Genomic DNA, 101667 nt, shown 5'->3' on the forward strand with positions numbered 1-101667 from the left:
TCTAGGATTTGTCTAGGATTTGTCTAGGATATCTCTAGGATTTTTAAAGAAATAAATTTTCTAAGTTTTCTCTAGGATTTTTCTAGGATTTGTCTAGGATATCTCTAGGATTTTTAAAGAAATAAATTTTCTAAGTTTTCTCTAGGATTTTTCTAGGATTTGTCTAGGATATCTCTAGAATTTTCAAAGAAATAAATTTTCTAAGTTTTCTCTAGAATATCTCTAGGATTTTCAAAGAAATAAATATTCTAAGTTTCCTCTAGGATTTCTCTAGGATTTGTCTAGGATATCTCTAGGATTTTCAAAGAAATAAATTTTCTAAGTTTTCTCTAGGATTTTTCTAGGATTTGTCTAGGATATCTCTAGGATTTTCAAAGAAATAAATTTTCTAAGTTTCCTCTAGGATTTTTCTAGGATTTGTCTAGGATATCTCTAGAATTTTCAAAGAAATAAATTTTCTAAGTTTTCTCTAGGATTTTTCTAGGATTTGTCTAGGATATCTCTAGAATTTTCAAAGAAATAAATTTTCTAAGTTTTCTCTAGGATATCTCTAGGATTTTCAAAGAAATAAATTTTCTAAGTTTTCTCTAGGATTTTTCTAGGATTTGTCTAGGATATCTCTAGAATTTTCAAAGAAATAAATTTTCTAAGTTTTCTCTAGAATATCTCTAGGATTTTCAAAGAAATAAATATTCTAAGTTTCCTCTAGGATTTCTCTAGGATTTGTCTAGGATATCTCTAGGATTTTCAAAGAAATAAATTTTCTAAGTTTTCTCTAGGATTTTTCTAGGATTTGTCTAGGATATCTCTAGGATTTTCAAAGAAATAAATTTTCTAAGTTTCCTCTAGGATTTTTCTAGGATTTGTCTAGGATATCTCTAGAATTTTCAAAGAAATAAATTTTCTAAGTTTTCTCTAGGATTTTTCTAGGATTTGTCTAGGATATCTCTAGAATTTTCAAAGAAATAAATTTTCTAAGTTTTCTCTAGGATATCTCTAGGATTTTCAAAGAAATAAATTTTCTAAGTTTTCTCTAGGATTTTTCTAGGATTTGTCTAGGATATCTCTAGAATTTTCAAAGAAATAAATTTTCTAAGTTTTCTCTAGGATATCTCTAGGATTTTCAAAGAAATAAATATTCTAAGTTTCCTCTAGGATTTGTCTAGGATTTGTCTAGGATATCTCTAGGATTTTCAAAGAAATAAATTTTCTAAGTATTCTTTAGGATTTTTCTAGGATTTGTCTAGGATATCTCTAGGATTTTCAAAGAAATAAATTTTCTAAGTTTTTTCTAGGATTTCTCTAGAATTTGTCTAGGATTTGTCTAGGATTTGTCTAGAATTTTCAGAGAAGTCTTCCCAGACATAAAAGTAAAGGAAAAAAATTTCTCTAAGACTTGTCTAGGATTTGTCTAGGATTTGCCACAAATTGCCTCAAATTATCATATTCTACCATAAATCACCGTGCTTTGACGCAAATTACCGTAAAAGGCGGCAAATTTGCAGTGAAATACGGCAACTTACTGTGATTCGGATCCGCTAGAAAATTTATACAATTTTTTGTAAGGTAAAGACAGTTCACAAAAGAACTAGTACACTCCTCAAAAGAGGTCTGAAAACGCTTATTAATTATATGTTTAATTATCCGAACCCTAGCAAAGTCTTAGAAATAGGAAAAATTGAAATAACACAAAATGATTTATGATTTCATAAGTAGCTTTTATTTTTCAATAGATGAAAATAAATTTATTAATATTATTGAAATGGAATAATTTTTATCTAGTTGTTTAGCATTTTCTTCACAAATATGTTTACAATATATACAATAAATTAATTACTATTAAAAATTTTGCATAAATTTATAATAAGAGTTTGAAATTTTTCAGTGCATTATTCATTAGATCTATCTATTATGTACAAATTTATTTGTGCATTTCGAAGAGTATAAACATCTAGAGCTATTTAATAGATATTTATAAAGATTTATTCTTTTATTTAATAGTTGCGATTTCCTCTATTTAAACAATTTTTAAAAAATTTATATGTAAATAGATAGATTTTTACAACTTGGAGTTACCATCAGAATTAATTAAAGAAATAGTTAAAATTATTTTTAAATGCTTAATTATTATTTTCACATCTTGATGAATTAAATTTAAAATGATTGCATCTGCTCCATGATACAGAACTGGTTAACACATAAAATACAATTAATTATATTAAATAGTATATTGTGTGTCAAGAGATAAAACAAGACGATTTCAAAAGATAGTGAAGTTGAAAGGCTGACATTACCTGAAATATAAAATCGTGTTCTATCTAGGGCGACGCACTAGATTTTTTCATATTACCTGCATTGATTCTAGGAGTTTCAATGTCTAGAGTCAGTCAAAAACGGCTTATTTCAGACCCATAGACTGGCAGAAAAATAATGCTGTATTTTAAATATGCAAATTTTAATAAATTATTTTTCAAATGGTACGAATTTTGGTCTAGTTGAGCACACTTAAAAAAATAAGTGGTAGCAGCTACCTATTGGAAATCAGTAGCTGCTACCGATTATTTTGGTACCAGTTACCTAATTTTCGATAACAACTATCGATTCTCTTTCAATAGCTGATACCGATTCCGATCAGTGACGGCTACCGATATTCGAAATAATCGGTAGCCGTCCCCTAATAATCGGTAGCGGCTACTGAAAAATAATTGGTAGTAGCTACTGATTGACAATCTGCTACCGATGAGTGAATCGGCTGGGATCGAGTAAGCAGCTGAACACATCTTACTGCTTCGCGACTGAGTTGAGCGATTTTTGTCTTTGTTCGTAGAAAGAATGGCGCATGCGCACATTTTTATCATTTGTTTTTCCATAAAAGAGAAGAACGACTTTTTTCATCTAAACAGGGCAAGAAGTTTAAACTTTCAGTACAGGTATGGTGAAAAAATTTTTCTCTAGAGAAGAAACATCAATTTCTATTCACTAAATCATATTGGTCTGAAATCGGCCATTCGACTAGAAAAGCAGAAACTCGCAGTTTCATTGCAAGTAATACGAAAAATTTATTTATTTACAATAACTATTTTCATGATATCACATAACTACGTACAATAGTAATTAAATTTTGAATAATTATTATCAATGATCATTAATTAATAAAATTGAAAATCAATAATAATAATCATATCAAGTATTGGATAATTAATATTTATGATAAATTTCGTGCATTTAGTGGTCCCGCTAAATGAAAACATGTTCATGTATTAATATTAATTATTTATGACTTTGACTAATTAAGTATTTTTTATTTATTCAATATCAAGTATACGAAGTATATATATTATTTAATTTAATGACATGGACCACTTATGACGATAGTCGTTGTTTTTCATCATTTAATATAAATTTATTTAATTTGATATACCCTATGAAACTTGAATTAATTTTATTATCTACCAATATTCATCATAACTATCATACATATATATTTATTTCTTCGTTATACATTTTACTATCAATTCATTAAAACAATTCCATATTAGCACCTCCACAATGTTTAGTTTTGTACGAATAAAATTATATCTATTTACGTCATTGAGTGACGCATATCCACAGGACATGACATTTATATTTTATTTATTTATTACTTTTTTTTTCTATCAGTCGTCATCAATGTTGCTATTAAAATAACACAATAATTACTTTCACACAAACTAAGTCACGTACCTTTGATGAAATCGATTGTTAGTATAGTAAAACATTATTTTATCTTACATAAAATAAAAATTTTGAATGTTATTTACTTAAATATTATAGTGAACTATGTTAATCCATAAGTATTTTCATATTCGTATCATGTCAATACTTAATTACTTTAATTAATCTATTGAAGATTTTATTTTTTTGATAGTAAAAGATGGAAATAGCTTTGTTAAATAATATCAGGTACGTTTTATATATAGTACATAATAAAGAGCAGCATGAAAAATGAACGTTCACTTGATACTGGTCATAATATCCCATGAAAAATATTTATAAAAAAAATATATTAAAAATACATAATAAATATATATAAAATATGTATAACAAGTATATTTTTAATAACTAACTTTTGGCCGATTTTCATATATATTTCAGATGTAGATTAAATATATTAGTTATATATCTTAGAATATATATACGTATGAAAATATTGAAAAAATATATTTTAAATGTATAAAAAATATATCATTTTTTTTCTTATGTTGGTGGTTAAATTAAAAGTATATTTTTCATATTTTCATGATTATATTTTTTATATATTTTTATATTTTCATACATGTATTTTTTTTTCTATTTTATATATTCTAAGAGAAATTTTAAATATATAAGAAAATCGGTCAGAAGGTAGCTATTAAAAATATATTTTTTATACATATTTTATATATATATTTATATATTTTTTATGAAATTTTTAATATATTTTTTCTATAAATTTTTTCTATGGGATTCATAATAAAAAAAAAAGTTAACATAATTAATAAATGATAAATTAAGATGGCAATTTTATTGGTCCTCTAAAAATATGTAATGTAAAATAAAAAAAAAAAAAAATAATAAAAAAAGAATGCTTAAGTTATTTAGTTAGAGACTAACGTGACAATAAATCAATGTCGTGTTAACTCTTAAAAGAATAGCATGTCTTATCGCAGGATCTCATTATTAAATAATTATTTTTTAAATAAATGTAATCTTTTACTTGATATAATTACAGTACACGAACAGTGCATACAATATTGACGACAGATGATTGATAATAATTTTTTAAATAAATATATATTAGATTGGAAGATTTATTTATTTCGTTGATTAATATTTGAGCGATTCTCAATCATTGATCAATAAAGAAATTATTTTATTTCCTAATTATCATAATCATCGTCAGCAATCATTTTTTTTTTTTTGGTCCCTACTATTTTTTTTAGCTTCATACACAATCTAGGCCTGTTTACTTCCATTTATTATTGAGAGCTCTCCACAATGTGAGTTTTATCGTCCATTGATTTAATGCTGTGTCACCGTTTAATGATTTCTGTTTCCTGAATCGAGGCTTCCGTGACTGGTGACAAAGGAGTATCGATTGATACTTGTCTGTAGCAAAAAAAAAACATACCGCCAATGATACTTTAATAATAAATCATTAGCTCAATTTTTTTTTATTCAAAAATTTTAATATTTCTGACTTTATAAGCTTTAAAAAAAATATTAATTTACAATTAATCGAAGTGAATTTAAATTAATTATTACACTGTAAAAAATTTTGAGTCCACGGTGTGGTGTGTTGGTGTTAAAATTTTCAACAGCTAATGTGAAAGTCACAGCTTAATCCGACAAACTCTTCTACTTTTTTTAGTTACTTATATCATCTCATAAACCTTTTCCTTCATAAATTATAATATAACAATATGATAATTATTCTTTTCAATATTTACATAGACAAAAAAAAATCCCATAGTTTTTATCAAACTTTTAACAACGACCTTTTTTTTCTAAATTTTTTATAGCGAGTCTGAAAGTCTCTTCTATGCTGATGAAGACAAAGTATAATTTACAATTATCTATTTAAATTTAAGACAACACATTTTTCATTATAACTTAAATCTTTAAATAAGTCATTGGATTAAATTTTACATCTATTAATATAATACTTCAAGTACAAGGCTATAAAACGATAAATATATATATATATATAAAGAAAAGTAATCCAGTATTTTTATATCTGAATTTATTTCAGAAAGCACGAAGTAAATGGAGCTAAAAAAAATATATCTTACCTTCCACTTGTCTGCCACTCGAACGAATCCGGAGCAGAATTGCTCCTTCCGGCTCTGTGAAATTGCTGAGTTTTGCTCTTGGCCACTTCTCGAGATTTAGTAACGTCACTATCATCACCAGTTGAGGCGAGCTTGAGGTTACCAGACATTGGATCACTATCTCCATAAGCCGGTCTTACAACTCGCTTTGGTAAAAATGGATTCTGCGTACATTAATAATAAATTTTATATATTAAATATATACAGACATGAATATAAATCAGTGGGAGATATAAATAAAAGATAAATAAAAATTATTATTAAATGTACTGTAAATAATAATGCATGGTCTTCCTGTCTAATGGACTGCAAGACGTTCTTCCTTGAACTCGTTCGATAATGACTAGTTCAATTTATCAAATGACAAGGACGCGGGCGTCGATCATAGGGTCACTGACTATTGCCTTTCTCGACGTTCAATCTACGATCACAGGGTAATACACAAGTCGTTAATCAACACGATGAAGGCATGTAGTCGCCACTTGGTCCTTGGGCATCAGTCATCAACATCAATACGGTATCAACAATCGTATAATCGAGGCCGCATTTCATTTTTATCTAAACTTTTTTTTTTTGGCACCTTTGGCGAGGTCACACTAGCGGTATTTTATTAATTAAGTCATTTAAAAAATCAGTAATTATTATTCATAGATATCAGTCTGTCATTAATCATAAATATTTGAATTTCCCGCTAAGAAAATTGAAAATTTTCAAAAAAAAAAAAAAAAAAAAAAGGTATTGGTTTAGGTCCGATTTTTGAAAATCGAATTTCTGACAAATGTTGACGTTTTGAGGTTCTAGGAAATTATTCTGACTAATTTCAAGATGATTTCCGAGTGTACGAACGGACGCACGTATGTGGATATTCTGCAACTTTTGAAGGAATGATCCATTTTTGATTTTTGAGATGGCGTTTAAAGCGGCTCATTAATTACAACAATTTATGAGCAATTGAGCAAAAATGGATGAAAATACAAATATACGGAGATCTATCTAAAAATGATTCCTCGGCCTTAAAACGTTGACAGCTATTGAAAATTCGCGTCCTAAAAAATCGGATCAAAAGTACAAACTTTTATTTCTTAAACCTGAATTTTTTAACGATAAGTCAAAACTATTGTGCAATAAAAAAGATAGAAAAAAAAACAAGCAAATTTGTTTCTGTAGTAATTAATCGTAATTAAAAGATAATTACAACTAGGCGATACAAATTGGGTAGCTATTATTGTGTGCGAGTACAATAATACGTTCATTTGATTGTCATTTCCCATTCTATTACCAGCATCGCTGCGCTTCTCTGTAGTAATACAATAGAAATACCTCGATGTATTATAAACTCAATAGCACAAACATCTGAAGCTATATTTTCATCATCAAAATTGCATTCTATAAATCTCTATACATATATTCGCATATGTGTACTAACATTTATACATATATCCGCAAACGTATTTGTATTACTATCGTATCCGGTTCTACAGTTAATTAAAACTTTCATTAAAATAAATTTCATAGCTTATGAAAGCTAAATATAAATAAATCCTTTAATAAAATATCCCACACTCATAAAATAAATAAATGAATTAAAAAATTCGTTAATTCTGACGTTAATAAATAAATTAATAATTTAAGTAGATAATTTTTTTTTACCTGAAAACTATGTTGCTTGAGCATCGTTTTGATAAGAATAAGTGTGTCAAGTTTAGGTACTCTTGTGACGACTCGTGCAACTTCCTCGTCGGTAACTGTGACCGGAAGTCGACAGTTATCAGCCTCACTTGGTAGTGGTTCCTTTCCGTAGTTGGTTAACCAGCGATGAGTCTTTATCTCTTGCAAACTAGCTCTCATTGCTGGATCCTTAGTCAGCATTCTAATTATCAGATCACGTAAATCATCTGTAAGTACAGGAGAATCGGGAAAACGTAATGGTTCTGTTCTAACGGCTGCTTGAACACCTATTATACTTCCAGAACCATCCCAAGGTACTCTTCCTATTACCAAAGTGTACAAAGTCACGCCCATTGACCAAACATCACATAACTGAAAATACATTTTTTTTTTTTTAATTTTGCGACTAAAATAATTACTGCGCAATCAAAATTTTTTCAATTTTTAAGGATAATTGTCATAAAAATTTGATCAAGTTTATTAATTTTACATTAATATCGATTTGTTCACATAATTAAAACAATTAAAACATAATCTTTAGTAGAAATTCAATGTAACTATTTAAAAATGTGATTATTCAAGACACTGAGCTGGATTTTAATTCAAAAACTTTTTAAAATACAGTACTAACTTATTTTTTTTTAAATCCTTAGTTTTTGGTAATTGACTTGTGAAAAGCTTGCTATGAAATTTCAAGTATTTAAAAACTAGTTGTACATAAAAAAAAAACATAATTTTCGATAAAAATGACATTTTTTCGAATAACTATCAGCTTTGAAATTAATTGGCTTTTAGAGAACAAAAAAATAATTATTGAAATACAATAGAATATATTACGATCTTAATTTTTATGGCATTTTTTACTTGGAAATTTTTAGTGAAGTCAAAATAAAAAATATAAATAAGTTAATTAACATTTTTTATTTTTAACCGATTTAAGGTCATTAATAACCACTCTTTAAATCTGAAACAGTGGATATAGACTACTTTTCAGTGGTTTTCAATGTTTCAGATTTAGAGAGCAAGTAATTTTTGTTTGTTTTACTTGAAGTTATTAATAAGATTAGAGATTGATTAAGAATTATAAGATTAGAGGTATTAGGATTAATTAAAATACGGTAAATTACTGCAATTTGCGGCAATTTATCGCAATTTGTGGAATTTTTACAGCAACGCAATGACATACTTCACTTTACGATAAGGTACCGTAATTTTGCAGCAAATCTGCACGCTTACGGTGAAATACCGCAATGTTATTGCAAATTCGCGGTAAGATACTACACTTTTACCGAAAAATACCACACTATTGATGTAAAATACCATAGGATTGCCCGAAATTTACGGTGAATTACCGTCAAATTCCGTAAGTTGCCGCAATTTACCGCAAAATACCATAATTTGACGTAAAGTACCGTAATTTTTCAGCAAATCTGCACGCTTACGGTGAAATACGGCAATGTTATTGCATATTCGCGGTAAGATACTATACTTTTACCGAAAAATACCACACTATTGATGTAAAATACCATAGGATTGCCCGAAATTTACGGTGAATTACCGTCAAATTCCGTAAGCTGCCGCAATTTACCGCAAAATACCATAATTTGACGTAAAGTACCGTAATTTTTCAGCAAATTTGCACGCTTACGGTGAAATACCGCAATGTTATTGCAAATTCGCGGTAAGATACTACACTTTTACCGAAAAATACCTCACTATAAATGTAAAATACTATAGGATTGCCCGAAATTTACGGTGAATTACCGTCAAATTCCATAAGCTGCCGCAATTTACCGCAAAATACCATAATTTGACGTAAAATACCATAATTTACCGTAGTGAGGATTCACCAGAGAATTAATTATTAAATTATATCAAGTAATTTACAAATAATCAATGAACAAGTATTCAGTTCATTATTAATTAAATAACAAATCATAGTTTTATTGGATAAATATTTTCTTGTCATTATTTAATGTTTGTTTTTAATTTTCGTACAACGTTTCGTCAGTTTCCCGACTTTATCAAGTACTGAATTACTAAAGATTAATTGTCAATAATTATGATTAGATAATTAAGACAATAATATGATTCATATAGTCTTTCCTCAGACACAAATGTTATTATCAGTATAACTGACTAGTTAAAAAAGAAAAACTTGATATGAGACAAAGAGATTTAAATTTAATAACAAAAGGCTGATTATTAATTTGTAATAAATACATTTTCTTATATATTATTTAAAATAGTGAAAGCAACAGTAATATTAATCAATAATGTAATTTGATAAGTCAGTTGTTCTTATTACGTTATAACATTATTAGTCACGCTTATATATGTGTATATATATTGTATATACATATATATAAAGGGTGTATACTCAAGAGACACACACGCGTTGGCCATCTATTTAGTGATGTATGAAAAAAATAAAAAAAAAATGAACAAAAAGTTGGGTTGTGGATTTTTTTTTAATTCTATTGTATACACGTTATTCCGATGGGAGTTAACTCGTTAAAACTTTTTCATTTCCCATTAGCCAATACTTGATTTGTTTTATAACTATTTTAACTTTTGTACTTGGTTCGTTTGCTAATTGTATAGTGAAGTGAAGAAAAAAAAATAAAATCTTAACGGAGAATAGAAAAGTACATTAATGAAATTGCAAGTAAGGTTGAAGCAAACTGATCATCGTGAATAGAGGATTAAGGTGCAATTGGATTAGAGTGTCGTTTAAAATTAAATTAAATGCACGATAAATCTTAATTGATATTAAACTTTTATATTCTTGACTCGCGTAATGATTAAAAAAAAAAAGAAATATAGAACAAGAATAAAGAAAAGAAGATTTCTTTTATAATAAAAATTTAAATGGCTATTAAATTGATTATGAGAAAGTAATTTAATGAGGAAAATTAGTGATTATAATTACTTTTTGTTCTTTTTTTGTCTATTGGTTCAACGATTGCATTAATTTTATTTATATTAAATAGGATATTAATGAGAAAGTTATTTATGGCGCTTATAAAACATATATAATATATATGATTATTAGAAATATAAATTGTTGTATAAATTATAATATATGGATAAAAGATATTTCCGTGTAGAGTTTAATTAAAATTTATAATTAATATAGTAAATTATATAGAGAATAAGAAAATATATCTTTCAAATCGAGTTGAATATTACTGGGTCATACGATGAGAGAATAAGTTATCAAGTCTTGATATAAATTGAACGTCAAATATTTTACCACAAATTATTCGAAAATTTATCGAAAATTAATCTTGAATAAAGGGTCGCTTGAGATATTTCTTCCCCTTATGCTTGTGTTTTTTATTATTGTATTATAAGGCGATAAAGAATTTTTATGAGTTAAAAAAATTGATTTATAGAGCTTATAAATAATTCACGGAATTTGTCTAATATAAAAATGATGAGACCTAAAAAAAAAGAAATAGCGATACTATTACCGTCAGATTAATTACATATTTTAAAAATACTGTAAAATGCTAGGGAGTTTCTGGTCCTTATACTGTGATATGTGACGGAGCGGTTTTATGTGATCTTGACGGAAGATTATTTATCGTAAGATATCGTGAGAACTAGTCCTTATAATGTATAAGTAATAAATTCAAAAAAAGTATATAATAGTAGTTTATTATATTTTTTTTTTTTAATTATGCATTTTCATATTATCTGCATTGAAACTACGGGTTTCAATGTTTGGTGAAACAGGCCAATTTCAGAACAATGTAATTTAGAGGACAGAAACAGAGCAGTTTCTTCCCTGGAGACGAAACTGTCTTGTTTCTGTCCCGCTAGAATAGCAATTATTTTTTCTAAGCTTTAGAGTCACCATATATTATTCTAGCTTACCGAGTTGGCAACAGAATTAGTACGTTCACTATGAATTTTAAATTGTTTTATTTCGACGGAATTCAGGAATTTGAATCGAAAGTTTCAGCGCATAGCAGGTAATTATGAAAAGATACATAGTGTGCGGTGCGGAATAAAACATGATTTTAAACGTTCCGTGATGTCTGATATCATTTTGTTTCATTTCTTGCCACGCAATGTACTATTATTTGGTTAATTTTTAAATTCTGATCTCACTGAAAACAATTAATCGACTGCTGATTATTTAAGATCGTTCATGGAAAAAAATAGTGACTCTTCTAGTCACAATATTGTAGTAAAACTGTAGTAGCGAGTACTTCCATTTGTAGTAAAGGATACTACATAAATAGTACTGACCTTACTGCACATGTGGTTGAGGTTATTCCAAGATGGAGGGCATTTTTTTACTCCAACTTGTAGTAACCTCAATTACAGCTGCTGTTTTAGCGACAAATTTTTTTTCCGTATTCAATAGCAGCCTTTGAAATACATTCAAAAATTCAATGATTTTTAAACTTTCCGCTAAAAAATCGATTTTCAAAAAATTCGGGAAGTTATTGTTTTCACCCCGATTTTCGAAAATCGAATTTTCACTAGATTTTGACATTTTGAAGTCCTAGAAAATTACTCTATTTTCAGAATGCTCCTCGAGCTGGAAAACAGCTGGAAGTTTTGGGGCTGGTCGACCGTTTTCCAAATTTTTTTTATTAAGAAAAATTTATTGTCGATAATAGAAAAAAAATCATTATTTCGTTTTTTCCAATAACATTTTTTGAATGCATTAAATATTCTATTTTATTAAATAAATTTAATTTCGAACGTAATGTTTTAAAAATGCATACAATATAAATATGAAAAAAATGTATATCTGAAAAAAAAAATTGTCTGAAAATAGATCGTTTCAAAATAATATAAAAAGGAAAAAGGCATTTTTAATATTTTTTGGATGATTAATAAAAAAAAAATAAAAAACTTTAAATTTATATTGAACGGTAGACAAAGAGATGAAAAGTTTAGCAGAGAATGTCATTGAAAAGCTTTCATTGAGTATCAGAAGCATGAGCACTCAGCGGTATCACACTCGAAAGGTGCAAATAGACAAAAAGAATAAAATATCTATCTATCCAAAGTTATTGACAAACTGATGCTCACCGTTCCAGAATACTGAGCACCAGGGACTGTTGTTTCCGGCGCGGCAAACGCCGGTGTACCCGCAGATCCAGATAGAAGCTCACCAGAAGCTCGTAGCTCGGCACTAACACCCAAGTCAGCAATCTTCACACGGCCCTCACTGTCCACCAATAAATTACTAGGCTTTATATCTCGGTGGACTATTTTCTGGTAGTGTACTGAAATATATTTATAGACGTTTAATATATGTTTAAATACTTAACTATAATTAAATTCAGCAGAGATAAAATAAATTTTATTAAACCCAGCAGAATCTGTTTTTACGAAAAAAATTTATTTATAATTTATGTTGGCATTTCATTCAAATAAAAAATTACTTTTTCCGTAAATTTCATGTTGGGTATAGCATAAAAGCTTACGATCTATAATTTTGGTAATATTTTTTATAATATATTTGTATTCAAATCAAAGGCTAATTAAAGATGCTAAATCGTGCGTCTCCCGTATCTTCGAATAAATAAATATTTTTTTAATTATCCATAATATTTACCGACTAAAATTGTATCGATTAATACGGGCATTATTATATTCATGAAAATTATTAACGTGGTATGAAGGACAGAGCTCAATTATTGAAAAAAATTTAAGCCATCAAAGGAAAGGTAAAAGACAACGTGATCTATTAAGTGGTAAGCAATAATATAATTAAAAGCTTAAAATATTTTTTATGTAACTCATGCTGAAGAATACGCCGCTAATTAGCTAGTCAGTTTCGTAAAATTTTATATTAAAATAAAATATTTTCTGATTGGTCAAACGAGTGGTTTAATATATATTAAAACACTTATTTTTATATTAAGCCACTCTGAATTTGAGTGAAATAGGCGGAGTATGTCTCTACTCAATAATTCAAATAACTAATCTATCAACGCTCTTTAGTCTTCTATGACGTCACTTTGAATTTAGCTGCCTTATTAACATAACCAAAATCCTAGACTGCCCACGCGCATTTAATTACTAAGCACACACATGTGTACATCAAGGCAACGAGAGCTGAATTTTATAATCTCACATATGTCTATTAATTGATACGGCATAACTCCAAAGATGACTCTTTTATTGCGAGTTAAGTTTTTTTAAGTGAATAATATTAAACAAAGTATTCAATTTTATTAAGTATAAATATTTTTTAATAATAATAAAGTTAATTATTTTTATAACTCTGACTGCATGACATAAATTATTGTTTACATCTAGTGACATCTAATATTATACCGATTTCACACGATGTATAAGATACTGTTAAATGCATCTTATACATTGATAAGGCAAAAACTGTTGAACATCGATAGATTAATATTTTCTTCCTGGTTAAAAATACTGATTGAAAAGAATTAAGAAGCAGTCACTCCATGCAAACTGTATAACTATATATACAAACAAAATAATTGAAATTATTTAAAAGAATTCAAATTTCATCATTTTTAATTTTTTTCAATCAAAGTTTTTAAACAAGGCTTAAACCACGATATTAAAGTACAGGCTTTATATTATATGACTATTTTTTTATTTAAAAGTATACGATTTTATTACCATGGTTATCATTAAAATATTATAGTTATTATTCAAATGTTAACTCTAACAATTAGTGAAAAAAAGAAAAAAAAAAAACTTACAGTACTCAACACCTAAAACGACATCTCGAAAATGAATTCTCGCAGTTTCCTCATCAAGAGGTTTGTCTGTCGGCAATTCAAGTACCTCGCCCCTTTGTACCAATTCAAAGACTAAGTACAAGTTGTCCTCATCCGGGTCATCAAGTACCTCAACCAGTTTTACGACATTTGGATGGTCTAATTTTTTAAGTAGCGCTATTTCACGGTAAACTTTAGCAAGCGGATTCGAAACTCCTTTTCTACCAGGCGCCATTCTTCCAAATATTCCGGCCTTTTTCATCAACTTTTTCTTACTTAAAATTTTCATTGCATAGTGAGTTTCGTCCTCTTCATTAAATGCCAATTTAACGATGCCAAATGATCCCTGAAATAAATTTATCAAATGAAAAAATTTATAATCATCCTTCGCATGACTTTTTTTTCTTTTTTTTAATGATACTACTCATAATAATTATCTCTGATTGCGTATATTGAAACATTTTAATTAAACTGAATTTTAACTTCTTAATTGATCCTCAATTATTTTAAATGATAATTTTATACAATTAAATTATATTTGCAATATTTGTTGCAAGTGATTTCAAATTTTAATTAGTGTCAGTAAAGTTTTTATTTTTAAATTTTATTTGGTTTAAAAATTTATAATAAAATTAATGACTTCGGGAATAAACTAAAAATAAATTATAATTCTAGCTATTTTTGAATAAAAATAAGGTACCCGCGGGTAATAAGGCCTAAGTGACAGAAATGATATTTAAAATAATCGCCTCCTCTAAAGGCTACTCTAGTAGAAGGGTTTGCATAGAGATGTAACGACAAGTTTAAAGAGTCCCGATACCACGTTCCCTGTCTTCTATATTTCATCATCTGTCTTATGCTGTCGTAGCGCAGAAGAAATCATAAAAAACAATCTAGTCTTCTGACTCTTAAAAAGGATACTGATAGTTTTGAGTGCTGTTGAGCAAAGCAATCTAGTCTTCTGACTCTTAAAAAGTATTGTTGCTAAATTTAAGTGATGATTCATCTCTAATACCAATTTTATTAAGTATAGTTAAACTATTCCAGTTTGTTTAACCCGTAGGCCTTATTACCCTACTGTAGTAAAATAAGGCCTATTCGTATGGTTTTTGTAAAAGTATAATTTTTTGTTTGTTTATAGTAAAAATTACCATTACTTCATTACATTTTATGAATAATGTATTGAAATAAAGATTAATGATACATTTCGATAATTAAATGCAATATTTTTGATTCTATTTAAAATCTCCCTTAACTAGGCCTTATTACCCGCCGGTACCTTACTTTATTTTGTCGGTTGAAAAATTTATCCTATAAAACAAAATAAATTCTCTTGAATTTTATTTTCTTATAGTTCACAGACACTGTATTCAAATTACAATAATCCATACAACGGAGATAAGAAAAAAAAAATCTTATAAGTACATGGGATAAAAAGATCCGTTGAAACTTGACGCGAAGTACTCTCAATTCGATAACAAAAAAAAAGTATGGAAAGAAAGAAGCAAGAAAAGGAGCTAAAGTAATGACAAAGAATAATGAAGTATACTAGAAGAAGAAGAAGAAGAAGAAAGAAAAAAAATAAGCTTATATAATCTGTGTGCTCTTATCAAATGTGTGTGCTCTATCCAATATCTTTTTATGCATTCTTTGTGACCTCAGTCTACCATAACACTGATCGCTCCCACTTGAAAAAAACATCTATATCCATACCACAATATATCTATAGTTTCGTGATTTTATCTCAGCGTCAATGTAATTTCATAATTCACCGCTATAACCTCAGAAGCTTCCCCTGAGACATTGAAGTCAAAAAAAAAATCATGGGAAATATTTGCTTCCTTTTGAGAAAAAAAAAATAGCTGCCCCTAGGGACAAATCTCCATGAACTCGTTTAGATTACGATTAATTTTCATTCGCAAACAGTTTTACCTTTTTTTTTTATTACCCATAAATCACTTTTGATATTTTACTTCATCATAATTTTTTTATAGAAAAAAAAAGAAGTGAGATAAATTTAAAATAATAAAAAATAAATCTTACCTGACCAATGTTATCTAACAGCTTGTATTGATTAAGCTGCAATGCGCCTTGTTTATTATCGATGCTGACTCTTCTACTTTCCCTAAGTGGTCTTCTCCGTATTCTCGGGGATCCCTGCGGGCTACCGTAAGGCGAGTAAGGACAATAAGGATAAATAGGTCTTATCCCAACGGCTCCACTGTCTCCTGGTTTTTGATTAACATTAACAGCAGTAGAAGATAGTCTACCAACTGGTGATAATCTTCCGATCTTTAGTGAATCAGTTTCCTTACAAGTTTCTTCAACTGGTCCAGGAATTTTTATCACCGGGACACTTGAAGCATGCAAAAGTTTTTTATCATCTGGAATACCCAAAGCTGTACGTGGAATCGTTTCTTCTTCGACATCGTGTCGATTTATTTGAAGAGATGTTCTTCTGTCCATAAATCTTGGCTCTCCGTCCTCGCGATCCTCCGATTGCGTCGACAAAAGCTGGTAAACTTTAACTGATCTTGGGAATAATCTTTTAGTATCTAATTGTTCAGTCTCATTTAATTTTTTTATTCTATTGGCACGTCTTCTAGCAACGAAAACATCACGATCGTCGTCATCGCAAACGTTATCACCTTCATCATCATCTTGATCATCGTCATCATTGTCAACGACGACTGTTAAATTTTTACCAGCATAACTGTCATCCTGAGGTTTTTCAGAAATACTTTCCAGCTCCATTGTCGAGGATAAAGGCGAACTATACTGATGGATTATACGACTACGATGTCTCGACGATTTCGGACTAGAGTTTGGAGATGATGTCAATCCTTTAAGAGGTTTACGAAGACTTTCATCAACAATATTGCAGCTTTGTGATCGTGAAGTTACTTTGCTGATTGAGCTCACTTTAGCATCCGTCTTTTCATCCAGCTTCAAAGCCGATGAATTTTCGGGAACTGGATTTTCAAATTCTGAGTTACATTTTTCGTCTCTTTTTTGACAACATGTTTCCTGATAGTTTTTTATTAACTTGCTATCACGTGTCCCAGATAAAATGTTAAGAGAATCATCGCGATAGCTACTTTGACATGTATCCTTTGACACTTCCGTAGAAATTTCTTTGTAAGAGTCAGTGCTCAAACTCGTGTGTCCAAATATACCGCGAATCTCTTGGATATTTTTTTTATCTGACCTCTCAGTGACAATAGCAAAAGCATTAGCACAATCTTGTGTATCATTTACTAACACATCATCTTTAGTAATATCAGTTTCATAATCTTTGTTATAAATTGAAGTTTTCTTCAACGATTCTTTATCATCCAACTTTTTAGCCGTAAGAATATCAAGACCTGCCGTCGACAAACATACAAGTTCATCGTCTGGCGATGAACATTTAGCATCTTCAGATATTTCTTTAAGCTCTTTAATATCCGGCATCTCAATCAGCCCAGCTGTTGATACCTTGCGATAAATGACTTCTGAAGTTGGCATTCTTTCAGATTCTTCTTCTTTTGTTGATGCAAATCTGTTGAGATTAAATCGTTTAGCTGTTGATGATCTGCGTCTTTCACGTTGTGCTACACTATTGAAACCCTGAAAAGTTTCAATGGTTGTAGAGTTTCTACGATCTTCATCAAAGGTACTGAGATTACTAGAGTAACCACTACTTTCACGTCTAGGTCGGTAGTATTTTGCTAATGACAGATTATTAATAACAGAATCCTTTAAGACTTCACTTAATTCTTCACTATTTTTACAGGTCGCGTAAACAGCCGGAATACGTTGATTATTAAGAAATGATAAAGGTAATCTACTGCAAGACGTGGTTGTATTATCAGGGGATGAATTTCGTGATGATGAATCAGATCTGATAACTTTTTGAACAAGTAATCTTTCTTTAAGTTGATCTAATTCCTCGGTATCATCAAGACATACTGCACTATCTTTTCTTGTGTCCCAATTAATTTCATCAAATTCTTCAGCTGTTGTATCTGCTGACAATGAACTTTTTGATTGTTGATGATAATTGTCTCTCAATTGATAACATTTTTTTTCTTCCTGATTTTTTTCACTGATATTGACACTAGTTATTCTTTCTGATGTATGATTATCGTTATCGGTATCATTATCATTGTTATCTACAACTATTTCTTTGGGATCACGACCCTCGAGAGAACCAATTGTGCTTGACAATTTTTCCTTCACTGACAGTAATGTCGTGTTTACTGTACCGTGATCTGGCTTCGTCACTTCTAATGGCGTTGCCAGTAAGTGAGACGACGAACTTGGTGATTCCTCGTCGATTGCGACGTGTCTAAAAAAGAAGAAAGAAAATGTAAAAATACTTATTAACTCTGTTTAATTCAATGTCTTATTATTGTTATTTTTGTTAATTTTATTGGAAACAAAAATATTATTTTTCGGGTTATCAATTGATACAACGGATTTATTTTTATTCTGATTAAATTTAGCATTAATTTTATTGATATTTTAAAAGTGAAAATATTTTATCAGTAGGGTAAACAGAATCGATAATCATTGAAAATAATTAAATGGGTAATATATGTTCTTGAGACTCAAGAAAATCAATTGCAGTTTCCGATAATTACGATGCATTTCCGAACGTTTCTTATAGGACAGTAAAAATCAATCATTCACGAATAAAAAAGTACTCGAATTAATAAAAAAGACAGTACATAAATTCTTACGAATAAAAAATGCTTTAACAAGTGTTAAAAAATTGTTTTTTTTTTTTTAAATTAATTTATCTCACTAATTTTATTTTAAATAATTTAAATAAAATAATTAATTTTTATTGATTTCGTTGTCTTGTTGACATTATGCTGGACTTATAATTTATTGTCTGATGATTGTGGCACGAAAACGGACTTTGCGATAATTTTACGGTAGATTTAACAAATCCTTGAACAATCTATTGATTTCATAAAAGAGTGATAGAAAATAGAAAAAAAAAAAAGATAAATTTTTTTTTAAATTTTTAGTCTCATGAAATCACTATATGTGTTGATATATATTTATATATGTGACAATGTATTTATAGTTGCTTTTTTAGATAATTTTTTTTAAACTAAATAGACACATCAATAATCTTGATGAATTTCCGCTTCAGGCATATTCGATTTATTTTTCGAACATATATTATACGTTATATTTACAGTTCGGTAAATAAAAGAGCCACAAAAAATTAGTGGAAAAAATAGTCTATCTACTGAGAGAAATGGTCTAGACGATAGTATTCTCAGTGATCATATTTAAAGGAATATGTTACGCCTCAACAAACTTGCAATTTAAATCAAGTCGCCAAGTGACTGTTAAAATATGAAATTCAAATTTATATGGGATAAGAAGCAAGCATGTCAGCTACCGAGAATCTAGATTAAATCAGACTACTATATTGTTATGGAAAAAAATATTGCGCAAAAAATAATAATATGTTGGTGGGAAAGTTTTATTGCGGAATATATTATTTTTGGCAAATATGCAGAAGGTAACACTTTTTTTGGCCTTTCAAAATTTTTGTTGCGGTTTTAGAGGTTTTATTTGGAATTTTTTACCTTAGCAATGGCTCGTACGAATAAGCCCAGCATACATTCTTGTAAGGAATTTAATGCTCTACAAAAAAAACTCTCTTATCATTTTTCGAAAAATCCATTTGTTTAAAAGTAATTGGAGCTCGGAGTCAAATTAGAGTAAATTTCGAGATCTTTTCACTTTTCCGGCGAAACTATCGGACTTATCATAAAATGTCATAGAGTCTTTTTTGTAGACAATTTAATTTCCTAAAAATTATCTTAGATAAATTTTTTTGAAATCCCTTTTTTTTTCTTAGTTATTTCCATTTTAATGCCAAGCTCCTAAAAAAATAGTACTCTGATTGATTTTAAGGGCATGGCATTAAAATGGAAATAACTAGAAAACAATGCAGAATTTGAAAAAAATTTATCTGAGATAATTTTTAGGAAATAAAATTGTCTACAAAAAAGACTCTATGACATTTTTTCATAAGTCTGATAGTTTCGCCGGAAAAGTAAAAAGATCTCGAAATTTACTCTGATTTGATTTCGAGCTCCAATAACTTTTGAACAAATGGATTTTTCGAAAAATGATAAGAGAGTTTTTTTGTAGAGCATTGAATTTCTTACAAGAATGTATACCGAACTTATTTGTACAATGAGCCATTGCTAAGGTAAAACATTCCAAAGTAAAAAAATTTTTTTTTCCATGTCATTTAAATGAAAAATCAAAAATCACGAAGCGCCACCTTTTAATATCAATATTAAGAGCTCAAATTTTACCAGAATTTTTTTCCATCATATTCAGCGATATTTTCCCGGTAACTAAATAAAAAAAAATAGTTTTTTTTAGCGTACCCTAATATATATACATACATATATAAAATTTTGAGCGGATGGTATTTTTGGACTCTACCAGGTAAAATAAGACATATGGTGATAAAATTCTGTGATAATTCGATCGAATAAAATTGTATTAAAAATAACTTGTCTGATAATAAATAAAAATTGAATACTTAAATCTAATAGAATTCAGTGATGTTGTAGAATAAAATTATCACATTCAATGATAATGAATTTAAGTTTTATTTCTTATCAACAGATCGACGATGTGAAAAAATTCAAGGAATGTAATTAGACAAATATTTTTAAATTAACTATCAATATTGACAAAGTTAAACAACGGCTAAGTAAACGAAGGGCATAGAGAAATTAGATTAGCTCACTGATAACAAAATACTGCCAGTGATTAAAAAAACCATCAAATTTAAGTAATTATCGGATATCTAAATAAAATAAAAACGATAATTATTTATCTTAACAATTAATTAAATTTTTTTTTGGTATCACGTCTATTAACTAAACTGATAATATTTTTTAATACTAATTGACTAATAAGTACAAATTATTTTTTTCTAATTCATTTATTAATTTACTTCAAAATCAATAATAATAATAATAAAGATTAAAAAATGTTTATTAATTAAATAGAAACTATTAGCAAAACTCATCGCGATTAATTTCGATTATGACGCGGGTAATATGAGTCGAAACATGGAAGAGGTATGAATTACATGTTGTAATTACGCATAAAAGAGTAACTTTAATAATCCCTGAGGCCTCGTTAATAGTTAAGTTAATAGAACATAGTATCGTATAATTATTAACATGACAAGATCTATGAGTATAATTACTAATCAATCCAGAGCTTCTTTTAATGAGCTCCGTTTTTTTATTTTCACATCGCGTTGACTACTTGGGTTCACTTGGAATTCCGTTCCTTGAATAATTTTTTACCTTCACCTCGAGTCTATCAGAAGTTATGAGTAAGACAGACTAATGGCCCTAAAATTCCATATTAAAATATTGCACTACCCGTGTAAAAAAAATTCGTTCCAAAAAGATTCAAAAAAAGTTCCGCATGTAGAACTTCTAAGCATGAGACAGATTAGAATTTTGAATGGAATTTTTTTGGAACGTTAGTAATTTTAATGTTAAAAAAAAGTTTTTATGAGCAAATTTAAAGTCAAAAAGGAAGTTTTTGGAACTGTTTTGAAATTTTTTATAGACGTTTTTTTAGTTCTATAAAAATTTAAAAAGTCGTGATTTTGGAACTATTTTGAAATGTTTTTGGAACGTCATTTTTAGCTCCAGAAAAAGGTCAAAAGTGGTGGTTATGGAACTTTTTTGGAATGCCCATAAAAAAAGTTCCAAGAACGTCCTTTTTTGACTCTAAATTTGCTCATAATTTTTTTTTACCATCATAATTACCAACGATCCAAAAAAGTTCTAATTTGTCTCATGATTAAAAGTTCCACATGCAGAACATTTTTGGAATCTTTTTGGAAGGAATTTTTTTTATACGAGTAAATTACTCATAAAATTCTTTAGTGATAAAATATTTTTTTTTTTCAATTAATATGGGACTGAATAAATGATGAGCATGATAAAAAATAAACTTAAAAGCATTGATAAAAATATTTGTTTCTACTGCACATATTGACATTAATTAAATCGAAGAATTTTTTAACATGTGTTGAAACGCAGTGTATTTGATTAAAATTTTTTTAAATTTAATAAAAAAAAAAAAAACTTAAATATTTTGTGGTCGAAAAGACTTTATGTTATATATCGGTTTTAATACTCGTGAAATATTCAATAACAAAGAAAAAAAAAACAGCTGAGCAAAGAATCAATTGATCGAAAGAACTGCGACAAGGCCTTGTATGTTCCTATTGAATTTTTTAAGTATCCAATGCAACACGAAATTGTTATCTCCCATTGAGTAGTCCCGTGAGTCTTGACCCACCTATCACCCCCACATTTTTTTCAGCTCAGCAAAAGAAAAGGTCAAGCTTCAACATATAATTCTTGTCACGTTGCCATAAACTATAAAACCATTACGCAGTATCCAAAAAGATGGACAAGATTAATTTTCGATCGAATTGATATTTAATTTTATTTCAGCTCTCAAATGAATTATTTTTTTTTTTTTATTTTTTTTATAAATTTAATATATTCATATGATATATTATGCTAACGTAATTTTTACTGCAAAAAGTATAAAATGACTGTATGATAAATATATGTTGCGCACAATGATATTTATGGATTTCAATAGCAATAATCTCGGGACATAAAACCACACCAACATCAAAATTTGATGTAGCAAATGTTGGATATTTATGACAATCGACTCATATTAATACGAAATATAAAAAATACTATATGTATATATATCTAAAATATGAAACGAAGGAAGCAGTTGAACTGCCATAAAGATTTACATACTTATGCAATTGATAATAAGACGTATTAATATTTTTTGATAGCTAGGTAAGACATAAATATAGAATTATATATGTAATACATTATCAAATAATAATTTATCATGTTCTATATATAAATACATATATGAACACATGTTATAAATGACGCAAGTGATATAAGAACCCATGCCAGAAAGAAGCCACAGTAATGTAGGAACATCAGTTGTTATATTATATACTTTCCACCGGATTTTGTGGGAATCGACACGGCATTGGAATTTCAATGCATCAGATCACATATTAAAAGAGAACGTGAATAAAATCCAAGATAACGGGAGTTACTCTCAAGAAGTAACACAATTTTACTGTCGTAAAATTCGACGGACATTTTTAAGTTTTTTTATTCCTCTCTATTTCACGGCTCAAATAATCAACCCAATATTTTTATACTAGTTTTCATTATTTATCTTTTTATATTTATGTTAATATATATGTATATATAAATACATTAAGTAATTTTTATATATGAAGAATTAAATTACTCGACAGTCGGTTTTGCAAAAATGGAGAGAAAAATTCCACGGTTTTTTTTTTTATGATAAGCTATGAAACAGTTGTCAGATAGTTCATCTCCTTTATTTCACATTAATATATACATATATAATGTACATATATCTAATGTGCAATTATAGTAAATATAAAATGAGTTAACAGCAATAATGAATGTGTCGTTCTTTATTTTTTTACATAACTTATGCATGTAAATTATTCTATCAAGTATATATATATATATATATATATGTGTGTATATACTTTTTTTTATATAATTATTTTTAATGAATTTTTTATTTTGCTTTTTAGAGTGACAAATAAAATATTGTGTTTATTATGGAATGTTATGAGTATAGAGCATTATTATTATTCACTGCATTTATCAATTATTAAATTGACTATAATAACAATTACTTTATTCATTATAACATATACTAATTGCATGATAACATAAAATAATTATTAAATATTTTATTAAAACGTTCAAATGTAACCCAAATAAACTAACTTTTATATAAATTAAAAAAAAAAAAAACATAATTGAGAAACGAAAAATAACATGATGATAAAGTGATCAGTAAATGTTATCATTTTAAATAATAATTTATTAATTTATAATTAAAATGTAAATAATTATAGGATAAATATCAAATTTATTATCTATGGAAAATGGATGTGAAAGTACCAGGCATCAGACTAATTTAAAATTATCAATAAATTGAGTAAAGAATTAAAAAAATAAAATTAAAAAAAAATGCATTTTTAAAAAATTTTGAAATTAATGTACATTTTTTAAAAATATTATTTTTTAAATTATTTATAATTTTAAATTTATCTGATGTCTGCAACATTTACACTCGTTATGGAAAAATTTATATTTGAACTTTAAAAATCGTAACTTAAATGTTAAAAATTTATGACATGTATTATAAAATTTATTGTTGGAAATGTTAAAATTCTCTATATTGACACCCATGTTCTGGATTATAATTTAAAACACTAATTTTTAAAGTTTATTTTTTCCGTGTAAGGTTAAATTAGTACTTGCGTTTTTATTCCTCGGAAACAAAAATAAAAAAGTATTTATTATTGCCGCAGGTTTCAAACAGTCATAATATTTGTAGTAAACAGAAATCATATAATTAGTGTAACGAGTTATGAAATATAAAATTTGTGTATTTCTGTTATGTATGATTAAATATAATAAATTATCTATATTTGTTAATAGCAATGAATATATTTAGAACCAACAATTATTTTTTGAAATATTGTATTACCGAGTCGAAGGAATGAAATATTTTATTAAGTGATATATTGAAATCGTATTTATAATTTATGAATTTAAAAGTCATTTAGATGAAAGAAATATCAACGCGTGCTTGCGTGTCTACATATAAATATATTTATATACTCTCTACTAACATTATTTTTACTTATTTATCCTTATCAGTATCTATCATTGTCATTATTATTATTCATCACTTATCGATTGACTTGATTCTTAATATTTACGATAGCTGAATTTTTATTTATTTACGTTGACTTGTACATACAGCCCCAACAAGGGTAAATAAATTTATTATTATAATTATACTCTATAAATAAATATTTCTAAAAAAAAGTTTAATAATAACGAATGTATGCTTTTATCATCCCACATAATGAAAATAGCTTTAAATAAATATTAATAAAATGTGGGCGTTAGTATAATAATCATCTACAATTTTAAATAACGATATATTAAATAAATTTATAGAATGAAAGCATAGTGAGTAATTTTTTTTTAAATTAAACTTTTTAATGCATTATTTTTGTGAATTATTTATGCATTTTATTTTATACTTGATTACTTTCATATATTATTATTATTTTTATTATTATTATTATTATTATTATTATTATTATTATTATTATTATTATTATTATTATTATTATTATTATTATTATTATTATTGTTATTATTATTATTATTATTATTGTTATTATTATTATTATTATTATTATTATTATTATTATTATTATTATTATTATTATTATTATTATTATTATTATTATTGGTATTATTGTTATTATTATTATTATTATTGGTATTATTGTTATTATTATTATTATTATTATTATTATTATTATTATTATTATTATTATTATTATTATTATTATTATTATTATTATTATTATTATTATTATTATTATTATTATTATTATTATTATTATTATTATTATTATTATTATTATTATTATTATTATTATTATTATTATTATTATTATTATTATTATTATTATTATTATTATTATTATTATTATTATTATTATTATTATTATTATTATTATTATTATTATTATTATTATTATTATTATTATTATTATTATTATTATTATTATTATTATTATTATTATTATTATTATTATTATTATTATTATTATTATTATTATTATTATTATTATTATTATTATTATTATTATTATTATTATTGTTGTTGTTGTTTTTTTGTTTTGCATCTTTTCCAAAAGTCTGTTTTGTTATAATTTTTTTGGCATGCATTAAATGTACGGCCGTAAAAAACACTACTATGGATTTATGATTTTTTTTTTTTTTTTTTTTCGAAAAAAATCAATTAAACTTAAGTTAATAAATTTTTAAGTCAAGTAAATTTAAAAGTTTTTCTGTGAACGAATAATCAAGAAGTACATTGAGATCGAACAAAAAAAAAATCCACTTTCAATATATTTTTTTTAGCGCGAAAAAAAAATTGGAAAACAATAGTAAAGTCTAATTAAATAAATAAATAACAAAAAAGCAAAAAAAACTTTTTCAAAGTACAGAAGGGCATTAAAAAATTAACAGCAGTCTGATATAAACCTCGAAAAAACTTTCTCAACACTCGGCAAGAAGTTTTAACACCTCAACGTTCCCACATTATGACAAGGTTTTGTAGTATACTTTCGTCATACTTTTACTTACTGTGAAAAAATAAAAAAATGGAAAATCCGATCCACAAAATATGTGATAGTGACGAATTAAATTATAAAATTTCGCATAAACACAATAACACAAAATTCACGTTCACAAATTTCACAACATATTCAAATTTATCGACTCTAAAAAATATAAAAAAAACTCATAAATTTAAAGTGCGTCTGAAGGAATTCTACGGGCCAAAAAAAAATAAACTTTATTTCTAAAACGTAGTATATTTCTTAGATCTATATAAAATAAATTTTATTGCGTGGTAGACCGTCAATAAAAATACATTAATAATATACAAATCATAAAATTACTGACACGTGTGTAGACATACATAACGTATACACTTTTTTTATTAACATTTCTGGCACCGAGACTCTCTTCCGACCTGCGCTAGATCCGAAGTCAGACTCTGACCGTCGTGGTCTCAACCGGCTATTCGAACCCGCGGAGTTCGGACCGCGTGTTTCCCACCACCGATCGCGGTGTAACCAACGACCCCGGCGTCGCAACACCGATATGTCCTCGACATATCATATATAATCACTGTTTATAGTTATGGATTATGTATATCAAGTACAATAAAACACTATAAATATATAATAATAATAATAATAATAATAATAATAATAATAATAATAATAATAATAATAATAATAATAATAATAATAATAATAATAATAATAATAATAATAATAATAATAATAATAATAATAATAATAATAATAATAATAATAATAATGACAATAATACTGTACATTTAAATTTAATTACTATTAATTATTATAAGTCATTTCATATACGATAAAATTATATTTAAATATAATTAAAAAAACCACTAATTTAAAAAAAAAAATATACTATAATTAATTAATAAATATATCATAGCTTTAATTTCTTATAAAAGTTAAATTGGAGTACTTATAAAAATTTTTTTTTTTAAAACTTAAAACTTTGATGTTAAAGTTGTGTACTTTTTATTATATTTGTAAAATAAAATTTAAGTATGAGCGATATATAATTATATTAATTATAATTTTAAATAAAGTTTTGTTTTTTATTAAATTCAATTGTTAAATTTTTTTCTGAGATAATTATTTTTTATTTTTGAATATAGATTAAAATAAAATGTAATTACATAAATTAATAATGTACAATTACATTTTGTAAAGTATGTTAATATATGAGTCGATTGATCCTGAAATTTAGATGAATTTATGCAGTTTAATTGAAACCTAGTGAACATCAACGTGTTGTCAAGATGTCTCAGTATAGAGTATGATAAACAGCAAGTAGTGTAAATACAAATATAAGGTCTCTATTTTAACGTGATTATAGTTCTAACTTTTTAGACATTCGTATATATATGTATATTTGAACACGTAAATGTCTGTAGGAAAAAACCCGGAATCGATCCTTTGTTTAAAAATTTATATGACTTTACTAACAATATAATTTTCTTTGACTGCGGGTTAGTATTTTTTTATTTTTGATTGTCAACATCTATATTGAAATTTTTTTTTTCAGATAACGTTTTAATTCTCATAATACGAAATAGTTTTATTTTTTTCATATGTTACGACTAATATAAACTAAAGTTATATATTTATAATATATTATATGGTTTTGTATATATTATTACGAGTTATTTTTTTTTACAATTGTAAAAATCTTTATCATACTATTATAATATTATATATATATATATATATATATATATATATATATATATATATATATATATATATATATATATATAGAGAGAGTAATTGTTCATGTTTATTTTATTATTGTGAGAAGGTTATCGGAAGTTTATCGGTTATCAGGGTTACAAGAACTTAATGCAGTACTTTATTTACTACTGTAAGTTTGATTTGTTTTAATAAACTTTTTAAATTTATCAAAATAATTTAATTCATAAACCTCAAAGAACGTGTTTTATATAAATTGTACTACTTATGTTGACGCAATAAACATAGTTGGTAAATTATAATAATGATAATAATCGTCAACAAAGTTATTACGTATCACTCATTAATAATTACTCAAGGTGTAAATTATTGAATAAATTAATTTTCCTACTGCATACTAAGTGATTATACCACTATATGAATAATGATGACATTAGGATTACTTTAATAATAATAACAATAATAATAATAATAATAATAATAATAATAATAATAATAATTTTTGTTAAAGAAATCACGGATTTCCTGGTCTACTTAATTGACAAAATATTATTTAAATTCTATTCATCGCGTGAGTGATTAGTTGTGGCCTAATGATTTTAATGCGTACTGCAATACCATACATTAATCAAATTGAATCCAAGTGTTAAAAATATTATTAACTTCCCGCTAAGAAAATTTCAAATTTTCAAAAATTCGTGAAGTTATTGGTTTCAGTCTGATTTTCGAAAATCGAATTTCTAAGAAATCTTGACGTTTTGAGGTTCTCGGAACCTATTCTGACCAATTTCAGGATGATGTCCAAATGTATGTATGTATATATGTACGGACGTATGTAAATGTCTATAACTAACTAACTATAATAATTGTTCTTATTCATATAACAGTAATAATACCATATGTTACTTGTAAAATTATCTCTCACATTATTTTGGAAATGATAATGCTATCCTATAGAATTTCCCTCAATATCGTATTACTGTAATCAATACCAAATGTAATATAACTAAAGTATGTGAATATGATCCTTTGAATTTTGATATATTTCATGTGTATATGGTGTAATTGACATTATGAACTATATATTAAATATTAAAAAATTTTAATTTTACTTGAATTTTAGTAATTAGTTGATTGATCACTTCGTTATGAATTCTGGATAAATAAGTTATATTTTTCAATTATCCTAATAAATATACATATGTCTAGATAATAAAATCCTTTAGGTGATTCATTAATAAGGAGCACTAAAGTAAATTAATGTGAACGCGTATGAACACGTCATGGAAATAAAACGATACACCTGAGTTACTATACAATTGGCTGGAGAACCTTGACCAAGAACTAAATAAACATAAACTAAAGTTAAGTCTGGTGTTCAAGTACTCAATGACCTTGTATTACTGCACAAAAGCACCATTTTAATCTTATAAGTTAATGTACGGACTAGTAAAGCATTCTGCAGAAGCACGCGACAATTTAAGCTCAATTGAATTTATTTTATATTTTTAATTTATTTTTATCTTGGTAATTTTAGGTATCACTGAAATATCTTAATTACAATTATAAATAATATGATATTTTTAATTAATCATATATTTTTTGTAAAATTTAATTTCTTGTTTACTTTAGTAAACTTTATTTGTATAAAAGTAAGTTGTTAATTTTATCGGTTAAAAGTTTGTATTTTTTTTTTCAACTGATAATAAAGAATAAATTAATTTGTAATTATAACGTTCGTTTACTTAACAGTATATTATCTTAATGGTTTTTGTTATCATTACTAATGACGTATTAATTTTATTTTTATGTTTTTTTCTCCTCTTTTACTACCAGGAAGTATTAGCCTAATATACTTGATTATGCTTAATTATCAAAACACTATTCTGGTACACAGAAGGTAATCAATTTTAAACGCGATGTACACGGAAAGGAAATTTTAACAAAATTTACGATGTTAGTTAACATTGTAATCGTGGACTAGACTTTCGTTGGCGCCAATTTTCAAATGTTTTATTTTAAAATTTACTCTAGTCTTTGTTAAAATTACGATGTAGTTATATTCTTTACTATTTAACATCGTAATTTTAACAAAGACTACAGTAAATTTTAAAATAAAACATTTGAAAATTGACGGCAATGAAAGCCTAGTCCACGATTACGATGTTAACATCGTAAATTTTTGGAGAATTTTCTTTCCGTATATTAAAACGTGTATTTTTTTTAAGAAAAAAAATAATTCCTTTTATAATTTAAATATTTTCAAATCAATAAAATTACAGATTGATATTGACTGTAAAAAAATTTTTGGACTCGGTGTAGTGTAAATGTCTCAGTGTAAAAATTTTGGTCTGAAAATTACACCTAATTTGGTGTTAAATTTAGACGGTGAGAATTTAAAATTTTTACACCGCCAAATGTGTAAAAATATAACTCATGATAATTTTGCATTAAGAAAATGATTCATAAAAATATTAAATTATTAAAAATACTATTTAGTATCTAAATAAAATTAATGTAGTTATTGATTGAGTACACTGTGAAAAAATCCCATTAAATTTTACTATGGGTGTATTGTAACCCCGGACCATAACCAAACTGGCACAAAATATACAAGTGTCCCATAGTATACGGTATGCGCAGATGACACGATTGGGGCCTATGCGCATACGTTTACTATGGGACACTTGTAAATTTTGTATCAGTTTTCTTATGGTCCGGGGTTACATCGCACCCATAGTAAAATTTAATGGGAATTTTTCACAGTGTATAGTTAAAAATATTCAATGATCATTTGTTGCTCGTTAATCAAAATATAATTAGTAACACGGAATGGTGTAAAAAAAATGGATTACACTGTGTTAAAATTACACAGATGGAAAATTTACACCGTAAGAATTTTACACTGTTATTTCACACTCCATGGCCGAGTAAAATTCTCCGGGTCCATTTTTACCCTGAAATTTTTTACAGTAAATTTTTATATCTTATTTTTAATATTTATGTGACTTCGATTTAATCTATACAAAGATAAAATAATAATTATTTATTGTCTTTGTACTCTGTTAAAAAATCGGGAGTGAATTCGGAGTTAATACGGAGTTTATTTCAATCGGAGTTACTCGGAGTTCCGGAGTTTTAGAAGAAATCTCTTCGCATACGGAGTAAATATAGAGTTTATTTTTCTGGTGGATTAAATTCGGAGTGATCTGGATTTTATTTAAACTCCAAACCGGGTTTCAATATTAAAATAAACTCTTTCTCCTTCCGGATTTAATCCGAAAATTTTTTAGTGTAAGTAATTATATTAAATATTTTTCACTCTACTTGAAGTTATTAACTTTTGAAGAGTAAAATTTTTTGCTTAAAACTTTTAATTAATATCAAAATTAACAAGTTTTTAATAAAAATTGTCTGGTGAATATCAGACACGCGATTCTACCTTGAATATTATCAAGTTATTTATTTTTAGTCATACTACTAGATAAAAAAAAAGAAAAAAAAAGATGAACGAAAATCGTGACTCTTCGCTAAAGTCAAGACAATGTCAAATACCGTGAGAAAATAAAAATCATACAATGTCTATAATAAATGATCTGTCATATTTTTTGTTTTATTCTGCTATTCTTTATTCGTATTCTATTTATATTTTTCATGTGTAAATAATTGAATTTATTAAAACTTCTAAATATCATAAGTAAATTACGAAAGTTGTGTAATTGATAAATTGAAAAATTGTCTCAACTGAATGAACATATGTATTATTGGACAGTACCTTTAGATAAGGGTATGAGAATCAGGAAAAAAGTTTATAGACGACCTTCAATAAATAAAAATAGATATTTACGATGATCGAGCTTTGATGTGCTCTATTGAACTTAATAAACGTGTTTCTGCAAAAAGCTTGATGAGGCAACAGTTTTCCTTTACTAAACGATCGATTAACGTACGCTGCTTTTCACTTAGACCAACTTATATATAATATTATTATATATAACATTTATGTATATTTTAGAGCGCTTAAAAAAAACCTATTTTTTTTTTTAATTATTTCTCATAAAGTTTTTTAAAATTCCGCATAATTTTTTAGTTATTTCCATTTTAATGCCAAGCTCCTAAAAAAACAGTATTCTGATCGATTTTAAGGGCATGGCATTAAAATGGAAATAACTAGAAAACAATGCGGAATTTTGGAAAACTTTATCAGAGATAACTTGTAGAAAATAAAATTGTCTACGAAAAAGATTCTATGACATTTTGTGATAAGTCTGATAGTTTCGCTGGAAAAGTGAAAAGATCCTGAAATTTACTATAAATTCGATTTCAAGCACAAATAACTTTTGAACAGATAAATTTATCAAAAAAATTATAAGAGACCTCTTTTGCAGAGCGTTAAACTACTTACAAAAATGTATCCTGGGCTTAGTTGTATTATATGTTATTACCGAGGTATAAAATTTTAAGTTAAAAATGTTTTTTTTCCCCGTTATTTCAATGGGAAAGAGAAAACCGCAAGAAAAGAGTACTTACCCGCATGAAAATATCATATATGGTAAACATATAATAAAAAATATATGTTACATATATAAATATATATGTGACAATACATGAAATCTTATATAGAACTTTATATAGATTTTGGCCGATTTTATTATATTTTTATATATGTTTTCTCTTATATGATTTCATATATTTCCGTATAACTTCGATATATTATTTATATATTTGAAAACTTATAATTTCAATATATTTAAACATAAATGTTATTTATATATGGAAACAAATAAGAATACATATATAATTCATCATTATATCGCACGATATATGTACCATGTATTCAACTTTATATATTTTTCGATATATAGAACCATATAAGTCTCCCCATATATAAAAGAATAAATAAAATCTATTCTTTTCTGTCTTTCTCTCTCTGTTATAAGATTCAAACATTGTGTTCAGAATATATATGTGTGCTAGCTTACAAATTTACATATATAATTATCAATATATGTAATACATATATCTGCTAACTTATAAGTTTACATATACGAATATAAATATATATAATACATGTATTAACTTATAAACTTACATATATGATTAATTATATTAAAACTTACTATATTATATATAAGAAAATATATATCGTTTTTGACCACTTATATGTTCCCATATTCATATATTTTTCCACATATTTTTATCATATATGGTGTTTTCATGTGGGTAGTATTAATATTAAGGACTTAAAATTTAACAGGCGTCTTTTTTTATCCTACTAAATCTTATGAGTGTATGTCCTTGAAAAAAAATATAAATTTTTTCAAATCGGTCTAATACCCATAAAGTCGCATATTCATTTCTGTTAATAATTTATATTACTCTGATGCAGTGAAAAATAGTCCATTAATATTTAAAAAGTATTTTCATTGGCGCTTAAATGAAGCAAATGGAACTTCCTGTTACTCAATGTACTTACTAATTAACTAGTAAAGGATTATATAATTAATAATTATTATTAAGTCATAAAGTACATGTAATTAGAAATATACCTTTGAAGGTTAATATAATAATTTGAACCATTTAGTTTTATATATTATTCAATAAAAAGTTAAATAATGTTTTGCGGTCAATGTATTATTGATTCGGCAGACATAATCTCTGGAGTAATACATCAGAAATACATATTTTCAACTCAACACACACGGGTACATCTGGCAAAAAGACTAATATATGTCTAAGTCAAAAAAGGGGAAAAAATAGAAATAAATCAGATAAAAACAAGAACTTGTTATCGTAATAGGTATCCTTGAAGAATGTATATAAATATACACAGCTTTTAATGATAACATTTAATGCTAAGAATCAATCTACTTGAAAATTTAATTGCTTTGAAAACTGTGAGAAGCTTTTAAAAAATTTATACATTTTTAGTTATTACCAATCTCAGGATGTGTCGAAAAAGGATTGAAATTTCTTTGTACTTTTTTAAAAAATTTATATGAAATTCGTACGTTCTTGTATGTCAATATTGTTAAAGTCTTGAAAATAGAAAAAATTTATAAGATACCCTTTCACTTCCTGTTTGTCTTAGGGTAATAATATTATCAAAAATAGGATTATTTTAAGTAAAAAAATTAGTTAATGAGTTTCCTTATTTGTCTATTATTATTTCACGTTTTATAGGTCGAATATATATAAATACATATATATGTTAAAATAATAAAACATTTTTTTGCTAAATTCTCACATGAATTATTTCACTCCCACGAGAGAACTATTGATTTTTTCGTTCCACATGTCCGAATAATAAAAAAAAAATTGAAATGATAAAAAAAGTACTTTTTAACTATTGATTTAAAATCTATATTAAATTAAAACTTACTTTGGAATATCACCAATTCTCGGAGGTCGAGTTTTACGCGGACAAACGTCGCTCCAAATTTTGCATCCTTAAACAAAATAAAAATAAATATTAATTGGCCATAAATATTTTTGAACATTATTAATTAATTTATGCAAAAAATAATAAATCTATTCAAGTAACATATATTCTATCTATATATTAATATTATTAAGATGAAATAGATAATTTTCGAAGAAAATAAAATTGTAAAATAAATAATGACAAAGCAGAGCATTTGACAATAATAAAAACGAGAGAAAGAAATGTGCATCGGAGTGCAAATAAGTGGTTCTGCTGGCTCCCGTATCTATTCTCTTGAATTCTATCTCCACTACTCTCAGTGCAACCGAAGCTATTCTGTATGCAGAATGAGTATATGAGCATAGGGTTCGAGAGAGCCTTGGCATTTGCCCGAGTGCACGTAATGGCTTTAGGGATGTTAATGAGGTTTTGAAATTTTGCGGCAGCCCACCGATATCGTCGTATAACGTTGCGCAACTTTGCAGATACATGGCTATATACTTTAATGATCTAGTCAAAAACAGATAAATATTGTTAAAACTATTTTTAAAAAAATTTTTTTATAATTTCAACTGTCTCAGCCGTGATGTCGAACTTTATTTTCAAAGCAACGAAACAAAACTTTTTTAATAAAAATAAATACAATAAACCAACTCGATCGGACAGAGTAGAAAATGCCATAGGTAAAAAAAAATATTGAGTGAATTTCACTCAAAAAAAAAATAGATTGAAATAATTTAATTTAAATTGTAGAAAAGTTGTTGACTTTATATATAATTATTGTTATTGTCAGAATATAATTTTTATATATGCCTAGTAATTTTTAATTTTTTTATATTTATATTTATTAGCTGAATATTCTTAACATCTTATATTTATTTTTTTTGTATTACGGAATTTTGAACTCAAATTTATGCGCGAGTTCTATCGCATATCGAATCTGATGGTCCGATGTCTCCTTTGTTTATATCCGGCTATGTTATATATGTTATATACTTTTATGCTCTATCTCCAAAGGGTAGACCGATTTTCTGAATAACATGGAATCCCTAAAACATTCAAATAACTTATTTTTTTATTCATAATATCGCAAAATCTTTTTATGGTTGTAATTTTTGTTAACAAATCACATAAATAAAAAAAACTACTTGTTAATAATGCATTGAAAAATTTGCAGAGGGATCTCGTTATAAGACGAGGACTCAGGGCTCAGGACTGTAGGGTAAAAAATTATTAGAATTGAGTTATCCCCACTATCGGGCTTTGTGCCCAAATCTCACTATAAGACTATCGCCGTTTTGCCTTTTATTTTTGTATCCGGTTCAACTCTAGTGAATCTATTTTATATATAATCATAAATAAACAGAATTTTATCGTTCTTTAAGTATAATACTTTCGCAGTAATATTGAATAGCATTTAATTATATATTTGTTTGTATGATAATAAATTACTAAGGGGAGATGTAGCTAAAGTTCGAAAGTCAATAGTCGAATTAACAGAGAGCCGGCACCTCACTAATATAAATGAAAAAAAATCTATTCTATATATCTATCTTCTAATTCCATCTCATTATTAGTAAAACATTCGTATTCCCGGAAAAAAATATATAAAATTAGATATTATCATATATAATTATAGAAAATTATATATAATTTTGTATAATTATATATAAATATATATAATTATATAAATTCATTTATAGTCTTATATAACTATATATATTTGTATATAATTATATACATCTTTCTAAGTTAATTATATAAAAATATGTATAATTATATATTTATATATATAGTTTTATATAAATATATAGAACTATACTATTTTATATATGATGATACATATTTATAAATTTGGTCGAAAATTTTTCATATAATTATATAAAATTTTATATAATTGAGTCCTGAAAAATTCTATCTAATGGGAAATTTTGAGTGAATATTAAGCTGTGCGGGTGGAATCATAACATTTTATGAAATAATTCAGACATTGATCAATACAATATTTTTCTGTCTTCAAATTATTTTCAATCAGAAAATTTACTGACTTTAATTATTATTCAAAGTTCGAGATTAATCGACCAGAAGTAATTAATTATTTCTAATTAAATTCAGCTGTGACCTTAAAAAAAAATGTTAATTAATATCACAGTTCAAAATTAAATTTTCATTTTTGGATGTTATAAAAAAAAAAAATCGCAAGTTGAAAATGTAATCAAAAATGTAATAAATATTCAAAGCAATGATAAGCTTGTACGTGAAATAACTTTAATAAATCTCAGAATCAAGCTCAAAGATCTTGTGAAAAAAAGTAACAAAACATTTTCCGTGAGATTTTACACTTAGATATAACTTTTTGTATTCCACTATGCAAATTAAACTTTAATGTAATGAGACCTTGAAGAATCCTTCGTTTTTAAGTTACTTTATTTTCTCAGACTATAGGACTACTCCGAGACTTTGTGAAAGATCAAAGAAGTAGAAAAAATACGTCTGAAATCATGCATAATAAATAATTGCTCTGGCTGTCCTCTTATATTTGAGCACTTTTATCAATTCAAATAAATTAAATTGCCTTCACAAGTATGTTACTTTTTTTCTACTTCGTCTTAAGATAAATCATTTTTATTTTAAAATAATTGCGAAAACAATGTATTTCAATATTATTATTTTTTTTTTATTTTGTACTTCAATACAAAGAAAATTATTTTATAATAGAAGTGGGCTTATAATAATTTTATTCATTATATTTTTTTTTTTTATAAAATCCTCTTAACTATAAATATAAATGTAAGAAGATGTTTACGGGAGAGTCAGCAATTTAAATTCAATGAGATAAATGTAATTCTAAAATTCTTACAGTAAAGAGAGATTCAATTTATCACAGAGGCTTTCTGTTCTATTTCGTTGTGTATAACTTTTTTTTATGACAGAAGTTTATCACAAATAGACGATTATACACTGTAAAAAAAACCGGGGTAAGTTCAGGCGGTGTGGGTGTTAAAATTTTCGGTGTTAAAATAACACCGCTGCTAGTGTAAATTTTTTTTACCGTATTAAAAAAATTTCCCGGTGTTTATAGTTAACACAATATTTTTTTTAATTAATTGAATTATTGGTGATTGAAATGGTGAATGTGAAATTGTGTAATTTTTAAATAAATTACAAACACCATAAATAATTACTTGAATAAGCACGTAGCAAATTTGAAATTTCCTCTAGATAATATTCATTTAATTTTTATATTTCTTAATATGTAGTACTTTTTTATTCTCTAATTTCTATACGTGGAATTTTTTTAAAACCGATTTAAAACCGCCAAATTACACCATATATACCGGTATTATTATATTTTAACACTGCGCAGTGTTAAATTGAAAGCATTTTTAACACCGCTCTTTTTACAGGTACGAGCATATGTATAATATTTCATGTGTAATTCTATTAATAACTTATGTTATACTTTGATACAGTAAAAAATAATCCTTTTATGCTTACAAAGTGTCTTTAAAGGCGCTTAAATAAAACAAATAGAACTTCTGTTACTCGTACATTTAGTATCTGTACTAAACTACTTAACCTACGATACATGTAGTATTTGTTATCTACACTGTGAAAAATTTCCAACAAATTTTACTATGGGTGCATTGTAATACTGGACCATAAGAAAACTCATACAAAATTTACAAGTGTCCCATGGTAAACAGTATGCGCAGACGACACGATTGGGACCTATGCGCATACGTTTACTATGGGACGCTTGTAAATTTTGTACCAGTTTTCTTATGGTCCGGGGTTACAATGCACCCATAGTAAAATTCAATGGGAATTTTTCACAATGTGCGGGGTCTGACAAGGGCCAATGGCTAGAAATGTTTGTATACTACTATTCACATGAGCATAATCGACTGCGGTAATTAGCAATACGACAATTAAAAATAATAATGACAATAATGACCGAAAAAAAAAACAATTGAAAAAATCTGAAAATCGCCTGACCTGCGGGCCAGCCCAAAAACTTCCCGCTGTTTTCAAGCTCAGGGAGCTTAGAAACATTATTACTTGTAAATTTTTGAGCTCTTACAGCTCAAAAATTTGTTAGGCTGGTAAAACGTACCTTCACTGAAAAATTATAATTTTTGCCCGACGATATCTTTGGATACTATAAACCGATGTGAACGTTCTTGGCGGTAATCAAGAGAGCTCAACAAGACTTAAAACTGAGCAAATTTTGAGGCAAGTCGAGTCAGTGGTTTATAAGTTATACACAAAAAACCAAAAACAAAAAAAAATTTTCAATTTTTATTCTTTGCATAATTCGTAAGCTACATGATCGACCTACTCCAAAATCTAATCAATTCTAAGTTTTGGTGATCCCTTTTGATTGCCGCCAAGTACGTTCAAATCGGTTGATTCGTTCCAAATATATCGTCGGACAAAAAAAATTTACACACACACATACACACGGACGTCCATTCGGAAATAGTCAGAATAGCTTCCTAGAACTTCAAAACGTTGACATTTAATGAAAACTCGATTTTCGAAAATCGGTCCGAAACCAATAACTTGCCTTTTTTTGAAAATTTGCAATTTTCTTAACGGGGTTAAAAAAATAGCCAATTGAATTGAGAGATATAAAAATACAGAAAAAAAATATTTTTTTTTCAAATGTCACAGGCTTATAACGGATGACTGTCATCTATAGACTTTCAAAGTGAATTGTACGTTTGATCTTCATGTATTGTCTCTACGATCCGGAGTGTAATTTCCTGAGGCCTCTCAACATTGTGTCAATTCATCTGTATGTTTTCAACATCGATTGGTTATCAACTGTATTCATATATATTTGTAGATAGTTATTTTTCATTTTTAAATTGACGGATTTTTATGTCAATAAAAATGTTTCATTTTTTTTTATCAATAAATAAAAAATTCCTATGTTTCCTAAATAAATAATACAAATTAAAAAAAAAAGGACCAATTTATAAAAATACATGATATTGAATCGAACTGTTATTATCATTTAATCTCTAAAAAACGAGTGCATCATTTTATGGGTTTATCAATATTTCTTTTTTACGTTATAGAACAGTTTTTATTGTAATTAACGGTTGCGTTAGAGTATAAAAATTCAATTAATAAAAGAGATTATTTAATTCGCCAAAATGATTTAATATAACCTAACTTATTCAATGATTCACACGTAATTTTATATTTAGGTATTATCACTGTATTATCAATGCTTAGTACAAAGTATCAAAAATTATGGAATTTTGAAATTAAAATTTTCTTTGAATCTAGCTTTTTCAGTTACTTTTTTTTTGAAAAATTAATATAAAGTAACAGATTTTTTGATAAGTCAGACATATTACAATGCAATATAATAACAATAGTTATCTTTTCAAGTAGATTTTAATAAACACCGTTACCTAGAATTTTTTTAGTAATGTTTACTATAGAATTTTCTACGTGTATAACATTCAATAAAAATAATTAAAATTATTTGAGGTCATATCTTCCCGCCATGAAAATTGAAAATGTCAAAGTAGAGAAGGTTTGCGCTGTGAAAAATTCGCGGAGTGAATACGGATTTTAACATTAACTCTGAATCGGAATGGGTGCAGATTGAAAGGAAATTCAAATCACTCCACTGAAAATGCAAATTCCTTATTTGCTGAGTATGCGAAGTAATTTTTTTTTTGAAAACTTCAAAACCCGGGGGAATTCGGATTCAAATGAAATCCATAATCATTTCGAATTCACTCCCGATTTTTTAGTGTATTGATTTTAGTTGGACTTTTAATACTGGAGATTTTATCATATGTCAACGTTTTGAGGTCTTAGAAGCCGTTCCAACAATTTTTTAAATCATTTCTTAGTATCTGTATGTTAATATTCCATATTTCTCAAACGGATTGACCGTTTGAAACTAGACTAGTTCCATTTAAAAAAATTTATCAAAGTAAGATTATTATCATAATTTAAAAAAAAAATTATCGAAGTAAATGAAATTTTAAATTTGTATAATGAAAATAGTTACCGACTGTAAAGAAATAAATTTTAATAGTAAAAATATTTTTTCCTCATTTTTCAGCCCAACTAAAGTTATATCGTTCCTGAAAACATCGAAAAAGTTTCAAACTCATTTTTCTTTGAAAATGGATAAAAATGACTAAAAAGAAATGGGGGCTAAAAACTTTATACTATTGATATATTATACTTTCAGTGTACAATTATCGATAAAGATATAAATATAGTAGAAAGGTCAGAAAAAATAAAATAATAATAATAATATTTAAAAAAAAGTAATGAAAGTATATAAAATATTCGTTTTATTTTTATATATTTTTCAACTCACGTTCTACGGTTGTCATGTTATCTCCAAGTTTCATCTTGCCGCTGGAATAACTCGTATTACCGATCCAATTTGAATCTCTTCGGTTTCCAATGTGCACCCAATATATATACGTAATATGTATAGTTACGAAACTAGTTCACACTTTACTTGACTCTACCACGTATTAGTGGATGGTCAATTTTCACATTCAGTGTTTTCTTCTGATTTACGATCAGATTTTTTTTCTTTACAGTGCGAGAATTATTAAATTTTTCAATTTAGTGATATCGATCGTGTCACATAACAGTATGGAGAAGATATATTTTTAAAATTAACTTTGCTATATATTTTTAGTATCAATAATTAAATTTAAGAAGGACATAAAACAATAGACGAATTTTCGTAGATAATAAATTGAATGTTATTCGTTGCCGACGATGTAATAAGCTCTTTGATGTATAAATTTATTTTTATTATTTACCATGGGTATTAATATAAATTTATTCAAATTTCACAAGTCGATATTCTATGACCCAGTATTCTTTTTGTCTTTTTACAGCAAAACTAGTTATTAATTTTATTAAGCCCGAGTGCTGTACTGTCGATTTTTTAATATTTAAATTTTTATTACTCCTCTTTTTTATCTGACAACACTCTGTGCCAGTGGTTTTAATTTTTTAATTAATCAATTTTTCATGATCAATTAGTTAAATATTTATGAAAAATCAATAACGTTCTGTGTGATTTTTTTTTTTTTATTTTTTATAATTCAATTGAACTATTTTTTTTTTCTTCTTTTTCTTCCATTGTCACCCACTCGCTGTTCTTTTGTCACGTCTTTTTCCGATCTCACGGTACCTTCAATAAATTTCGCAGCTGGATAATCTTCGAACTGTAAAATAAAAAAAATTTATAAATCTTATAATTCATTGAAAAAAATTTGCGCCTTTAATTAATTTAAAAGCATATTTATTAATGAATCAAAAATTGTCAATGAGTATTCATATATATAAATCCTATAAAAGTCTTAATATAAAATACAAATTAAACCAAGTGTGGAATTAAAATTAATTAATTGTTCGGTATTCAAGTGGTATTCCATTTAATTGTTTTAAAAAAAGTTTTAAAAAACTACACCTGTAAGCAGAAATTGTAGTGAAATTTTGCAAACTCACGTTAAAACGTACATGTTTAACAAATGTTTGATGTATTAAAGCATCTAGGTAAACGACGTGCCCTACATACGGTGTAGTATCATGTTATATTTATGCAACTATTTATATTTATGTCCGTTTGCATTATTCTCATAAACGATCATAATTAATTATAACAATTGTCAGAAGAGTTTATTAAATAATTAATGTAATTGTTTCAAAAATATTACATGTCATGTATACATATATAGATTGTGCAAAGAATATGCCTTTCTCAACAAATAATTTTAGGAATATTTATTCAAACGATAAAATAAAAGATTTGCAGAAAAGTTAAATTATTGGTTTTAACTGGATCAGAAAAGTTATCAGAATTTAAATCTGAGGATATCTTAAGATCAAACGACAGTTGAATTATTTCCAAAGTTGTTCAAAGAATAAGATTTCAACAAAATAGTATTTCATTTGATATTGATAACTTGCATACTGCCGATCAAATCAATTACAACAATTGATTTTACTTTTCTTACTAAATCCTAGAAGTTTTGACATAAATGTTTATTTCATTCAAATTTATTTAGTGATTTTTGAACAGGTCGACTGAAAATCAAGACAGATCTGATTAGATTTTGGAGTCGATCGGTTGAGTAGTTTACAGGTTATGCGTAAAATAAAAATAAAAAATGAAATTTTTTTTAAGTTTTAGTTGTACAACTCGTAAATCGTTCAACCGATTTGTTTCTGAGTTCAATTATATTTAAGCCTCAACAATCTCTTTCGATTACCGCAAAATCGGTCGATTTGTTCCGAAAATATGAACAAAAATTACTTTTTTTCAGCGAAATGTACAAATTTTTAATCCAGTCGTTCTTTTGACCCCGAAAAGCTCAAAAGTATAACAATAACACGTTGCCGAGCTCGGAAGGAGCGGAAAGTTTTGGGGTTAGCACACCGGGTTAACCGTTTTTCGGATTTTTTCCGCATTTTCTTCAAATAACTTGAAAAGAATAAATTTATCCTAAAACTTATTAAAGTTCAAGCCAAGGGAATTCTCCTGAATATTGAAAAAATTTTTCACACTGGTTAATTGGCTTGAAACATATAAAGAAAGGTTAGAAAAAAATTTTTTTTTCAACAATTATAATTTTTTATATTTTTCGTATATCATATAACTAAATTTTCAGGGCTAGCTCACACTATCAAGCGTTCGTCAAACTTTTTAGTTGCATTTTATTATTAAATTTGTAGTTGATACATTATATAGATAAATGAAGTATATAGTTTTGTAATGACTTTAATCGATAATGTAAAAAGTGAGAGCAAGAGGTAAAATAAAAATAGACATTGTGCTTATTCTACCATGCACTTGTTGTCAATATTTTTTTTTTTTTTTTAAATATTCTTGTACTCGGTTTTATTGTTTTTTTTTTTTAGATCCGCCTACACATTACATGCATAGTACTATTAACAATCACAAAAAGAACTCTGCGCGCTCAAGTTTGCGCAGCAATTTAATATCGACCATTTGGATGGATAAATTTTAAGTTTAATTGTTAGAGTATTTTAGAATTTTAATTTTAGTACGTCGACTATAAATAAACGTTATATATTTTCTCGTTTGAAGGCTTTATTTTTATTGACTATAGATATATATATATGGGATGTAAGAGCATCAAAAATATTATATGTTAATACAAGTATAGATTTTGTAACTTAAATCAAATTCTCGTACCGTAAATTAAATTACGTAGTGCAATGCTAAAGTTTATAAATATGTTATACGCACATGTGCTCTAGGGGTACTCTGAGTACGTAACTTAATTTAAATAATCTCTCGATACAAATTTATGTCATGATAAAATTAAAATTTTTTAGCTGATAAATTTTATAACTTCCCGTATGAAAAAACCATATACTGTAGATAATATATAAAAAAATATATGGTAAATAACTGAACATATATGGCGGCAAAATTATTGATATTGGTTAATATATGATTAATCATATATAATAATTTATATTTAATATAATAATCCATATCATTTATAATATGTGTGATTATATACATAAGATATTGTATCAAAAATTATACGTCCGTTTTATATATAAACTGATAATTTCCATATTATAATAATTTCGATATTATTATACATTTATACTAAAAATTAAAGGAACAAAAAAATATAAATACACGGGGAAAAAATTATAGTAACTGTTCCCAGTGCGTTTATGAAATATCATCCCATACCGTTATGGTAATGATTACTTGGGATTATAGGATATAGACCCATACTTTCTGGAAAAGTTTCCGTAAGTATGGGAACAATTCCTATCATTATGGTAACAGTTCCCATATCGCATGTGAAAGAATCATGGTAATAATTACCATATTCATAGGAATAGTTCCCATAAGCAAGTAGAAACCAATCCTATAACCACATTGTAACGGTTCTCAAAATATTATGGTAACTATTCCCATAATATTATGGTAACTATTCCCATAATATTATGGTAACGATTGCCATAATATTATAGTAACAATTACCATTATTCCATAGGAACTATTCCGATACCATATGGGAATTATACCAATAATTATAGGAATGATTACCATAATATATATGGGTGCCATTCCTATAATCAACATTTGAAAAAAACCGGTTATCATGCAGTATGGGAACCATTCCCATAATATATTGTAACTGTTACCATAATTTTCTCTCCGTGTAGTTGTAGTTATTATGTAACTACATAAAAGTACTAAAAATATCATAGCTTACATCATATATCAATAAGTATATAAATTTATCATATATTTAAATACATATATGTTTACATATATTTGTGCAAATATATGTAAATATATATCTATATAAATATATATTTACATACATCTATACAAATATATGTGAACATATATTTATATAATTATATATTTACATGTATAAATATTATATATCAGACACATAATTAAATCATATATCTTATGGTATAACTTAAAGTATAGTATAAAATATTATAAGCAATACTTATGTTATCATATAAAAAAATATATTACTGATATATATGTTGCGAATTATAAAATCATATAATATTTCGACAAAATTTTGTATATAGCTCCATATATGACTTCTTATAATTCCATATAATTTGTCATACATTTTGATTTATATTGAAGCTCATATATTGCTTTTTCATACGGGTTATTATTAAAAATGAATAAGTAAAGAAATATTAAATATAGTGGAGTAATTGATTTCATGAACAAAAAACGTCAATAATAATAATTTTATTTTTAAAAATATTTGTTTTCATAAAAAAACTCATGTATATTAAATTTTATTTTATACTTGAAAAACGGAAGCTGTACAAAGTCAAAGGAAAATGAATTTCACTTTTTTGCTAATATCATTTTTTTTATTTTTTATTTTAAAGACCATTAATATTAAATTGTTTTATTATTTTTATAGATAAAATGTATAATTAAACTCAAGTACTTGATACTGACAGAATTTTGATTATCACATAAATGATTTTCGAAATAATTTTTAAAAAATTTATGAACAAATACAATATTAAAGTTGAAAGAAAAAAAAAAGCTGCTGAACATACTCAAGGTTTCATTCACTGGCGTATAAATATGCTAAGCTTCACGAATCGTTGAGACACTTTGTGTAAACTTTTTTCATATTCTGGATGACTGTAGATAAGTCAAAAAATGTTGATAGGCTGTAACCGAAACCTCAAGGAACTACAAAGATAATAAAAAAAAAATGATCGATCAACTATCATATTAAAAAAAATAATAATCATGACATTATATCTAAAAAAAAAACTAGAAAACGGTTAACCCTATGGGCCAACCCCAACACTTGCCGCTATTTTTGAGCTCGGAGCGCTTGAAAACATTCTTGTGAATAGATTTTCAAACTCTTCAGGCTTCTATACTTTAATGCTTCGGGGTTTTCGAGCTCTTTTAGCAATTTTCTCAATGGGAAGTAAAAAAAAGCAACCCTTAAATATTTGCTTACGATTATCGTTGATGAAACGCATAGATTCGGGCATACATATATGGATAAGAGGAGTTTGAACTGGATCATAACACCGAAACATGAAATATTCAAGAAAAATTCAGGAAACAATATTTTTGAGGACGTTGTGTTAGCGGAATTTCCTAAACAAGAATTATGCAGTGATTACATAAGACTAGTTTGGATCATTTTTGAAACATTTGGTCAATTACATTGTGTGCTATCTAGGAAAAATAAAGTGAATTATTGGGTTAGTAATTTTTTCGTAAACGATATCTTTCGAACGGATTAACTACGAAGAAAAATGAAAACAAAAAATGTACGTATTTTTATTATGCTGTTGACCAAGCTTAAAACAGGAAGTTGAGTCGTCAAAAAATTATTATGCTGCACTATAATATTTTTTGGAATGCAGCATGATAATTTTTTGGCAACACAAATTCCTGTTTCAAGTTTGGTCGACAGCATAACAAAAATTCGTATATTTTTTGGCTCCATTTTTCTCCGTGTAATTGAGGTGGTTCTTCTCCCAAAATATATGTCAAATAAATCGACTGATTGAGATGGTTCTAACGTTAATAAGATTTTGAAATCGATTCATCGAGTCGTTTCTGAGAAATTTCAAAAAACCTTAAAATTTTTCGTATTTTTTTTAAATTTTCTAAGTGTCTATTTAATCGAATGATCTGAAATTTACAGGAAAGTTGAAGGCTGACAAACTCTTACGATTGCCGCAAAAACCATTCAAATCAGATTATTCATTAAAAATTTCTAGGAAACTTACATACACCTACACGGACAAACCGACAAACGCCCACCCGGAAATACTCAGAATAGGTTGATAGGAACTCAAAACGTCGAGATCTGATGAAAACTTAATTGCCGAAAATCGGGGTAAAAACAACAACTTTCCGAATTTTTTGAATTTTTCAAATTTCGTAGCAAAAATTAAAAAAGAATAAAATCAATTTCAAACTATGATTGATATGCAGACCTACAAATGATAAATTATTGAATAATCAAACGTGCATATCGAGCGTAACGTTTTGTCTTTGTCACTGATTGATTAATTTCTGTTCAGGTATACCAAAGTGTTCTTGACAGTCATCTATATATACATATATACCTTAATAAAAGCAGATTCAATTTCCTATTCGAGTTCGCTCGGCCTCATATCGACATAGCAAATAATTTCCGAGTATTAATTATCATCCATCTCCATATTTCCGTTACCAAAAAACTTTTTATTTCTTATAATTATTATTTTTACCATAAAAAATATTTTATTTGCATAAATGCAAATTCTTTAAGTGTGTAATGAAATGCAAAATATACTGTATGCAAATATGTATAGCGTGAGCATAAGTACAAGTATTGCATAGTACAATAGAATGTATAGAGAAAATTGATTTATTTTCTTCAAGTGTATGAGTACTGAAACCACAGTACTATAAATATAAATAAAACCTGAGTGTTGATTTCAAGCTCACTACAATTATCAATGAAATTACATTATGTGTCAGTTTATTGTACTCAAATAACGTAAACAACCCTTTAACACGAACCATTATTTGAACCATAGTGACACATGCAACAACGAATGTAAATTAACATGAGTAAATATACGTTAGGGGAAGTGGTAAAAACTTTTTCTTTGTCTTAAAATATATTCTATAGTCTATTAAAAAAAAAAAAAAAAAAAAAAAATCACTTCAGATTTTTGAAATTCACTAATAATTTAAAAAATTAATTAAAATTTTGTAAAATATGGCAATATTTAGGTTTAAATTACCCTAGGGTCACATTAAATTAATAAATATTCAAAAAACAATATTGGGTCTTTTTCACTAACGTATTTTTCTTTGTTTATTGGTTTTTTTACGATAAGTTAATATGAACAATAATAATTAATGAATAAGAATCTTTTTTCATTAATTAGCTGCAATAATTAATTATTTTTAGACAAGATATGATTTGCAATTTTTTAAATTAGTTTGGACGAAAAAAAAATTTGTTTTATTTTACACTACCCTAATATATATACATATGAATAAATAAATATCAATAAATTATTAACATAAAATAAAATTCATAACTCAATGATAAAAAAAAGCCGCTTATTATAATAAATAAAATGCGCATGCTTGAACTAAATTCTCCCTCTACTTTTATCTCTTATAAAAGCTGCCGGCTCTCTTCTCAAGGCCAGTAAAATCAACCCTCTGCTCGTATTAAGAGAACCCGTGAGCCCCTCACCCAATTCGCACGTCGTTGTCGTAATCTCAAGATCACATTTTACCACATATGTTATAACTATACCATAACATATAATTACCTTATTGTAAACAAAATTATTAATAATTAATGACATATTAATAAATTATTGACAATATTTAATTATAATAATCTATATGTAATTAGACTATCATGTATAATTATGGTTCAAATTTCCCACCTGTAATTAATCACTCGACCGGCTAAAATAGCTTATCAACCAAAATTAATTGCCGATTAATTCACTTTATCATCATTATCGATACTCCAATTAAATTATCAAACGAACCAGCAGATCATTATTGTATTCAAATAATAATATCAAAATTTTATTATCACATCGCATATTGCCAGCTTATAATTAATAAATAAAATTATTTTAAAATAATAAATATATATAAAATTAAAAATAAAATATATATGACACATTAATAACATATATTTATTATACCGTGTCTTTGGATGGCACCAGGACTCCACGTTGATCCAACATTTTTTTTTCGCCATTATTTATTTATTATTGTTTTTTTTTTTTTTTATTTTTATTTTTTTATCTAAGACAACATTAAACTCAACCGTTACCGGTAAACTCCCACGGTCGACTAGTTCCTTACTGACACGGTGATTTCGTTTTATCCCCACCTACACCAATATTACTCGTCATTTTCCCCTTCTGTATAAACCGACCTCCTCCACCGTCAACGCGACGTCGCTATGCCATTCTGACGGATTTACTTCCGTTTTATATATAATATCTACACTCCACTTTTTACTTTGAATGTGTATATGAGTGTTATTATAATACCACTTCCGGATGATAGTTTCTCATCTTAATCCCTGACTTTATTTATTTATTTTTTTTTCGTTCAGTTAATTCTTCAATTGACAAATAAATTATTTGAAGTTTAAATATAAATATATCTTTCCAATCGTCATAAAGTTATTTATGGCAAAAATTTTTCATGACGACAGCAAACATTTTTATTTGCTTTCGATTTATTAAAAAGAATTTCATGTTCGCTGTCAATATTACAAATAGAATTAAAAATAAATATTTTTTATATTTTAGCTTCCAAATATTAATGTCACCTATTTATATAAATATCAAGTGTTTAATAATTTATTTAATGGGATTTTAGTATCGATAAATTGATTGTATTTATTTATACAATTTAAAAAAAACCGGAGTAAGTCTATGCGGTCACACAGTTAAACAGAGTTTATATTAATTAATTAAATTATTGATGATTGAAATGGGCGCAAAATTGTGTAAATTTTAAATAAATTACGTATAACATAAATAATTATTTAAATAAGTCCATAAAAAAATTCAAATTTCCTCCAAATAAAATTCATTTAATTTTTACATGTTCTTACACTGAGAAAAAAGTGGTTTTCTGAACTATAAAAACACAGTTCAATAAAGCCTCCACTATTACCCTCAGTTCAGATAAATAATATATTGCTGTAAAATGTACGATGATATCATAGTTGTTTTAACTGTGTTATAGTTCAATGAACAATGACAATAGCGAACGCAACTAAGTAAAAAATAGTATTCTCATTACAAAAAAATAATGAAGAAAAATTCTTAATTATATTCACCGACGACTCAAATGATGCTAAATTAACCCTTAACGGCCGCACCTCACCCAGGCCACATAACGGCCACACGGGGTAACTCCCTTTTTTTTGAAAATTTTTTGACCAATTTATTTGAAAGGTATAAGACCACTAATTCCACTTTTTTTAAGCCACATGACTAGTCACCCCATGTGGGCCACAACAAAACAAATGCTTAGTTAAAACTACTACTTTTAAATAGTTTCGAAGACTACACGGAGAGAAATGTCAAGTAAATATGCCTATGCAGCATAGTAATAATTCCACTACTCTATAGTTTGTATCACGCCGCTCTTATGTGACTGCTTATACAAACTATAGAGTAATGTAATTATTACTATGGTGCAAAGGCATATTTACTTGACATTTCTCTCCGTGTATGATATAGTTCAAGAAACTAGAAATATTAGCTAAGATGACTTTTGCATTCCCATCTCTTTCTAGTTACCACAACCATGCACTTTTCTCTCAGTGTATCTCTAATTCATTTTTTTTTAAAATTGCAATGCGTGAAATTTTTTTTTACACCGATTCAACATCGGTATTTTAACACCGCTAAATTACACGGTGTTATTTCATTTTAACACCACGCGGTGTTAAATTGAGTCTATTTTTAACACCATTCTTCTTACAGTGTAATAAAAACTTACTCCCTAATTTTATTATCATTTGCAATTTATGTAAATCTTTTTATTATTTTTTATCATTTAAATTACTTCGACAATTATCAAATGTACAATTTCTTCAACAAATTATTTGATTGATTTTTTTTATTTTTAATGACATTCTCATGTTAGTATAACGGGAAGTTAAACAAACAACGTTCGAGAATCATAGCTCGTAATTAAAAGCTCCATTGCAAGAGATATTTTTTATTTTATTATAACATTAATACTCAATAGAGAGAAAATTAATTTTCGCTCTATTTTTTCAAGTAGTTTTACGCAATAATATTTGTTTGATAGCATTAATAATATTTTTTTTTTTTATTTTTATAAGTGCATTCCATAAAAAATGTTAATAGTCAATAAAACATTTATATTTTTATTTAAATTTGTGATATATTTAACGAACTAAATTCTGTAGCATATAACATTTATGTTCGCAATGTTATGAAAAAAATTTATATTAAAACCATAAAAACTGTTTTTATTATTATTAAAAGCAAAGTATTAAAAATTATTAAAGGCGAGTAGATACAATATATATTTGAAAAATAATATAGCTTATTATTTATATATAGCTTATTTATATTATGAATAATTTTATTGTAAAAAATTTTAATTAGTTTTTGAGGTTTGCAAGTTTTACCCTTCAGTACTCCCGTGTTTTTTAGTGTCTCGCTTCCACTAAAGCGACATCCTATAATTTGAATAACGTCCTGTGAACAAAATGCTCATAACGGAAGTGCTGACGGGTTATATAAACGTTCTACATTAAATTTTATATAATTATTAGGGTGATTCAAAAAATAATAATTTTTTTTTTCGCAAACAGGTTCAAAAATTTCGTTTAGATAAAAAAAAAAATATTATTTTTTGAACCACTCTAATAATTATAAATAGTAAAAATGATTTTAAGTAAACAATTGATATTATTCAAAATTAATTGACTTATAGGAAATAAATGATCAAGAATTAAAAAAAAAAAAAAAACAAAATTGTGATTTATATTTTCATTCATTTATTACTCGGAAATTTGAAGTAATATAAAATAAAAATATGTAAATAAATTAATTTATGATCATTTTTATATTTTATATTTATGATTAATTTTAACTAGTGCTTAATTCAATGAATTTTCCTTAAATTTAAAATCAAATTTTTAACTTGAACAAAAAAAAAATTACCTTTTAAACATTTGAAACAAGATGATTAAAAGTAATGATCAATATTTGTTATTTTTTTTTATATGGCGTTGGATAGTCCGTCAGAATGGGCCCCGTAGACAAAATAGCACCTGGACCCCCTAATAACCCACCCTTATTAGCAAACCAACCATTGCCACCAAGAAGACCAGCGGGTTCAAGTCTGTCTGTATAAAATCCATTGTCATCGAGCCCAATAAAGTTGGCTAGCCCATTCATGTTAGAAAATTGTCTCGCTTTTGTACTATCAGCTGGAAATATAGAGCTTAATTTTGTAAAAGTGTCTTTTAAAAATCCAAAGCTATCTTGGAAAAATTCTTGAGGCGAAAATTGAAATCTTGATAACAATGGAATTAAAAAAGCCGTAAGAAAATTATTTGATGCAGGTGATGAATTTTCATCAGTAAATAATGGCTGAAAATTTGTCGTTGTATTTGTTAAGAAGTCTGCCTGATTTCTTGGCTGTACTATTTTATAAATTGATGATAATTGCCGAAGAAAATTATTTTCAATACTATTCGACTGAGACATTTTGTAATCTTTATCATTTTTATCGTTCATCTCGATCGAACGCTTCAGTGGTGTAGATTCAACTTCAATGTACTGTAAGAAAGAAAAATAAACATGAAAAAAATAAATTAACTACGCAGAACAACTGTATCAGAATGGATAATTTTTTTTAATTTTTTTTTTTTGATACACATTATTAAATCACTCATGACGTCATGACTTACCGTCAATAGTACGCTTAGAATAGCAATTAATATTGTTCTTTTCATTATTGAATCAAAATAGATGTCAATTTTCGAAATTTAAAAAATATACGTATTGTATATGACACTTTAGAAGATTTTATGTCAAACCTCAATTGAATAGAATTTATATAAATAAACGTTACTAAGTATTTCGATGGAATATATATAAGTTTTTTCTACTGTGATCTTTCTTTAAGCTTATACGGAAATATTATCTTATGAGGGTGCCCGTATTGAATAAAATCATATTATGAAACATTTTTTACATTATATTCATAAAGGAAATGATAAAAAAGAAAAAAAACAATACAAATATATAAATATACTAATAAAATATTTCAAAATTTTTACGTAATTGGTGATATCGTCATATTTTAAAAATAGAAATATGTAAATATATCTCATTACATATTTTTGATTGTCGAGCGAGAAAACAGCGGAAAGTCTTAGGGTTGACCCTCGGGGTCAACTGTTTTTCATGTATTTTGTAGAGCAACAGAACTTTTAACTAAAACACAATAATAAAAATCATAAAATATTAAAAAAACAAAAAAGTAATGGCAACAAAAAAATTTGAAACCGGTCAGGCATAATCACTTGAAATCCTGTAGTGACTTACCTTGAAAACAACTGGCGGCAATATACTTCATGGAATTTAACTTTTATTTGTAACCATTTAAAAAATAAATAAATAAAAAAAAACATTTAGTTGTTTATTTTTATTCAAAACGCGCGTACAATACCTACCATGTTTTTCTATATATTTTATTATCTAACGATTAATTTCTTTGACTCAAAATCACTTAGCTTACAATTCAATATTTTTTATTGAACTTTTTTTTCACTTTTTACTATTCGAATTACTACCGAAGTACAGGAAAATTGAGACTTAGTCATCAGGTTTACCCCCGAGAATTTTTCTTCCTATATGAAAAAAATTAGTAAAAAAAATGTATGTTAAAATATAAAAAATAAATTTTCAATAGCTAACTTTTGGCCGATTTTCATATATATTTTAAATGTTATTTAAACATATTAAAAATATATCTTAGAATATATAAAAAATACATGTAGAAAAATATTTAAAAAATGTATTAAGTATATATATATATAAAATTATAAAAAAAAATCGGTGTGATATAAAAAAATAAAATATAACATATATTTAATATATTTTTTTGTACATTTAAAATATATATGAAAATCGATCAAGAGTTAACTATTAACAATTTATATATATATTATATATTTATATGTTTTTTATATTTTTACATATTTTTTTCATGAGGGTTTTACTTATATACTCTCATATACATATATAAATACATATATATATCACATGATAAATATTATTTTTATCACTACAGTGATTCAGTAAAAATCCTGCTTTTAAAATACCGAATTAAATAAATAAAATTAAACACAAAAATAAAAAAATTACAACTTGGATTATATTATAGTTATCACAACATCAAATGCAGTTTAAAACTACCATATCTCGTTCACCGAGAACTTGAACTTGAAATGCAAAGTCGCTGCTAAACTTGAATCAGATCTAACATTAAGAAAGAAGTGAAGTGAAGCTAAACAGTCAACAGACTAGAAGGAATGTTCAAAGAATTAAATAGAGGATATAATATTAAATGTATGAATACATACAAGCAAGTGAATATAACGTGCAGCGATTAAAAGATGCGAATATTTAAATACACAAATGAATAAATAAATGTCTATGTGTACATACATGGATGTCTTTTCTTGAATAAATCCATGTGTTTGTGAGATACCGGCGGCAATGCCGAAGACCTTAAACCGTTACTGACTCTTCGATACTCTTCAGTCTGAGTCTACCGATCGCCCAGCCAAGGTTACTGTTTATCCACTTGAATTTTTTTATTTAAATTATACTTTATTTATACTAGTACCAAAAAAAATTCAAAATCATGAAAATTTACTTAGTATTTATTTTACTATTACTTCGGGAGGTAAGCGACCGTATAATTATTATAATAATAAAATACTTAATCTTAATAGTACTTTTAATTATAACAGTAAAATTATTCATGTGGTTAATTGTATTACGTACTTGGAAACATAATAAGAAAGTTAAGTTTAATTGTTAAACTCGTAACATTTTAAAAAGTATAATTAAAAATTAAATTTTCTTAGCTCTGTAATTTGTTACATAAAACCACGTCAATTAGTTTCAATAATATAATTAAAGTGCATTTTAACAGTTTAATGAAATAGACAGCTCGTTAATTGATTTTCTTGTTTTGATAGTCATATTAATTGACGTATACTCAACTCAATTCATTAGTAATTGTAAATATATATAATAATTATGTAATAAATATATTACGAGATATTTACAAATAATAAACTTTGTTTATTGTGAATTTTAAATAAACAAAGTGATTTATTTTTTAAAAAAAAGTATAGTTTTTTAGCGCGAAAAGTGATTCTATAAATTTTTATGATTTCCCAAGGGCGTCCTGTCAAATGCAATTAGCATCCTCGGTAATGACACGCTCGTAACTAAACGAGGTTCATATTCGAGAAACTGGGTCACCGATTTATTTTAACATGTTCTGCACTCCCAGTTTTTGGACTAACCAACGTCCGATAAATTATCGTTAATGTGAATATTTCTAAGGAACCGATAATCATTTATGGGCGTTAAGTTTAAAAGCTAAAATCTTAGTTGACACAGAATTTAATATAAAAGCTTTTAATATTTGATGTATTGTAATTTTTAAATTATTATTTTTTTGGTGTAAAAAACCATTTAAAATTGCTTTATAAAAAAATTTATAAAAAAAATTTTGCTTACATATTTTAAGTATATGTAAATTTTTAATTTTTATTAATAGAATAAAAAAAAATATTTACTTAATTTAGTGAAAAATATTTAACAAAAATAAAGTAAATTAATTCGATAAAAAAATTTTACAGGCAAATTCCGGCCCAGCAAAAAAAAGTCCTGCATTTTCAACTCCTGTTTATTCTGACTCATTTTTACCAGCTGCAATGCAGGTGAATATTAAAATAAATAAATTATTATGATGAATAAAATAAATGACGTTTTAACAAAAGTAACAATAATTTACAAAGAATAATTTATTATACAATGTATTTACTCAAGGTTATTTTTTACGCCGTTGAGCAACTTAAATCTCTTCAAGTAGAAGAAACAGAGCAAACAACGACAATAATGTCAACGACATTAACAACGACAGTTTCAACTACAGTGTCTCATGGGCCTGGACAGCAGCAACCAGAAGCAACAGCTCCATCGATTCAATTGTCAACAGAAAAACCAGGATTGAGTCAAGAGGCATCGATTGTCGAAATGGAAAATTCAAATGATAATCCCAGTACTCCGTCAAGTGACAAAGAGATGCCAGAAATGGGTGAAGAAACGCCTGAAATAAATTATGGAACTCCTGAGACAAATCACGAAACCCCTGAAGAAAGTCATGAGACACAAGAAGTTAATCAAGAGACTCCTCAGCCAGAAAAAGACATTACATTAGTAGATTACTCAAAGGATAAACTCACTAACTCAGTCTCCACTACTTCAATTAGCGTTGAAAGTCAGCAAAGTAATAAGTCCAATTCGTCGTCATCCTCGTCGTCGTCGTCGTCTTCAGAAGAAGCCTCGTCGGAGGAAGATAAAGATGGAAAGATTAAGAATAAAAAAGAACCTACAGTTGATAGCGTTGTTCAAGAAATTTATGGCATCATGAAACCACAGAATAAAACTAACAATTCATCTGAGGAATCTGAATCAAATGAGTCTCGAGAGTCTAACGATGAAAGCGATGAAGAGGATAATGATGAAAATAGGTGAGTTTGTCTATTAATCATAATTTTTAGATTATTTTAGAAAAATTTAAAACCAACAGTTTTAATAACTAAGTGCTAATAGACACAATAAAACTTATTAGAAAAATGATATATTTTTAAAAATGACATCGGAACTTTTTTTTTATTTTTTAAATTTTATAATTCATCAAAGAATAAATTCAATTGCTAATTGATAACTTAATTTTTCATATTAACTTTTTTTTTTTTAAATTAATCAGCAATAAATTTTGGTTATATAGATTTACTTTGCTGGGGGAAAAAGTAACGCAAGTTCCACGACCAAGTTTATCAACTTACCTAAGACGTTCAAAGATACCACCAAAATGTTCCGTTCAACAGTTAGCCCTTTTGTACGACGCGCTGAGCAAAGACGCGAGAAAGCAAGGCTTCGCTAAATTCTCCGGCTACTCTGATGAAGTTCTAAAGACCCTCAAAACTTCTGCCGAAGGTGGAATTGGTCCACAGCTTCAGAAACTCTTAGAAAAAATTTTAGAGCGTAACGAGGTCACAAGGGATGACGCTAAGGTCAAAATCACAGGAATGCTCAAAGAACTTAAGGAACCAGGCAGTGAAATCAATAAAGACCTCAGACTTTTGCTACCACTACGCTTTAATCCTTGATCAATATCATAAGTTTTATTATAAATTCATACTCATTTACACAACTTTTCATCTTCAAACTTTTCATTATCTTTTTTATAACGAACAATACTTTAAGCAATCAATAAACTTTGATAATAAATATTTTACGAGACAAACTAGCAACTACTTCAAACATATATTCAAACTAATTATAGCAAATAACGGCAGACGATCTGTGTCCTGTATTCTCCATGTTCACGACCGGTTTCCACCTACGACTCATACGGACGAGTACATAGAGACTCGCTCGTGCATGTGAGTAGGACTAAACATAGATTTCTAGCCATTGGCCCTTGTTAGACCCCACACATCCCCTCGAGTAACATAGATACAATGTATACCCTCAGTTCAATGTGAGCATCCCCAGCAGAATTCTGCACCCAGACCTTCCTCACTTTGCTTTTGGTATACATAAACTATATCGTGTCACTAATTCCAAAAGGACATGCTTTTATACACCCTTTCGGCTTTAGTCATTAAGTTTAAAACCAAAAGGACCTATAATTTTTTTTTAATTGCTAATCATATTGTAAACTTATTATAAAGCTGAAAATTTTTGTTCAATTTTTAGCTTTAAAATAAGTTTGCAAAACGATTGGCAATGAAAAATAAACTATACGGCCTTTTGGCTTTAGAGATTTTTTAAAAAGAGTGTATAAAAATATGTCTTTTTGGAATTAGTAACGCAATATACAGAAGACTCTATGAAAATGCCTGTCAAGCCCAGCCAGTCCTTATGCCTGTAAATATGTAAACGGTGTCCGCTCAAAATATCACAAAAAAAATTTCCCATACAAAAATTACTAAATACAAAAATAACCATAAAAATAAAAACTATATACTAAAATATCTAGTTAACGATATCTGCATACATTAATATTGAATCGATATGACATAAATCTATCACTATTAATATAATGAAATGTGTAAAAGTTTTTAGTATATGAATTATTTGATATATTGCTATGAAATGGTGGCAATAAGTTTATATTGCCAGGTCATTATTGTATCTGGTTATCTTTGTACTTAGATATTAATTACAAGGATATTATTGTGTCTGGTCATTTTTGTATGAAGTTATTTTGTGAATAGTCATTTATGTATCAGGTTTTTTTTTACTAGTTTTTATTGTGATGGTTATTAAAAACAGGGTATTTAGGACTGTAACCGTGTGAACTGGTAATTTTTATCAGTTAACAAATTATAACATAAGAGTATTAGTTTATATGGCCGAGCTTGTATGCATTGTTAAACATTTTGAGCCCGCAGGGTGTGAATGATTTAGTGTTAAAATTTTCAACACTGCCGCTGTGAAAGTTACACCACGCACGATGTTAAATTTTACACCGTGTGAACTAGAACGTTCACACCGCCAGTAGTATAAATGTATAAGTTATGTATTTAAACTCTCAATTACTTCGGCACTAGGCATTTAATTTTTATTTGCGAATTATCTACATTAATAATAATAATATACTAGTGCTGCAATTTGTATATTATTTGAAAATTTTTAAAGACAGATTATACACAGTCGAAAAATTTGTGTTAAATTTAGTTTAATACATTATACTTGTGTCAAACAATAATACAGGTTTAAAACTTTTTGAAATCAGATGACACATTCAACTTTAGTTAAATTTACATTTGATGTCAAATAATTGACAAAATATTTAACCATTGAATTTTTATACACAAGAACAAAAAATTTTCAACTGTGTATTATCGTCAAGATTTAAGGTAATATCACCGAACAATGTGAAAGAAAATACTCATACCGTGTTAAAAGAACACCGCTTGATATTTAACACCAAGAGAATTTCACACCGAGCAGACTGTGTAAAATCTTCGGGGACCATTTTCACACGGAAATTTTTTTACAGTGTTAACCATCTAGTACCATCATTGAACCACCATCTGTAAGTTACTATTACATCTATAAATATTAAAATATAATTTTTAAATCATCATTATTGATAATAGGAATAATTTAAAAAATAATTACTCTCAAGTTCAGTTATTTCACTCTTCAACGAACAAGGTACATCTATTATAAAAAATGGTAGTGAGCTAAAAACTTCAGCAAGAGCGGCAGGTAATAATTAAATGTGTACGTGAGTACATCGAAATGGATAATGCAGTAAGCGCTCGATAACTTTCAGTAAGTCTAGCAGAATAAAATAGAATTTAGTGTTCAGTCATTACCGCGCAAAAAAATACTAATATCAACAAATTCTCGTAAAAAAAAAATAAAAAAACGTTTTTTTTCTAAATAAAAAGAAGTATTTTAATTTTATAAAAAATTAAAAAATTACCCTCTTGACTTTAAATGAAAAATAAATATTTACCGTTTAGTTTATAACTTAAATCTTTAAAACTTTGTTTTCACAGTGCACTTCTTACCTAATGAATAATAAATATCTCACAGCGTTGCTTGTAAAGATAAAATAAATAAAATGAAAAAAACAAAAAAAAGTAACGTCACTACACTAAATGGAAGGAAATGAAATATTTATGAACGTTTCAAAGCTTTATTGTCCTCAATCCCTCGGGAATTAATCAATGAATCAGTGTGGGAAAATATATGTATATATATATACGTCAAAATATACTGGACAGAACCACAAGTGATATGATATACCTGTATATAAATTCTATACCATCCAATTAAAATAGTTTTCATTGTCCACTTTGACAGAGCAATTGGTTTTATTCTATTGTACTAAAATATGTACACTATGAAGAATATAAGCAAGTGACCCTACGTGACAGGAATAAAAAATACATTAGGCAATCCTGCAGTGAAGATTTGGGCCGAAGACATTGGCGCAGAATTATTAAATTAAATTACACAAGTAAAGTGTCAATTGTAATATTCAATGTATGAAAAATAAAAACATAACAATCGACGCCTTTGTAAATTTCCTTGATATAAAAATGTCTTGCGGTCAATAAGTCCTTCAGTTATATTGCAAATGCAATCATCGATGTTTCATTTTATAAATTAAAAAAAAGTAATTTATTATTTTTTTTTTAAAATGAATTATATAACAAGTTTGTGTATAATATTTTTCGTAAGTTATTTTTTTTTTTTTTTTTAAATTATTAAGGCCATTCTCAGACACATGGCGACCGCAGATTTTTGAAATTTAAATTCCCAGACTTTTCCAGATATTCCAGTCACATAATTTAAAAATTCCCTGACTATATATGGTTATATTAAATCATTAGAAATATTTATTTAATTCAAAATAAAATGGTGTGAGTCAGTTCAATAAATAATCAATCATTGTCGTTAAGTGAAATTTTATTTTGTTATTTGTCAACGATTATAGATTTTTTTTTGTTTATTAAATGAATAATTTTTTATTTTTTATTTTTAATCTGTTTTTATATAACTTACTCTGTAATAAAATATAAATAAACTTTTCATTTTCACTAGAATAAAATACATAAATAAGAACGTTTTATAGAATATTAATAAAATATTAATCAAGTACGCGAATAATAAATATAATGAAACTTATTAGTTCAATACTTATGTATACTTTTAATGTTTTTGGTTTTTTAACTTGTCAATATGCATGTTAATAGTTTGAAGATCCTGACGATTGGTTTCTACTGAGACTTTTTTTTTCTAACAGCCTTTTTAATTCTGATTGCTTCATTTTTTCGCTATTGAAATCAATTTCTGCTATATTTTTTCAAGATGGTATTCAAATCGCATTCGCGCCGCGCCACTTTTTGAACAATTTTGACAGAAAAAAAAAATTTATCGTATTTTTTCAGGCAAAAAAAAAGAAAGTAAAAATTTTCCCAGCTTTGTAACTAAATTCCCTGACTTTTCCCTGATTTTTCCAGTATATTTATAATTCCCTGACATTTCCCGGTTTTCAAGATTTTCCAAAAATGTGGCCACCATGGATGACTTTAAATTGTAATGACCGTATTAAAATTTTGATAATTAATTAAAAAAAAGTTAAAACATTAATTGAAAACAGGGCAAAGCAGTCACCATTTCGCCGAGACAGATTTTTGAAAAAATTATTTACAGTTGATATCAATTAAAAATTAAACGAAATTTGTTTAATAAATTTCAGTAAAATTTTCATGTCAATATTATGATTCGAATTTTCAAATTTTGTCAGCTAAAATTTATTTACCAAATTTCGTTCGACTCCTAATTGATATCAACTGTGAATAATTATTTTGAAAATCTTTCTCAGCGAAATTATAACTTCATTGACTTTTTTTTCAAATAATGCTTTAATTTCTTTGAAATTAATTATTGAAATTTGAATACTCTTATGACAGTTAAAGGTCATTAAATATTTTTAAAAAGTAGCGGGTCTAAGAATAGCCTTAATGAAAGCTTACCAATAATAAAAAAAAAAAAAATAAAAATTATTTAAATTTAATTGAACAGATATATTTATCAAAAATAAACGGTTCGCCTCAAATAACAAAGCTAGTGCCGTTGGATGACTGGATTGCCTTCAAAGAACGTTCAAGCCAAGTCAAACCGTTGGATAAATTATTTGGAAAATTACGAGCGACTTATGATTTTATTTTTCACAGACCTGATAATGTTAGCAATGTTGAAAAAATAATTGCTGATGACAAGTCTTGGAATAGCGAAGAAAATTTAAATAATAAAAGTAATGATAAATTTATTGCTCCAATGTTGCCACTATTCAATCACATTGCGTTTAAAAACAATAATAATAATAAAAATGAAGACGATGTAAATAAAAATTTATATATTCAATTATATCCAAAAGAAAATGTAATAATGTCAACAAGGGAGAGTTCAATATCTCGTATATCCAAAGATAATGAATGGCCGGATGATATAGAGACTATAGAACCATTGAGTCAAGTAGAAATTGATAATGAGAATATTGATAGATCAGTTGAAGCAGTGACACCATCACAATCAGGATTTCAATTTCCCATTGCTATAGTTCGTGCTTTTGCCAAGTGGCTTGAATCCATTCTCGGTTACACACATCAAGCTTATTCAATAATTACTCAAAAAAATAACTCATTCATTCATTAATTATTATTATTTTTTTTTCGCAACTAAAGGTGTTCGAATAGTTCGAATTATTCGTATCGAACTATTCGATTCGAAGTTCGAAATTTTGAATTATTCGTAAAGTTTTTTGGGAACGTCTTTAAATTTTAATAGTTTTTGGAATAATTCAAATTTTTATTAGAGGTAAATAGAACCCAAACACGAATCTATGAAAAAATTATTTTTGATTACTTTAAAAACTTAGCTCACTATTAAATAAAAATTGAATATTTGAAAGCTGACCAAAATTTTCTCAATTAGAATCGAGCAATTTGAAAAGTTAAAAGTCGATATTTTAATTAGCAAATTATCTAATTTATATTTTTTAGAAAGTGATTCTGTGCAATTTTCAGATAGTGATAGTAAGAAAAAATATTTGAGTAATCTAAACAAAAATATTATATATATAATAGATATGAGATTGATTTTTAGATAAAAAAAAAATTTTTTTAATTACTTTTTTTTGCATAAATGGAGAATTTTCTGACATGTAGAGACAATTTGCTAATTAGTGTCAAAATAATTTAAAAACTTTCGGATTATAAAATTGACACATAATTTGAAAAGATGAATTATTCGAAAATATTGAAATAATATGAGAAGATTTGAAGTATTCGAATGTTTCGAATTATTTGAAAATTTTCGAATTCGGAAATTTGAATTATTCAATTGAAACCCGATTCGCACATCCATACTCACAACATAATCGATACTAAAAATGTATTTACATATCTATGACTACATATGTGTAATCACTGTACTTTCATTTCAAATAAAATTAAATATATACTATTTTCTATATAAATAATTTATATTTACATTACGACATATTAATATTTACACAATTGAATTAGTGTGCTATCAAACTCTTATGACGAAATAACATTTAAAATTAAATAAGTAGAGGCAATATATAAATATATTTATATATTTATCAATCTTTTTATTTATTTATTTTATTCAAAAATATTTCGGTTTGAAAAATACATGTTATTTTTATATTCATTTATAATTACTAATGTAATTAATTATTATTTATCTTATTTTCATTTTTGGCAATTAATATCTTTTATATTTCATACTCAACAGTTTATTTTATCGCGTTAAATTTAATCGTTCTTCCGTTCATTTTATTTAAGTGTCTTAATAAAAAAAAAAAAAAAATATTTTATGGTTATAATTAATTAATCATTTGTTACTATGTTATTTTAAATAAATTATAAATATAATTAATAAAACTGATTTTTAAAATGTGAACAAAATAATAGCCAACCCGGGTCAAAAAAATAACTTGATTTTAACTTTTTTGACTTACTTTTAACTTTATTAACTTGATTTTTACTACACTCACTTTTATTAAGTTCAATATCACTTTTTTAACCTAAAAATTTCAATTAAATTAAAGTCACGTTGACTTAAATTTAGCGTAAACGATTTGAATTTGACTTAGTTGGCGTTAATTGGTATTAAGTAAGATAAATTGGTCAAAATCAAATGTTTTTTATTTATTAAATATAGTATATTGTGTGACAAGGGATGAAACAAGACGATTTCAGACCAGGTTGAAGTTGGCTGACATCACCCGCAGCCTGAAATCGTGTTTTATCTTGAGTCACACTATATTCTTCATGATTACCTGCATCAGAACTTCAAGTTTCAGTGTCTCGCCAATAAGAAACAAGTAAATTTCAAGCCCATGATAAAGAGAACTGTTAGAGAACGAGAAATCTGTGATTTACAGTCACTTATTAGATAGTAAATAAGACAAAAGTACTATTTTCACTCATTTTCAGTAATTTTATTCGGTTAAAACTGTCACAAAAAATGAAATGAGTAAAATGAGGTGACAAGCAAACAAATGAGAGTAATAAGGCTGTAAATAAACATTAAATATTACTAACACCGGGCAGAAATAGTCGTATTTCTTTCTAAGGGAAGAAACGCGCATGTTTCTGTCACTATGTGCATTTATTTATGAATTACGAATTCGCTAGCAGTTGTTTGCAGCATCGGCTTGAAATTAGCTTCTTTCGACTGGTTGCAGAGACATTGAAACTTTAAGTTTTAATACTATCATAAAAATGAACTTGAACTTGCTTCAATTTCAATTTTTAAAATTACGTCAAAATCAAGTTAGTTTTCTTACCCCGGAAGTTTAACATATCGACAATTAACTATATGCAAATCTTTGGTTTTTTTATTTAATTATTTTTTTTTTCTTTTTTTTTCATAGTATTTATACGGAAGATTATTAATAGTATTATTATTAATACTACATATTATTAATCGATGATTTATAATGATATGGAAGAAGATACGATTGCCGCGAAGAAATTGTCATCATTATTATTATTGCAGTCATATTATTAATACTAATTGTGAGATTTAATAATTTCTTAATTAATTATTTAAAATACTGTAATTGATATGGAAAAAATTTCAATTTTTAACAGGAAGATCAATTGAGTTTTATTTTATTTTCATATTTTTTTTTTTTTGCCACTTAAATTATTAACCAAAATAATATTGGGCGAAATTTAAATCTATTAATTACTAATATCTATATTGTCTTAAATAGTTAATATGTACATATACAAATAAATGTAATTATATATTTTAAATTTTCGTTACGTAAAATTGGATAATTTTTCAAATTAATAATTTTTTATTATCAATAGTAAAGACACCGTACTAATTATTAAAAATTATCACTTAATTTAAAAATTTAACAATCGATTATTTTGAATTAGGCAAATTTATTTTATTTAGAAGCTCAATAAAATAAACATCCTTTCTCCCTTATGGCAATTCAAGTTATTAGATAATATATATTTTTATCATTTATTTATAAACCTTAAGACTGTAGACTAGATTACAGTTAATAAAAAAAAACCTATAAAAATTAACTAGTCTTACAGTACTATAAATCCATTAAATTGATTGCTTGGTTTATTATTTAACTTTACTGCAGTACAGAATTTATAATATTCAAATAAAAATTTTAATACTAACATTTAAAAAAATTTATGATATTTTAAATCGTTTTTTATTTAAATAAGTCATGATAAATTAAATTAAATAAATAAATGATAAATAATGTCAGTATTATTTATTGTAAAAATATTCATTTAAATTAAAGGTGAGAACAAATTTTTAATTATTTAAATATTATAGAAACCAAAATAGTAAATTGCGTGACAGGAGAAAAAAGAAGACAGTTTTAGACGAAGGTGAAGTTGACTGACATCACACGAAATTTAAAATCGTCTTTTATTTCATGTCACGCAATATATTTTTCATATTATCTGCATTGAGACGGAAAATTTTTATGTCTGGTGCCAGTTGTCCTCATTTCTAAATGGACAGCAACTTGCCGACATATTACTACCCCAACTTGTCAAGTTTAATTCAATAAGTTGATGGAAAACAACCGGAAACTTTCTGTTAAACATGTTCAAAACTGGCGGCAATAAATTGTCGCCAACTTTATGGGAAAGTTGACAGCAACTTGTCATTAACAGTTGCAAAATGTGAATTTACTGACAAGTTGACATCAAGTTGATCACAACTCTCTTGACAGGCAAACTTTCTGAACAGAAAGTTGGTGTACATTAGTTGCGGCCAACTTGACGACAAATCGTTGACAACTTTCAGTTGACAAGTTGTTGCCAACTTTCCCAGAAAGTTGATGACATTCTACTGCCACGACCTGTTGACAACTTTCTGAGAAAATTGAAAGCAACTGCGTCAACAAAGGGATGCCAACTTATGCCACAAGCTTTCTCAGAAAGTTGACATCAACTTATGGAAATGCCAACTTGACAAGTTGCTGCAGTAGGTTGTCGCCACCTTGCTGTCAACTTGGCTGTCAGGGTCAATGACAAAAAATGATTGCTAACAGGACAAAACAGAATAAATTCTGACCGATATCAATCACATTGATGTGAAATTGGCTTTTTTCGACTGGCAAAACAGGCATTGAATCTCAGTTTTAATGGAGGTGATATGAAAATAATATTGATACAAAATAAACAATAAAAATTATAATATAAAAATAAAAAAAGTTTCTTTTCATTAAATTCTAAAAAAAAATCCAAAGTTTCATAATCGATAAAATTCTAATCTAAAATGTCCGAATACTTTTAACTGTTTTTTTTTTTTTTTTTTTTTTTTTTCAATAAAAATTAATTAGTTTATAAAAATAATAAAAAAAATACTCAATAAATTTGAGAGATTATGGAAATAAATATTTAAAACTCAATTTGTTAGATAAAAAATATTGAATAGTATCACACCGATACGCATATAACTTAGTGGCACATAAAATGTTCTAAGTGAACAATCGGCAAAGCAACCTACAATGAAGCTGGTCACAGCCAATAGTGCAGTCATTTTCGTATTTATAACGAACTATAGACAATTGTCTCCTAATGTTAAAACATCAATTGTAAAGCCCACTCTACCTTAAATCGTTACTCTCTTACTTAATTTAATTACTCTAAATTTACGTAAAAAATAAAAAAAAATACATATTTCATTGACGATTTTATAAATTAAGTTATTTATATAAAATAATCGACGTAAACGCGTTAATTATCATCGAAAAATCAACCATAAAATAGCTGACTTTTAGGGGTGTGCGAATAGTTTGAATTTACAAATTATTCATACCCAATCGAATTATTTGATTCAAACTGCAAATTTAATTTCAAATTACTAAACTTAAAATTGTAATATTTTTCCAAATGATTCAAATTTTCGTCAGAAGTAACCAGACCTCAGACACGAATCTACGAAAAAATTATTCGCAGTTAAAATAAAAGACCCAGTACCAGATCAGAAAACTAGTACCCGAACACTCATGTATTTCTATACTTATATTTATTAAATTTTACTAAATATATCTAAACAAATATATGAATGATCGGGTTCTAGTTTCCTGATCATTTACTGGGTCTTACCTCAGACAAAAATTTTAAAGTAAGGTAGCGGCTGAGACAGCCGTTCGGCACACACGTGGCTCGGGCGATCACCGAAGTTAAGTAGCATTCGAGCATGATTACTACTTGACTTGGGTGACCGTTTAGCCACGCGTTGGGCTCGAACGAAGGCCTCCGACCGTTAGGCGCGGGATGAAGATCCAGTGATCGGTAAAATGGGAATTTTATCGACCACTGGAGCTTCACTCAAACCGAAAACTGTACTGGCTAGGTTTTCTCTGTGGTTTTCCTACGCCACTGCACCTTCGTTGCACTAGGAGGTAGTAGTGCATCACCGTAATGATGCAGTACAGTACAAGCACAAGTCGGGCCACAGCCGCAAAAACTGAGCATAGGAAAATTGAGCAGAGTTGAAATTATATACCATGGGACAGGCTGATGGCCTACATACATGGTGAATTAATATATATATATAAAAAAAAAAAAAAAAAAAAAAATTGAAGTAAGAGACCTAGTATTCGTGTATTCATGTATTTGTATAGACATATTTAATAAAATTTAGTAAATATAGATATGAAAATACATGAGTGATCCAGTACTAGTCCCTTGATCGGGTACTGAGTCTCTTAGCTTATTCAAAAAAAACTAAACTATCCCTTAAATAAAGATTAAATTTTTGAAAACCGAACGAGTGTCAATTTAGCACATATCAGACAAATTTAAAATTATAAATAAATGAAGTAAATAATTTTAGAAAATCCACTTATTCATTTAAAAATTTTTTAAATGCGCATTTTTTTTTTTAATTTAATTTTATCAATTATTTCCTCTATTTATCGATAATTTCAAATTTGTCTGATGTCTGGTACATTGACACTCATGAAAACTGATCAAAATTTTCTCGATTTGAATCGGGTAATTTGAAAAGTTATAAATAATTTGAACACGATTCACACACCCCTTATAAATATGAATGACAATGAAAATTACAATTATTGCTTCGAGAGCATGTTTAAAATTTTTTTTACCATTAGACACTAAGATGGCATTAAATACCTTGTATTTTGGGGTAAAATTTCATTCATATTGACAGCTGGTTGTTGATGAATTCCATTTTCCTTTAAAGCTTGTTCTTTGAAAACAGAAAAAGTTTGACTCAATTGTTGATCTTTATGTAAATTTTGTATATGTTGTAGGAATGAATTTTGCTCTTGCTTAATAAATGTTCCATCTTTCAATATATAATTTAAATCATGTTTTGAAATATCACCCATTGATTCGATGGTTTCTTTTATTTCAATCGGTACTGAATCTTTTTTACTTTTTCCACGTCTGATACCCAAATGTGTTTGTGTGTGTTTGTTTAAATGATCTTTACGTGAAAATGCTTTCTGGCAAATGTTACACGTAAAATTTTTATCACCCGAATGGATTACAAAGTGCCTCGTTAAATGTTCGTTCCGTTTAAAAGCTTTTTGACACACAAGACATTTGAATGGTCTTTCGTCTGAGTGACCTCGCATGTGCTGGTCCAGATGCTCTTTTCTCTTCAGCATTGCACCACACTCTTTACACTGGTACTTACGTTCCTGCAATTCAGACAATATTCATCCCAATTATTTGTTATTTTTTTTTAATTTATTTTTAAAAATTAATCCTTTTTTATTTATTAAGTTATTCGACACATATTTGCAGCTTTTTTTTTTATCTTTATAGACATTTGAACAGTTAAAGTAGATAATAAAAATAAATTTTAAATATTTATCATTTTAATTAAAAAAAATATATTATTTCAATGTATCTTTATAATATTTATTTTATAAAATCTGTGTCAAATAATTAATATAAAGACAAAAAAAATTTTTTTATTTTTAAATATTTATGGAAAAAAAGATAAGGCGGGTTCAAAATCTCTAGTTTAGGTTAATAATTTCTTACAACGTTTTAAAATTTTTTTAATGATTATTTAACCCAGTAAATTCAATAAATCAAAAAATGGCACAGTTATATATTGAATTTTGAGAAAATAGTAGAGAATTAAAAACTAAAAAACGCTACGAAAAAAATTGATCAAGAAAAAAAAGTTTTTGCAACTCAAAATAGGCCAAGGCTCGTGTCTGGCCCATTATCAACTTCATCTGCATTATTTTTGTCATAAGAATTATGTGTGCTAATTAATGGCATTCTCAGTCAGTGCCCCCCCCCCTCACTTTTTAAAAATTTTCAATGACCTCGAACTGTCATAAGAGTATTAAATTTTTATAAGTGAATTTTTGAAAAATTAAAACATTAATTAAAAAATTACAAGTTACAATTTTATCGAAGTATAGATTTAAAAAAAAATTAAAAGCTGTTATCAATTAGGAGTTAAACGAAATTTGGTAAATAAATTTTAGCCTAGAAAATTTGAAAATTCAAACTATCAAATTGACATGAAAATTTCACTGAAATTTATTTTTCAAATTTCGTTTAGCTCCTAATTGATCAACTGTACGTAATTTCCATTAAAATCTATATCTTGGAGAAATTGTCTTTTTTGAATTAATGCTTCAACTTTGTTTTTAATTAACTATTAAAATTTTAATACAGCCATTGCAATTGAATCATTGAATATTTTTAAAAAGTGGGGGCACTATCTGAGAATGATACTGAAACTAGCTGTCTAATAATTTTTGGATTTTTATAAAACTGTTAAATTTAAGAAAAAAAATATTTCAAAAAATTGCACATATAGTTTTTTTAATTTTCTACATATGCATATTTTGAGTTTTTTTTTTTAAATTAAACTGTTGAAAAAAAATTCGAAAATTATTGATTGTCTGGAATCTTGAAGATCATCTAAGAATAGCATTAATAATAAAAAAAATTTTCGAACTATACCTGAAGATGTATCTGAATATGTTGATCAATTTCAGATTTTTCTTGAAAAACCATACTACATTCAGGACAACAATAAAGAAGTGAACCATCAATACACGTAGTAATTTTAATTTCACCCAATTTAGCACGAAATTTAACTTTGCGTTCCGTCTTAGGTGAGTCCGTTTGTATTTGCTGTTCAACTTTTATTGGCTGTTGTATAGGTGCAGCAGTACTACTACTACTGCTCATTGGATCACTCTCAATATGAATATTCAAATCAATCGGATTGATATTTGTCGGCAATTGATCTGAATTTAAATACTGATTACCATTCTGTAAATTATTTCTAAAACCTGCTACACTTGGAATATTAAGAATGTTATTGATCGGTTGATCAGTTCTCTCATCATCATTGTCAGCTTTGTCTTTTTTCGTCGGCTCGGTTTGAAATTTAATCAACTGCTGCAACGTAGTCAGGGGTAGTTTTGTTGCTTGCAACTTTTGCAAATACTCAGCCATAGTTGCGCTCTGCAAGTGCATACTGTGTGATTGATCATTATTGCTGATATTACTGTTACTTATATCACTATTAACTTCCTCGGACTTTATCGTTGATGTCGTGTCAGCTTGCGAGGTTGTAGGCAAGTACACATTTGATAGCAATCGAACAGGTAAACTGTTTGATGGCATACCACCAAGTAGTGAATTATTTTGGCTGTAATTTGGAATGCTTATTGTTTGGATTGCTTGTTTTTCACACAATTGCATCAGAGCATTTGAATTTGACCAGGCTAATAATGATCCTGGATATTTATTCGCATTGTTGGCCTATCAAAAAAATATATTATATCAATAAATCATTTTTATTAAACTTTGTTGTAAATTTCATTTTTAATAAATATATAAAATAATTATTTGCTGGTTTTAATCATTTTTGTAATGAAAAATCATTACGGTCAGAATTTAAAATTTTTTAAAATATTCGTGATTCTGATGTTAGCAGACAATTTACGATTTTTGATTTTTTTTTTTTTCAACTATTTACTTACAAAAAAAAAAAAAAATATGCACATGTGGAAAATTTTAAAACTATGGGTGCAATTTTTTGAAATATTTTTTTTATAATTTGTTTTTAAAAAAATTTTAAAATTATTAAACGTCGGCTAACTTTACTATCATAAATATAAATTATTTTTAAATTAGAAAACTATTAGCAATTTTTTGATTATTTTTTTCAACAATTTAATTGAAAAAAAAAAACTAAAAAAATGCACATGTAGAAAATTTTAAAAATTATGGCTGCAATTTTCTGAAATATTTTTTTTTTTTTTATAATTTACTGCAATTAAAAAAATTCAAAAATTATTAACCATCGGGTAACTTCAGTATCATCTTTATTTTTGATTTCATTTTTTAAAAAATTATTTTCTTAATATTAATAATTCGTTTAACGAAAAATGATAAAGCTAAGAATTAAAAATTTAAATAATTATGAAACTTTGTATATATTATGGTTAAATATTAAATTATGAATAATACTTACTAAAACTGATTGTTTTCCTGGATCACTTGTGGTGTAAACAGAATTTTGGCCAGCAAGTAATTGAGCCGATGTTGAAGTAAAATTTGAATTTGATAAAAAATTTGATCGTGGATTTAATTCCGAAAACTGCGGCAATCCTTGAATGCCACTTTGTTCCGAAAAATTCATTTTAAATTACTTATAAAATGAATTATTATTTTGTAAAATTAGTTTTCGTATTAACCTTAAATGTTAATCACAACGTTTATTTTACAGTTTAATTTTATTCACAGAACTGTGATATGTATTGTAATTTTTAATTTCATTTTAATTGAGGAGATTACGGCGAGTTAAATTAAAACCAGGTAAGTATTAAAACAAATAGTTATCATTATTTTTAAAAATAACAACTATTTGTTTTAATATTTTAGTGTATTATATCACAGAGCATGTACAGCAATAATTGCTTGGTGCTTGTTGTATATTTTATAATGCAGATCGCGTCATTACAATATGGCTGCAGCCACAATTTAAATTATTTTTCAATAAAGTACCTCGTGTGATTGAGGTTAGACAGACTACCAACAGTCGACCAATCAAATTTGAGCTACAAGAGAATCGCTTCTTATTCTTTATTACCATTCGCTTCATATTTTTTTTTTAAATCCGATTAGTTCTTTTGAATATTTTTATTTAAAAATTATTGTGTCACGTTTTTATTAATTGGTAGGGGATGTATTCATAATTATTTACAAGTATTTTAATTCATGTGTTAGTAGTTTTTATAATGATTTGTGTGACCACCTTTAACATTAACAGTTGGTACTGTTTTTGATTACTGAATGGCGGGAAAATTTGAATTATTGTTTGAAATTTTATAAGTGTGAGGGTGCATTCCGAAATGCGCTGCGAGCAGGTGTAGCACCCGTATTAATTATTCTTATTACTTGCGCAGTAAATTTAAATATTTGAAAAATAAATTATTAGAAATTGGAGAAAACTAAAAATCGTACGTCAAAACACAATGGCCGTAGAATATTATAGAAAAATATTTAAAAAATTAAAAAAAAAAACACTTGAGTGTTTAACAAACCTTGGTGGGGAAATAATATGCAGAAGGGTGTCCTAATACACCTGGAGATTTGAATTAAATTGCTCCAAGTGTATTGCAGCTAAAAAGCGTCACTTAACTGCTATTTCCCACCAGACGATGCCAGATGATTTTGATCAGGAACTTGGAAAATATCAACATCAGCAATCAGCAACATTTTACACTAGCACTGAGCACTTAACACCTTTCACTAACACTGAACACTCAATTACACTACAGATACTTTGCACAATTAATATTAATAAAGAATAAATTTTATAATCACTGCACAATTTTACACGGCGCCACTATAATACTCTGTCTCAATTCAAATGTAAAGAACAAAGAAGGATCTGGACTACTACTGAAGGTGTCGATGATACTGACTGACGCTATTGGACCGCCAGTTGGTACTAACCAATCGATTTTGCGATTCTCTCGCCCCCCACGTAGTAAACATTTGACCGTTGAAATAACGACGCACAGTAGCGCCAACTTGGCGCGAAATTTCAAAATTAAAATTTACTAATTTTATAAAAATTTATATGTATCAATAATTATATTAATTAGTCTACAAAATATACTCGAAAATTTTTATTTTCATCAATAATTTATTAAATATTCTCATTACTAACGTGGTAAATTTAAATATTTGAAAAATAAATTATTAAATATTAGAGAAAACTAAAAATCGTAAGTCAAAACAAAATGGCGGCAGAATATTATAGAAAAATATTTAAAAAATTAAAAAAAAAAAACACTTGAGTGTTTGAACAAACCTTGGTGGGGAAATAATGTGCAGAAGGGTGTCCTAATACACTTGGAGATTTGAATTAAATTGCTCCAAGTGTATTGCAGCTAAAAAACGTCACTTAACTGCTATTTCCCACCAGACGATGCCAGATGATTTTGATCAGGAACTTGGAAGATATCAGCATCTGCAATCAGCAAAACTTTACGCTACTACTGAACACTCAACACTTAACGTCATCACAAACACTTTGCACAATTTAAATTTTACAAACGCTGGAAATTTTAATTAAACAATAACTTTGAGCAATAAATTTTATGGATTATTCCGCGAATCAACTGCAATACTGTGCTTCAATTTAAACGTAAAGAAGAATCCGGACTACTACTGCCGTTGTGGAGTGTCGAAATGATACTGACTGACGCTATTGGACCGCCAGTTGATACACAGCAATCGATTTGCGATTCTCTCGCCCCCCACTTTAGCAAAAATTTAAGCGTTGAAACAACAACGCGCAGCAGCGCCAATGGCGCGAAATTTCAAATTAAAATTCACTAATTTTATTAAAATTTATTTGTGTCAATAATTATATTAATTCAACGAAAAAGTATACTTGAAATTTTTTATTTTCATCAAGAACTTATCAATTATTCTCATTACTAACGCGGTAAATTTAATCTTCTAATTTTAGCATCATCTCTACTATTGTAAATACAAATTATTTTATTATTTTATTGTAAACTATCATTATTACAGGTTGAGGTATGTAATTGCAACTCTACCAGTATACCCAGCCCTCATATATGCTTTATTAATTAAATCATTTTAAAACATGATAATTTATTTCTTTTTATTGTAGAAATTATACCAGTTACTGAAAATTTTTTAGGTTATTAATAACATAATTCATTCGAACCTCTGTTTGTTTTTATGTATGAAAAAAATATAAAATACACATGATCGTAAATGTATTTAATCTATTTGAATTAAAGACAAAGTTTCAGTGAATTTCCACCAAATAAAAATTATTTGAATGTTATTTTTAAAATCAATATTTTGTAAATGAATTATTATTAATTTAAAATAATGCTGGCATACAGTCGAATACAAAAATTTAATTTCAATATTTAATAATGAATCATATAGAAATTCAAATGCAACAACCAATTATTTATTTCTAATACTTTTGTTTTTATGAATTACAAGTTTTTATACAAGTATCTATATTTTGAATTGACAATAATGATTTTTATAAATTTTCAAGTTTTATATTTATATTTTATTATATGAATTTTTTTTTATACACATATATGACAGTGCTTTTAGTTTATGATCAAACATTAAATCTATACTTTATTATTCAGTAATAAAATCTGTTAATTAATAAATTAAAGTTTGAAATACATTATATTTAATTAATTATAAATTATTATTATTTAAATCAATGTTCATGTAAATGCAATAGTAAAGTAAAAGACTTCATTTCCCATTACTTCATATCTTTATATATCTATATTTATAAATATAGATATACAAATACATGAAGTGATCGGGTATTAAGTCTTTTAATTTACCTATATTTCGTATTTTTAATTTTTATAAAGATATTGAATCATTTTATATCAAATTTATCAAGTGAATAAAGTTAAAATTTTATACTCTAAATTACTTTTAAATTTATAATAATTTTTTCATAAAGAATTACTTATTAATAATTATTCATACATTTATTCTTAATAATTAATATAATAATTTTTATACACACACATCACTCATAATCATGTTAAAAATAAAATCTTTTTCAAATTACAGGTGGTCTCATTGTTTTCTTTAAAGTTTAATTTACTTTTGTTTTTGTGAGTATATTTATAATGATCCTGAGATGATTCTTTATAAGAAAAAAAGTTAAGCAATAATTAAATTATAAACCTTTGAATGGTTATAAAATGTTCAGTATTTGGAAATGTGACTATCTTTAAAAAAAAAACATTATCACAAAAGCAATTCGATTGAGTAATAATCTAAATCGATAATAATTATGGCAACAAGTATATAATTATAACTCCTTAAAGCATAAAAAATTGATTACCGTTAATTAATTCAGATAATATGCTATTTAAATATATTTTAAAAATATAGTATTTGAATTCGTTTCAAAAATTTTCAATTAACAAATGTAAATCATATTTAAATAAATGAAAAAAAATTCCAAATATTTTTATAATTTATTACAAGAAAAAAAATAGATAAACTAACTATACACTGCAAAAAGAGCGTTGTTAAAAATAGACTCAATTTAACATTACGAGTTAAAATGAAATACTTCCGGTGTAAGTGGTGTTAAATCGGTGTAAACAAAATTCTACGTACTGAAATTAGAAAAAAAAATGTATTACTTATAAAATAATATAATAATAATTGAATGAATATTATTTGCAGGAAATTCAAATTTTGCTATGTAATTTAAATAAGTATGTTATACGTCATTTATTTAAAAATTACACAATTTTGTTCCCACCATTTCAATCACCAATAATTTAATTAATTAATAAAAAAAACTGTCTAACTGTAGTGATCGAGTAAATAAAAATATTCACAAAATAAAATATTTTCAACACCGGAAAGAATATTTACTACGATAATGTTAACACCTATACCGCCTGGACTTACCCCGGTTTTTTTACAGTGTAGTATTTGAAATCAATCATTAGTATACACGAATTAAAAAAATGCTATAAAGAGTTATTTACTTATATATATTTTATTAAAAAAAAAGAAAGCAAAACTGAAAAAACTAACGCGTTAATTTGTACCTCTCGAATAAATATAAATAAAAAAAAGTCTTATATTAATTATTATATCAACAAAAGTTTCACGTTATTTCAGCTTTACATCCATGACCATCATCATAATTCTTAACGCCGTCTTCTCTGTCCTCTATTTCATCATCCACTTCTTTAAGTTCGATATCCTTGGCACTTGTTTCTTCATTACTACTCTTACTGCAATCACCATCAGCGTCTTCAACAATATCTTGTTCTTGATCTAAAAAATCTGTTGGTACAAATTCCATGTTTTCATCGCCGTCATTGAGATCCGATGGTCCAGATAATGAACAAAATTCAATATCACCATCAGTATTATCCAGTGGTTCATCTCTACCGGGGACATCTTCATGCATACTCATCAAATGTTCATAATTTGTTATTGAACTGTCATCGTTGTTATCAGGAAACATATCTGTTGGACTTAGAGGAATATCAAGTGGTTCTAGTTTGACTGCTGGCGGTGATGAGGTAGATGTTGTTCTTTGAAGACGAATTTTAGTAAGTGGTTTAATTACATCTTTAGATTCTGGATGTGGATGTGGACGTTTTGGCACGCGTTTTGGACTAGTTAATGAGGGTATTGATGCTGAGGTTTTAGATTCTTTGGTTTCCGGTGTAGGCTTTGATACCTGAGGCGGTGTTGATTGTGTTTTCTTAGGTTGAGGTACAAGATTTGGTGGTTTTTGATTCTATAATAATAACAACAATAATTATTATTATTATTATTATCGTCATTAATATCAACTAATGAAACCATAATATGATTTTACAAGGTGGTGATTTTACATTTCGAAAAGTATCCGGGAGTTAAATTGCAATAGTAAAAATTTTTCAATACTGCTCATCACAAAAATTAAGAAATATAAGAAAAATTTCAACAGGTTGTGACTCGAAGGAAAACGATCATACAACAAAAACGAAAAAGGCAAATTTGAAATTTTTTTTAATATGGACCGTCTCGAAGTAATCCCAAGAAAACTATCGAAAAAGAAATTTTCAAAATTTTTACTCGTCTTACAAACGGTCTACGTTTAATAATTTTTTTTCGATAATTATGACTGATTTTTATTACTCCGAAACCGCGCATAATAAAGAAATTTAAAGCCCGTATCAGAAAACTAGACACTTAAAACTTCAATTTGTCTTTTTTGTTTTTGTACGACCATTTTCTTCCAAGTTACAACCTCTTGAAAATCAATTAAAAAATTTGTAATTTTTTTAATATTCTTTAATTTTTTTGACTAGAATATTTTGAATTTCTTTTAACCATACAATTTCTTATTAAATACTCTAGCTTACATATTTTTAACATCGAACAATTAAAAGTAGGCCTTATTTATATATTTTATTGACTTTTTTTTGGATCTTCGCATGATTTGATCATCAAATTTAATTATTGACAATTAAAATATACTAAAAACTTTACTAGAAAACCGGGTAATATCAGGGAATTTTGAAATCGTTCCTTCCTGGTGACCGTATTTGAAAAAGAAAACATACCTGCGATGGACAAGGTCCAGCAAGACCTTTAACTTGAAGTGCTTCTGCGGCATTTAATAATTGAGGAAGTTTGTCATGAGCAACATTAACTTCTCCTCGATACATAAATTTAACAAGTGCTTCAACTTCCCAAAACTTTAAATCTTTCATCAAAATAATTGGATGCTGACATGGATTTTCACGTAACAAAGCTGCGAGATAATCACTGCAAGATGATAATATCATTTTATGGCACTTTAGTGAACGTCCTTCACAGGCAAGAGTTACATCAACAAATTCTTCAGAATCCAAAAGTGATGGAAAACTATTCTGCATGTTACTGTGGTAACTATTCCACCTTAAACAAACCTAAAAAATAAAAGATACAATAAATCTTTAAATTTATTTATTTGTTTATTTTATAAATAATTTTTTATACCTCAGTGGGTTGTTGAGGGTAAGTAGTATTTTGAGGTATTCTAGCAGCTGGCTGTGACTTTGATGACGTCTTACCAGTACCAGCTGATGAAACTTGTTTTACTTTCAACGGAATTGTTTTTAAAACAACAGTCTTTTGCTGTTGTTCATGTTGTTGTTGTTGGGATTGATAACTTTTTGTACGTAGACTATTTTTTGCTTGTTGACGGATTGCAGATTGTTGTGCTAATCTCACTGGTTTTGGTTGGGTCGGAATTCCTTGGGTGTGAGATTGTAACACTGAAATATACGATACGTATATATATTATTAGTAAATTCAATATTTTTTATTTGACAGTAAAAATAATATCAATAGCATATGGAAAAAATTCAATGTCAAAAATTAATATAAAATAGGAAAAACTGAAACTTATTATCAATAATTAGTATTGTTTTAATGATAAAATCGATAAAATTAGTAGACTTACGATTATTACTATTAACTATTTTAAAAACCAGATGTATATTATTATTTTTAAATATGAATTTATAACATTAGTAGAAGCTAATTAATTTATAAAATTCAACAATAAAGTGAAAATTAGTAAAATTAAAAATTATTATTCTAGACACTGATTTTTTAAACTTCCCGCTATAAAAATTGAAAATTTAAAAAAAAAAAAAGTTATTGGTTTCGGTCCGACTTTCGAAAATCGAATTTTTATCAGATCTCGACATGTTGAGGTCCTGGGAAAACTATTCTGAGTATTTTCGGATGGACATCCGTGTGTGTGTGTAATTTACGTCCTACAATATTGATGGTAATCGAAAGGGCTCATCAAGATTTAAATCTAACCAGATTTTGAAGTCGATCGGTCGAGTAATTTACGAGTTGCACTAAAAATAAAAATAAAAACTTTTTTTTTGAGGTTTTTTAGATAACTCGTAACCCACTCGATCGATTTGCTTTAAAATTTAATCAAAACTAAGCCTCAAAAAGTCTTGCCAATTGCGTCTAGCACAAATCGGACGATTTTTTTTAAAGATATCGTCGGACAAAATTACTTTCTTTCAGCGAAGCGAATTTTTTTTTCTGCCTAAGCGTTTCTTTAACTTGAAGAGCTCATAAATTTACAAATAATAAGATTTTCAAGGTCTCTAAGCTCAGAAACAGCGAGAAGATTTGAAGTCGGTCCACACGGTCAACTATTTTTTAAAATTTTTTCAGTAATTGTCAAAATTTTTTATTCTTACTAATTATTAATATTAAATATTAGAATCACTCATTAATTCAAATTTGTTTAAATAAAGTAAGAGACCCAGAACCCAATCAGGGAACTAGTACCCGATCACTCATGTATTTGTATACCTATATTTAGTAAATATAGATATACAAATACATGACTGATCAGATACTAGTTCCCTGATCAGGTTACTGAGTCTTTTACCTTATACTAAATTATAAATTTAGCTTTATCATATATTTAAAATTTTGATATGAGTGTGTTACCATTTTTCAACATATTATAGTCTTAGTTTAAAATTACTATATAAATATATTAATTTAAAGTAAAAAATACTCTCCAAACATCTAAAATTTTAATAATAATTTTTTTTTTAAGTAATGAAATGACGTCGCATAAATGAATGTTAATTTGTTCCACTATATTTAAGTTTTTCCAATGAAATTTACCATGATATCGTCTGCCTATAAGTCTACCACCATGATGGACCCTTAGATGTCGATGAAGATTGGTCGTACCGCATTGACGAGGATTAGCACCACCTCGTACGACAACAGATCCACAGATGCGGCATTGGGCACGAAGTGGATCTTCAACGCACAAATCAAAATGTGCCCAAACAGCACTTGGATTGGCCATCGCTCTGAGACTCCGGGCGTGTGAACGTACTCTGGTAGCTGGTTGTTGATTTATTGCAGTAGATAATGGTTTTGATTCATTTAAATAAGATTCATCATCACCATCATTGTCATCGTCCTCATCATCCTCGTCATCAACTTCGAATTTCATAGAACTCTCCAATTTATCTTGTAACAGACGTTTTGATAATTGATCACTCAAACTGAGATAACGAGAGCCAAGTTTTGTAGCAGGAGTTGTTCCACTTACGAATAATCCACCACTGGATGCCATTACAATTATTTCCCCAGCAGATTGTTATGGATAATAATCAACTTGTGTTATTTTTAAAATAATTATTACTCAGCTTAAACTCTACTGGATTTTATTACTCCGTCCCAATGACTGATTCCTAAAGATTAAATTTTTTATATTTTTTTTTATCTACTAACCAAAGACCGTTTCATTTCTTCAATACTAAGGTCAATTGACCTGAAATAAATTATATCGAAAGGGTCTTGTACGAAACCGGTTGTTTACTTTTTACATTTATTTTCAACAGACAAATTTATAAAATAATATTATAAAACCTTTGATACTTCATTAAAATTAATGTAATAAATATTATCAATAATTTAATTAACTAAAGCAACAAAACAAGATAAAAACAAGTAGAGGGAGTAAATACGCGCAGTCGCACTCATTACATACTTCGTTTTACCGAAATATTTCATTTTGTCTACTATATATATCCTATTATTATCAACATCGCGAGCTCACTACTGTACACTCAGATATAAAAAATCTTTATAATGACATATTATAATATTATAAAATATCTCTTATTTATTTTCTTTCCTTACATAATCAACCCCCATAATTCAACCCTACACTCACTAAAAATCTTATCCTTGTTGCCAATAATTCAATAATTTTTTTCTACTTTTTAATTAAGACTGAATGTAGCAGACAATTTATGAATTTAAAATATGATAGTAAAGTTAGTGAACATCTGAAAATTTTTTAATTTTCAAATAATAAATTGGAATGTTTACAAAATAAAAATAAAAACATTCATGTTTAGACAATTCAAAATTCAGTACATGCATTTTTTTAAATTTTATTATCTTAGTTATTTAATTTTTTTTACATGTAATTCAAAAAATTGTATGTCTGCTACATTTGCATGAGTGTGAATGTAACAGACATCAAATTTAAAATTATAAATAAATAAAGTAAATAATTTAAAAAATAATATTTATAAACAATTCACTTATTAATTTTTAAATTTTTTAAATGCGCATTTTTTAAAATTTAATGTTTTTAATTATTTACTCTATTTATTTATAATTTTAAATTTGTCTGTCTGCTACATTCATACTCATCTTTAATTATCTAAAAAAATAAAAATAAAATTTAACTGATACTTGACTTTGTACTTTTAATTTATCAATTTAATATTTAAAATTTATTACTTTTATTTTTTATATTAATATTTTGTTCCTGTGCTGTGTGTCTAAGACGTGAAGGCAGATAAAAAAAAATTTACTCATATCACATGTACTGACATTACCGAGCGTCATATATTGTAAGCTATAAAAATATGTACAGTAACATATATATAAATATATATTTAATATGTATATCTCGACACTCGATCACACCGCATGTTATATCGACCGACTAGACAATACTACAATTCATTCAAGTAAATGTTACGGCATTTACGGTTAAATGAATACAATAGTAATAATAGTAACTATGAGCAATAAAAAAAAGCATTCCATGTCATATATTGATTAATTAATAAACTATATTTATAAATAGATAAAACTCTACACTTACAATTTACAAGCTAGCCTATTCGGAGTATAAATGATTGACCGGTTCGGCAAATGGCCGATCGACTGCGTCGTGATAAGGATAATTAAATTTTTAAGTTATAGTTACTGTGGACAATCTTGTGGCTCATAATCAACTTATATTTCACAAATAAATATAAACATAAATTTAATGATATTTATTATGTATGAAAAAATAAATTGTAAATATTTATCTTCTTTGTACCTTTGGTTCTTGATGTTGAAAATTTAAATGGGCGAAAAAATTAAGTTATTAATTTAAATATTTTTCTGTTTTAATAACTCAGTTATTTAAATACAAATTGATGAATGTTATAGATCCAAGTTTAGAGTGCACACTGGCCCTCGACAAACTAACGATTTATACGATTCCCCCAGATTCCCCCAATACAAGCCGTACCCGGGACTGACTAAAATCGAAATCGGTGTTTAACGCAATGGCGTGTGAGCGCATGTGCGACCGCCGGTTCCTCTCTTCTCTCCACCCTCACCCTCGTATCGTTCTGGCGCATTATCCATATTTTCGTCTTCGTCCCTTAGTAGAATACATCATACATGTATATATGTTGTATTGTATTGCACGTGTATATTTCAATAAATGGATGAGTTTTGCTTGATTTCCCATCCGCTTTTAATCTTCGCTGACCCTTATAGTTTTTGCTTCTTGGACCATGTGTTGATTGTTGTACTACTGTACTACATTGTACTACTTTTTGTTCAATTACTTATTTGTCATAAGCGTATCAAATTTTTATCAATTAAAAAAAAAAAAAAAAATTGAAACCTTATTTGAAAAAAGGATAACGTAGTGGTAATTTCATGGAGGTATAGATTTTTAAAAAATTTCTTACAGTTAACGTCAATTTGGAGTTGAACGAAATTTGGAAAATATATTTCAGTAAAATCTTCATCTCAATTTTATAATTCAAATTTTTAAACTTTGCAGGCTAAAATTTAAAGATCCTGGTTAACAATAAAAACTTCCAATTGATATTAACTCTAAGTAAAATTTTTTTTAAATTTATACCTCGGCGAAATTACAACTGCGTTTTCCCTTTTTTAATTAATGCTTCAATTTTTTTCAACTAATTAATAAAATTTTTAATGTCTGAGAATGCCCTTAAATATACAGCTTTATTTTCTATTTGCATCAATATATGTAACTTTTAGTTATGTATTTTTCGTCTCCTTTATACAAACTTTATTTTTAATTTATATTTTTACTTGTTCGTAATTTAACATTTACAGACAAAAATAAAATATATAAATTTATTTATAAAATTAAAGTGCTAATGTATTAAAAAGTAATTAAATAAAAATTATTATTAAAAATACTTCCAGTTTATTAAACTATACATTTTAAATTTACCGCGTAATTTTATATAGTTTCTTGTTTTTCAACTGTTGGTAATACAATAATAATTTTTATTTAATTAGTACGGATGAAAATTATAAATTACCTTCATTAGTTGAGACATTTTGTTGATTATTTGAAATTATTTTATCTGAATTACAGTCATCGTCATCAATAACTCGGTTATCATCACGATCACTTTGTTGACGGAATTCAAATTTACTTCTCGCAGTTTCAACGGCAGCGAGATTTGGTTGGTGATCATGAGGAATTTTTTCACGAGGTTCATCGTAATTTATTGTTGTATGCATACTTCCACGACAGTGTGCCGATCTTTTAACACACCTCCATATTATATTTTTAGCTGTTCTTTTATGAAAAGTGTACATATGATTTTTGTAAATAATTTTAAGCCCGCCTTTATTCGATCTGATAAACTAAAAGAAAATTTACATTTTTTAAATAATAATTATTTATTTACATACCTGTAATTTACATCACTAAATTAATGATTTCAATTTCAAATTTATCAATAACATTACTTACTTCAGCGCCTGAATGATTAATAAAATTAAAGTCCTCTTGTGACATTTTTAAAATTTTTTATTTTCAAAATTTACAAATAACTGCATACATTTAATAAATTAAAAATTTCGATATTTAAATACCAAAAGTATCACTTATTTTATTATATATTTATTGTTATGACATAAAAGTAACCCAGTAATAAAAAACGTGGGCCATTTTATTTTTTAGCCATTTTTGTTTCCAATTAAAAAACTCTGCCGATAAGATAAAAAATTCATACCATAAATATACGCACAATTAAAAATTTCGAGAATCGAGATTTATTCGATTACAAGATAAGAATACATAAATTAATATTAATAAATATAACCTGTCAAATATATAAATACAAAAATATATCAGTAACCATAAGCCCTTTTTTGAATTTTCAATAGCAATATCTATCAAATCATCACAATCTATTTAAATTTAAAAAATAAGCTAATGATAATGGATTGGAACATATCGATCGATCGAACATGAAACTATATATATCTATATTTACGTAAATGTATGTGGTATGTACGTAAGTTGTAAGTTTAAGTATTGGACAACATGGAATCATTGGAATGGCAGGCAGTAGCAGTGATTCTCATACTGACATTTAAATACACACTTAATAGTTACACCTATATGTTGTATGGTTACTGCTGATGTGCGCACTCTTGTACATACTGATAATAGTTACACATATATAAATATATATCTATATATTTTTCTTTTATTTAATAATAACTTTAATACATTTAATAATTAATAGTATAAATAATTAAATATTAACAGATTTAAAATTGTGAAAATAAAAACAAGTGTTTGGGTGTTTTTAAATTTAAAAAACCACTGGTCACTGGTGTAAACGACTGCTATAGGTACATACAATAATACAATACAAAATAAAATTAAATAAATACTATAACTTGTAAAGTACTTGGACTTGACTCTACTTGTGTAGTATACCATAGGTAGAGACTGGTGGTGACGCGATTGGTGACGATCGTCGTGTTGTTTAACTGCACATATTTATATACATATATATATAATACTACACATACTACTACTACACATATATTTTTATATACATATAGATTTCACTGATGATCTACTCTGGGTTCTTGGCTGTCTCTGGTCTCTTACTCTGGAATGGTGGCGATGCTGCTGCTCCACTGTTACTGTGCTCTCTGTGCTCGAGTATCGCACCACTATTCATATTCATGACTATTAAATACCGTATGTAATATCTGGTGGCTGCTGTGTGCTACTGATCCAATGTTGTGTGTTGATGCTTTATTGTGCTGCTAATGTGATGTGTATTTGTCGTCACACCATCATCGCTAATAAATCATTATCGTTTTTGATGATGATGATGGGTAAAAATAATAGTTGTAAAACTATAAACAATAATAATAAACTTAAACAACTAATTGTTAAAATTAATCTTCATAGCTACTGTACGTATGGACATTAAACAAGTTATATATTTTATACAAGTAATGCTGGTGGATTGTGTCGAATAATTATTAATTATTGAGTCGACAAACCAAATGTTAATAAAATATTCAAAGAATGTGTAGATAAATAATAATAAAATATTTATTATTATTATTATTATTTTATTCGTATTGTCGAGATATATATTATATACATTTATGGGATATTGTTATACATACTACACAAATATATATGTACGTTAAAATGATTATTGCTGAGGATACAAAATTTGGATGATCTTCGAGGAGGATGTAGTCAGAAATAACTAGAACTGTCAATTTTTAAAATTATTATTTTATTATTTTAAAATTTTTAATGACAAGAGTCATTGTGTTAAAAGTCTTGTCAGATGATAACAGTTATGATAATGATATTTATGATAATAATGATGGTGATGATGATGATGGTGATGAAGACCACGAGCATATTTTCTTTGTCCTGATAAAACGGTAAACTACAGGATTACGTTTTAATTGCGACACTGACATCTATTGATTTGTTGATATTGGAAGATACGTTAAAAAATATAATAATATATATATGTAAGATCTTGACAGATGACTTTTAAATCTAAAGCTATTTAACTATTTAATAGCGATGGTGTTGCGAAAAAAATTATCACGAGTTTTAGTATTAATAAATCAATGGATAATATATTATATATTTTATTTAATATTGTTGTTATTTTGAGTGTTTTGAATCCATGATAAACGTGTGACAATACACCCGGGGATATGTTTTCAACACCGACCTCAGTTGTGAGTGAGTCGTCAGGCTATGACTTTGAAAAAGAAGAAAATGCTGCCAAGTGGAAAGGAGTATTTGTCAACTCTCTTAGAAAGGTTTTTTTATTATTTAAATAATTTATAGTACAGTTATATTAATATTATTACGAGCAACCTACAGTCACTACGTGACTGCCTGAGTATTGCTGCAAAATTTTTTAAATATGATTTGAATTTAATTGTTTATTAAAATCTTGACTTTAAAACTTACTCTAGAATCTTTTGTTTATTTTTATTATCATTGAAATTTAGAGACAAATCTTATCATTAACTCGCAAATTTATTGATTTTCATGATTGTACAATCATGGATCAAAAAAAAAAATTTACACGTTCAAATTTTTTTTTATTAATCGTAATATATTTATTTTCACTGATACCAAATTAAATTTTTAAAATTTTTATTATTATAGAAGACATAGCATGAACTAAATTTTTCTTATTTTCTCTTAATTATATATATACTAGTTATATACATTCAGTGAAAGAATAATTAAAATATTAATTTATTTAAAGAAAATAAATACGACTTTTTTTCCCGCGTAATTTAAATGTAATTCGAATGATGTAGATAAATTTATTTATCTCGATACTTGGCAATAAAAAAGAGTTTGAATTAGTAAAAGGCATAAATTCAAGTCAAGATCTTTCTGACGATACCAAATTGATTATCGTTAATTAATAATATTATATAGATATGGCTGGAACAAAATTTTCCTTATTCTCTTAATAATATTAATAATGAGGACGGCAATTCGACTGCCCACTTTCAAAACACGGAAAAATTTAAAAAAATTGATTTTTCAGTACTTTAGTTCCAGCGGTCTTGTGAGCATGATTAAATTAATATTTTAAAAAATTTAATCATGTTAGTTACTGTGTTTTTAAATTTCAAACTGGGCAGCCGAATTACTTATATTTATGTTTATATTTATATTTTAATTGTTTTATTTAAATTTTAAAGGTTCTGGAGCAAGTACATCCTAGCTTGGAGGCTAGACAAGATGCATTGGATTACGTAGAGAGTTTAATTCTGAGGATGCTGGGAATGCTGTGCGGTCATCCACCTCCTCATACACCTCAGGATATTGAAGAGAGAGTTAGAAAAACTTTTCCCACTCCAATTGACAGATGGGCACTTCGTGATGCACGAGATGCATTGGAAAAAGGGAAAAAAAAGTCACCTTTAGTCTTGCCTGTTGATAAAATTCATCAATTGTTACAAAAGGTATTTCACTTGGCTTTCATATATTTTATATTATCACTATTGTTTTTATATAACTTTATTATTTTTTATTTTTAGGAAGTATTGCAGCATAAAATTGATTCTCAAGTCAGTCTATTTGTTGTTGGAGTACTTGAATATATTTCGGCAGATATATTAAAGGCAAATTATTTATTTGTTTATTATTTAATTATAATAATAATTAATTATTTATTTCAAATTTTTTGTTTTTTGAATTCATATTTTAGTTGGCTGGAAATTATGTTAAAAATATACATCATGTTGAAATATCATGCGAAGACATACGAGTGGCGATGTACGCAGATATGGTAATTAATATTTATTACTATTTATGTTAAAAGCTTTGATTATATTTACGTGCAAAAATTTTTAGTTTTTTTTATAAATACGTATTCTGTTCAAAGATAATTTTATTTTAATTTAACAATATAAGTATTTAAGGGTATTCTCAGACAGTACCCGCCACTTTTTAAAAAAATGTAATGACTTTTAACTGTCATAACTGTATTAAAAATTTATTAATTAATTAAAAAAAAATTAGAGATTTTGGAAACAAATTACTCACAGCTGCTATCAATTAGGAGTTGAATAAATTTTAGCCTACGACATTTGAAAATTTGAATTATAAAGTTGTCATGAAGATTTTACTGAAATTTATTTTCCACAGTTTAACTCCCAATAAATATCAAGCCCCCCCCCCCCACACTTTTTAAAAATATTCAGTAACTTTCAATTGTAATGATCGTATCAAAATTTTGATAATTAAAAAAAAGTTTAAACATTAATTGAAAAGAATGCAACGCAGTTACAATTTCGCCGAGAAAGATTTTAAAAAAAATTATTTACAGTTGATATCAATTAGGAGTTAAATGAAATTTGAATAAATTTCATGTCTACATTAAAATTTAAAATGCCAAATTTTTTAGGCAAAAATTTATTTACCAAATTTTGTTTTACTCCTAATTGATAACAATTGTGTAATTTTTTTTTTTAAATCTACATCTCAGCGAAATTGTAACTGCGGTGTTCTATTTTCAATTAACTCTCGAATTTTTTTAAAAAATTAATTTATAAAATTTCAATACTTTTATGACAGTACATCATTGAATATTTTAAAAAGTAGGGGCCGCGTCTGAGAATGGTCTTAAAAAAAAAAAAAAAGTTCAATAAAAATTATCATTGTACAGATTCTATGACAGTTAAATACTTATTAGCATTAATAGCATTTTTATTTAGATCTCACGTCGAGATACTTGAAACAATATTCTCAAAATTTCTATAAGTATTAAAGGAATAAATTAAAAATAAAAATAAGTAAATGAAAGAAAAAATTTTGTTGAATTGGTTTCGTTAGATTAGTCACATGCTAATTGTGGCTGCATATGTTCTCTGCTTGATTACATGCTTTCCACTAACATTTAACCAACACCAACCATGTTCGTTCGTCGTTCGTGCACTTACAGGTGGTATGTACTCACGAACGTTTAGAAGTCATTTTAAATTTTATTAAATTTTTTATCAATAAATACTATTATTATAATATTGTAATCATCACTAACATCATACATCTTTATAAATTGTTATTCATACTTAATTATTTTATGTTCAAAATGTCTCATTACTCATTGCTTATCACAGCTGTTAATTTAAATTTAAAAAATTATTTTAAAAACAACTTGTTCTAACGACATTAATATTATTTATGATATCATGACAATCATAGCATTTAATTTAATAAATTAAGGATCAATTTAATCGTGATTGAAATTTAAATGTTTTAATAAAATAAATAATATAAATAAATTGTTTAATTTACTTGTTTTTCTCTGATCAGGTGCTGATGGATATGTTTTATCAAGATGACTGTACAGAAGGCCCACAAAGCAGTCTAGGGGCTGTGGTTTCTCAAACTTATGAGGAATCGGTTCGAGATCTCATTCACGATGAACGACATTATTTACGAGATTTACATATGATAATTAAGGTATTTAATAAGTACTGGCAATCTACACTGTAACAAATTTTCGGAGTGAACGCGGATTAAAATTAAAGTTAATTCGGAATGGATGACATTTTTTATTTAATCCCCTCGGAGTTATATTTACTCCGTACGGGAGTTTATTTTAATATTAAACCTCGAATCGGAGTGAATACGGATTGAAATAAAATCCACGTCACTTTGAAATCTCTCCCCATTTACTCCGTAGGCGAAGCGTTTTTTTAAACCCCGAAACTCCTAATGACGGAGTGAAGTAAAAATTAAGTAAAATCCGTAATCACTCAAAATTCACTCCCGAACAAAATTTTTCTTATTTCTAATGATATAGATTACGAATAAATATTTCAAATATATCTACAATAAAAATTAAATATAATTACATGCTTTTTTTAGGTGTTTCGAGAAGAAATCACAAAACTTGCACCAGACAAAGGTGAACTAGAGAAACTCTTTAGTAATATTATGGACATTTACGAGGTAACAGTGACATTATTAGGAAGTCTCGAGGATATAATGGAAATTACAGAAGAAAAACAGACGCCTACTGTAGGATCATGTTTTGAAGAGCTTGCTGAAGCTGAAGAGTTTGACGTGTACATAAAGTACGTATATATTTTAATTCAATAAATTTATATATTTGTTATCATTATTATTGAATGCCCTTGTAACTTGTTGTTCTATAAATTAAAATTGATATTTGTTATTTTAGATATGCAGAAGCTATGAATAGTCCGGATAGTCGTGAAGTTTTAACGAGGCTGCTGTCAAGGCCTGAGGCAAATGCAGCATTGAGAGCTGCTGGTCATGGTTTTAAAGAAGCTGTTAAATATTATTTACCGAAATTATTAATGCAACCAGTATGGCATTGTTTTTTATATTTTGATTATATTAAGGTAAGTGATATGAATGTTTAGTACAAAATTTGATGTACATATATACATACATACAAGTGGCTCGTTTGATCAACACTGAGTTGATTATCAAAAACTTGTTAATTCTCCTAGATGCCATATCACAAACTTTACAGAAAATTAAAGCTGTTATTTAACTTCAAAATGATATCAAAATTTAAATGCTTCCATGATAACTGATCTCGACAAGTGATCGCATGACAACTGATCCCATAGACTAGATCCAACTGACAACTGATCTTTTAATTTATCAGTTTCCTAAAGATTTTCATAATTTTAATTATCATCATCTTCAAAACAATCTTCATAATTTTGATCAATTGACTGCATACATTTAAAAATTACTTTAGCAAATTTATATGTAATCTGAGTTGAAACTCTGGTTTTTTTATTTGATAAACTTTTATTCTTATTAATTTTTTATTTAAAAATTTTTAATTTCCCGCTCGCATAAAATGTCAACTTTGGTTTGACGTCAAATGTATGTTTAATTTAACTGAAAGTTCAACTCGATTTTGCTATTGAGGCAGATATTAATTTTGTCCCAAGTATATTGTTAACTTCTACCAACCCAATAATAATTGAATCTGCTGTCCATTATAGAACAATCAATAAATCTATGTTATTATAATTTATCAAAGTACTGGCACACGCCGTAGACATCTTCATATTCAATAATTTAAACATTAATGAAATGAATGTTATATATATAAATACATATACATATTTAATAGTTATTGTTGAATTTATTTAGGTATTACACAAACGCACACCGAGTACAGAAGACAGTGAAACTTTGGAGCAAGTTCAAGGTCTCTTGAGGCCACTTCAAATGAAACTTCTGCAATCTGTAGCGAGTCTTCCAAAAAAAGACACCGGTCTACGTATGCAGAGTCGAGCAAGACGGCACGCGGCATTAGAGAAAACGAGTGAGCTCCAAAAAACTGTTGATGGTTGGGATCAACGAGACATTGGTCAGTGTTGTAATGAATTTATTCGTGAAGATATGTTACGTAAAGTTGCTAGTAATGGACGTAGATTGACTGAAAGGAGGGCATTGTTATTTGATGGTTTGTTAGTTTTGTGTAAACCCAGTGGTGGTAAACGTGTTAGTGTTACTGTTGCGGCTGTTGGTGTTGGTGGTGGCCATCCTAATCATCAGGGTGAGCTTCGTTTGAAAGAAAGGTTTTTTATTAGAAAAGTTGATATTATTGATCGAGAAGATACTGAGGGTGAGTATAGTTTTTTACTACTCCTTTTAGAGTATACATGCAGTACTTTAATTAGTATATATATCTATATGTTTAAATAGAATTTAAAAATGCATTCGAAATCGCACCAAGAGATCATCCGAATGTTATTCTTGTTGCTAAATCTGTGGAAGATAAGAACAGTTGGATGGCTGATCTTGTTATGCTAAATACTAAAAGTATGCTTGAGAGAACGTTAGATAGTATTTTATTGGACGAAGAGAGAAAGCATCCATTGAAGTTACCACCACCTCATTTGTACACATTTGCGGAACAAGACTGTCCAGATAATATAGTATTGGAGGCTAGAGAAAACGGCGGTGTACCATTGATAAAAGGTGCTACGCTTAATAAACTTGTTGAACGGCTAACCTATCATATTTACGCCGATCCGGCGTTCGTACGAACATTCCTTACTACATATAGGTAAAAATAAATATAAATATCATTATATGCTTATTAGTGTAAGGGAAACAACTTCTGAAGTTTCATTTGGATATAAAAATATGACTGGAAATTAGAGCTCTTAAAATTAAAGGGTTCCGCACCGCACTTTTCTATTTTCCATAAAAATAACATGGAAAAAATTTTTTGCGTCTTCTGATTTTTATAAACAGCTAACGATGAGTCGTAGGAAAAATTTGCAGGCATGATTTTGTGTGGAATTTAATTCTGTACAAAAAAAATCTCTTATCATTTTTTGATAAATCCATCCGTTAAAAAATTATTTAAACTTTAAGTGAAATTTATATCAAATTTTGAGAACTTTTTACTTTTTTGGCAAAACTATCAAACTTATCACAAAATGTCATAGGATCTTTTTTGTAGATAATTTTATTTCTTGAAAATTATCTCTGATAAAGTTTTTCAAGATTCCGTATTGGTTTCTAGTTATTTTTATTTTAATATCAAGCACTTAAAATCGATCAGAATACTATTTTTTTTGCTTTACCTGGTTATAAAAATCAGAAGACATTAAAAAAATTTTTTAAATTTTAATTTTTAGAGCTCTGATTTTCACCGGCATATTTTTATACCTAAATAAAATTTTTGAACCTGTTTCCCTGAAAAGAAAAAAAAAGTTTTTTTTTTGAAACCCCTTAATGTTTGCTATTATTTTTATATAACTTTACAAGCGTTTATTATTTTTTTTTTTTTAGGAGTTTTTGTCAACCTCATGAATTACTTGATCTACTGATCAAACGTTTTAAAATACCAGATCCTTCGTCAGTTTACGGCGAAGAAGAAAAACCAAGTGGTTGTAAAGCGACTGCAAGGGAAGATTGGAAAAGATATAGAAAAGAATTTTGTCAACCGGTTCAATTTCGAGTGCTTAATGTTTTAAGGCATTGGGTATAATTTATTACTATTATGTATTTACTTTTTAAATTAAATTTACAGTGACTACTATTAATACTGTCAACAGGTTGATCATCATTTTTATGATTTTGAACGTGATAAAGAGTTATTAGAAAAATTACAAGATTTTTTAGAACAAGTGAGTGGTAAATCTATGAGAAAATGGGTTGACTCAGTTATTAAAATTGTCCAGAGGAAATGTGAGCCTTTTGAGCACAGGCCCATTACTTTTAGTTTTGAAAAATCACCGCCAGCAATTGAGTGGCATTTAAAAGTCCCTGAAGAAGAGTGGGGAATCCTTACGGTAAATAAATTGTCTCAATATATTCATTAATTATAATATTTATTTATAAATATTTTATATATTTCTATTTTACATTTTTCAGTTACATCCGATTGAATTAGCAAGACAGTTAACGCTTTTAGAATTTGAATTGTACAGAACAGTAAAACCGTCTGAATTAGTTGGATCAGTATGGACAAAAAATGATAAGGAAAAAACATCACCAAATTTGCTGAAGATGATTAAACACACGACAAATGTAAGTTCTAATCAAGTTTTTAAATTTATTATTCAAATAAAAATTAATAAAATTATTATAAATAATAGTTTACAAGATGGCTGGAAAAGACGATAGTAGAAGCAGAAAATCTTGAAGAGAGGGCAGCTATCGTATCACGGGCAATTGAAATAATGATCGTACTACAAGATCTTAATAATTTTAATGGTGTTTTGGCAATTGTTAGTGCTATGGGATCTGCTTCTGTATTTAGATTACAATTTACATTTCAGGTAAAAATTTAATTTATTTACACAATAGTATAAATATTACGGTAGCCGTTAGAAAATAAATTTTCTCAAGTACCCCATAAAAAGCTTCACTTACTGAAATTAATCCTCAAAACACTCAATTCATAAAATCTAAAATAGTTTTTTTAAAATATCTCCGTAAATATACATTTCATTAAAAAAAATGACCATGACCATTTTTGTAGAGAATTTTATTTCTAACAAAATTGTTCCTATTATTTTTTCCTTTATTCTGCATATTTAATGAGATATTTAAAAAAAAAAACACGACTGTATCGAAAAATAAACGTTGATTATCCTGAGACACGTTTTTTTTTTACTTAAAAAGACAAAACCAAATTCTCCAGGTATTTTTTTCACTAAAAAGACACTTTTTATGGGGCGCCAAATTTAATTTTTAACGACCACCCCAATAATATATATTTAAAATAATTTTTTTAATACAATAAAATAATACAGCAAGTACCAGCGCGATTGTTAAAATCATTAGAGGAAGCTAGAGATTTAAATAATGATCATTTTCGAAAATATCAAGAGAAATTGCGTTCTATTAATCCACCTTGTGTACCATTTTTCGGTAATTGATTAATTAATTTATTTGTTAATTATTATAAAAGATTAATTTTGATTGAATGTATTAATTATGAACTGATTATTGTAATTAGGTATGTACCTGACAAATATTCTTCATATTGAGGAGGGAAATCCTGATTATCTTCCCGGAAGTCCTCAGCTTATAAATTTTAGCAAACGACGAAAAGTTGCTGAAATAACTGGTGAAATTCAGCAATACCAAAATCAACCTTATTGTTTGTCTGTTGAACCAAGAATAAGGCATTTTATTGAAAATTTATCACCGTTTGATTCAAATATGACGGATGCGGATATAAGTAATTATTTGTATAATAAAAGTTTAGAATTAGAGCCACGAGGATGTCGACAACCGCTAAGAGTTCATAGAAAATGGCCGGATTTGAATCTTAAATCACCAGGAATAAAAGCACGAAGTATGAGCGGTAAATCACTAGCTCCACTTCAAGCAATGGCTTCTAGTGTTAAATTACATGATCCAACGCCAGAACCACCACCAGAATTACCCGAAACTCCACCACATACATCACAAAATATGATTCACAGCAGTGATCACAGTGTTTTTGCGCCTGTGTTACTCGGTAGTGAGTATTATTACATCTAAAATTAAGGGGGACCACTAGTATGAAATTTTGAAAAATCAATTCATTTTTCCTTGCATATTTCGATAGTCTATAGCTTCAAAAATGACATACTACAATTTCCAGTGCATGTATCGAATAGTTTTTTTGAGTTACAGTTATCTGAAGAGTAGCCGGTTATCAGTTTTCGAAAATCCATTTTTCAAAATTGTAGTTACAATTCGAAGACAAATCATCCGATCGATTCGATTTAAATTGCAGTTTCTTTTATGAATGTTTTTACGTACCACGAACCTCCAGTTTTTCGATCGAATCAAAAATTTTGCCAGCCCAAAAATCATAAAATTTTCGCGTGAAATTTCAAATTTTTTTCTTAGCCCGAAGGTCACGGTATGGGAAATACCTTCTAGTTTAATAAACTTTTTGATTTTTTGTTATTTCATGCACTGCGAAGGTTACTATCACTGTAGTAGTGTAGGACTTTTTTTTTGAGCGAGAGATTATGAATAACCCGACGGTCACACTAGTGGTCTTCCTTCATAATAAATATTAAAATTATTATTATTATTATATTTTTTTTTTAATTGAAGGTACAGGTCCACCCCCTGGATCTCCAGGACCATTAAGTATGTCTGGTCTATCATTGGGCTCACCTGGCAACAGTCCCCAATTAGGATCACCAGGACATCTTCCATCACATCATCAGCCTCAAACAACGCATTTTGGTTTTAATTCCGGAACAATAAATGTCATGGGTGCTCTTGCTGGTCTTCCATCGTCTAGTGGTAGTCCTGGTGCTGCTTTACCTACCCCACCATCACCCAGTCATATGCCTCTGAGTCAACCACCGCCGCCATTACCACCCCGGTGTCATAGAAGACGTGAAAGCTCCATCAGCGAGTCTCCACAACAGGTAAAAAAAAAATTATATTTAAAATTACAGTCGACTACCCGTCACAAGACTGGTCTACAGGACGTAGGGGAAAGCTGTTTAAACTAATTAATTTATTGACTAATTTTTAGGCACGCCAAGCTCCTAATGCGCCAATTTTACCACCTCGTGAAGGAACATCACCACCACCACCACTTCCACCGAGAAAAGATTTACTACCAGCAAGTCTTCCACCTCGACTGCCATGCACACTAAATCCCTGCACGTCGGCGCTTCTTGCGAGACGTAATTCAACCCTCGAGGGAACAACTTCAAACGCAACACATCCAAGGCGTTACATGTCTTTCAATGGTCCAAGTCCCACAACACTTCCTCCTACTCAGCCAAACGGTTCGGTAACACCTAGATTACCACCACGACCTTTGCCAGGTCGCCCGCCAACAACAATGTTCAACTTTAATGCCCCTCCAGGACCTAGTTAAATTACTCACTGAATAAACAGTTCGGCATCACAGGTTTTACCCCACTTCCGTGTCCTGCGATTATCTAAAAAGATCCAAAGCTGGTCTTGTTATTCTCCAACCCTAAAATATTATTACAGTTTGGTATGTATTAATCGATCGCATCACAATCATTTGTTGCGAATAAAACGTTTAGCGACGTACCCGTAAAATATATTTTTTTCATTGGGTTGGAAAGTCTCGACGGTGATACTCCAATTGATAGATAGTCCATGAAACAAACAAATTAAAAAAAAAACATTAACAAATTAAATAAATAAAATTAATTAATGAAATTAAGGTAATTTTTTTTTAATAAATAATAATTTCAAATTTAATCTATTATTATATAAATAAATTGAGAGTAAAATATTTATTACAAGAAAATAAAAATAATTAAGTTTAAATGTAATTAAAATATCTTTTTTTTTTTTTTTTGTAAAAACTTCGCTACGTTCAATGGTAATGATGATGATCATTCTTTTGATGCTGTTGTCTCTACTACCGGTTGTACGAGCAGCTGTACTACTCTTTGGTGATGGTGATGATGACTCTCGATGCTGTTGTCTCTGCTACCGATTGCATGAGCAGCTACACTACTCTCTGGTGGTGATTACTACTACTTTAGTTTCTTAGATTAATGAATTAGATGAAATAAAATCATTTATTAAATTTTTTATTCATAGTCTCGACTGATCCCTTTGTAGGAGAATATAAAAAAACGCGGGATATAATTTAAATAAAATACTTTGCGCATTTCACGAGCTAGGAAATAAGTAAATTTTAAATAAAATTGATATATATATATATGGAATGTAATCAAGTTTCACTCATAAATTTCAACAAGATTATTTTTAATAATTAGCTGATTGAGAAATAAATGTTAAATGCCACAAAAAAAAACTCTAGCCCTTCCAGAGAGTATTCCATCGGATTTTATCCCCACTAAGAGAAAACAAGCTTAATCTCACGTCTTTACTAGTCTGACTTTACAAACCGAAAATTTCCGAAGTCAACTTACTCTCTGGCTAGACTTTACTTAAGTTTCAGTACGCGCATGCGCCAATATTTAATTTTGTAGCGGGAAAATTTGAAATTCATTAATATTTGGTTTTGTAATTTAATTAAACGGACGGATCATCAATTAGTTGGATTAATAATAGACTGTGCAATTAAAATTTTTGAAAATTAAAAAAATTGCTCACTATTGATCAGTGTAAAATGTAAGGCAAAACGTCGGAGTATGGAGTCAGAGTTTTTATTATTTATTAGTAATACATTTTAGTTATGAGCAAAATAATTATTTTTAGTAACCATAATAAAATAATACTATTGTTATTAAAAAAAATTGTTTTTTGTTGACATTGTAGTAAATGGATATATTTTATAATTGAATGCGTGCGCCCGATGAAAGTTTTCTATAATAAATTTAAAAATTGTACATCGACTCGAACGACCAACTGATAATAGTTTATGAGATTTCCTGTGATTGATACTACAATGAATAGTTTGTCATAGCAATATAATATATAGCATTGTTATAAGTGATACGATATTGTGTGAAAACAAAAAGGTTTATAATAATATATAAAAATAATTTTATACAGAATGTTTTGAATCCCGAAGCGCGAGAAACTTTCAATTTTAAATAGAGAAAATTTATTTTTAAAAATCACGCAGACTATTATAACTTGTACAATATATTTTTAGACATTTTTTGTATAAACTTAAACACGTATTTTATTTTATATCATTGGAATTTTATATATGTGAATATTAACTTAAATTTTATAGCTGTATCAAGTACTGACTTGACCACTCTGGTAGATGTCACTACCAGTAGTGCTTCTCGCAAGTACACATTTCAAATTTTTCACTCAAAATTCTACCGATGATCTTTCTAGATAATTGCAGAGCTTTGAAGGGGTACAACCTGGCACGCCGAACCGTTTTTCGAACAGTAAACACACAATAAACATATTTATGTAAATATAGATGATAATTACTCTCGGACTTGTCCAGAAACTTTGACGCATAGAGTCATTTAAGGCAAGTGTGCGCAAACCCATTCATTTCGCACTGAAATCCATGGTTTTGCGCACGCTTACCCACTGAATACACTTGACTCACATGATTAAGTAACATAAAGTCTTAATTTTTTTCCAACATGTAGCTTTTGGACTGTATTTTAAATCCTTGTAAGAGGATTTAATAATCGCAAAAGTATAATACTGATAATTATAAATATATGTATGTAATGATATTGTGACATGAAATTATTATATCATTATCAATCACTGTGAGAATACAACTATGGAGTTAAATTAAGAGCGAATGAACAAAGACAAATTAATAATATAAATAACTATGACATTATTCTTATATTTAGTGTTATTTAGATTTCGTGAACAAGTACTATAATTTAAAATCGTGTATGTATAAAAAAAATATATATGTATACACAGAAAAAGAGGATTTCTTGGCGCAAAAAATTTTTACCCGTCCGAAAAAAATTTTTGCATCACAAATTGAAAACAAAAACTTTCTTGGAGCAAGAATAAATTTTTGTCTTCAATTCATAGTGGAAAATATTTCTTGCGCAAAGAAATTATTTTTTTCTGTGTATAAAATCAGTGAATCGAAAAGTGATCTTTACATAACATAAAATACTAGAGTTAAAACAGTCGATCTCGATAAATAATATAATAAAAAAATAAATGAAAATTTGAATTCTTTTTCAATTTATTTTCCCTTTATTTCGGGACCTTTTTAATTCTTCTCCAATACAACTGTGATACACTATGATTGTGGGAATGTATGTTATTGTAGATAAATATAAATGTATAATAAAATGTTAATGTTAATAATGATTATGATAATAATAATTATAATACTAATAAAACTAATACCCTCATTAAATATGCAGTTCGGCATCCCAGGTTGTATCCCACTTCTGTGTCCTGTGATAATCTAAAAAAATCCTCACTTAGGTATGTATTAATCTAATGCATTACAATATTCGCCGTGAATATTTAGCACTCACTTACAGGTCGGGCAGTCAACTCTACCCTCGTCTGAAATCGTCTTGTTTCATCCTTCTTCACGCAATATAAAGTATGAGATCTAGTACCTGAACAAGGGACTACCCGATTACTCATGTATTTCTATACCGTCGAATCGCGTTATGAACCAACCTACAGGGGTGTAGAGGAATATAATTCTAAGAAGTCCTGTACCTAAGTCATGTACACACTTTCTCTACTTTACAAGTCTGTATGTGTGTACACAATTTTTTTCACAGTCATAGAGAGTGATTGTCTTCAATCGAAATACAAGTCGACGGACTCATAAAGCGACTCGACTGTATTTACTAAAAATAAATATACAAATACATGAAGTGATCGGGTACTAGTTCCTTGATCGGGTACCAGTAGGATAGAAGTACCATTTATGGCTACTGCTCTATTCTAATTAATGAAAAAGTATTAAAAAAAAGTTTCATTGTAATAGTGTGATAAAGGTATCATTGAACGCATTTAAAAAATTGATTATGTCAGTGCGTATTTTACAAATTATTTTATTTTTAATTTTTCAGTGGCCGAAAACGGTACTTCTACCCTATGTAACTAATCGTTCTAACTTAATGAATAAGTTCTATAAAAATTAGTATAAATGATAAATGGTATTCATTATTTCTGCTTAATCATAAGTTTGCATCTCACAATTTACGTTTATACTAATGATCAATTATTGATACACCATTGATCTGACATTAGCTTTTTTCTAACTGATGAATGACTACCGACACCGAAACTTGGTGTTTCATGCAGGTAATCGTTAAAAATGTAATGAGCGACAGAATGAAACACGATTTCAGATTGCGGGTGATGTTTGTCTTAGGGCAGCCAACATCACTTAGGTCTGAAATCGTCTTGTTTCATTCCTTGTCACACAATACACTATTACTTATAATAATGTTGGTAAAAATAAAAATAATTCGCAGTTTTTATTAATATTATATTATTATTATATATATTATACACAAAACTTTCACTTCTAATAATTATTCAAAGTTATATTTACATTTACCTTACAATAATATAATTTGTAGTAATAATAATTATCAATTACTCCATAACAGATATGATTGTCTCAACTGTGATTAATAAGTAAATATTATAAATAATAAATGCACCATTTTATGTAAATCATTGAAACACTAATCTGTAGTGTACATACATAAGCTTCAGTCGTCTGTCCTTATTCTATAGAAATACTTTTTCAGTAAGATAAAAGACCCAATTATTAACACTTTATTTTATTTTTTATTTACTCAACTTTCTTAAAATCTTCGAAAAATTAATAGTATATTGTGTGACAAGGGATGAAACAAGACGATTTCAGACCAGGTTGAAGTTGGCTGACATGACCCGCAATCTGAAATCGTGTTTTATCTTGAGTCACACTAAATTTTTCATGATTACCTGCATCGGAACTTAAAGTTTCAGTGTCCAGCCAATAAGAAACAAGTTAATTTCAAGCTGATGATAAGGAGAATGTCACTTAAAAAATTAAATGAGTAAACTGGTGACAAGCAAACAAACGAGAGTAATAAGACTGCAAATGAACATTATACACGCATATTTCTGACGGCTGTATGAAGGTAATTTTGAATTACGACCCCTGGTAATTGTTTGCAGCATCGGCTTGAAATTAGCTTGTTTCGACTGGCTGTAGAGACACTGAAACTTCAAGTTTTGATGCTAGTATCATGAAAAAATATTTTTATACTGTCTGGAACTAGAAAACGTATAGATAAAATAATATATAGCATGTCATAATAGGTACGTTTGGGTAGTCGTATAAAATGCTCTATATTTATTATAAAATAAATTTAATAATATTACAAACAATTGATTTAATTAGTAGAAACATAAAATAAAAGAATGCGTTTAAAAAATGTATCTATCATTAATCATTAATATTGAATGTAATAAATTAATGGCTGGCTTATGTAATTAGTGTCAATAATTGGGGCTTTTACTTTGTATAAAATTTAAAAAAAAAATATATATCTCAGATATAATACAAACTATAGTTCTATTTTAAATATACATATGTATTGCAATGATATATTTGAAATAGATATTTTTTTTTTTTTTTTTTTTATAAATTAATTATAATTATAATCTCATTTCACTTAACAGATAATTAAATTTACAATTTATACATACAACGTGTTAACAAAAATACAAATATTTAGGAAGCAACTTCCCGACTATACAATATATCGCATCACTAATTCTATAAGGACTTATATTGAATCAGTGACGTGATATACATTAGAGTGATTCTATATGGCTTAAAAATGACCTATTTGTTGAGAAAAAAATTCCCTG

The 101667-nt window shown here is 27.3% G+C and overlaps 7 protein-coding genes across 17 annotated transcripts; 3 read left to right on the forward strand and 4 right to left on the reverse strand.

Moving 5' to 3' along the window:
* Window positions 1-4416: 4416 nt before the first annotated feature.
* Window positions 4417-49031, reverse strand: LOC103577470 (probable myosin light chain kinase DDB_G0279831). Of its 2 annotated transcripts, XM_053739880.1 has the most exons (10): window positions 48943-48990; window positions 45799-45937; window positions 41054-41924; window positions 34654-34720; window positions 16289-18575; window positions 14228-14591; window positions 12573-12769; window positions 7500-7889; window positions 5811-6013; window positions 4417-5127 (listed from the first exon to the last, which is right to left on the reverse strand). In XM_053739880.1, exons 3-10 carry the CDS (start codon window positions 41085-41087, stop codon window positions 5052-5054), a joined length of 3618 nt encoding a protein of 1205 aa, XP_053595855.1. In that variant the 5' UTR covers window positions 41088-41924; window positions 45799-45937; window positions 48943-48990; the 3' UTR covers window positions 4417-5051. The 2 variants fall into 2 exon arrangements, with proteins under 2 accessions (XP_053595855.1, XP_014300609.1); XM_014445123.2 differs by lacking the exon at window positions 45799-45937 and having other exon boundaries at window positions 48943-49031.
* A 2873-nt stretch (window positions 49032-51904) lies between these two features.
* LOC103577461 (conserved uncharacterized protein) lies at window positions 51905-52809 on the reverse strand. Its single transcript, XM_008558104.1, has 2 exons — window positions 52716-52809; window positions 51905-52584 (listed from the first exon to the last, which is right to left on the reverse strand). Exons 1-2 carry the CDS (start codon window positions 52758-52760, stop codon window positions 52012-52014), a joined length of 618 nt encoding a protein of 205 aa, XP_008556326.1. The 5' UTR covers window positions 52761-52809; the 3' UTR covers window positions 51905-52011.
* A 1780-nt stretch (window positions 52810-54589) lies between these two features.
* LOC103577453 (vitellogenin) lies at window positions 54590-57367 on the forward strand. Its single transcript, XM_053738605.1, has 4 exons — window positions 54590-54721; window positions 55692-55772; window positions 55882-56585; window positions 56846-57367. The coding sequence occupies exons 1-4, from the start codon at window positions 54680-54682 to the stop codon at window positions 57225-57227; spliced, it is 1209 nt and encodes a 402-aa protein (XP_053594580.1). The 5' UTR covers window positions 54590-54679; the 3' UTR covers window positions 57228-57367.
* A 2867-nt stretch (window positions 57368-60234) lies between these two features.
* LOC103578952 (conserved uncharacterized protein) lies at window positions 60235-63114 on the forward strand. Its single transcript, XM_014444996.2, has 2 exons — window positions 60235-60319; window positions 61672-63114. The coding sequence occupies exons 1-2, from the start codon at window positions 60284-60286 to the stop codon at window positions 62302-62304; spliced, it is 669 nt and encodes a 222-aa protein (XP_014300482.1). The 5' UTR covers window positions 60235-60283; the 3' UTR covers window positions 62305-63114.
* Window positions 63115-67786: 4672 nt separating this feature from the next.
* On the reverse strand, window positions 67787-72158 carry LOC103577443 (zinc finger protein 82 homolog). The gene is made up of 3 exons (XM_014445003.2): window positions 71668-72158; window positions 70143-70952; window positions 67787-68851 (listed from the first exon to the last, which is right to left on the reverse strand). Exons 1-3 carry the CDS (start codon window positions 71833-71835, stop codon window positions 68300-68302), a joined length of 1530 nt encoding a protein of 509 aa, XP_014300489.1. The 5' UTR covers window positions 71836-72158; the 3' UTR covers window positions 67787-68299.
* A 2887-nt stretch (window positions 72159-75045) lies between these two features.
* Window positions 75046-84027, reverse strand: LOC103577417 (protein tramtrack, beta isoform). Of its 7 annotated transcripts, XM_053741848.1 has the most exons (6): window positions 82141-82625; window positions 80344-80485; window positions 79905-80261; window positions 78234-78511; window positions 77816-78163; window positions 75048-77004 (listed from the first exon to the last, which is right to left on the reverse strand). In XM_053741848.1, exons 3-6 carry the CDS (start codon window positions 80242-80244, stop codon window positions 76360-76362), a joined length of 1611 nt encoding a protein of 536 aa, XP_053597823.1. In that variant the 5' UTR covers window positions 80245-80261; window positions 80344-80485; window positions 82141-82625; the 3' UTR covers window positions 75048-76359. The 7 variants fall into 7 exon arrangements, with proteins under 7 accessions (XP_053597818.1, XP_053597823.1, XP_053597809.1 ...); XM_053741843.1 differs by lacking the exons at window positions 79905-80261; window positions 80344-80485; window positions 82141-82625 and adding exons at window positions 83396-83726; window positions 83836-84027 and having other exon boundaries at window positions 75046-77004; XM_053741834.1 differs by lacking the exon at window positions 82141-82625 and adding an exon at window positions 83396-83486 and having other exon boundaries at window positions 79905-80485.
* Window positions 84028-84128: 101 nt separating this feature from the next.
* LOC103577406 (protein son of sevenless) lies at window positions 84129-99713 on the forward strand. 4 transcript variants are annotated; one of them, XR_008404214.1, is made up of 18 exons: window positions 84129-86186; window positions 87093-87356; window positions 87432-87515; window positions 87602-87682; window positions 89209-89358; window positions 89767-89975; window positions 90083-90266; window positions 91039-91516; window positions 91597-91960; window positions 92695-92887; window positions 92961-93197; window positions 93280-93435; window positions 93504-93686; window positions 94164-94281; window positions 94370-94879; window positions 95467-95789; window positions 95900-96877; window positions 96955-99712. XR_008404214.1 is itself a non-coding variant. In XM_053741823.1 (18 exons), the coding sequence occupies exons 2-18, from the start codon at window positions 86079-86081 to the stop codon at window positions 96248-96250; spliced, it is 3993 nt and encodes a 1330-aa protein (XP_053597798.1). In that variant the 5' UTR covers window positions 84129-85223; window positions 85300-86078; the 3' UTR covers window positions 96251-99713. The 4 variants fall into 4 exon arrangements, 3 of the variants coding, with proteins under 3 accessions (XP_053597798.1, XP_053597787.1, XP_008556247.1); XM_053741823.1 differs by having other exon boundaries at window positions 84129-85223; window positions 85300-86186; window positions 95900-99713; XM_053741812.1 differs by having other exon boundaries at window positions 84129-84725; window positions 84942-86186; window positions 95900-99713.
* The last annotated feature ends 1954 nt before the right edge of the window (window positions 99714-101667 follow it).

The sequence above is a fragment of the Microplitis demolitor genome, chromosome 1 (genome assembly GCF_026212275.2).
Source record: "Microplitis demolitor isolate Queensland-Clemson2020A chromosome 1, iyMicDemo2.1a, whole genome shotgun sequence".
Taxonomy (NCBI): Eukaryota; Metazoa; Arthropoda; class Insecta; order Hymenoptera; family Braconidae; genus Microplitis; species Microplitis demolitor.

Coding starts and splice junctions, on each gene's coding strand:
- LOC103577470 (XM_014445123.2), bottom strand. CDS start 41,087: ATGAAACTTGGAGATAACATGACAACCGTAGAAC. Junction 7,890..12,572: donor GTGCTCAGTATTCTGGAACG/GTGAGCATCAGT, acceptor ATGTATTTTCAG/TTATGTGATGTTTGGTCAAT. Junction 5,128..5,810: donor GAGTGGCAGACAAGTGGAAG/GTAAGATATATT, acceptor TTTTTGCTACAG/ACAAGTATCAATCGATACTC.
- LOC103577461 (XM_008558104.1), bottom strand. CDS start 52,760: ATGAAAAGAACAATATTAATTGCTATTCTAAGCGTACTATTGACG. Junction 52,585..52,715: donor TTCTAAGCGTACTATTGACG/GTAAGTCATGAC, acceptor TCTTTCTTACAG/TACATTGAAGTTGAATCTAC.
- LOC103577453 (XM_053738605.1), top strand. CDS start 54,680: ATGAAAATTTACTTAGTATTTATTTTACTATTACTTCGGGAG. Junction 54,722..55,691: donor TTTTACTATTACTTCGGGAG/GTAAGCGACCGT, acceptor AAAATTTTACAG/GCAAATTCCGGCCCAGCAAA. Junction 55,773..55,881: donor TTTTACCAGCTGCAATGCAG/GTGAATATTAAA, acceptor TATTTACTCAAG/GTTATTTTTTACGCCGTTGA.
- LOC103578952 (XM_014444996.2), top strand. CDS start 60,284: ATGAATTATATAACAAGTTTGTGTATAATATTTTTC. Junction 60,320..61,671: donor GTTTGTGTATAATATTTTTC/GTAAGTTATTTT, acceptor TTAATTGAACAG/ATATATTTATCAAAAATAAA.
- LOC103577443 (XM_014445003.2), bottom strand. CDS start 71,835: ATGAATTTTTCGGAACAAAGTGGCATTCAAGGATTGCCGCAGTTTTCG. Junction 70,953..71,667: donor CAGGAAAACAATCAGTTTTA/GTAAGTATTATT, acceptor TTTTTTTGATAG/GCCAACAATGCGAATAAATA. Junction 68,852..70,142: donor ATATTCAGATACATCTTCAG/GTATAGTTCGAA, acceptor TCTGAATTGCAG/GAACGTAAGTACCAGTGTAA.
- LOC103577417 (XM_053741834.1), bottom strand. CDS start 80,367: ATGGCATCCAGTGGTGGATTATTCGTAAGTGGAACAACTCCTGCTACA. Junction 78,164..78,233: donor ACCCTCAACAACCCACTGAG/GTATAAAAAATT, acceptor TTTATTTTTTAG/GTTTGTTTAAGGTGGAATAG. Junction 77,005..77,815: donor CTGGACCTTGTCCATCGCAG/GTATGTTTTCTT, acceptor TTATTATTATAG/AATCAAAAACCACCAAATCT.
- LOC103577406 (XM_008558025.2), top strand. CDS start 86,079: ATGTTTTCAACACCGACCTCAGTTGTGAGTGAGTCGTCAGGCTATGAC. Junction 87,683..89,208: donor TGGCGATGTACGCAGATATG/GTAATTAATATT, acceptor TTCTCTGATCAG/GTGCTGATGGATATGTTTTA. Junction 89,359..89,766: donor ATTTACATATGATAATTAAG/GTATTTAATAAG, acceptor TGCTTTTTTTAG/GTGTTTCGAGAAGAAATCAC.